A 120,360-nucleotide genomic window follows, 5' to 3' on the forward strand; every position below is an offset into this window, starting at 1 on the left:
ATCGGTATTTACTTGTTCCCTGCAATTAACCAATGGAAATCCCATATATATATAAAAAACTGATTATATATAAGGTAATAATGAACTGATGCCTTACTTCCCATTATTTGTCTGTTATTTTCGAAGGGAGATGTGGTTAAAACTTCCAATCAAAGCAAAATTCCTCTCCTTTTTCTAATAATACATCCTTTGTCAGAAACTGTAGATCAGTCTGATGCACTAAACATATACTAAGTCTTTGGTAAGGGTAAGACTTAAGTAAAATGGTTTTTTTATTAATGACAATTAAAAAGCCTCTAACTCTTACCTATTAAACCTATCTCTGTATTAAGTTTGAAAAGCTTCCTGATATGAAAATCATCCTGATGACATTTGACTTAAAGGTATTCAAAACATCACCCAAGGGCACATTTTAAAGATAGACTTATTTTTTAATATTTCTTGTTAATAAAGGGAGAAATGGTGAAAAAATTCCCCCCAGTTTTCTGCAAATGGCCCTTTGAGTGCTTGAATTAATTTGTCTTTGATTTATTAATTTTGTGCTTTGTTGAATTATTTTCCATTACTCTCCAGGTGCTACAGCTGTTATCTGTACATGCAGAACCCAAAATGTGAAAGTTAACTGTAGCTCTTTTCTTGGGATTTTAAATTAAACATGCTAAATAACCAACAGCACAGTGCGTAAAGCATCTCTTGTAACAATGCAGATCCTGCAGCAATTACATTGATTTACTCTGCGCAATGTTCAGTTCAGTGGACTGAATAAAAGAGAAGTGGGTTTAAAACTTCTTTCACACCGCTCCAATAAATTCTGTTTCATCCTTGTGAATTTCGCCCAAAATGGCTGGTAATTGAAGGACAAAAAAAAAAGTTTTGTTTTCCCCTGAGATGTTAAACAATCGGGGACGCAAATGTTCTTTACAAGGTGATAGGAGGAAAAGTTCAGCTGCATCTATCACCGAAGCTGGACCTGCGGCGATAGGAGGGAGGGACATTAAGGTGTCAGCAGAGGAACTCTGGAAGTATAAATCAGGCACTGTGCAGCTAGCCCGGCACAGGCACAGCAATGTGTTTGCCAGCACTGCAAAGTCTGTTTTCTCACTGTCATGCAAGGATGTTCTTCTTCCATGACCCTTTGTGCTGAGGACACAGACCTCCAAAAGACTCCGAATGCAGGGAGATTCTTTTAAATGAGCTTTCCTCTTCGTCATGTCGAATTCACCAAACAATTTTTATAACGTGTAGCCCAATATTCAGTATTTCCGCCTTTGTTTAATAGTGTATATTTGCATAAACCATTAGACTAAAGAATATAAAGAAAATGAAAAAAAAGAGGACCATGTGAATTAATAGGAGCTTTGCATTTTAATCCCTAATGTAAGGCATTTTTACCATTGATATACAATGTAAGTAGCTGACATACACTATTCCTGTATAAAAATAAACTTCATTATATCACAGGTCCACAACTGTCACTGAATTTTTGTTTTTCCCTAAATTTTTGAAAATAAACTGAGTTTCTGGACGTGAACGTTTAGTCATTAAATTATTTTCTGTTGTTTCCAGGATTTTAACTTAGAATGTGATGTAATAAGCTTGTTTTGCTGGGTAGATTTTCACCAACCTAAGCCACTCTCTTCAAATTGTGCTGCTTAGTTTCATCGGTATTACCTTTCAGGCATTATAATAAAAGCTGTTATTGGCTTCAGTTTGTCTTGAATTTTGCCATGTAAAAAGTCTAATTAGACATGTCTAGAATATATAACATCTTAGTAGCAATATGGTATTTTAGATCTATGCCAATCTGAATATTGTTATGTTGGAAGTACTTTCCATTTCATTGTCAGAAACTATACAGATCTTACCTGGACACAGAGAGTGACGCTAATTAATTTAATCTAAAGGGAAAAGTAATGCTGAGCTAGTACTGAAGAGAAACTTGCAGTTGTCTTAGAATAGGCCTCCTTTTCACATTTCCCGAGATTTTGTTAAGCATATTTCAATGCATGTAAGGCTTTTTAATTAGGCTGTATTTTGTATATTGGCAAGGGTTTCATTTTTTGTTTGCACAAATCATCAATCTTTTGTTGGAAAAAGAAAACTGCCTACAGTTTGGATAGCACAGCACAGATACGGTTCCTTCCAGGTTGGTGTGGGCTCAGAAGGTCATGAGACATTGGTGATGCATGACACAGGTGTGTTACTCTGGAACATCATTCCTTCCAGAGCAGGTGTGATGGCTTTGCATTGGAATATGGAAACATTGGACATGGACATTGATCAAGGGTTCCTTAAAACACAGCACTTCATCATGTTAAACCACATTAAGGTTGTTTTTAAAGGTTATCTTTAGAAACAAGAGCACATTTCATGAGTTCATTGCTTAGTTTCATTACCCCAAGCACAGAAATTGTATAAGATTCCTATTATATTGCTCATATGGGAGCTTTTATGAAACCATGAAATCAGCATGTGCCCATTTTCCATTACTCCAGAACCTACTGCATTCCATTCCATCACCCTGCAGGCCAGCCCCTGCCCACACAGGCCAGTCTTGCAAAAACCACTGTAAGGGTAAGCACCTGTGTGTTTTACAGGAAGATTGACCATATCAGTTTGTAAAACTAAATGCTTTATGATTGGAAAAGAAAGAGGATATTTGCATTAGAATTCATCAGTTGTGTGTCCCCTTTATGGAGGATTGCATTTATAATATTTGTCACTAGGACCATGACAAAATATCTGCAACCACAATATTTTTTTTTTAATTTCTTTAAGAAATAAACACAGAAACATCTGAAATATAGAAATCTGCACTTTTATTTAAAAGTAGTACCACATTTCTGTTTTTCCAATGAGTGACATTTTGCCCAAAAAGTCTCACATATAACCTATAAAGGTTTCCTTTAATATTTCTCAACGTCTGTCCAAAAATAATTATTTAAATAAATCCCATACAGTAACTTATTTAGTTTAAATAAACTGCTATAGAAATGACTAAAATAACGATATGTACATATTTGTTTAACTCACTTTAAATAAAAGTTATCAGCTTTAATGAATCACTAGGATCCACATACATATAGTGCTTGCAAAGTGTTTTTTCTTTACAAAAATATTAAGGGTCTCGTATAAATATCTATTGTATTAAAAAATATACAAGTCAAATATAAAATGTAAAACATTTCTCCTAAAATTAATAATGAAACAGGCTATTTACAAATTAAATGCTATAGGTTCTTTCTCTTCCTTGTGTGTGAATTAGTTGTAGTTGTCAACAAATTTGCTGAACTTTGTGGGTAGATTGTCCACTGGATACACAGTTGGGCCCGTTTTCATGGTAGGGGGGCCATTCAGAAGTGTCCAGTTGCATTTTGTGGTCAGCTCTATTAAAAAGATCTTGAGGAGTATTTTTGCAAACTCCTTGCCCACACACCTCCTAGAGCCTCCGCCGAAAGGTATGTAGTTGTACCCAGGTGTGTCCTCAGGAGCTCTAGACATAAAGCGCTCAGGGTGAAACTCCTCTTTATTAGGGAACACCTCCGCGACATCATGTGTGTCACATATGCTGTAAATGACATTCCACCCCTTCGGGATCTGGTAGCCCTGAAAAATCAAAGAAAATGTCATCAGAAATCTCCAGGTGCGAATGGGTGGTGTTGGTCCAGGTCATGGTTTTGTGACATGGTTTTAGAGCAATGGGTCTCGGGCTTCCTGCTGCAGCAATTTGCTCTTTTCACACAGGAGAAAATATTTTATTTGGTGCGTAAAAGGATTCATGCACTCTGACATGCACAAGTATGAAATGGGAAGCAGTTCTTTGCATAATGAAGTCCATGACTGTAAGAGACCCATGGATCTTACTTTTCTGGCATGTCTGCAATATATCCAGGCAATTAGTCTGGGGATTACAGTATTGGTGAATGTTTAATGGGCCATAATGCTGTTATTTGCGTTGACGACAAACGTCTGTGGTGGAATTCCTCATGAGGAATTCACAAGCAGTAGTTTCCAAAGCTCAGAATACAAGCAATACCGTTTTCCTATAAAAATCATTATAAATCATGTGCAAACCACATTATTGTGATCTCAGTGCTACGCTAAGCAGGGCAGAACTACAGTATGGGCACAATCGCTGGGGTTCTTCTTCCACGTGTTTACATAATATTTACTTTTTCTAAGCGGGTTATGGTGCCATCTAAGATTGAAATAATAAAAGAATGAAGGGAACAAAGTGTAACCTAGCAAATAGCAACTAAATCGTAACGCCTTACATTTGAAGAGAACGACGCGGTTAAAAGTGACTACTTTCTTATTTAAATCTGGAAAGTACTGCTGTAAACACGATATTCCTTCACCTTCGCTAGCTATTAAAGGATTGGCTGTAAACTTGGAATATATTGATGAACAGTTATACACACTAGACTTTGCCTTACGTTCAGCTCAAATGTTTTGAGAGCCACGCGAAAACCACCAGGCACCGAGGGGTTTATCCGCAGTGTTTCTTTGATGACGCATCCGATGTATTTCAGTTGTTCCAGAGTCTCGATGTTCAGCGATTTGTCTTGAGAATTGGCTCCCAGCAATCCCTGAAAACAGGAGAAAGGAGTGTTTTACAATTTACCCGTGAATTAAAGGGAAGTCAGGTTTGACTCTAAGAGGGTAGAGAGAGATGGAAAACGCGACTGTGCTTCACCTTCGCGTAGAGCTCCTGTCTCATGCGCTGCACTACATCCTGATGCAAACCGAGGAACGTCACTAGCGATGTTGCTGTACTGGCGGTGGTCTCATGACCTCCAAATAACAATTCGGTTGCGGATTCTTTAATCTCCTGTTAGAAGAAAGCGCGTTTCACAACATTTAATTCAGCAGAACGCTAGTTGTAATTTTACTTAACTTTTTTTTTCCCATGCTGAGAACGGTAATGAAACAACGAGAAAGAAAATCTACCTGCATATTGAGCGGCTCTCCGTTTTTCCTGCAGTTTTCTATCAACAGCTGCAAGGCGTCTTTGTGGTGCCTCTCGTCGGCAGGCTTTGAGATCTTGTTCTTTATATTTTCTTCAATTTTGGAATGGATAAAATTGCGAGCCTTTAGACCCTGTTAAAGAAAGAAACATTTCAGTATTTTAGAATGGCATCTTGGACGCCGGATGCTGCCTGCGCCCTTATCGTCTGTATTTACAAAGGTACCACTCGAGATCAGCGTGGCAAGAGCATCATCTGGCATTTACCCGGTACAAGCCGCTGAAGGGCACATCGATCGGGAGGGAGAATAGATTCTTTATCATCTCCTCAAATGCTTCCACCAGCTCCTGTTCGTCGGACTTCGTTTGTTCAGGCTCAAAGCCAAGCAGGATCCTCATCGCGATGCGGAACATGAGCCGCTTCATTTCGGGGTAGACCAGCACGCAGGAGTCGCTTTGGAGCCAGGTCGTCACAGCGCACCTCACCTCTTCTTCAATTACTGGGATGTAATGCTCCAGGGCGTCCCTGGAAAAAGCTTTCATGACCGCCTACAAAATGCGAGAAGAAACCCTGAATGAATAAAAAAATCGGCTCGAGGAGCAGACTTGTTGAAATTTGTACAATGCAGGAGGGATTTCAGAATACCAGAGCGTATCCGCATTTACACTTTAACGTTTTGAGAAGGGCAAAAGGCTCCGGACATTACATTACAAAAACGCACAACGTTTTTACATTTACAATCCGCTGGGGGGGCGAGACACTCCATTTTTAACTCACCTTTTTCTTGCTCTTGTGCTGCGCGCCGTGTAGATTGGAGAGGGTGTCTGAACCAAGGATGGTTCTCACTGACGCTGGCCACTGAACGGCGACAAGTTTATGTTCACCCAGCAAAATCTGCCTCACGTTTTCAGCGCCCATTACCCGCACCGTAGGGCTGCCGAAGAGATGGGTCTTGTAGATAAATCCATACTTCTGGCGTTTCATCTGCAGGAATTTCCTTCTCTGCAAAGATAAGGAACTGGGCTTTAGCTGCAGTCAAGAGTTTGACGCAATCCGACATCGGCATTTTCCATAGCAGGAAAAGATGACAATCTCCGGGTGCACCTAAAAAAGTTAAGAGTTCAAAAATGACAGCGAAGAAAAACACAACAACGGGTCATATTGTAGCAAACAAATCGACGTCCTAAAATATATTTCATCTAGATAATGCAACTTAATTGCCGACTTGTAGCTCGTATTTAAAGAGGGTGGCGCTCGCGTACACCCTGCTATATACAGAATTAGGATGCATGCCGTGACTCGATATCAGCCCTTTGCAGTTGTGTTGCGATTCCGGACCCAGATGCTTTACCTGAAGGACCATGTGGAGAGTCTCGCCAAGGAACGGCAAACCCATGGTACCTGGAGGAAGGGGGCTCCGACAACTGGGATCCCGTCCGCTTACAATGTAAATTTCCCAGAGCTTTACGGCCGCTAAAAACAGCAACACGGGGAGCACAAGAGTGCAGAGAACCGTTGCGAATAATGTATACAAAACCATATTGACGTTGCGTCCAGGGACTACAATGTAATGGAGTCCGACAGTTCTCTTTTAGGTCAAAGATTCTCAAAGGCGTTTCTCTCGACTGGTGAGTCTCAATGCTTATACCCCCTTTTATACTCGTTTCCAGGTCTCGGCCTCCTGTTACCTTGGTCAGATAAATTAGTTCACACAAAGTTCATCTTTAATTGTAGTGCCATTCCTCTTTGCTCCGCCCATTGGAGAAACGCTGTCCTAAAATCCTTAACCATTTGTTATAAGCCCATTTTAATACCACCTCCTGGAGCAGCTAGACAATCCTTGGATTTAACTTTGAAAAGGTGTTAATTCCCCAACACAATGGGAAGCACGGAGGGCTCTTTGTGGCAAATATTCTGCAGTTTAAACTCCTTACTTTGCTTGGGCTCTTAGCTGTAATGCCTGGGGCGGGCTTAATTGAGCAAGATTGCAATTATTCTTTACTGACTCTGGTACTTCTGCATTCAGATCGAAAATTTATTTTTCTTACCCAAACTATAATTTCAAAATATACTCCCATTTCCTGTTCTAATTAAGTGTCGATTACCCGATTACCTTTATCCTTAGTAGTTTAACTCAATTTAACAATTAGCCTTTAATTGCTGTCCTTAGAGTTACAATATCACTGACTCATTACATTACAATGATTTTTCTAAATTATTTGGAGTGTGGTTAGCGTCCGTGATGAGGATAATTCGTGCGCAGAATGTATTGTCATTTCCCCGGGTGTAAAAGTAACTTCAATATCAATACAAATTGTTAGTTGCAATAGTTACTTTATAATCTCTGTGTGTATTAGAGATGTTATGATCTAACTATGGATTGTATGTATATATAAGCACCCATTTAAGAAAGGTGAAAAATATACCCATATACAAAAACATAGATGCCTCAAACATGAAATTATGAAACCAAGGAGCAAGGGAACAGATGTAAAACTCACTATCATTGTGTTTATCGTTACGTCGTGGAGACAATATGGAGAGGAGCTCTTGTCCACACTTTTTATAAACAGCGGTCGTGGCAAAGATGCAGGCTAATCTAAAATTAGTCTGGCCTGGCGTTAACCCTGTTTACAGTGTCTTCCAGGGCCTCCACGAAACTACATCAACGTCAGACTGAAGTGGATTCCTAAAAAATATGATATAGTGCTCGCCGTCGGTTCAAACTCGGGTCAGTTTGAAAACTAAGGGAGCAAAGCAAGGTTAAATCAAAAAGTAAACAGCGGCGCTGTTGCCACCCACAGCATTTATAGTTGCTTTTACAACAGCTGCAATGCCAAAATCCCGCACGACCGCCGCCTGACCGCTTGCAGAATGTTTTTTTGCGCATAACGGGAGCGCATTAATGAGGTTTCTCTTTTATTATAAAGTCAGATTGCCTCCCTGTATTGTGCCACGTGACCGTTTGCCCTGTAATTTACCTTGTTCCCTTATTCTCCTATTTGACCGAGCTACCTTAACTGTTGTATACACCCCCCACCCTTCCATTCATAATATTAAAGTATTTTCCATTTTTTTTGCATCTATGATTCGCTTTTTGTTTTTACCATCGCCAACATCGCCATTTGTGTTCGCAATAGAACAATAGGTATAGATTTGTGTTCGTATTTCTTTAAGGGAGATCGATCTGTTGCTCGGTCTTTCTTACTACGTTCTTAGGGGTGCAGTTTTGGAATGGGGAACAAATAGATTTGCTCTTCAATGAGTAAGGAATGTTTTTGACCTGGCAGCAGCAGCCAAGTGTTTAAAATGCTTAAAATGCCATCATATCCTGTTCCACCCTTCTGCACACACATACTACCTGCGCGAAGTTCAAGTATAGTTCACCCGCAGCTCGCAGGGAGTGCTCAGAATCATTAACCACATATTTGCTGTATCTGTCATTTATATGTTATTAACCAGGGTGTCTGCAACCTGCTTCCTTACTGTAAAGATGAATGCAGGTGTGTTTGGCAAGCAACACCGTACATCCTATTTTTAAAACTACTACTTACGTTGTAGCCTTACTATTTTTCCTAAGTGCCAAGTAAATAAAACCGCACGCTTAGGCTGTATTTTGCTCCTTGTTCATTACACGAGCTGTCACCAACTGTCAAAACATGTTTAAATACCCCTTTAATATTGGGACGCGATTCTAGAATATAAAGAAATTACAGGTCGAGAAATATTACTCACTCCAATAAAACAAGCTGTAGGGAATGCAATTAAACAAAAACTGGACGTAAAGAAACAAAATATATAGTCTTGTGTAAACGTACTGGAATTGATGGAAACGGGGCGTCGTTGATTCATTCCTGTTGTTTATTATAAAACTATACCTACTTATCAACGATAGGATGTCCCAAGTTTACTGGACGCGGATTAATCGTAGCAAACAGTACCTGTAGGTGCTGATCCTGCTGGATTAGTTGAGTTTGGACAGAGGGTGGCATTTTATGTCTGGAGCTACAAGGATAAATTGCCAGGAGTCAGTTAGTCACTAGAATGAATCAGCAGTGGCTGGTAAACTTCGCAAATATAACGTTCATTTGATTATGAAGTTTATTTGAACAACGCAATTAAACGATCTAAACAGATTAGTTAATGGCAATGATTCAGCCGAGGGGTGTGAATATGCCTGTAACTGCATATCGTCCACTTCTTTTCGATTTAAGTAATAAAGTTGAATCTGTGTTACAGGTCAAAAGATATTTGCTCCCGCGACCCACTTACCCTAAAGGTTAGGCGTGTAAACGCTTGTCAGTCCATAAGGTTTTAAATCCCCCGTGTGAGCTCTTCCGAGTGTGATGAGCTCTGTGTCCCCCAGCGTCGTCAGGGATTAGCGCTGGAAAACTCCGCGATGCCTCCAGGTCCTTTTCCCATTCCCGAGCGCTGACCTGCTTGTGACCTACAACACGGACCGTGACATCTCTGTGAACTCTGGCGCAAACCTCGCCAAGTTCACTGTCCATCAAATAACGAGATACGGGAGCCTGAGCACCAATAATTACGGCAGGAAAGCTTTATTATCTCCACAGCGATCCATTCTGCTACTGTCAATCACAACAATCAAATAAAGGGGATAATTAAAACCACTTACAGTAATCTTGTAATTGGGTCAAGAGATAAACAGCCTTTTCACTTGTCTGTAAAGAAACTTTTAATTGACCCCATGTGCTATGGTAACGGCCTCTTTCACAATGCCGATCACACTTTAAACTGGCAAACCCAAACTGACGTTACATTTTATTTTTCTAAATATAAACCGATTAATTTTTCTAAAATCCCAGAGAAACTTTCCGATACCTCAGCAAAACCATTCAGATCCCCCAGAGAGATGAGTCTCTCTTATTTTTCCATAACCATTTGGGTACATAACATCGATTTTATTTTACTGCCAGCTCATCTGCTGTTTGTGCAGTCATCTGACTCGTTTTAGGCGCCTTTGGTGTTGTGCTGCTCAAAGTTAGTCTTTGAAATTTGTACCCACCGCCTACTGGTTTACCCAATGTTAACAATGCGCATTCACCTTAAAGACAAGGTCAGGAGGGCATCATTTTGTGGTTCAAAAAAGGGTCACCCTGCCAAGAGAACTCAGCTATCTGTTAAGGTGTAACCTTTTGAAGGGTTTAATTTAAATTATTGTTAAAAAACGTCATATATGGCATTTTTTCACTCACGTATTTGTAAATGTTTACGTTTATTCATAAGAATTTAAATGATCTCGCGTTCACATAGCTCCATTTCTCAGCATTTTTTAAAACATTTTTTTAAATCCAGTGATAAGAATGTCTTTCTCTTCATAAATAAAGATGCTTTGTAAGTGTATGTTCCCCAGCAGCAACGATAAAAAGGAAAACAAAAAAAATTAATTAGCACCAAATAACAGTAATAATTAATTGCATCAATACTGTTGGAATAACATTTGGTGTTTATAGAAAATGACAAAATTAAATGGACATTTAATGTGCTTTTCTAACACAAAAATGTTGTTGTCTTCTGTTTCTATTGTTGATTTTAACATGGTTATACTGATCCATTTGAATGTCAGATTGTGTTGTTGTCAAAACAAGGTTTGAGGGTATTAGGAATATAGTTGAAATGCATTTTACATCTTTAATGGTTATCATCAAATCATTTTATTTAAAACATACACAATCACATATGTCAGCTTTGGTTAAAAAAAATGAAACTTTATTTGAACATATGGGAGTTCATATGATCAGATCACAACTAAATAAGTAAATCAGTGCTCTAGGCAGTGTAAATGAATTGTAGGAAAGAACGTGAATTGTAATTAGATTATTCATACCCCAGAAATAATTTTATTAAGTAACAGATACAGATAATTACAGTGGCATAATTAGTGGTATTTATTAACACTGTTTTTCATATTACAACTACAAGATTTCAACCAAATAAATGTACTTCTATTACTATTACTACAAAGAAGAATAGGTGAATTGAGCAATTTCACAATTTTCAATATTTTCTGTCTTTTTTTTACTGCCCCACTGAGAACAACTGCACAGGTATACTAACTAGTAAGTGTGTACTAATGTCATATGTAGATATAAACACCCAATATATATTTAAAAAAAAACAGTTCATGTTTTTATTTAAAACACAGATACATCACAAAAATACCACCGATAAGATCATATTTTTCACATATAAAGAACACTGGACAAACACATAGAAACACTGAATGACTTCTAATGTGAACATCAATAGGATAAGATTAACAAGCACGCTGACATCATCCCAAGGACTATATATTAGGTTGCATTGACAAGCCAACATCACAATGTGCTCCATAAGGAGAAAGTGTAAAAAGTGCTATAACGCTTGCGTTTCTCCTTCCTTTCACCCTATCCTGCCCGAGTGTACACATCAATTTCATCAGGTAGGTCTATCAACATTATAGTGCTGCCTAACAATTCATAGCTACGCCCCTCACTGATTTAATGAGAAAACAGACCTACTGTAAAAGATTGGAGAATATCACACAGCAACTGTGTGCAGGTGTTTGTTAGTTCACGGTTTTTAATGTATTTTATTGGTACAGTAAAGGGCTACTTACATAAAGAGAAAAATATACTACTTTCCCCACATTAAATTCATATTTAGTTGACACATGTTCTATAAATAAAGCTTATATGGCATTATACTACTTCATTTTAACACATAAACAACAAAGTTATAGTATGCTATATTTATAATCTTTATCATATATACACACATAAATTATTAAAGTCAGTAGGTTATGTCAATTCCTACAAGTTCTATGGTTAAGAAAGTAAAGAGTGATAATCGTGATAAAGTTAGATGCTTTTATTGGATACCTGAATGCTAATGCCCTTGCTTGATAAAAGCATACTAAATTAAACTCTGGATCTAAGGCAATATCACAGGAAAATGATAAACAACTGTGAAGAAACAAATGCCACGATGAGTCATTTTTCAGAGGTTTAGAAGAGATTGAGGTGGGTAGGACCAGGGATCTCTTGCCCTGCAGCCTTGCCTGCGATGACTAAGGCACCACTCGGAAGCTTTGGGGATGGTTAGTGATCACACATGTTGAGGAACAGGCTGCTTAGCAAAATGTTTTTGGGATCCTTTAACAACTACTGGACCCTCTTGTTACCAGCTATCAGCTACTTAAATGAACATTCTAGGCTACATTACTTGTGTTTGTGTCTCCTTACTGGAAGACAGTTCCAGTGATCTACTTCACTGTCTAATGTTAAAGGTTTTCTGCATGTTTAAAAACATGACAAAAGGGCTTATTACAATCAATTGTTTCCTTATACTGAGACGAGGAGTTACGTCTTCTTTTTGACGTGGTGTGTCTCAATGTAAGTGACCTTGTGTAGAAACACAACATAAAATAAGTTAAAAATAGAAGTAACCCATGTAAGACTAGAGGGATACTTAATATCTAACAGGCTATGTACAGTTACAGTTAGAAAAACGGGACTATGATTTTGGAGACTCTTGCTTTGTGTCAGAATTTAAGAAATGGAAATAAACATGGAGTCCATTGACAGGGTGCACGATTGGTACTGTTTGCATCTTTGGGAAGGCAGGTGTGGCCAGTTCCCACTCGGCAGTATTCAACAGCTCAATAGCCAGAGTCTTTAATATGACTTGTGCCAGCTCCCTTCCGATGCAGCTCCTGATCCCTCCACCAAACGGAATGTAATTGAAGCGTCCGGCCTTGCCCTCATCCCTCTCAGATCCGAAGCGATCCGGGTCAAAGATCTCGGGGTTCTGGTACACCGCGGCTGTTTCGTGAGTATCTCGGATGCTGTACATAACACTCCATCCTTTTGGAATCTGATATCCCTTAAAACAAGACAAAAACATACGTAAGTGTTAAGTCTCCCTCTACCTAAACCAAGGCCATTGGGCAGCATTTTTTGCAATTGGACCACCTACAGCTTGCGATTAAACAAAGGTGAGAACTGAATCAATGTAATCATGAGGTAAAATGAATGAATAATGCAAATACTATGGCCTGGTTTAAAGAACAAGAGGGTCAGATGGGTTTAAAGGCAGTCATTGCGTAACGCAGGGGTACCCAGTCCTGGTCCTGGAGGGCCAGTGTGTCTTCAGGTGTTCAAGGTGTTAAAGCAGCTGGGAGAAGCTGTTATATTTGGTTCAGGTAAGCCAGTAACCATTACGAGCTGAACTGGAATAAATACCTGCAGACACACTGGACCTGCCATAGAGGATTGGACCCCCCCGGACATAAAGCTTTCTGCAGGGTTGATCTTTTGGCTGAATCTACTGGATTTACAATTCATTTCCTTTACTTAGTCAATAGGGGGCGACCTCAGACATCTTGTTAAATATGGTACCCCCATCACCACCATCCAACCCACCCCCAGTTCCCAGCTCCACTTTTCTTCAAAACCCACAGCTACAACATGATCTCAATGTTTCAGTTTATAGCTGCATAACAAACGTGACAATGAAGGTAACAGGGGGCATTAGAAACACACTGCAGCAGTAGCCTACCTCTGCACTACACTGAACTGTCAGGGCTCCAAAGAGCATTTGCTTTTTACACTTTGAATGATACGTCTGTCTTCGTGAAAGGATACACATACACATACACATAGGTAAAAAACATGGTTCATTAGTAAATATGGACTTGATTTTGAAAGTATTAGTACTTTTACCTGTGTATCCAATGATCCAACATATAATTAGAAAAAAATAGGTGGATGGTTTTCTATTCATGCACAGTCTGCTACAGTATGTGTAAGTGGCCAGGGTGTCTCACCTAGTTTCTTCGGTTTTCTTTGCATTTGTTTCTGCACATATTCCCACCTGACCTGTGCTTGACCTGTGGTTTATCTAATGTTGCACTAACAAAAAGAGCTGTGTGCGTGTGGCCCCATCTCCTGAATAAGGCACACAGGATGCACGCCACCGCTCTTCAATAATAAGTTCTGGAAAGTCGCCCTGGTTGCTAGTGCAGGACGCTGGAGCAGAGAGTTAAACACTCACTCCGTTTTTCAATTCCGTATGATTTCATTGTCACTAATTCTACTGGTTGTCGAAGATTAAATAGTCAACCAGTCTAAACTGAGACGAGGGAACACCACAGGACCATACAGATGACCATAAAGTTTACAGCGAATTATGGGGGGTTATGTGTCCTATCATAGCATTTCGTTTTCACTGTGTGACCTCATTTAGCATGCAGGAGCAGTTTTCGGCTGAGATTCTACAGGCCCACACCCTTCTCCTGTCACATGAAAAGTGTTACGTGCACATTGCTGATGTGTGTTGCTCGAAAGGACGCAGCAGGGTCTGTTTCTCGAAACTTACGTCTAGTTCAAAGGTTTGCAGAGCTGTCCTGTAACCTCCAGAGACAGGAGGGAGAAATCTGAGGACTTCCTTCACCACGCAGTCCAGGTAGTGAAGTCGGCCCAGTCTCTCCAGGTTCAAATGATGCAGGTGGCAGAAAGAAAATGGCTCTTCTCCTGCACCGCCCGCCAGAAAATCACAGCGACAGACAGGGTCACCCGGAGGCTTCTGCTCAATTGTTGCTGCCCTGGAACGGCAGTCTCTGTCCTGCTCGTTTCCTTCTGACACACCTTCAGACAAAATCGCCTGCACCGACTTCCCCGACTGGCTGGTCGAGAGTTGCATCTGGTTGGAGTTCCAGTTGAGTCCCTGTGTCTCCAGCTCCACTCTGATTCTGTCGGCGACTGCGGGATGTCTCATTAGCTGGAGGATGAGAGAGGTGCTGGAGCTGGCAGTGGTGGAGTGGGCAGCGAATATGAGCTCCACCGCAGATTCCTGGAATTCAAAGGTGTGACAGGTTCAGTGGTTTTTCTCTAACGTCCATAAAAGTGCAAGCCCAAAGATGTTCTAATGATACCATGTCTCAGACTAAACCACCTTCTGTGAAAATTGGTCTAATTATACATAATAATAGAAGTTAAATATAAATAAGGGCGACTTCCAAATGCAATCATTAACTTGAGTGCATTACTGGGTAACTGCCGTCTTGTTGCAGACGGACTTGGAGAACGACCGCGTTCCGGCGGCAGAGACGCAATTACCTTCAGCTCCTGTATGCTCAACTCGTGCCCGTTCTCTTTGGCACTGCTCAGCATGTAATCAAAGATATCGCTGTAACCCTCGGACTGAGGCCTCTGTAGTTTCTCTTTAATAATCTTCTCCATGCACTCGTGGAGTGTGTCTCGGGCTTTCATACCCTGAGGTTTAGAGAAAAAATAATAGTTATTTACATTACATTCTGTTTCTTCATGCTCGTGCCTTCTATGCGTTCGATTCAACTATTAAAATATTAAGTTAACAAAATTCGTAAGCATTTCCGGCGTGTTACTGGGAAATGTTCGGGGAACAATTCAGGAACATTATTTTACGGGAATTTGTTACATAACAGTAAGCACGCTGCGTGTTATAGGTCTTTAGAAATATAAAGCCGTATACTGTTTTCGATTGACCTGAAATTGTATTCACCTTATATTTTTGTTCATAGTAAAAGGCTATACCAAAAATGTCAAATAAAATATTAATAATTAAAAATAAGTTAAATCAAATATGAATCATTTGGGGATTTTGCGAAAAAACAAACTGATGATAGTTATAATTATCTTATTTTTGTTTCACTCTTTTTTTGGAAGGAACACTGGCAGTTTCAAAAATATACAGCCGAGGCGAAACGTGTTAGTTTGTGTCAAGTATGGATAGACGTATTTGCTAGTTATTTTAATGTATTTCCTAAGAAAGAAAGAAACAGATCTAGGAATAAAAAATGTATTTTCAAGTGGCTGTCCTGTGGGGATTTAAAGACTACTTTATTTTCACATAGTCCCACGAAAGAATAAAGAAACTTACACTGAAATACCTACGTGAAAAACCTAGTGAGTTATTTAGTTTAATAGCACAGAGGGACTGAATGCACTATATTCCAGGAAAAAATAAACAGGCAAGGAAACATCCTCTATAGTTCCAGAAAACATGTTTCCCGTAAAGTGCTCAACATAGACACATCTCAATTTCCTGTTAAACGTTTCAATGTTATTGTTTTGCATTATCCAGGTTATATTTTCCCAGGAAACAAACACCAAAATATGTCCATACAATCTCCGTGTTTTAACCAATATCCATCTCTTCCAGAACATCACTTAGCCGTTAATACAAAGACCTTTGTCTTTCGGGCACGAGGTCTAAAGCCCCTCCAGTGGACTTAATCGTTTTGTTGAGGATGAAGACGTACGGGCGGACGGAAAGATCACCACTTTTTTGGTACATAAAAGGGAACAAGTTGTTTAAATCGTATTCTGACCAAAAAAGACATTCTTAAGGCAAAGGTCCTCAACACCAATTAAGATCGGGCCTTTGTCTATAGTACACACCCGGACAAGTTAATAATGATAACAATTTTTATTCAGAAAGTGAAATCAAGATTTGCACTCACTTTACGGAGACCGCTGAACGGCACATCAAACGGGAGTGAGAAGAGGTTGTCCATAAGTTGTTCGAAGATTTTAGAGAGGTAGTTCAGGTGACTTTCTTCTATGTTAAGCCCTAAAAGGACTCGGATAGCGATGCGAAAGGTGAGAGCTTTAGCAGCAGCATAGACATTGACAGAGCCACGCTCTGAGCACCACTTCGCAATCTCACACCTGACAACGTCTTGCAAACGCGGAGTGTAGGTCTCCAGAGCTGCTCGGCTGAACACTTTAGCCAAAATCTTGGGTTGAAGAAGAGAGAAACACAAGAAAAATTGGCATTTGGTGTTTTAGTTAGCAAATATATGTCAACGTTCTGATTGTCCATAAATCTTAAAACAGAACATGCATTTTCTTTCGTTGCATCATACTCTTCGTATTGGAGAGCAACAGTATTTGAGGTTTGCTCAGAATCAATTTGCGTGGACTTGCTTTTCCACTGAACAATCTCTTTCCTTTACTCGGGTCAAAATTAAAAGCATGAACTCGTCGAGTTAAAAATGTTAACTTCTTTCTAGATATATTCTACAGGCTATACAAAAAGTGTTTGATCACATGAAAGCTATACATACTGTAGCAAATACACTAGAAGAGGCGTGCTTTTTTACTTAAAATGTAAGTGCTACACGTGCACGGGAAATAAAATATGTGTTCCCTTACTTTTCTCTTCCGTTTATGGAGGTCCCCAATGGAGTTAACCAGAGTGTTGGCTCCCAGGATAATCCGGGTGCTTTGTGGCCATTGTGTGCTCACTAAATTGTGTTCTCCCAGCAAGATTTTACGGACGTTTTCGGCTCCTGTCACGCGGATAACAGGTTTCCCTAAAAGGTGGGTTTTAAAGACATTTCCGTACTTCTCTCTCCTCGAGATGTGAAAACTGGAGCCCTGTCATAAAAATACAGCGAGGTAAAAGAGGTGTTAAATTCAAGCGCACCCAGCTAATGACGTTCGGCTACTACCCTCTACATCGTGGAAAAGTGATTCTGCCTAGTCTGCTACCAGAATTGTTTCCTAAAAGGGAATATGCACGTCTGTGGTAATAAATCACTAATTACATCTCGCTCAAGTCCACACTTGCCACGACGAAATTCCTTTACAATATATCAACCAAAGAGTGTCAAAGAAATATAATTGTTATCCTTACATCTGGGTCGTAAAAACGTTCTTGGGTTTTTCACAGTGGAGTCTAAATCGCTTTTAAGCGCTCGCATACGGGGACATACTAGAAACTGATTGTCACCTGAGTCTTAAAAGAACAGCGCAACAATAAAAACACCACCCCTTCTAGGCCCGTCCTCAAAAATGAGGGGGAAAAAAACGCATTGAACTGTAAACTCTTTATTCATGTCTAAATGCATCGCTATTATGGGCCGTTCCTGAAGAGTAAACAATTGCGCACACGCGTCACGGTACCTGAAATAGCCAGTGGAAGGTTTCTCCAAAGAGCGGCCAGCCCATTGAACCTTTCGGGAGGGGGAGTTCGCATTTTCTGTCCCTTGTGATGGTCCATCGAAGGGTCCACAGCTGCCGGGATACAGCGAGCAACAGCAGCACAGACAGCACGGAGGTGATGACAGCTGCCAGCACCGTGAAGTGATTGTTTTCTAGCAAAAACATCTCCAAAATCCGATTGTGCTTCCCAAACTCTGACGAACACATTTCTACAACTCGGGGAATATCGGAGCCTGAGACAATATTGATGTGGAAAAAAAAAACTTAGAACCACGCTGATGCTGTTATGGGCAATCTCTCTGACACTTTTCCGGGCCTTAAGAGTCTGAAAATGAAACAACATTATTAGATCGTTCCAAACAAAAAAAAAAAAATCAATTTTTATTTTAAAGAAAAAATAACACCAATGCACAGATTTGGCAGGCACAACTACTGTACACCCGTAACGTGCTTTCATTTCGAAACCGTGAATTTATCACATATGCTAGGTGTGTCACGGCCTAAAAAATGAACAAAACCTATCGTGCAAGTTGTTTTGCGTCGGGACATTCATTAATTCTTCCAGCAGAAAGTCCTCTTAAGAAGGTCGAGATACTGACACTGCAGAGATCTCGGCCACAATGCATGTGCACGCACGCCTGTTAATGCGCTTTAGTGCAACTCAAGAGGCTCAGTATTCCAAGACACATAATAATTTTAATTAGCTGGCATTAATAAATCGCAGAGCTGCTCTTTTAGCTGACATGTTATCTTACATTTTACATAACAATTGATCAAAACACCGGATAAGAAACAGTACAACGAAAACCCGGGTGCCGACTGGCAATGTCGCTCATTGACTCGTGATTAAAACTCCTCCGATCACTTTAAACGTCGTTTTTTTTTACCTTTACACGTTAAGATTGAAACAAACAATTAAAAACAGAATCAGAAATGCCGAAGACAGCTACGAGACTTACTCCGTTTTAAGTGCAGACCATGTCGATGACAGTGAAATCTCTTCAGTGAATGTCTCTTGCCAAATAATCTTTAATGTTTCTGTTCGCACAGAGCTTTATAGATATTGGCACACTATATGATCCACCTTCGCAGATGACGTGGATTTTGCATATTTAAAGAGGCTGATATGTCGAGATGACTGGAGCCAAGTTGGTGATCATGTAGCTACACTCGCAGTTTGAGGGAGCGGGAGAGACTTTCTGAAACAGTTCAGTAGCGCTTGAGGATCGGGTGGCGGTTCATTGAGGAAACAGGTAACCAATCGCAGGAAATCCACGGTTTAAATGCACTGCCATTCACAGAGCTTAATCCGACCTCAGTCATTCATCTCCAGCCCAGCCTGATTCACTGCCCAAATATTTATCCAAAGTCAAGAGTGAAAGTCTTGAGTTCCAGAAAAAATAGCTTTCTTTATATTTCTCGCAATAAGCACGCAAGGAACATGGACATTATTGTATATTCTTTGAATATACTTTGAATGGACTGTATAGCACGCTTAAATAACGTCATTTTAAAACATGCAACGGGGAAACTCAGCAGGTTTTCACACGACACAGTAAATGACATTTTGAAGTGCATATCCATGATCGCGGTTTCTATATTGGAGTAAAGACTAGATACTATCTGAACCCGTTTGTATACACTATATAGATATTTTAAAATACTTCGAAGGTAAAAATAATATGAATATTTGGATATTGTAATTTAAAACATCCTTCACAAAAACATAGCGCACTCCATTTTCGAAATGAATGTAGTTAAGAATCGATTCTTCTATCAAATCAAAACAACCAATCTTTTACATTTTATCATTAATAATAATATAATAAGACAGACGTTCAAACTACAACATTATCATTAACAAAATAACTCTTTCGCACTTTTCACAGTGTGATGAATAACTCTTGAATGGGGAGTTTTAGAAAGGCTTCAGTTCCACATCTCCCTGGCGCGTCCAGGTGTAATGTATCTTTTTCCGTTTCGGGACAGGGGACACCTGCTACAGTTTGTTTTGATGCCCGACTGTGGACGTCTCCCGTCAATGGAACCATCGGACAACCTCAGGAGGATACTGCCACTTAAGAGTTGGCTCCGCTTTCCTTCGGCATTTTGGAAGTTAGGCAATTAAAAGCTAGGTTAATTAGTTAAATATCAAGTTGGAAAGCGCCCCGGGTCCTCCGTCTTGATGCTACAATTTGTAAACGGCTTTTCTGTGTGTGAAGATAAACATTAAATTAATAGGCTCCAATGTGCTTTAATCCAGGACATATCCATAGAAAAACTCACGTTATTAACGTGATAATTATCGATTTGCTTTTCATTCAATGTATCGATTACGGATATGTATAATAGTCTTCTAAATTTATCCGTATAATAGAACTCCAACCATTTACGTACCATTTAATGAACATCTAATCATAGACGTATAATTGACGTATAACAATAGACGTAGATTAGAATTTCATTCTAGACGAATTGCGGACCACATTTAGATGTCTAAGGTATGCGTTTAATAGACGTATATTATACGTCTTTTGCCCACTGGGAACTTTGTTTTCGGACCCAATTTGGGTAATTCCGGAGACCATTAGTTTACATGGGCTAATTTGAGCATTTGTTCTATCGCCGTTCGCTGGTCATTTAGTTTTGTATTTTATATTCACGGGATTTCATAATGCTGATTTATAACATTGTTCACTGTGAACGTTTTAGAATGTTTTTAAATATTGGCAAATAAATGTTCCCTTAAATACCGAGAACATGTTTTTAGCAAAGATCTGCTGTTAACACACCTATGTATGTTTCTATACAAGTTTATTTACTTTTAAGCCAGAAGACTGCATCAAAAGCGTTCTTCCTTGCGCAGTTTTATATTATTCAGGTATATTCTCAGTACAAGGCTGCAATCAGTAAGATCTTTACATATAAAAAAAACGTGTACACGTGTTTGTATCCATGTTTGTCATGAGGTTATCTAAATTTGATTAAAATACTTTTTGTCCTTGCGATTTCAGTCTTTACCCCCTAGCCTGTATACATGCTTAATAATTCAGCATGTTCGTAATACTGAGAACTTCAGTTATTGAATAAAGTATGCTAAAAATATTTGATTATAGCTTTTATTTGACGTGTTCCTAAAATATTGTTTTTCCTGACCTTTTTGTCGATAACGGTTATATTTATGCTGTGTTGGACTTTTCCGCAAAACAAACTTGCCTAAGAGATAATAATAAATTCAAATTAAAGACCTTTATGTGTTCAACGCATACTGAAATTCACATGAAGATGCTAGTAAAGACGTTTAGGATTTAAAGGCCACTTTCGTCTTCCTGAAATTGCCCAATTCAGGCGTTATTAAATGAAAAGCCCTTCACGGTAAAGCCACAGAAAGTCACATAGCTAATGTATAGACTGACCTTACTACTACATGACAGACGATCACAATGCCTTACCAAGCTTTTGTTTGGTAATAAATTATAGATTTTATTTAACTAGCCCGAAAAGAAAACGAACGCATTAAATGATCATGGGACACATCACACAGTCCATCAAATAATCTTTACCTGTTTATAGTTAGGTTTACATATTGCTAACGAAGCCGTTTATTACAGCGGTCCTTGCGCGTTGATCTGCATAGCTATATGCGTATTGTTCCCGCTTTAAGTTGGTGACGGATGACATTAAAAGTCTATGACTCAAATCGTCGATTTGATTATCTGTTTTTCTTAACGAAGCAAATAGGTTGAAATCACATTTTTTTTGTCAGAAAAGAGAAAGAAGTACAAAGACAAATGAACTGGAATACTAAGTGTTAAATATGAACATCCGCTTCGAATTAAAATGTACGAGGTGGAAAACCGTCCTCTCCCTCACAATCGAATATAAATAAGTGTGTATCATACAGATAAGCTCCAGAAAACACAATAAAACAGATTAAAAAAAACCTTACGCCTTTAAACATTGAAAAGGAACATGAAAACCATTGAAATAATAGCGCATTTTCGAACCTTTTCCTCAATTAGCCTGGATTGGATTCTCATCACGCAATGCCAGAAGTTTACAGGAAGAAAAAACTGACACGAATAACGTTTTACCTAAGGAACAGCAAACCTATTCTCGTTAAGTCTGAAAAGCTCACTTTGTATTCCGCCGAATTGGTGTACTCGCTTAAAGTTAAAGACTGGTAGCATCCTCCCTCAGTTTTAATGCACGGTCTTCCTTCAGTTTGGTGTCAGCCGTGTGTTTGTGCTCGGCGAATTACTCGGCGGAGACCCCACTTCGCCAGGTGCAGTAGGCGCTTACTGTCACTGACAGCATCCCTCTCGGGTCCAAACATCCCGCAGCCATGGCTCTTGACGTTTAAATACTTAAGATCCCTTATCAAACGCACTCTTAACTGCTGGGATGTTTCAAAGGTAAAGCGCAGGCAAACTGCGATTCACAGGTATGCCATTTTAAGTCTTAAAGTTCACATTGCTGTAAAATGTACTATGAACACAAGTAGTCAATAAGGCAAATTATTAACATCCAACCATTAAAAATAATTAATCAGTAAAAAAAAAAACCCGCATGTAAATTAGTGATGAATATTACAGTTTATCTGAAGACCAACCGTGATCGTATCTGCTTTAAGACAGGTTTGACTTTTTTTATCCCAAAACTGCTACCGATGGACAGGACACAGTAAACAAACGGGTTTTCAAATTGACGTACCGACTACATTCATCACCAGTGTTTACTACCATGAAAAACGAAACTTGATAAGGCGTACTGTACAATATGCACATTTGATATGAATAGGAAGCTAAAGGCAAATCATACTAGATATACAGATATTTATCAATGGAAGATAAATCTAAATCTATTCAGGATGTAAATTCATTATGAATGCAAATTCAAAACTAGTTTCATGGTGTACGTACTCGCCTTAGCAGTACCAGTAAAAAACGTCCTATATCAGCTTTTAAGATAACGGATTAGGGCGAACTATTCAGTGCGAAACATAGGTTAAATTGCCAGTTTTGCAATGCATTTATTTAAATTATATACATACAATTATTTTACATTTAAGATATTCCACAAAATAATGAATATGTAAAACAATCTACTTAAAAAAAGCAAATACATTGATTTAAAATGTACATATCAATTGCATATTCTAAAAAAGCAATCTATGAAATGTTTCATCCTTTTATGCATCTGTGAGGTATATTAGATACACATGAAAGAATAAATAATTCAGCTGTTATAACAGTGGAAACAACTAAAATCGGTAGCTTAATTTATTTTCTCCAGAGCAAGATGTAACAATTTGTGTTCAAAACATATTCAGTGATAAAGTAATGAAATGTTACAAGGAATCCTTTAGTAAGAAATGGCAGTCATGATACCTGTAAAATGAAATATTAAGTGAAATCCCTTACATTAAAACTGTATTAAAAATGTTTTTCTAACATCACCCTGAAATGTACAGATCAAGCAGTGACAGCCTGTAAAAAGCTATTAGTAAAGAGAAGAGACAGGAGTGCACTGGCTTCACTGCAGCAGATGTCACACTGCTCTTAAGAAATTCAAACAAATAGGATATAAAATACTAAGTCCAATTACAAATTAAAAGGTTAAGGGATCATATTTTAAATCCCCTGCCTATTCCAACTTATTTTCACATAATACTGTACTTTCTATTGCATTTTACTTCAAAATTGAATTAAATGTTCTGCATTTTTACAGATGCAACTTCCAAACACATTCATCACTAAAAAGTTTCAGTGCAAAACACCCATTACAGTAGTGCAGAAACAGTAAAAACTGTGATCTTAAAACAATAATTTAAACATAAGCATTTACACTTGCATGAGGCTGCACATTTACCCATTATTGCTGTTTCATTAAAAATAAAGTCTTAACTTGAAATTCTAAAGCATCTCAACTCAAAAGCTGACATTTTCACCCTGAGAAAACTTAACAGAAAAGCTGAGTAGTGTTTTAGGATGTAAATCGTTTTTTTTGTTAATAATGGTAACTTAGATTTTACTTCTTAAAGGATACATCTTTTTAGCCTCTGTAAAAAATCTGTAAACTGCAGCTATTCTAAATAAAAAGTAGACTTGCTGCTTCCCTCCTCCCTAAAACCATTTGAATACAGGTCATGCATGGCCATTTGTAGGCAATTGTTCATTGATTAAAAGCGGTTTGATATTTCAATAAGAACCACAGGAAGCATGTCAGACTGTAGTGTTTAATATCCCCAGAATATTTACAGTAAAAAACCCTCTCGATATTACGCAGCGTGAAACCTGTATGAAGTCTTTCCAGAATGATTCACTGAACATCAGTCTCACTTAAGGACTTCATTATCCATTCTATGACTTTGCGATTTATACATTCCCAGTCTGTTTTGAAACACCCTCTTTGTGGTGATACAATCATTGCACATTCACAATATACAAAACTTTTTTCATCCATTAAAAATACATTAAAAAACATTGAACTAACATTTCAGGCTCCAGTAAGTGCTCTTATGATCGTATTTACACTATATCCAGTTTGGTATAAACAGGAAAGTATTTCTCTAACTGAAATGCGGGACACTGAGACAATGTGTAAGTATAACAAAGACCAGGACTCCTAAGAGTGTTGGGACATCCCATTCACCAGGCTCCTCAGCTGCTTCACCACAGTCTCTATCAGCTTCTGCTTGTCACGGTCATTTTTTCGGAACTGGGAGAAAATGTTGTTCTTTTTACTTGTGTCCTTCATCCTGTAAGAAACAGACAATCAGAGGACAAGCTGTTTCTATTCTTAGCCTTCCCTGATCAATTCAGACCTGAGACTAATCCAAGAGTGTAAATACATATACATATCTGTATTTGTTTTATAACACGCCGGTTCCTATGTTAAAATATTGTATTTTACAGCATGATATATGTCTATAACATTTAGAAGCCTGACATGTGAATGCATTTCTCAGCATTCTATAGCAACACGTTTTATACAACAGAAAAACTATAAATACTATTGCATTTTATGAATACACTATTACATGAGAATCATTATCTCAGTATCGCTAAACTAATTTTTACTCTAACAATGACATAACAGAGATTTTCCTTTATCTGTCAATGAAATGTCAGGCACATTTAAGCACAAAATTTCATTTGAGCTTATGAGTACATACAGTATATCTGAATGTAGCTTTCCATGCTCTTCTCAAAGCAAGAGAGTTTAATAAAATGAATGTGAAGTGACCACAGAAAAACTTGAATTAAACCATGTTTGTGTACAAATAACACCTTATAGATCTAATGTCAGTTACTAAACAGTAATGGACAGACCCCATTCAGGATACAACAGGATACATACCCCCTGTAGACTCTGTGTATGCATTTAACAGAGAAAAAGTGCGAAAATTAAGTCATAAAAGTTAAACATATTTGAAAAAATCAAGATAATTCTACTGGTTAATTTTCATTCTTTAATTTTAGTTATCACATATAAACAAGACTGCAGTATTCAAAGTATGTTTTCCAGGATGTATTGATGTATTCCTTGAATAACACATGCAATATCTGACTCAAGCTATAAGTGAAAGCCTGACTGAAATCATCACCTTTTCTGTAATTCTCTGTGAACTGCAATATTATTTTTTGCATATAAATATTGGCCTAAAGTACATCTGGATTCAAAAGTCTGAAAGTAGAACAATAGCAGAAACCTGCCGATCACTTCAGCTATAAGAAAAAAAACAAATCAAAATATTTTTCACGTGACCACTGAAATAAAAATGTTCTGATACAGATATCAGAAACTGGGCACCTAACAATTTTACAAGCTTTTCAGGTCTCACAAATTCTGTGGTACTAAGCAAGCTTCTTGTCTTTTCCTTAAATAACAGGGAAACAGGAACTGGAAACTCACTTCTCCAGGAGTGCAAGAGCTGTGGAGGGGTTGACCCTCAGGTACTTGGACGTAGGCTGGCCGTAGTCGGCCAGATAGGTGGACCAGTCCCACACCATGAAGAGATCAAGAAGCTGGAAACAATGAATTGGTTTTAAATTACAAATATATAACCAAAGTAAGGTCACAAGCACTGTTATTTTTTAATGCTTATAGTGTTTGGTTCTATAGCCCTCTATACCCTTAAAGATGCAATCTTTCAAGCCTATTTCTATAAGACCGCTCTCCCATCGAGTCCTTTCCCATGTGTGAACTGTATTCCAATATAAGGGTAATCAGACAGCACTATAACCCCATCACACTGAGAGAAAGCAAACAGCTCAGAAGTGTTTAAAAGAGATCAGCTCATGTACAACAGGAGATGTCTCTTTCACTGCCGTATAAACATGGGTTTTACACAATGGCAACAGATATGTTTTTTTTTTCATGAGCAGTGTCTGATAATTAGAAAAAAAGAACAGAACAAATGATCCAACAGAGTCAGCTGTACTAAAGAGCAATGAACAAAGAAAACAACCTTAGGCTCCCTTGAAAATATGAACTTACACAGCTGTGCAGATGCTATCAGAAACCCTATTTTATTTTTTAACTCAAAGGGTATCAAAATATAAGTGGAACAAAATAACCCACATCAGCTTACCGATATGTGCTACATTTATATTTGCCAAGGTATTTGAAGATATTTGAAAAAGTACATTCAACTTGCTTTATCTGCTGAGACCTCAAAATGGAAAGGAAGAGCCAATAAGGAACTGAATGATGAGGTTTATTACAGAGAAAAATAATAAAACATCTTGAAAACAAACAAAATATCCCTTTTACTATTGTATCTCTTCCAATATGTTACACACAAAAGGCTACATTACTCTAAGGCCACAACAAAGATGCACTAGGCAGCAGGTTCAATAATAGTAATCATACAGATAGTTAATCATTAAAATAACGATGGAAATAAAATTTAGATGACTCCTAGTTATCAACAATATTGATCATTGTGCTTTAATCGTGGCAAATCATTCTAATTCACACAAGACAGTGATGACAAAATGAATACAAAACTATAAAACTGTTTTTGAAACTGAAAAATAACTGTGCATATCATGTTCTGCAAACGGCTTCGCCATAAACGCTTATCTGTGTATTGACCTGTACGTATTCACACACTTGCAGCTTCAAAAAACATATGCTGCAGTTTTGCGTTTCTGCCTCACCTTTTTGAATACAAACCATAGATTCCCAAGTGAACAGAAATGGTCTGTTTCAGCATGTGGAAAGGAACATACAAACTCTTTTGTGTTATGGAGGCTGTTTTATAAATAGCACTACTGTATTAACACAGGATTTCAGATGCCATTAGGTGATAATAGCTTAACAGATCTGCCTTCTCATTTTGTTTTAATGCATGATTTAGTTCAAGCCAACACCTTCCAAAAATGTAAGATTTAGGTGTAGCCAACAAAAAAGGATATCTTTTATAAGCCTGTTCTTAAATCCAAATAATCCTTAAAGTGAGCTGTTTCCCAGGAACATCCTGGGTTTTCTGTGGTTCAAGATCACAAACCCGCAAAGCTTTGAGGACAGAGTGATCTCAGATCAGATCAGCTTTCCTATTTTTGTTCTAGTTGTCATACATCCACCATTTCCTCCTATAGTAAAGCCAAATGAAGAATAAAGAGAGGTGAAATAACATCTGCATTATAGACAGGCAGGAGAAAGTTTTCAAACACTGCATGGATTTGGCATCTACTATAAAAATGAACACTAGACTGTACAGTTGTACAGTGTTTATGTCCTATAACAAAATTGATTTGTGACTGCAATTGCCATAGATTGTATAATAAAAATTGTGTTGTGAATCCTGGAACTAAATGATCGGAAATCATTCCGGGATTTCGAACATGAGGATTGACTCAGGTCTTGGCTGCCAAAATTAAGAGAAAGGTATTGTCCTCAGTTCTGAGTAACACAGCAATGAATGAGGTGTATAATCTTAATCACCGTTTTGAATCCAGAAGTTTGCTGACATTTACCCAGAATTACTACATTAGGTGTGCTGTGAGAGTAAAGTCGAAGGAGTTAAGAAGTTTAGTGTAGGTGCTGCACACTGTGCACATACTAAAACAACTGCTCAAAAATGTGAAAATGTGTAATCAAAACAGTTAAGTCTTAAAGTCTGTGAAGATGTAACACAAAATTACATATAAACATGTCTTTGTTATAAATTGTTCACTATTGTCCACAATCCTATTACACACGAGGCTATTCTGCAAGGGGATGGAAATACTCAGAATCCAGCATCAGGATGCCCTTTTACGCAATGTGAAAAAAACAATTTGACAATAAACGAAAAAACAAAACAACAGCACAAAAAGACAGGGCATGTTTCTCGCCATTCCAGGCAGGCCTGTCTGTCAGCAAACTGGCTGGGCTCACCACCAACAAACTGCAAGATGTCACTGCTTGGAACGTTTACATGAGTCCGATTTTTTAATTAAAAACAGGCAGGGCCAAACATATATATATTTAAAAATACAAAAAATCTATAACCAAATGGAAGTAACATTGGAAAAGAAAGTGTACTATAGCTGACAGGATGATACTGGAGACAAAATGAAGAAAACATCAGTGGTATATACAGTATATTGGAGGAAGACCTACACTATAATTATTTCTATACAACAAATATTTTTAAACAGGGGGGTTTACTCTGCTTCAGTTTGAGGGCAGTCCTCTTGAAAGATTTCCATACATGCCGATTCCCTTCAAAAGACCTGCATCCAAGGCCAAAACCGTGGCCTTTAGAAATACATTTTAAGCAATTAATTAACCCATAGTCTCCCAGTCACTCCTCCAACTAATTGCATATGTAATTACCTTTCTCTGAGGTTCTATGTGGCTGATAAACATGTTGGGACACTTGCTTCTTTAGTCTGTTTCAACAGATAAATGTTGTTTTCTCACTGCCCGTAGGCATAATTAACAGAGGAGAGGAGGCTGTTATTAAAACACATAGTAGCTGATCCACTAAAGAGGAGGAAAGAAAAAAATCCCTGCTGCCTGACCCCTGGATAACCCATGAAGGAGATTAGCCCATTTCCAAGTAAGAAAGCAATCATGCTGCTGAGCCAAGTGTATTCTCTTCTGTTGTGCACAAAGGCCTTCGAAAACAGCCATTTTCACCTCCTTGACACCTTGGGTGATGAGATTTGCTCTTATGCTTTTTATGTGAAAAAAAATAAAACAAGGTCTACAACTTATAACAGTGATTTATCACTCAAACATTAATTGAACATTAAATAATAAACCATTCTTAAAACTTAAATAATAAATAATACATTAAATAAACAATAAAACTTTGCAGGGAGGCACATATTGTGAAAACTGAAAGAAAAAGCAATCTACAATCAAAGCCATTGTCACACTTGCAATAAGGACATATTAGTACACAATGCCCGATTTCTTATCAGGCAATGTGATGCTTACTCCTCCTACAGAGATCTCACCCCTCTTATCTCCTTCCTGGGGAGATGTGGTACAAAAAGGTTCACCAAAAAGGAAACAAGATAATGCAAGAAATATATATATACACTTATACATCGAGCAATGGAAGTAAGAAACCTCATAATTTCTTTATTTTGTAGACAATTTCTGCTCTATTGCATCCTGTCTGTGCTTTGATGTGAGGTATAAAGGACCCCTCTCTGTGCACAGTTTAAGTCTCCTGCTGTGGGGGCCAGGTCAGGGCCTAATTGGGCAAATGCTTATACTTGTCTAATAGAGACAGGATTTCATTCTCTTTCTTTCAATCTTTTCTGTTCCTTTTTTACAGCTTTGCACATACTCTGTATTTGTGGCACCAAATTTGAAAAAAAAGTAGATAGAAAAAATAAGTAACAACTGAGTTTAGTTGAAATTTAGGAAATGGGAAAGTGAGTGTGTGTAAGGCGTTATCCCCAACACAACAGTTTAAAAAAAAAATTCACATGTATGCGTTTGTCAATGATAAGGGTCAACACACACCAAACTGTCTGCAGTACTGTTCAGCCAAATAAAACGCCACAAAGTGAACTCTCTGAAGGAAGGTAATACAAGCATATGGAAAGAAAAAAAAATACTGAAGGATGTGTACAAAATCTAGAATCTGTTAATTGGAAATTCCCATGGTTTAAAGCAAAACAACTGCGCAACCTTTTGTTTTAAAAATCAGATGAGTTAAAGGTATTGAAGTGTCAAACACACAAGACAGTATGTAAAGACCTCAGCTGATGTTAAATCATTGAATACCTATATACTACTGCAAAGGAACAAGTAATAGGTTTATTCCATGCTGAAAAAAAGAAGAAAGAGAACACAACGTGCCTCTTTTCTCCACGGCTGAAATGCTGTGTTTTCTTTCTTCTTTTTTTTCCAGCATGGAATAAACCTATTACTTGTTCCTTTGCAGCCTACGCAAGCTGACGCAGCTCCCCACCTGAACTACTACAATATACTACTGCTACTTGAAGACATCTAGTGCAAGAATAATTTATAATAATAAGACTTTGCCTGAAGACTTACATTGCAACATTTAAACTGTTTAAACAAAATCTGAGTTGATTTTCTAAGATAAAGTTGCCTTTATTTCATAAAAATAATTGCCATTCTTCTGTAATGACAAAAAACAGCTGTAATTTGGAATACACAGTGTACATTCCTGAATGTACATCTGACAGCAGCTCTATCAGCGGCACAGGCTCGTCTGTAGGTGCTGTACAATGGTAATCTGGAAGAGTACGCGAGTGAATTCTCACAAAATACTCACCAGGTAAACATTGATTTGCTTTGCAAGAAACAAGCTAGATGTTATTTGGGTTCAGACTAATCCCTTTTAAACCTTATTTTCCCACAGGGCAGCATACTTTTCCAGAAATCCAGTTCTCAAGTTAAAATAGCAGAAGCTGTTTGTCATGCCCTATAGTCAACTAGAATACATCTCCTTCTAATTCCCTGGCACTCCTGTCACACGTAGACTTTGAAGTGGGAAAAAGCTTGTCTCAGGGACTGTTTACAGGCTTTTACCGTGATGGTAGAAACATTCCCTAGTCTAGATGTTTAGCAAATCCCATTATTAATTTTAACAGCCAAGGACACAAAATACCAAAGGAAACGCTATAAGCAACAGTCCCATGTGGCAAGCACAAGCTTGCAAGAAATTTCCTGAGAACAGGGAACCCTCTCCTCACACAAAATCCACAAGCTACAAACTAGCATTTTGTTTTAAAAACTGAATGTGAATACCGATGTAAAATATATACTTAAATGTATATGTATTGTATTATATAAATTTATATATATATAATTTATAAATAAATATACATCTAATTATACAAAGCAAAAAAGAATACATTAATTTTTGCACATTCTGTTAAACCTACAGCTCATGTCTAAACACAAATTGGAAAAAAAAAGCTTAAAATATGTAAGTAAGTGATTAAAGAGTTGCTTAAGGAGACATAAATCCACAATAAGGTAAATACCTTCGAAAACGTAATTACACAAAAACATACAACTTCTGTTAATGGGCACTGTAAACTGTGTTTAATCACTTATCTTCCTCAAAGATAAGGATAGGTCACTCCTGTCCTGAAAAAATGAGGTATGCACAATGTAAGAATAAAAAAAAAACACTTCTGTTTAGCCTAAAGGTAAGTTATGATGACACATCTTCACTTTGATGTGAAAACACAATCGGTTGCATTTGAAACGCTGGTTAACAATCCTGTGTAGTCTATAATTCGAATCCAGGCTGCACATTTATGGGATACTGCAAATTCATTGTGTAGTTTCATTTTTTCTTAGCTATAAAAAAACCTTGGCTGAAAGACAATAAAATGAAATGGTGTTAATTCAGAGACCTGTATGTTGATTCAATTTTCCTTCTCGACATGTAGAAAATTCTATCAAATACTGGCAATCCACTGTCACCAAAATGAATGAATTTAATGTAATTTAAGTTTCACATCAATGACAATGATGACTTGAAAATAAAGTGTCAATATTACTTTGGCACTGCAAGAACTCACATGCCTTCTCAAAATAAAACTCAAATATGAATTTAAAAATTTTGCACCAAAAAATCAGCCATTCACTTAATTTTTGTTTTAATGTGAAAGGTTCTCACCATTCCATTCTTCTAAATATTGACTACTGAAGCATGATAAGTTATCAAGAAAATTAAGAGCAGTTATCACAAGATCCATTGGCACCTCTCTATCGCTGAGTTCACAGACCGGTTTTACCGGCTTCTGATCATTTCATTTAATTGATGGAACCAGAGTCTTAGCCTCTTCTGCACAAGCGTCTGCCTTATCCAAAACATCCATTACTAAGATGAACATTAATCTGCATTGTAGGCGAAAAAGATTAGAAAAGGGTTTTCTGTATCTGGTCACAAACTTGTCACAAATCTTGCTTTCATGCCATCTTGAAATAAAAACTGACTTAGCTTTAACTACTGATCTGGACATCAAGAAATGGCAATATCTGCATCATCTCTAACTTTTGCAAAATCATGCATTTGTAAAGCAAAAGTTTTTACTGCTGTCTAGACTAAACCAGTTCTATCTTCCCAAAGTCTGCAGACTAACATGCCTGTTAGAATGTCATACACACCTAAAATACACTTCAAACACTTCTTTTTAACATTTTAGTCATGTTGCATAAGATAATTCAGAGGTTGTGTAAAAGGTGATCATTTCCTTCCAAATTTAAAAAAACCTTTTAATATGTCAAAACTGCCCCCGAGGAGTAGTTTTTTTGCTTACTTTTTTTTTAGGTGGCGTGCAAATTAGTTCAAAAGGATAAAAGCCTCCACACCTCTTTAAATGAATTAAAAAAGTGAAAAAATGTTAACTGTTTAATTTTAGGGCCTGACCTGTCATTCAGACAGTCATTCATGTTATAATAATTGCTCTACCTGATCTGTAGGTCTAACGTTGTGGGTGTTTTGTAACAGCAGCAAATGTAATTAAAGGCTCACTCTTTTTTCATTTAGACTGTTGTTAAATAACTATTTTACCATGGTAACTGTTATTCAACAAGGATAGAGTTTACAGACAGGCAGGAAATCATGCTTTGCTGTAAAAATTACTTGGGTTGAATGGTCTCTGATTCCACTTCAGTCCTCCCACGCTACATTAAAAATAATATAGAAAAAGTCAGGAACATTCTGATTAACTGTTAAAACCTTGCCAACAATGGGTACAATAAAATAAAAAGGGTAGATTACATTGACAAGCTAGTGTCTCACAAAAGCGACTTTAAAACATGTTTAATAAATTCTCAAAATATATAAATTACTGTTTTGGTAACAACCTGATAGCCTGTTCTAAACTGAAAAAACTTAACTGTGAAAAAATAATATTAAAAAAAAATGTTTTTACTGAAATATATATGAGCTGGAAATTAAATAGAATCTTCAGCTGCTTCTTTGGAAACAAACACGCTCAATACTACAGCTTACAATGGTGTGGATTTAGAACATCCTTTAAAAACTAACTTTTATTTTTATTTGTTAATTATTAACAGATAAGCAGTGTTCTGTATGCTGGCAAAAAGCAAACCCTCTTGTTGCGAGTATTCAGTATTCATAGAAAGCAATGAATCGTCCGGTCTACTACTCTCAGGTGTTCTGTCTTCCAAATGTAGTGCCTGACCTGCTGTTCAGACTTCTAACCTTAATACCATGCAGCAGAGACAGACGTTTAGGTTTAAACACAAAAAGACCAATTTCAAAAACTGCCTCACACTGTATACTGTCACTGGGCAGTGAACAATTTCTAACTTTTCATTAAATTAATCTTTTGTAGTCATTCTAATACATAAATCCGCTCCGGTTACTTGACGTGTTTCAGAAAGCTTCATTAAGTTCAAGTAAAAAAAACAATTGCTATTGTTGTGGCCACCTTGGTATCCAGACTTCTTTAATGAAACATTATCCTATCCAGTAAACAATGTTTCAACAAGATTTTACGAACTTACGTGCACCAACTGATACTCTTGCTTTGGCAACTGAAACTTGTACAAAACCATCACACACGGCCCCCGGCACATAGACTGCCAGTAACATCAAGGGCAAGGAGAAACTGCACACTCTGAAGCGATGTGGCCGAGGGGGTGACCATAATTCTACTTATGATACGTGTTGGCACTACAAAACTGAAAAAAAAAACAGAAAACTCCAGAGGTGATGTCACTCCCCCCAGAATCAAAACGACTTGCTGGCCTTCCTTGTGGGCCCAGCGTCCACTGCCCCAGGGTGCCCTGGTGTGCTCTGGTTTCCCACAGGACTCCCTCCTTCAGCAAAGGAAAACCACAGTGGATTAGTTTAGTGCATTAAAGGGGCATTGTGAACACTGGGAGACTAGCAGATGATCACCACTGCGCTATGTGAACACGTTTCACACACACAGCTTCAAGACGTTTATCAATTATTATTGCCTGCATGTCAATAATGCATTTTCCTGTTCCCCTACCAAATTGTCTACTAATACAGTAGGTACAGGTATAGCTTTGGGCAAACATCAATAAACGTTGTATCCATAAATACATGCTCTAGTCAAAAGCGTAAGGCAAATATGCAGCAATACTGCAACGCTATCTGCCTGTAATATTACAATAACTAACAATTTCATATTTAAACAGGGGCACATTTACCTAAAATATTGTGTCTTATCTGGAAAACCATAAGTAGTAAGTGGGAAAATGCCCCCAAATTCTATACCTTTATAACAAAATAAATCAAGCAGACCTATTACTAAATGCATTCACATCTTCCTATTCACATACATTATTCACATCTTCAGCTTTCGGGACCTGAACCTGTTATTGACTCGAAACCATTCTGATCACAATGACCACTTTGCTACATCAGGAAAGAGGTTGCCGGGACAGCAGTTAACCTCACCTTCTACCCTTCCTCATCAGGCAACTCAGACTTTTCAATCAACATTGCCATACCCCAGAGTAAGAAAACAGGGCCGAGAGAAGAGAAAGTGTTTTTTTACGCCACCAGCCCACAAGTGCTTGAAAGCGAGAACCAGGATGAATTGCAGAGCCTGAAGGTTTGCGAAAGAAAAGTTAAGCACACTTTAGGAATCCTACATGTTTACAGCAGGCTTTATCAATGTGCTGAAAAGTACCAAATCACTCGAACGCATTTTACTCCAAAATAAATACATTTATACTGGCGCTAAAATTACTAATGTTCTTTAAAAAGATGACAATCAATGCACAACTGCGAGAATCCAGTTTTGCAGTAAATAATGAGGACTACAGAAGCTGTAAAAAATCCCCATTGAGGAATAAAGGGAGTGGGACAAAGAAACAATTTCAAACTAAGGCATGATGACAGTACATGAATGGGAGGAAAAAGAGTGAACCATTGTTGAGATAACTGGCTTCCATTAGTGATCAGGTGATTGGCAGAAAGATCATGATCTTTCAATCTTGGGTCAGCTCCTTTTCAAAAAAGGGCATTCCCACTGATCCATCTTTTAGCTACAGTCTCTCATCGGATCCCAGGTCTCCCGGCTTTTAGCTTTGATACTGCTCAAGCTTTCCCTTGTATCAGCCGCTACCTGTCATCAGCTATTCCAGAGAGCACCACGAGCGGAGAGAGCCTGACCCCAGGGCACCGCCAGGGTGAACAGGAAGAGCCTGACCACTGGGCTTCCTTCCTTATCTTTCATAAGCTCCCATGTACAGAGCCGTATCGAATTCAAACTGCACAACACCTCCATGACCCCCTTAAGAGCGTTTTCTGAGAAGGTACTGTTTCTTTTTAGGTACCTCTGGAAAACAATGACAATCATTCAGTTTTCAAAAATGGAACAAAAGCCCTTCTTAAGACATTTAAACACAGAAAGGGGGACAACTTGTACAACCACTGCTAGTGGTGAGAAAATCCCACATTTGTGCCAAATCGCTTGATTCAAAGAACTATTTCAGAGAAATGTTTTTTGATGTTATGTTCTACTTGCTTTGTCTTACCTTTTCTTATAGCATAAATGTCTTTATATAACAGCCAGCAACTTTTAAAGAATTCCTTTGGAGATTTAAGAACCATTTCAACACATTTCTCAACATGCAGCGCTTTAACCAATCTGTGGCTCTCACAGCAAATCTCTCATTTAAAACACTTAAATGATTCCTTCAGTATCATAACTGGCTTGAGAATAAAGGGATCGAGAGTGGAAATCAGGCACCTTCACATTTTATCCCCTTCAAAAATGCACGTTGATGTGGCTGAGTCGTTTCATCGTTGTGCTGGAAAATTTAACTAGACTCTCCTAGTTCTCTCACTGATGGGAGCATGTGCAGCTTCAAATAATTCAAATATTCCAATAAAATACTTCACTCATGCATCATTATTGACACAAAGAACTATCTTAGAAGTCCCACACACAGACTATCAGACTTCCGTGTTGTCAGTATGTCTCAAATTCTCACGCACGTCTTGTTTACTCTCATGTGCAATACATCCTTATATTAAGTAATGTTTAGAGCAGGCCTACAATACACACAATATACTTTATATTCAAATACCTGGCTGTCATCACATTGATATCATTTTTATGTAATTATTAAATTGCAGATATGCCCAGAGGACAATCTCATTGACTTTATAAAGAACCATTGGTCAGGTTTAGAATGTTACCTGCTGACTGGTTATAAATGAAAGTTTACAGACCACATAATAAGAAAAGAAAGAGTGTGATCAGTATGCACGTGAAAATACAAGACACACCTACCAGCACAAAACTGCAGATGTGAACAACATCCGGGAATAGAGAATTTAATGGTGCTTCCATTTATAAAATGTACATACTAAAGTTAAGCAAACAGTAGTAACTGTGAGGTTTCGCATTGGGTATTATTTTTTTTTAAAAAAGCACATTAATTACTGTCAATGCATCGTGTAAATGAGTGATAAAAATGAGCATCTTGACTATCTTTTAACAACATGACTGCATGTTGTGATGATATCATCATTGATGACTGACTTTCACAAAAAAGTGCAAATGTGTATCTTTAACAGTCTCTATTGATGTTTTGTACGAACACTATCAGAGAATCTTTAAAACTAACTGGCACCATTATTTCTTTTCAACCAACTGCACCGTGTAAAGATAGGTCTTTGACTAAATGCACTGTTGAGAACACGCCACACATTCCTGAAGCACTTCCATCCATCTGTTATCAGAAAACCGGGGTGCTGCAGGACCAAGAAGAGCACAGGGCACAAGGCATGACCACACCCTGGACAGGATGCTTGTCCACTACAGACTATGCTCACACACATACCCACAGGACAATACAGAGTCCCCATCATCCCACACAGCAAGGAGAAAACCCACACGCACTCAGGAGAGAACATGCAACTCCACAGAGTTCCCATCCAGAACTGAACCCAGGATTCAAGAGCTGTGAAGCAGTAGCACCAACCACCAAATAACCCTCCCTGAAACACATATGTTTTGTAAGGTAACATGAAAAAAGGATGGTTCATCAGTTTAGAAATATTAACGGGATAGAACAGTTGGAATATATTAGAGTTACAATGTGTGTCTGGATTAATGACATGACTGCAGGGACCTCTATACAGTTTGTATACACCCAAAAATAACAGAGGTAAGAAATTAAAGTACAACGTTTAACTCAGTTTTTTTTGTCAAATTTTACTATGGGCTGACAACAATACACAAATTGCTGTTTACGTCTTACACAATTATTATAGATAACCTAAACTCACAAATCCTTCCACACAGTGATTATCTAAAAATATTTTTAAGCACTATATGGTTTTTAAGCATCTTATAAAATAATCTAAATTAAATGGCATAGACAAAGATGACCAAGACCTTTCTTCATAAAAAAGTATGCAATTCAAGTTGTAAGGATTTCTTTATAATTTGAGGTTTTAACTGACAAGAAATGGAGGGTGTATGTGGCACAGGTTTTCATAATCTCTCTTCTGTAACCCCAGGTACCTGTGAAGAGCAACGCTCTGGCAGCAACTGAGAGGTCACAAATACTTCAGGACAGAAAGTGGTAGATATAAACAAGGTACACAGCGAGTGGAGGAACGCTGTTCGATAAAGCGCACAGAGCTACAATCCATCAAGGGCTCCCCATCGACGCAGCTCAAAGGCGCTTTAAAGTTCGGCGTTCCTCCCACCACTGCAGCATCGCTTATCGAGAGCAGAAAGTGAAGACTTACTTGTCGGAGGTCGATGAACGCTAACTGCAGGGTGTCCCCCTGGAATCCCGGCACCGGCTCGGAGCTAGCGAACACTGCAAGACAAAAACGCACACAAAACCGCTCTCAGGCTGAGCTCGAAAGCAAAATACAGAGAAACCCTTGGAACATGCCACTGCACATACGGTTTATTATGTGTACAGTGAGCCACACTGACTTGCGCAGTGAAGAAGGAATTTACCCCCATTAAAGTACAATTATTACAGTTAAATTGATCCCACACCCAAGACCACAAAAATTAAAGTCATTTCTGACTTTTTTATCGTGTGTTTAATTAGAGTAATCCTTCAATACAATGGGTTCATCAAGGTTAACCTGTATAAAGTTTACAAGTCGTGATATGTTATATTCATCTGGGCTAAGCATTCTCTACTATTTTTACCCGCAGGGGGAATGATTACAAAAGTATTTTGAGAGGACACCAATTCCATCGCTGTCAACATATTTTTAAACATCTGCTTTTGTTACAGCATCTGCTCAATAAAAATCCTACCTCTAGCCAAACTGCAATTACAGACAGACAGTAGGGTGGGGGGTTAGCTTAACATGCAGACAACAGGTGGAATGCTCTGATCACCACAATCACTATTGGCCTGGAATGTCTGTTCTTGCCTTTTAACAAGTTTCTGATGATGGAATTTTGCTGCTTTTTTTCAGAAAGTTTTGAAGTGGGATCATCTGATCACCAAACACTGAAAATGAGAAAAGCCTGAAGAAAAATAATTAAGAGACAAACTAACCCTCTTTACCTCTATCTGGATAAAGATAAACCGACTGAAAAATACATTTTGGCCACTTTCTCCCCTAATCTGTCAACATGTTTTTTCACTGTACCTACAGTATTGTAAGCCTTCAGTTCCAGATCAATTCTGTTCCATTACAGCTTACTTGATTTTCACCTCACACAGCTCCCTTAATTGTTTTGAAGGATATTTTCCAAATCATACATTTTTTAAATACGTCAATATCCCTGCTGTCTAAAGTGAATCACAATAAAATAACTGAAATTATGGTTAATGATACCCTTAGTTTTTAAGCTAATGCTAAAGGACCAAAATTATAGCCCTGCTCAAGATTAAGGATAAGAAGCAGGGAAATTGTATGGCAGAGGCTTGTATTAGTATTATTGTTCAGTATGATGTTGAAATTCAAAAAGTGAAACTGTTCATAGCCCACTGTGAAGCTATGCAACTTTAGATTTTTTTAAATACAAAAGAAGACAAAACATTATTGGGTAGGGATTCAATTATCATTTGTATTTACAACTAAAAATTAACGTTTAATTCTTTATCACTGTGTTTCTTTAATCTTGCCTTTCACCAACTCTGTTTCCCGGTTAAAACACGAAAAATATGCAAAGTAGGAAATAAGATGCTCAGTTTTCTGCCTCATCAGATTCTACAGTTTACAAGCAACTCTGATCACTAATTCCTATGTCCATTTAATCTGGATCTCAGTCCTGTATTTTACCAATGGTATATGTGTATATAGTTGTAGTTATTTTGGCCAGCTGCTGAATGAGACATTCTCATAATATTCTTTTCAAACAGACTGGTGATGTAGCAATAACCATAACTACAAAAGTCAAATTAATTAATAATGATAAACACCCAACACCCAAAGAATAACAAATACATTTTACTTAAACTGGGATCTAGTGAAGATACAATGACTGCTCCCCGTCTTTTAAAAGAAGATTATGCTGTCATTAAATAAACACTATAAAAGTGAAATGAAGGTTTTTTGGTTGTTCTAATCTTGGGATGAGAGTTCGGCCTCAAAATCCTAAGAAATGTCAGTGATTCAAGAAGCCTCTGTGTTCTTATGGTTGTGATGATCAATGCTTCTCCTATTACATGCCTCGAGGCTAAAGGAACTAACCATAGGTGCTTTCAGTCAACACACAGTCTCAGGTGAGCTGGTTTAAAGACAATAATACTAAAAACAGTCTTGTTTTTTTCTGCTCCTGCAGAATTAATCATGTTAAAAAAAATCAATAGTATTTCAAATAAATTTCAATAGTATTATAGTCATACAGCCATATTACACTCACAAATATCCAATTAAAACAGGTTATGGAAAGAAAAATAAAAAAAGTTTTACCTTTCACTTCAAAACATAAATGTGCTTTAGCTGTTTATTTTCTGAGAGCAATTGTGTTTCTTCCTATTTAGAGTGAAAGAGGAATATAGTAACAACAAAATAATAGTCCAGTGTAACATGAAATAACAGATGGTTCACTTCGTCCCATGTATGTTACACACCAGCTCTGAAATGACACCTAAAATAGTTCAGAAGCAGGTTTTTCCCCTTTTACCAGATTTGCTGAACTCAATGATGAACTCTCTTTCACCCAGTAAAATTAAAACCCTGCCTGAAGGCTTAGCAGGGCAGTCAGGTATGAGACGTTTGGAGAAAGGTAGATGTTCAAAAAGGGCACACTATCAACAGACGCTGTGCAATCAAGTCGAAAAACCCCCTGCAAAAGACAAAAAATAGGGCGGAAAGAATAACCCTTCCCTACCTCTTCTAACACCCCCTCTTAATTATGACACTCATGCAAAATTGTTGTCTCAAACATGGCTCATTAAGTTTGTTTCTGAAGTATACAGAGCCTTTTCACGTCAGGCTCAGGATCGCTGTTTTGTCAGCCAATCAGACCCGGACGGAGGTGACCAAAGGACAGTGACGTGGGACATGAGTGAGGCCACTGCTGGAAAACACGTCAGCCCTTAGACGGCTGAAAACTTCCCTTTTAAAATACAGAGATCAACAGAACTGTGGTCCCTGGCTGACTATGTGAACTAAAGTAAAACAGCAAGAAAGAGCCACGTTTTTGAACTACAAAAAATCTGTATCATAAAAGTACAGTGTATTTACTGTTAGAAATTAATACTCATGGGGGGGAGGGGGGGATTGTGTTCTGATTGTTTAGTTACAACTCTGTCTCAACATATATTTTTAAAGAAATGGCTTCTGTATTTTTTCTTAATTTTGCTCCTTTTTATTGAGAGCTGACAGACTGAACAACAGGATAAACAGATGGTTAGAAATGTGTGTCTTAGACTTCTTTGAAGGTGTAGATATAAAATAATGTTTTAAAAATTGGTATTTTATAATCATGACATATCTATAATTCTACTAAAGAAACATATTTATATTAAAAGTTAATAGTTACAGTTAATATTAATAGTTGTGGCCCAGTGACAGCCCTGATCCATAAGCTCTGGGCAGAGCAATGATTTCTGATTCTGTAAGTCAAAATGTAAAAAGAACGTAAAAAGAAATCATATCTGCAATGAAAGCAAGCACCCTCAAATATTGTTTTAAAATGTTATTACTCAAGCAGGCAGATGGCTCAAAATTAAATAATACTGAGTTAAGGGACAGAAATATTTTCACTTTAGCACCGCAGAACAACAAGCTAAGTCAAAGAACCCTAAGAAACCCGAAGAACATCTGGTCAACTTGATAGTTGTTCTTCTCCAAACACTGTAACCCCACAATTGGAGTTCAAAGCACACTTCTTTAAGTCAAGAAAGACTCATAATTCCTCTGCATGTAGAAATAAGTTTGAGGGTGACACACCCCATTAATAACTAAACTGTCTTAGAAGGCTTTCAATTCTCTGTGAGACAATATAGGGACAATGTGCATAACCCTTGAAATACCCTCATCTTTTGGTTCTGGTTTCTATTTTTTAGTGACAGGAGCACATTAAAACTGGAAATACAGTATACTGCACTGAAAGGGAATCGGTATTGACAAGAGTAGGTCCTACACACTAATACTGAAAAGCATTTATTCGGAAAGTCCAGCAGTTGTGCTACCATCATGTTTGATACAGAGAGGGGTGACACCTCTTCCCTGTGAAAGTCCAACCCTTTTGTATATCAGGCTTCACACATAGGACTGCTAAGCCCTTCCAGCACTGGTAAAACCCCTCACCAATTTATCATTTACAGTAGGAAGCTACCTGCCATTTGTGAGTTATTTGCGCACCCTAAGTGCTAATGGAAATGTCACCGCTGTGACCATTAATCCTGAAACGTCATAGAAAAGGACTGGAGGAGGGCGATGAATCGTGGCATAAATCACGGCCAACAGGGTGATGTCTGGAATGTGTCTCTGACAGTCCTTGTGAATGGAGCCACAAAGCCAGCTCCAGTGGAGTGCTGTTTTAATTTATCATGCAAGTTTCTGGCACCTCTCTGTCAATGAAGAGGGCGCAGGGGTCCCTCCATGGACAGAGGTACAGGGGAAATGTGAAGCCAAAACTGTTGTGAAGCACTAAGAGTTTCCTTCCCTTCTTTTAATAACGGGACTTCTACAGGGGATGCTGCAATTTAAGCCAGGACACACAAGCTAACTGATTGAATAAATATGTAGAAAGAGGTGCTGGCCTTTTGTGTCTCACATTACAGCAATGAAAAAGGGTAACCTTAGGCTACAGACGAGCCCCTCAGGATGTTGTAGGTCGCAAATCCCCTCAGAAATATGTCCTAACGTATTATTCAGGTACACAGAGACTTGAGCTGTTAAAACTTCTGATAACTTTCTATAGCTAGAAGAAAAGTCCTTCAAAACAAAAACACCAAACTCTTGCTACATAAAACAAAGAGTAGCCTTTGGCGAAGTGCGACAGCAACCCAGCAAGTGGTACAAAAGTGCTCTGTTGAAGTGATATTTGTCTTGGCAAAACTGTGGTTTATGTTGTCCTGCGCTCTGGCATGTGGAGAATGGCAGCACAAGCTGCAGGGAGGGGGCAGGGGCTGAGTGAGTGGCTTGAAAGAGCAAAACCGAGGGTCAAAACGTAGCCTTCAAAGCTGGGAGTTCGCAAGATCCAGTTTTACTCCAGCTACTGAAAAAGGTTATGAGAGTTCAAGGCCGTTAGACTTTAATATTGGACTTAACAAGTCACAGCTTCAACTGGAAGAGTGTATCAGATTGTACTTCGCGCTTTAGATGTGCATCAATTTATTTTATATTGTTGAAAGCTATAATTACATCGTCTGGTGGAAACCCACTAATAGCCAACCTGGTATTTGAAATTGTACACTCTGCTGTAATAAATCATAGGATTCCTTAAGAAAAGCAGGTCAGTTTTTTTCATTCTTTGAACTTGTTCTGTGCTGGTAAACCACAATGTGACAAAGTGAAATGAAATTATTTTTTTCTTTTCAAACAATTGAGTGCCATTGGCAGTGTTTATAAATGGAATGCTTTTTGATTGAAGATGCTTTTAATTACACATGGAAACATTACAAGCACAGTGTTAATTGCAGACAATACTTCAATTTAAATAGATTCAGAATTTATTTCTTACAATGTCATAGGTTTGCTGTTTTTATGAAAAAAAAAACTATGTTAAGGACTTTTAAGGCCACCTTGATAACAACAAGCATAATCTGTTACAACTATTTGTGCAAATGACTTTACAGGCATACAATTTGTCTTAATCATTCATAAGCAGAACTCCACGTAGAGAGCTGTCAAGGGTTCTCTGCACATGCAGATCAGTAACAGCAGTCATGGGATGTTTGTGAAAAATTGTATTGCCCTTTGTGTCTTTTTATGCATGTTATTCTATTGTGCTGTTTAGGGTTTGCAAAAAAATTCTGACCATATTAATTAATTTATTCAAGTAAGGCCTTTATAAAAGTGAAATGGGTAAAGGTTAAATGAAAGTATAAAAATAAGTTTAGTATAGAAACACACTGTAGCTACGAAACTACTGTAGGTTTCAGGTTATGGACCTCATTACAATATCTAAAGGCTGTACTTGTACTCTACTGTTCTATTGGGAAAGGGCCTTAAATCACTGATACTGCATCAGGAATGGACATGTCAGGTACACCATGAAAATAAAGTGTGCTCTACACTGGCACAGTTTTCAGTTTTTCAGATCCTAAGCAGTTACAGTTAAAAAAAAAAAAAAGATATACAGAACCCCTGTTATCCAACAGAACTAGACAATTTCTACTTCATTCAAACTTGATGTGAACCATTTTTACACTAGCCTTTGCACTATGCTATTTAGCATCCTTTTGCCATGCTACCTCAAGCTCACTGTTCGAATGATCACAGTCTTTTGTTCACAGCAAAGCATGACCTGTAAATCCTGCTAGTTTAAGCAGCCAAACCCAGATGCCAAACAGAAGCTGACCTGAGTGACTGTGATATTGCAGGCCTGTAGTTCTTCCACTCTCTCGTCACAAACCTACCAAGCATCTGCCACAGACAAGAGCGCTGTGTTGTCCAAGGTAATGAAGGCAAAATCCCCAGTTCAACACTATTAGGCTTAACATGTCCCACTTACATTCACACTGCATGACATCCAGGTTGAACTGCTGGATGGCTCCCATGCTTATTTGTTTCAGCTCACTGTCAAGCAGCATTTGCATTAAGGACGTCGACAGGTGCTTGCAGGCTGACATGCAGGCTGTTTGAGCAACTTTTCCCTGAAGGAAAAAAAGAAAAAAACATAAGACCTCTCTTAACCACTGCATATATGCTGGGTCAACAGAACATGGTAAAAGATTAAGGTTCACTTGCTAGGCAATGCCAGGGGTGCCTGTTTCCCCTGATTGCCTACATAATCTTTTAACACGCATCCAAATCACATACGCAACATGACCACACAAGCAGATCGACACAAAGCTGACAGCTCTGAACATACTCGCTTGAAATGAACAGGGTTGTGCGACTGCAAAAAAAAGACAAGCAAACAATACAGCTGCATGCACTACCTTTTTCTGCACATACGTTTATGCAGTTCATATAACAGAACAATAAACGACATGTAATTTGGTGAACTGTCAGTTAACCCCAAGTCATTAAAATTATTTTTCAAAACCCCAATGTTTTTTTTTAGCTTTTGATATACTGAATTTCAGCTAATTAAGTCATAGAAATTCCTATTACAATGATAATAGGAATTGTAGGTCACTTTCTTCTTTTAAGAACAGAAGGAATGGGATTCCTCAGTCTAACAACCCTGGTAATTTCTTGGTTGCTATCAGCGCATTTTACAACCAACCCTGTAACCGGTCTAAAATAAAACTTCAGCATCATGATAATGGTGAACTGAAATGTTCAGGAAATCATTTAGGTCTGTTGAAGGCAAGTGGGAAAGGAAAATGGAAAAGCAGGGAATCGTGTAGAAGGATGACAAAAGTATACTTCTCATTCCCTGCACAGTGAAACTGGAAACCCAGTGCAACTTCATGTTGCACAAACATCTCTGAACTGATACACACAAATGGTTCCCATATAAACTAATTCTATATATAAATAATGCATTAAGAATAGTTTTTACATACAGCAATATGTTGGAATGTTTAAAAAATCTTGCACTAGTTTAGTTGATGCCTCAAAAAGAAAACAGTTGAGAAACACTGACATGCATATTTATTGTAGCCTAAATAAAAACACATCATGTCAAGCCTCCTTCTCAGATCCCATCCTGGGACACTGTAACTAAATTTGGTGCCTTGAATCTTTTTTGTTTCTTTTGAAGAGACAGTGCCCTGGGAACCACACAGAACCCCAATGTCCAGTGGAGATGCCAATATCTTAGCTGCAGGGCTCAGAAAGAAAAGTGGTAGCAGAACCAAAATTGACAGGAATAGATGAACTGCTGAAAAGGAATGCATGAAACAATGCAAAAACCAGCATGCTTGAAAGTCCCCCAGTCTCAATGGTAATTACATTGGGAGACATGCAGTTCTACTCCCCAAGCAGGACAATATCAATATGAAAGGAAGTATGAAAGAAATGAATGGGCCACAGTTCATTTAATTACAGTGTAATAGGTCGGAGATACTTAATGGAAATGTCATTTTAATTTAATGGAACACGTATTGCACTTTGGTTTAATTCACTGCTCCATTAAATCAGCTCTGTGTCCTATTTATTCTGCAACTGTAATGCAATAACAGGGTAAGCAGATTAATAGGTTGTCAAGGAAAATTCTAACCTTCATTATATTTAAATGCAGATATATCTATTTCTAAACAGCAGCATTTCTGTTTTGCTCTCTTATGTGCAGCAGGACCAGCTCTGACATGCAGGTAAAGTAGAGTAGGCAACACTGATTTGATGATTAAGGCGGAGAACACGATGACGAGTGCAATACAAGGTTGCTTTTGGAAATACAAGGTCTGCTGGCACAATAGTGACTGCTCAAAAATGCACAATGAATTATTAGAATATTTATTTTGACCATGCACTGGGCTACAGGCTTATTGTAATGATAATTCACATATCATGCGTAAAGTAGTTTGAAATAAGAAATGGCACGCCAATGTTTTATAGCAATTTTGTCTCCCTAGGAGGTAATCACTAGTACATGTTAAACACAATAAAAAAGATCTCTTATCAGTTTGGAAAACCTAAAAAAGATGCACATTGTATCAGTGGAATTTTATAAATGGAGCTTATTCACCAGATTATGCATTCACCTGATGCTGAATGGCTATTAACTATTAGTTAAAATGGCATGAATGGATTTCACAGTGAAAATGAAAATTATACAGCAAATTGTTTAATGGAAGAAAAAATAGTAAATAAAATCGCTATCTATTAGTTTTCATAAAGAGTTTAGTATTCTCAGAAGCAAATTTGTGAATGACAAGATGTTTAAAAAGAAATAAATGGCAGAGCACAGTGTAAGCTTTTTCTAGGCCCTAGCTCTGCACAGAACTGAGGGTTCTGCTGACAGTCCTAATGATGAATTTGACAAAAAGAATAAGAAACATCTCAGTTTTAAAGGGAACAACAAATTACAAATGCAGTTATTAACTCTCTAAATCAGGATCGGAAAGTGCTGAGTAGAGAGTTACACATTCTCTTACTAAAGGAGCATTAAATTGGTATTTCCCAGAAACAGCACAATTAATCTTTCATTTACCAGACTGTGAATTTAGGAGTAATATCACCCAGAAAAAAAGATGATTATTGGTCTTTACAATTTAATTAGTCTTAATATTTTGACAGTAATTCTTCTGACAGTGACTATACGTAAAAATCAAAGTCACATTGTGATACAGAATTTGTTTTACATAATTTATTCTGTAATTCTGGTATACAGAATAAGAAGGCAAAACAGTAAAAGATTAAAACAGTATACATTCTCATGTTCCACAAGGAGTAAAGTACTGGCTAGAGAGCCTTCCCGAAAACTGGCAAAAGAGAAAGATACTGTCTTAACCTAAGAATGACATTTCTTTAATGTGTTCAAGCTGAGATCTGTGAGCAAGATCCAAACACTTGATACCTACTTTGCGATTTCGACACACTGTGGACAGAACACAAGCGATTCTCCAGGCACAAAACCAGTCAATAATAGGCATGTGCTCTTTAACCTTCTTAAACCAGAGAATGCTAAAGGAAGAAACCCCTTAGCAAACAACTTATATTTCAAAAGGAGATCTGCTGACACATTAAATCCTTTCTAGAGTAGCCAAAAGCTTTTTAAACTTAAGAACAATTGCAACAAAGATACATTTAGCTCCTAGGAAATTCCCAAAGGGTCAACCATATGCATCCTTTCACGGCACTTTTCCTTTAAAAGAAGAAAAAAAGAAAACTTACACATCTTTCTTAATCGGCACTAGCTGCCTGAAAAGGAGCTTTCATCATTCAGTTGAATGTCAGTCAATATGATTTATGGACTGCATTCAACAAAGTCAAAGCTTATAGAATGAGAAATATGACTACAATCTGCTAATTTGTTTTGCATTGATCCACTTAAAGAGCCAAAGACCTGCTGTCAGGCTGAGTCCAGCAGCACAATTATCCAGCCAGTGACAGTTTCATCCATCCTCCCTGCCAGGGCTGTGCCAATCAAAGGCAGTGTGAGGTGACATTTGGTGGGGTCAGTAAGGAAACCATTCTCTCGCTAGCCTATACGGCCATTTGATTGACATATTTTCAATCTAGCTTGTGGAGACGAGTCGGCCCTTACCCACTAGCGCCTCACTGCCAGCTGTGAGTTCTGACTTTCCCTGCCAATCACCCAAACAATGAACAACAGCCGTGCCCATCCCCCCAGCCCAGTGGATAAAAACCTCCCCAGAACCCCCTCTCCGTCCTGCACAGTTAAATATCAATTCTTCAGATATCAAAGTCTTTACTTGAAATGTAAGGCTTTCTGGAGTGTTCATCTACAAGCACAAGCAAATACTGACATTGTGCAAGCATTGCTTACCTGTTTGAAAAATGGAGGTTGGAGTGGGGAGTTGTGTCAGCGTGGAACAAGCAGAGGTTAATTCCATGCTGAAAGGTAAACACAAGGTTGTGTTTTTTTCCCTTTCCACTTTTCAGCACGGAATTAAGCTCAGCTTGTTTTAAAAGTAGCTTATGGTGTGCCTCAGACACAGTAAGATAACGGGTTAACATTTCTCTTAACTTTAAGAGTTCTCACCTCTAACCCCATCAAGAGGAAGTTACTTTATTATGAGATGAAGTTTATTTGTTACCATTCCAAAATAAGACTGGTAAAATACATATACCAATAATAAGGCAACCATAAATCATAACAATCACTCTTCTTAGTATTTGATTTTTCGCTCCAGTTGTTTTTTTTTGTGAATTACACACATGAACGGAACAGAAATATGTAACGGCTAAAAAAATAGCAATATTTCTGTTAAAAAAATGTTTTCATAAATAATGAGAAATGAGAAGTGCGGTTCCCATTACAAATTTTGATAAATAGTCAGATACGGAGAAAACAAATTAAAAAAGTAAAAGTAATTGGCCAATAAACTTTGTGAAAAGAGTCCAGACAGGGGGTTCAGGCTAGACTAAAGCAGTCACCATTCCATGTGGAAATACAGCATCCGCTTCTAAATTATAAGAGCCATTTAGTCATTTTAATTATTTCTTCTTTAGAATACACAGATACTGGATCCTTGGCTTGTCCTTGCCGTCAACGGGTTCTGGGGCATCAAATACGATAGACAGATACTTGATTGTCCACAGCTGTGGAAATTTGTCTTTGGCTTCTCCCACAGAAGTACAAAACACAAGCAAAAGATAAGAGTCACATAAAATCACAACAGTATGTAATACATAAAGTTGGATAAATAAATAGGTAGAGGGGGGAGTTCATTTGGATACCTTCACTGAGCAGTTTAATTGAGTCATTATTTTTACATTCAGAATTTAGACTGAAACCAACAAATTTTCAAAGCTGTGGCTGAAAGACAAACTGAGACGTTCTTCGCTCGCAGCACAGATCGGTAAAAGGACAGGGTGTGACCTTGACCAAAATATTGCTGTACGCGTGTATGGACATCGATCTGTTTAACTGCACTGGTTACGCAAACTACTTAACAAGCAAGGTTCAGACAAATGTACAGCTTAAAGACACTTGGCTGTATTAAACACTTAAGAAGAGCTCATTCAGCCGACTCCACTGAGGTTAAACGTGGCGAAAGCAATAAGCCTGGAGACAGTCCACAGTCCTGAAAATGTGCATGCTTGTGCTTTTGTCATCACAGCCGTTTACTTACCGACATTGCTGCATGGTCATTGTTGTTATTCTGAGCAGAACCCAGCAAGGAAATCAAAAATCAAATACGGACAGGGAAAGAAAGCACGGCAACAATAAATGGGTAGAAAGGAAAGGCAGAACGAAAGACAGGTTTTAATTCTAAGAGAACTTAAGGTCTTTTAATGTTACAAATAATTTCCCTAGCCAGGGGGGAAAACACTCCTGAGCTGCTTTAAAACCTAAATGTTACATCTTAGGGACAACCTTCCTGTGGAGAAGAATAGGAAGCTGCACCATATAGCAATTGGCCAATTTTAAATAAATATTTAGAAGATTAGTCAAGCAGTCACCTCAGTACCTTAAGACCTCTTTTCCTGTTTATCTAGGAAGTTAAGTCTGCAATAGGATCAGAGGTATAGTGTAAAGGATAAAGGACTAAATAGTATAATTGTCTTTTCCCCCTATTGAGGATTGCTCTAACTGGATTAAAAGCCACCTATGTAGGTAATTGAAAGATTGTGCTGCCTGGAAATCCGAAGATACCTTTCAGTTAAATTAAAAACCCCTCACAGGAAAGCACAATACTATTCTTCAACTCCCTCACTGCAGAACGAGGCTTAACCTCACACACAGGATTTCGTGTTAAAAAACGACCACCTAGCATTAAAAAATAATACAAGGGAGGGCAGCAGTTCTATGACAATTTCAAGTTCTCTGACAAAGTTTTAAACTTAATATACTCACAGGCAAGTGCGTGAAGACTTGGAATGTGCTTCTGAGGAAATTGATGAGGTCCATTAGATATCCACTAGCTCTTCCATCAGATTCTGACATGGTCCACTCATAGTCCGCTAGCTGAATGAACTCATCAATCTTTTGGTTCAATTTAGTATAGATCTCTCCTTCTGCTGCATGTCTGGCATCCTAAATACAACAGGTATTTTATTATTTCACATCACCTTCAATCTTACTCTTATCATATTAAACACTGATGCAATATTTCTTCTTAGGTTGCAGTTCTATTGGATTTTGCTAATGTTGGCCATAGAACTACTAAAGTAGCCTCAATCTGAGATGTGACAATGATAGCAACATTTTATCACTGTCACTGTTAAATAGACCACTTATTTCACGTGTGTTCTATCTGCATAGTTTTGTGTGAGACAGCTTAAAAAAAAAGAACACCAGGTTCATATAAACAGTAAAACCTTAGTATTACAGAAAAAAGCATCTCCAAAAATGTCAACATAAGAGTACCTGATGTACTATCAAGCCTCATTTTATGCAGTGTTCTCAGAATGGAAGATGTAAATTACCTTTTTTACAAAAGCCACATATAAACAGAAATTATATACATGTGCTCACATAAATTCACATGCATGCATACACAACTTCAGGCACAATGTGGCTTGGCCATTTACTGTATGTATACATATTTTGCAGATTTGTAGTTGTTCAGGTTTTACAATCTGCAGTCCGTGACATTCCCGTTAACTTATTTTTCTGTTGCCGAGACACTGCAAGTAATTGTTCTCATGTTTTCCAGGACCTGTGCATTTTGTAGGGTCACACAAACTGTGCAAAAATGACTAAGAAAGTGTGCCAGGTACAATTGAACACATTTCTGCTCTTTTGCATACCTTAAACGTGGAAAGGCCATAGAGCCTCGTAGTGTGAATGGTTTCTGGGGAAACATTTGTGATGTTCGTTATAAAGTCTTCCAGGTATTTACAGGCCTGTTCCAGGTGAGTCGTGTTTATAATGATCTGAACCAGCTACAAAGCACAAAAAACAACATCAAGTTATTTCTCTCCTCCTCCTATCTGTATCATGACCTGGTTTTAAAGTCACAGAGCAGCCACCACCCAGAGAATTACTTCCCGGGATTAACTGCATTGCAGGAAATGGTACTTAACTTTATTTAGGTTCTGTAATGGTAGAAGCAAACTATCACTCTCAAATTAAAAGCACATTGTTCCTCAATTGGAGGAGGAGCGATACGTTTTTAAGTGAGGCTTAATAAAGGGCGCAAGATAACCCAGAGCAGAGTAACTCTAATCAAACTTTAAATCTGCCTCTTATCATTTACATCAAACTTCTTATTATACTAAGTGTTTTAGTTTATAGCTATTGTGTGAACAAATCCACTCTGAAATAACTGAAACGCTGATACTAATGACAAATAAAAGGATGCCTTTGTCACACCATATTTCTTTTCCAGATAGAACAGAATATTCCAATTTCTACCCAAATACTTATGATATTCTGTTCAGACATAATAGTAAAACAATAAAAATCCAGATGCAAACAGCATACCTCTGTCAAACCTATATGTGGCTTTTTGATGAGGTTCTGAAGACAGCTACTTAAGGTTCTGGTCAACAGCAGGTTTGTGGATTTCCGTAGCATGTCATCTATTTCTGTTGAACTAGAATTGAAAATACTTTTAAGTAAAACCAAATACGATCTATTTCATTCAGACGAAGTAAAGATGACAGATTGGGAAAGGTTATATTCCTTTAAAAGACAAAAACATTATTTAAATACCTAACTGTATTATGATAAGGGTGTTTTCAAGAGACTAAAGTACACCACTAAGTTTGAAATCATGTGGACTGATGAAGCCTTATATTAGTGCATTACACAGGAACACCGTGAACTAGTAAACAACTTCATCAAAAGACTTTTCTTAAAAGAAGGAGACCATGGCCATTGGAGTCAAAGGCCACAGTGTTTCTAAATCTAGGAAATTCAATATAACTATTTTACTACAGGGGTTTCATAACTCCTGCTATTGAGAGAAGGGAAGTCTTTCAGCTTTCCTTTCTCTTTTGCTATAAAATGGTTTAACTGCAGTAATTATTTTTTTAAGGAAGCTGTTTTCCACCAGAGAGTTAGGAGACTATTTTAAGATGACTGTAGAAAATACACATACAAACAAAAGCAGGTTCAACTAATTTCTCTGTCGTACAGTTTTAGCTATTCAGATTCAAATCGGTATTTTACAAAACGAACATCTTAAGAGTTATATTACAAGGTTGAAAACTCTTTCAAAGAGAGATTCCCTTCAGGAAGAGTTTAATTTTAAAAGTTCTGTTGAGCACTCAACAATGTTTTATTTAATTTAGAAAATTGTATACAATTTCGGTCATCACATTATAGAAAATAATGCAAATCGGTCATGAAAAGAGCAACTATATACATTCCTGGGCTTGAGGGAATGTTCTGGAAGAACCGAAGCTAGCCTTGAACAGAGAAGACTATAAACAGACCTGATCCAAATATTCAGTCTTGGATCCAAGTGAATTATCGACACTTGAACCAGAGGACACAAGTGGAAACCATGTGGAAATATATTTAAAACTGAGAACAGGAGGCCCTTCTTTTCACATAGTGTTGTGAATATCCACAACAACAACATCCATGTTGTGGAAGCTGATACCCTTCAAGAAGCAGCTGGATGAGATCCGCAGATCAATTAACCACCAACTATCAAACTACAAGTACAGCTGCCCTTCTCTCATTTAAAACCATTCATATGAAATTAAACATTTGTAAGCACACAAGCACTGTGTATGCAGACATTTTATTTATTTCTCATATAGAAAAAGGGATCTTTAAAAAAAGGTAAAAAAAACTGCTTAAAAACTCTTCCAAGAAAGTAATGGTTTTCCATTACGGATTTCTACAATCAACAGTAACTCCCTCAAAAAGTGTACCCTCAAAAAGTGAAGGCTAAGATCTGCAGGTTTTCGCCCCTGGTTTCTAGTTACATTTTTTATGTCACAAATAAATCGGAAAGTATGATCAGGATTTGTATTGCTGTAAAGAGAGCACAAGAGAGCGAAACAAAACCAGGCTGGGCGTTTATGCACAAACAGCAGCTCCCAAGGAGGAGCTGACGGGGGTGATGGCTGTTTGTGCTTGCATGACGCTGCTGTTGTTTGTTGATTTTACTGACTGGAGTTGAGTATGTGACTTGTTTACTGGGAGGGAGTGGGCAGGTCAGTAAACATTTATAAATGAGGCCAAGAAGACTGTCATTACCAAGTGTTAACTTTTCAAACAACCAATTAGCAAAGTGTAAAGCAACAGTCAGCTGCATTAATTATTGGGTGTGACAGAGCCTAGGAGGTGCTAAAAACTTGCAGATTTTAGCTAACAAAGCTGATATCTAAGCAAAGATATCTTTATTTCAACTATGATGTGCACCTTTATTAATGAATGACAAAAGTTCAAACTTTTTACTAATCGATACTATTTGGGGGGGTTCACTTTACTTTTTAATTGGACAATTTAAATACAGAATAAGGATGAATTCAATTAAATAAAAGAAGGAACAATTAACAATGCTACCCAATGTCAAATATTTTAAATAGCAGCTACACTGGATTTGTAAAGTCTGCCAAACCAAAACAAATGTATTGTGGAGCAAAAACGCGTAAAGAAACAGTCAGTATCTAGGCGACAACCTCATAATCTTTCTGAAACCCTGACAGGAGTCAATAAAAGGCCGATCAGTTTAAATAAGCCTCTAAAAACAAAAGTGTATTCCAAATATAAGCAAGACAAAATATAAACTTTTTTAAATCTAATTTTATAAATGTTTATTCTGTAAACTGTAAACATTTTTGCTCTGTACAAAAACATACAGCTGTATCTATAAACGTAATTAAAAGTGTGCGATGATTAATCAATTCACATATACAGTGTTTTCTCACCCAAAGTTTTCTCGCAGGACTTTAAATCTTTACTTTACACCAGGGGTACGCAGGGCAGCCTTCCCATCCCAGCAGACTACGCACAGATCATTAGCAGGGGTGAGACGCTGCCTCAGTGTTAAGGAGGTACATTGGGGTAGGGTATGCTGTACAAGGCGTGAGTGGAATTCAGCCAGGTCACCAGGGTTTACAACCCCACTCTCGAAAGTAAGTGCAATGGGATCCTTAAGGGCCAAGTAGTGAGCAACTCGGGTTTAATGTTTCATCTGAAGGATGCCGCCTCCTTCATCATGGTGTCCCAAGGTTTAGTACTGGGGCACTGGTTTGAAAACTCTGGCCCAGAGGAAAGAGTATAAACCTACTGGTCCACCTACGCTACTTGCAGCAGAAACCCGTTTTTCCTTGGAGGCCACCCTTTACAGTATTGATCCCCACTATACAACAGATCAGGTACTGATTATTGAAAATCCGCGGTGAATTTCACTTTAACAAGAATAACACAACTCGATCCCTATAATGACTGTTACATTTGAAGGGTTTTTCAAAACGGGCACACTCGTATCCCAACAGGATGTTTTCATTGCCATACATAATATCTGGCGTCCCAAACCAATTAGTATGGATAATCTGAAATTCTGCTGCTCTGATAGACTGTAAAGACACAGACCTATTCTGTAAGTGCACAGCTACCTTTTCTGGCCAATAGCAATAACAACACAGACGCGTTAAAAAGGTCTGGGAGGTATGGAGAGTAGAAGAACCAAGTAAACCCAGACAAAGGCCTGGTTGGCTCTTGCTGTCCAGCACCATTCCAGACGTTTTGGCTGCTGCTCCCAGGTGTTTTAGAAGATGGCTACACTGGGTTACAGGGATCACTGGACAGCATGAGGAATGATGGGCCCAAAAACTCATGATCACTTGAAGAGGGCAGCAGGAAAAGAATAGAACACAATATGGACACACTAATCCTGTACTGAACTACAAAAGAATAGGCATTACACTTTTTAAAAGGCAGCTCAATGTCACCTACAAAAAAAAACCCTACGTGCAAATGATAAATCAGATGTGTTCAGTCTTGTGCCTGAATTGCTTATTGGTAGTTTTACTTACTGTAACAAAACAGCCTGTTCCTTTGAAATCTACAGCTGGAGAAAATATGTTTTAGACCTACTCTAAATTGGTAGCTATTAGCATTTGCTTTTCAAAAAATTATATTGTCCAAAAGTTGGTAATGTTTTACTGAAGTTTCTATCGGTCTATAAGAGATTTCACATATTTTCCCACAGCATTCACAACAGCATGTAGCGTCATTCCTTCCAAGACTTTGGTTTCGACAGCTTCAAACAACGCAGTTTGAAACATACAGACTTCCAATGACTTTTTAATAATCCATTGTCTGGGACATGAATAGGATTCTACTGCTCCTAAATGTGACAAGACAAGACATGCTTAAGAAAGAAAACCCAAGCCCTTGCTATCACCTGCTTCTTCTGTGAAAACAAAATCAGCTCAGAGTAATTGGGAAGCTTTGCACTGCCAACAACCTTTCTATAAAATGCCAGGAGTTTCTCAGAATATATTACGAAATCGCATGTACAGCACTGCACCCTGAAGAGCTCAAACAACAGATTTCGCAGCACTGTCTAAAAGTTGTCTTCACCGTTCACATCTCATTTTACGATCATAGACTCTGCTTATCTTGGAGTCAGCCGAATAATACTGTGCTCTGGGATTGAAGGACTTTCTATATTTCACCAAAGAACATATACAAATTAGATGGAAATATAGATTTTATATCATTTGATTTAGTGGCTTCTTTCCCAATTTTCATTTACACATTAATATTAATATGGTAATTATCTTATTATTAATATTCTAACATAAGTTTCCATTAGTAGAATTGAATATCCATCAGTCACCTGGTTTTTGTAAATAAATGACAACTACAAATCTCTTGATTATTTCATGATTTTTTTTTGTTTATGGAGCGATACACTGGAAAACAATATATTATATGGCAGTATGTCTGCCACTTTACACCAGACAATTTTATTATGGATTATAAGTTAAAATGTTATGTTTTTTTAACACAAATATTTGTATCACCTAATATTAATATAAAAATGTAATCACTTTGTTTTTACCTGCGATGCAGGGACTCTGAAAACTTCAGGCTCGCGTAAATGAATTCTTTCACCTGAATGTAGATTTGAGGCACTGACTGAGACATGGGAAGCTTCTTTGGAAACTGTTGCTGTTAGAAAAAAAGATAGAAACCATGAAAATGTGATTTAGTAAAGTACAGTAAATCTAACACCAATACTGTTAACTACAGTGCAGCTAAAATCAATTTGAAAGTATTTAATAAAAACAGCAAATAAAAATACAGCATTTTCTAGGCTTAATAATAATAACAAATAATACGTTTCAAATAACCATACTTATGCATAGCTTTCGCTTCAGTGTTTGTGAAAATTCTTTTAAGTTTCTGGACTCCGTATTGTTTTCTTTACACTTTGAATCTTGCTGCAGTGTTTTAACGTTTAAAATATAACCAGTAAGTATGAACTGTAATCTAGCAGGGCAATCTTAAAGGCAAAGAGCATTTTACATACCTTTTCAATTTCTGCATCATGGAATGGAAACTTGCTAGTCACGGTTCTGTATTCTTCTTCATTTTCTACAGGGATGGGGCTATAGTTGTCCTGTTCAAATATTTCCCTGTAAATAGATGCAGCCTTATCTTTCCATTACATGAGTTCATTTATTTTTTGAAAATGAGTTTAGAGTTTTGAAAGTGAAGCAATTTGATGATTCTTATAAATATTAAGTTTGAAAACCATAAAGCCACAGAGCCATCCTAGGCAGACATAGAAGCATTAACGGTTAGAATTTAGCCATCAGAAAAATGCGACTTATTTTGTGTCGCATGTGAGTGCAATATAAGTTCGACGTGAGTGCTCTAAATCCCTTTTAATACCGTTTTTATTTGGCTTTGTTCAGTATGTGTTAAATGGAAAAAATCTCTGGCGGGTATGCGCCTTAAGCGCCCGAGATGCGTGCACAGCTGGGGTGAAGCACATAATAGGTCATACGACACACAGAGCCTTGTAATAAGAAAGCCTGCAAGAAGTCTCAGCTGGACATGTGCACAAAAAAAAAAACGTCGCCTGTCAATTAGAATCTTTGTGGACCGTTCCGCACCGCCGATTTCAGCATTAATACTTAAACTGGCCAGGTCTGGGGTCACGTAGCCCTAGTAACACGGTCTGCTTAACACTAAAACTCTGCTGGTGTCCTGTGCAGGGCTCTTCATATGGTACCCCGGAATTCCGTGTTGTACTGAAGTCTAACACCACGCCTGGCGGGGGTTCCCCACGAATGGCGAAAGGTGGGACGAAATTGATGGGGGACGGGTGGTGGTGATTGGGGGGGGGGGGGGGTTGGGGTAAAGGAAGAATGGAAAAAAAGAACAGAACAGGCCCCTTTGTCCTCAAATGGACCCTGTGATGAATCTGAAAGCAAATCTCACATCAAAACACGCTTTGAAAATCACCTAAGGGAACGCCCAACGCTCTGCTTTATTTCAACTGCTCATCATGCACAATCACACTAACTTTATTTGAAATTTATATTGCAAATACAGACCCAAAATGTATCACTTGCAGTTTCTTAGATCTTAACAGATTTACGCATCGTTTTAGCGCACTATGTGCTGACTAACCTGAACACAGCTGCCCATTTCTTCAGTAAGGTCTCATTATATTGATCCCGTATTTCAAACAGAAGGTCGAACAGCCTGCTCACAGGAAACCCGTAGCCCTGCAAACAGGATAGGAATTAAAAATGTTTTTCACAAAATAATATTCGACATAGTGCATTACACACAAACGTGGTTATAAAACAAGGTGACATGGAATGAGAAAGATTATACTGCAAGTGACTTGCAAAGCAAATCACTGCATGCAGGCGAATACCTTATAAAAGCCCATTTGTTTTCTGTAATTCAAAGTCTTATTAACACTGGGAACAGGACAAGACCTGTGAAAATACAGGTGCATGTGTTGATGGCAGCCTTGCTGCTTGCTGTGTGATCTCACATTCACAACAGCCAAGGCCAGAAAAATAAGTTTGTGCACCTGATTTTTCTCAGTGTAATAGCCGTCAAAAATCATAAAACACATGCATTTCATTGCACATGACATTGTTCAGCAATGTCAAGATTGATTGAGAAACCACAACCCAAAGACTTGCAAAAGCCTTTAAATCAAAATCACTTCTCAACATAATTTTCAAGTTTGTATACAGATTTGAGTACAATTTAAAAAACTCTGTTTTTCAAACAATTTGGACATTTCTTGTTCCGATTTTACATGAACCTTTTCAAAAAGAGATTTGTACTAACCTGCAAAGTATCTGCAAATATGACAATTAAATTCTTCAGCTCTAAGACAAGGTCGGGATCATTGCAATAGGACTGCAGGGAACATAACAGGCAATCAAAATCGACCACAGAAATTTGATTAAATCAAACCACATACTGTTAAAGATTACACTTTTGACTAAGTTTCATTCACATTGACAATGTGGGGGCCTGCCAAAGCAGTTATTTGAAAAAAAAAATCAAAATGAAACTTAAAATGTATTCAGTGCATTTTAAAAATATAATCAATGCACTGTTTCACTATTAAATCATTTTCCCAATAAGCTCAAATTAATAACGGTACCACCAGAAACAAATACCTTGTATGTCTTTTTAACCTATACAAGCATGCGAAGCCAAGCTGGATGAAAGAATCTGGGTGATGGAACATCACTTCTGAAGTTAAGGAACCAAGTGAAATAATGACCCAGCTTTCAGGTGCCGACAGATGGGCCTGATGAAGAGCTCCACATGGTTTGTGCTCTACCTTACTCCTGTCTAGCGGGCTGTGTGAAAGACTATTGCTTCGGGGGACACAGTCCTCACACACAAACACTGGGGCTATCATCACCTCCGCCTCCCCTGACATTTGCAGAGGTCTGGTCATGACTACTGTTTACTGCACAAAACAATGGCTAGTGCAGAGTGGTGGACATGTGTTTTACTTGTACCACTGTCACCCACAATAAACTGCAATCATGCATTTGGAGATAACTCTTCGAAACCCAGTGTCCTCACCACACAATGGGATAAATTAAAATTTAAGAACTATACATGTCTTGGTTGAATTCCATAACCCTTTTTTCTAAAAAAAAAGTTGGCCTTCTAATTCAGAAAAATCTTTTTTTTTTTTGCTCAGCCTTTCAGACTTGATTTACAGCTCTAAAACCTGAAAAGCTCTCAAGCCAAACATTTACACAAGACCCCAGAGTTGCCTCTTTGCCCCCTACCTGTCAGACAGGCAACCTCGGAGAGTCCGTAAATCATCACCATGAATGACCAAGACCTAGGTTGAGACACGCAGCATCATCCCACGTCTCAGACCACACTGCTTAGAGCAATAACTCCCACTGTTTATGGATTCATCACACAAACCATTTCACACTCCCTCGGAAATGGCTGTGGTCCTGAATCCTTATGCCTTGTGTCCTCTGCTCTAAACTGTCCAAATACAGCTTTTACAGTGCAACAAGATGCTGAAAACCTTTAAAATTATCCACCTCTACAGAAACCTGCACATCTCCTTCACAAGGAAAATGCAAAAGACAAATCTCCTGTGTCTGCCAACAAGCGTTTTGACAAACATTCGTCTACTTGCCGAACATGCCCAATGAGCAAAAGCTGCACAGCAGTCATTAAGTACAAAAAATACAACTTGACTTTTTAATAGACTGATTATTTTAATACATTCCCAGTACTGCACAATTTTCATACAAAACTAGACATTACAGGCATACTTGCCGAAGGCAAAGTGACCCCTACCTGTATTATAATTAAATACATACATTTAAAACCTATCTCATTTATACATAACAGGTACAATTATCCTGAGCCTGCTTCTAGGAAACTAAATTCTTTAAACAGATTTCAATCAATGTGAAAGAATAAGTTTAACATCTTATATACCAAACCAAAAAATATCAAGTTCACTTGGTACCTTACCTCTTGTCACAATACCATTATGAATCTGCTCTGTGTTTTTACAGGGAACTCAACAAGACTTTTGGTTGAAGTGATGCTACTGTGTTGCAAATACATTCTTTTGGTCTTGAAGGGAGGAGAGAAAAGGAGGCTTTTTTTTGGTGGAGTTTATTTTGGAAACAAGGCATTTGGAATGATAATTAGGAACTATTTCCTGGTGGTGCTTTCAATGCTGAACTATTCAATCTGATCTAATGAAGAGGTCAGTTGAGACTAATGAGGACAGATTGCAACAATAACAGCAGATTAACTCTGAATATTCTAAACTGCTGGACTAAGAGCATGTTTGGAGGGCCCAGTCAGTTGTAAATCACTGGAGGATTATGCAAATACTTCATGGCTGTGGCTCACAGCCTGAAACCACTGGGAAAAACAAAGGCCTGGCAGGCCATGCTCCAGGTCTAACTAACTTTTAATTACAAAAAGCCACAGTGGTGGAGGTGTAATTGTTCATTTTGACACAAACCCACTCTAGAAAACACACTGATCTTTTCCTCCCCCTTGCAGATCCTTTGAGCAGAAATGGAAAGATACACAAGCTTCCGTCACTTACCGAGTGGGTTCTCAGCACAGCAATGATTTTGGAGAGCGCCATGTTCCAAAGTTCATCGGTATAGGCTCTGGTGACCAGCCCCTGTGTTGCGTGCAAAATGTGATCCTCCACCACAAAAAATCTAAAATAAACATTTACAAGAAGTCAATACTTCCCTCATCTCGTCAGAGAAAAACATCAGTGCACTGTAGTTATGGCGGCTTATTAAGCCAAATCCTATGCTTAATATTAAAAGAAAAGCTCTTTACCCCACAATCTGATTAAAATATTTCCTGTATCCTTCTACGGTTTCATGCTGAAAAATACAAAACACCAAGGTGTTAGATTCCTGATACAAAAACATATCTCAATTTCAATTTGCTGTGAAATTCTGGCTTACCATGTTGGACTGTGGCTGTAAGACCAGCCTTGCTTGTTTTCTCCTCTGTTTTCTGTAGTAATTCTCAAAGGTCTCTCTGTCACCCTATAATGCAAAAACACAAAAAACAGCATTTAACTTAAAAACAATTCTCAACTGAAAATGCATTCTTGAAAGTATAAAAGATGAGTGGCAAGATGAAAATATAACAATGTCAATATTTGTTTTTTTACTGTTGGTGGTATGCCATCATAATTTCTTATCTAAACATTTTAAGAAAAACAGTGACTCAAACTGCTAGTTTATTGCCTGTGGCAACTGATTGATTAAGTCAATTCCAACTCAGAAGTTTAAAGGAAATTGTTTGTGCAGGGTGCTAGTAATGATTTGAGTTTCCAGTACTGTCAGAAATATAATAAAAATACTCCAATGCCAGTTGCGTGATCACTCCCAAACCATTACTTCTGAAAAGTTATACTTTAGTGATTCTGAAAAGATCCAGAAATCAAACTCATATGAACCCCAAAACTATCACCAAACAAATAGGCACAGCTACAAAATAGAATGTGACATATCTAGCACTTGATATTTTCTTGCTATTGCTGGGAAATGTAACCATGTAATGAATGGTATAAACTCTTCACAGATTCAGAAAAGAAAATAAGAATGTACGCACAAAGTTAATGAGGGGCTGTTCAGAAGAAGTTGATCAGAAACAATTAAAAAGAGGGGCACATGCTTAGCTCCATCAGAATGTATTAAACTCCGTCAGCATTTTGGCACAAAATGTCCTCAGGAAGGCTTTTTGTGCTGAAATTGTGTCAGAACTTAATAAATTCTAATGGAGTTCAGAGGCTGCATCCTGCATTTTAAATTGCTCCCCTAAACACTCACCGTATCATATAGCTTTGTCTGCACATATATGTTTCAAGTCATCAAACAATCAGAACCAGATCCAAGAATAACAATGCCCCAAGGCAACAGGAATGTATTATTTTAAGTTTATTACTGTAACACCAGTAATAAACTTGGGTCAAGTTTTATTTATTGTTTTAATTTAAAAAGAACACAGGATAAAAAATATCCCATTAATTTGGAAGATGCTTAAAGGAATAAAAGAAGTGCAGGATTTATAAACCAGGCTCTATACTGGGGTCCATTGTAATGATATCTTCTTGTTCCCTTCACCCACTCCCTCAACAATGAGATGATATTCCGCAGTGAGTGATCCCCATGTGGAAAAGAGGGGCACGTCAAGTCACGGCCCTCCCAGCCCACATGTGGTCCTGCCGTTTTCCCATCAACCCCGTGGGGCTGAAAAGCCACACCACTGGCTCAGCCTCTGCGGACTGCTGGGGTCAAACCACTGCGTTAAATTAACCGCCAGACTGACCTAATGGGTTCAACCTCAAAAGAGTCTGAATGGCTGCTGTCAACCCTGCTGCGGTGTATGCTGGCGCAGAAAGTAAATTGAACGCATAAATAACGAAGAAGTGTAAAAAATGGCAAAACTGGTAAATATCCAATAAATCAATAAGCATATTTTTATATGTTTGACACCATCAGTGAGAGTTGATTAAAGAAACAGGAGACTAAAAAGCTCATTAGTCCCCACATTGATGGTTTTTAGTTAATGAAGTGCTGAAAGATGCCATGGCCTCTTATTAAAGTCACTGGGACTGTGCTGATAAGGACTAGCACCCTGCCTGCTTTTTATATTGTGAGCAGCTCTGGTGACATCCCTGTGTTCTCATTAACAGAGCCATTCAGGGGAAACCATCTGCTCGCCTCAACTTTCCAGCGCACCACCGACTCGTCCTCCGCCTGGTGAATGCAACACAATTTGTGTGCAAGATGAATACAGCAGCTTAGCATTTTTATGTTTTGTTTTTATTGAGAGAGGTTATTGCTGGGTCAAACCTATTAGACAACCCAGTATTCAGAATCTTTAAGAACATGGGATTAGTGCACATGAGATAACAGGCTTAGCAGTCGAAAACTCACTCGGGTCTCCAGTTATTTAATTCAATATTTCACAAAAATAATAGCAAAGTAAAGTCTAGGGTAAACAATGGAAAGCCGACTCTTATATAATCTAATGACCTTAAATGAAATCATGTAGCGGTTTCCAAATAGTGGTGATCGCACCATCAGTTGTACGCAGACGATTTGTCAGTGGTACTAGCGAACTCATTAATTTTAATCACAGGATGTGTTTGGACTGTTCTTGTCTGTGCATTTATATTGTAAACACATTTGTCTGCCTGTATATATACAGTACTTCATTCTTACCTACCGCCTAAGGTGTTTTTGGCACCATCTAGTGGTTGTCTTAAATCACCCACTTTGCGTGACTGGAACAAATTAACGTAATTAAAAAGTTGGTGTGGGCTAAAGACAGTAGTGCCACCACAGAATAGGTTTGTTTTAAACCTAAAACACTGGGCAGGTTCACCTTCTTAAGACTGTATTTTCGTCTCAAGAGAGTGAAACATGGTTTCCAAACTAATATTGAAAAGTCGGTTCACAAAACATTTAAACTCAAAATGGAGAAGTTGCTAGATAACTGGTATTTCTGTATGGCTCAACAACCTGAATGCTATGAGGCTTAGGTTTTAAGTTACCAACAAAAAGAGAGCATTTGTGAGAAATCCTCAGTTAGCAGACGTAAATCGACACAATTTCCAAGCATTCTCATTGCTGGACGATTTTCTGATGGAAAACAAACAACGGCTTCAGTCAAACCCGATCGTTAACATTAAAGAGCATGTGCCTGGTGTGATCTCAGATTTCACTGACTATTTTGCAGATCAGATAATTTATGAAGAGTGGATCAGAACTCGTCACTGGTTGTCAATACCCTGCCTGTCTGTCTGGAGAAATTCAAGTAGTATTCAATAAAATCTATCTCAGTGACTTCTGTCTTCGGAGAAGGTAGGAGAACCCTTCCATTTCGACAGGGCAGAACATTGTTGATTACGTTTTTCTCTATCTGTGCGAGTCAGATTTCTCAGCAATGGCATCTATTAAAAGCTAAATGATCTAAATGATGTCATGGAACAAGATTTGCAGGACTTTTCTTCCCCATCTCATATTGAAGTGATTCCAACCAATCGTCCAAAGAGAACATTGAAAATTTAATATGTATAGATCTTATTATAAATAGTAAATGTTTCGAAACATGTTAAATACATATGAATATGTAGTGCTGAATTGCTACGAAATCTTTGAGTGTGTTACACGTCTTCTTTACTTAATAAGTAAAATAAGGAGCATGGTAATTAAGATATTAGCACTCCCTGGGTTGTGCAACCCTTGGATTATGCAAATTCATCCTTGCAAAACAAATTTTCATATTTATGCAATATTGTGGTATTTTTGTGGATACATAATACATAAATCAGAAGCATATACAGCTACATAGTGCCGTTTCCATGTGTTTCTGTTTTTTCTACAATCTAATTTGTGGATGATTTTTCTCACTTCATTGCAGAATAGAGTGTATTTATTATTTAACACTGCAAACAACAGCACAGAAACACACTACTTCAACATTATGGTTTAAGAGTTAAATTAAACTCAAGTCAAATCTGACTTTGAAACAAGTTTCCAAACTAAACACTTCTGTATGTTGAACACTGTCTGTATACAGTTCTGTAGAGTTTGGGAACCACTAAAGATTCCCACTAAAGAAAACAGTCAATGAACAATATATCCAAAACCAAGGCAATACAGAAGTTTCACACATCTTCCAAAAGACCACATTAAATTACACTGGAATCACATAAATGACATTCTTGTATGTATTTTTTCTCGTGTCTCTCATAATTGGGTCAAAATACTATCCTTTTATTGTGATCCTATTAATTAATAGAGCCAATTGTACAAACAAAACACTCACCAAAACTGTGTAAATATGAAGGCATCTATACACAGGTGAGAAATCTACAAGATCCTGTGCAGTCAAAACCTGTAAAATAAACAAAAAAGCACAGAGATATTAAAGTACAAGGGACAGTGGTCTCAGTTAAAAAGTAGAACGTACCTTTAAATACCAAAAATCAACATGACAAAACACAAGTCGAATAATAAATTAACAAAATATACAAAAATATACACGACAGGACTAAAACAAAACGCACATATTTTGAATGAAAAGTGTTGTAGGATAAAATAAATACTGCACAATAATCTCCATAATTCCATAAATGAATTTGAAACCATGGATGATCAGTAGGGATATAGATGGATGGTTTGGGAAAAGTTACTGAAACGACTATGACACCAGAACACTCCATGAATCTCCTCAGTAATGGAAAATCATAAAAGGGATGGAGGAATGAGGAGGGTTTCTGGGTTTGAAGAGACAAAAAGTAAAAGACAACTACCTCTTCATCAGTGTCCTCCTCCTCCTCCTCTGCCCCTTCTTCTGAGGGGATCCCATTCTTCTGGCTGGATCCTTTGCCATTCAGCATGTAAAGGGGCTTTCCGTACCCTGCGCTGGCCTGCTTCTGGACAGCACTGTTGAAGGTTCTGTGCTGCTGCGCCTAACATTGCGGTTACAGAACACAAAGTCAGTACCGGATCTAGAAAATGACACTCTCTGCCTTGAATGGCTCTCCTGGCTAGCAAGGCACACCATGTAGTATCTAAGGTGAGTCACGCCACTGAGCTGTTCCTGTGTGAGTCCCGGTCACACCTTGCTTCCGTTCTTGGTTGGCAGACAACTCTTGTGAACTGTTTTAACTCCTGCTGGCTGGAAATGATTCATGTCACCAGGACACAGAGAGCATGGGTGAACCACCAAAATGTTATGTTAGGCTGAGATAGGGGCAGATTGAGACCTAATATATTAACTTTCGCATTTCACAGTACTATACATTCCGATTAGGATCATGGGATGAAAAAGCAGGAGATGACATTTAAGTGTTACTAATTAAAAATATTATTATTTTACTGTTCATAAAACTTACCATAGTACAAAAAAATCAGTCCATGCACATTGACTTTTCAAAAAATGATTATAGAGTGGGCTTCAAATAATAAAGCAATAGGAACTGACAATACTAAATAGAAAGTAAACAAAAAATCAGGCATAGTCATTTAGTATTCAGCCTAGAATGCTAAATAATTTAGAATTCTTTGGAAAGGCAATACATGGGACTCAATGCTCTAATCTCATGTAAAACCTCACCTGTTTCATTGCTGTTTCCCCGATTTTATCGGAATGCTTCCGGATACTTTCCAGGAAATCTTTCAAGTCAGACATAGAAATTTCTTTAATTTCTTCACGCAATTTGGGAAGTGTTTCAGCCATTATCTGGCAGAAACGATACTGACTGACCCGAGGAATGTAAATATTCTCAAGCTGTTCCATTGTTTTCAATGCAGCATAGTATCTGAAACATAAATACAACCCTTTTTAGAATTAATAGAAAATAATCTAGGAAATTAAATTATCACTCTTCAATAAGATATGGAAAACCATATTCTTAATCTTCAGGAAAAAAATCAATTGAAACAAGACAGATAACCAAAGGAGACTTTGATATGAAGGCACTTATTTTAAGCATTACTACATAAAAGTTACCATCAGTTCATGCATTTAAAATTGCCCTGGCTAGCATACACTAAAGCCTGTAGGTAGCGGGAGTATTTCCCTTCACACAATTCCAAAACTGCTCACTGTACACATGAATAACCACTATTGTGCATTCTCACATTTCATCCACATACAAACACTAACGTTGGGGTTAATTTAAGAAGCAGACCTTTTCAGCTTTTAAAATATTTATTTCTTGTTTACATATTACTACAAAGGGCAGGTGGAACTGTATATGTATATAGCTGTGCCTTTTCAGCTCTCCATTTGAAAAACATGAGTTTTCAGCAATCACTACATGAGATGTGAAACACAAGAGCTGACATCTTCTGAGGAAAAAGAATTGGAGGACAGTTCCTTTTTTTAAAAAAGGCCACAAGGGAACCCAAATAATACATATTTTCAGGCACAAGCAGGGAACTCGGAGCAGACTGTGCAAACTCTAGAGTTTCTAGTTGTTTTTTTTTTATAATACCAGTGCAGCACGGTTCTTCAGACAGGTTATGCCCTTATCACTCTGCACAAAAGAGCAAAGCCCACAGTGTACCCCTTGATTGAGCTTCATAGAGGATAAATCCATAACAGCATCAACGTCATATCATAAGCTTTTATTCAAATTATACAGATAGTTCATCTGGAGGGTTTCGACTGTTTCTGAGACCAGCATTAATATAATCCATTTCAATTCCAATTTTAGAGTCCCGTACTAATTACAGACATCTTCAGCTCAAGACCTTGCCCTTTTAACATCTGTTCTGATAAAACATCGAGGCCTTTTAAATTTGAAGGTCAGTGGCGGGTCAGGATTTAAACTGCATAATGTTTGCATACCATTTTATGCCATATTCAATATGCTTTCTTGTGCTTTTGAATTCCATGTAATCGGATTAATCCAATAAAAGGGCTGCTTGTAACAAATATTGTTAACAAATACAAATTTATAAACTCAATGAATGGTATAAAGTGTTTGAAGTCAAAACACAATTATAAATCAGTGGTAGAGCTCACAGATACTCCCTCAAATGTTGCAAATACATGTGTGAATGTCAATATGCCACGATACAAAAAGCATTAATTTCCTGACCTGTTCAATCCACCGGATATGAGCAGTTCATGAAGAGAAAAACAGAGGTTTTTGAAAGAGGGTCAATAATTTGCTTTACTTCTGAGATCTCTAGCTGTAGCTTCCACATATCCACAAAACATTTTTTTCGGTGAATTGGCAGAAGAAATGAAAATTCATATTATTGGGAGCAAAGGTCTGTACAAACCAGCATAAATTCATCCAGATGAGTGTTTTAATTGTGAATAACAATAATGTTTTTCTATTGCTAACTAAGAAAAAAAAAGAAGCTCTTGACCTCCAGAGAGCTCTTATATGCGTTTATGTGATTCTGATCTAAAGCAACCAACCTTGCAACACAAATAAAAAGGAATCATTTCCCTTCCTCCCCTACTCTTCTCACATGTGCATATTTCACCAATCTGCCTAACCAGTAGAATAACCTTTTTTATAACTTAAATCTCAAACTGGAACGAAATTAAAAAAAAAGCATTTTTCATAAATTAGGAACTTCCTCAGGAAACCACTCTTTTACTATGGATATCAGTAAATCCAAACTTCAAACAAAACGCACAAGATCTCCAAATTTAAAACCTGCAATGATCCTGCCAGACAGGTGAAGAGGGCCCCTCGCCTTGCTAGTCACAGACAGCTAAATCCTAAGATTATATTCACAAAGCTAAAGGCGTTTCCAGAGTTCAAAAGTACAGTACAGCTCTGAATAGTAGAAGTGAAAACAATTCCGGATTTCTACATCAAGCTTTTTTTTGGCTAATGAAAACCAAAGATTCCTGCTATTTGGACAGTCAAGGCTAAGAACAGTACAGACTCCTCCTTATTGTTTCATAAGGGCTGGGTCCACCTATGCTGTCACTTTCTTAGAGTCAGTCAAATTTTAAAGAAAACTGATCATTTGCGACAGCTTTCATAAACTGCAAAACACTACAGTCTGTACTCATTCTAGTGGCTGGATAAAGATCACTAATGCAGCTTTCTGAAGGGGAGTGAGAAATACGAGTTGGACTTGATCAACTTGTTCATACACTTTTTTTATTTAAAATCATTTATTTTATTTAACCCATTTAGGACCAGTGAGAAAACTAAGTATTCCAGTTTGGTTACAACACTGATCCTGAGCAACATACTAGGAAGACCTCAGCTTTACTGTTGTCCTAATGTCAAAATCAATATAAATGCCACACAAGCATCAAAATGTTTTTTGCAAATATCCTTTCTTAATCTTTTGCAAAGGAAATATTATAAGTTGCAATTATTTCTTTTAAGTAACCCTATTCTTTTGTATTGATTGTAAGAAAAATAAGTAGGCCACAAATGGTCTTGAATCTCTAACAGCAAAGAAACAAAAAGATTTAACTTTCCAGAATTACACAGAACAGCATTATTCTCAATAGTTCTACCAAAGTGCCACATCAATCTTCTATATACTTTTTCTCAGTTCTGTACTTTCTCTTAAGTGTGATTTTCCATACACTCTCTCAAACACAACACTGACAAAGATAACATTTTATCTATAACAACATCTTTTACTTCCTAAATTATACATATCAGTATATATTTGACCATCAATTTTAAAGATACAGAACTTGAATAAGACCATGTCCAGGCAGAGTCATTAGTGCACATCAGTGACGCACAGATTAATAGAGAAATGTGTTCATTTAATTGCCTCAATTTGGATAAAGCTTGTGACAGCTCTCTGGTGTACCAAAGTCCTGTGAAGAAGGGCATACACAAGGTCAATTGTCTTGCTGTTCGAACAGTAAATTTATTTATAATGTGTTATGATTGATTAAGAAGACATTAATGAAGGAAGAAGGGTTGTTAGATTCTCATTCTGATTGTACTCAATAAGGGACACGTTTTTCTCAGTAACTGTGCATTACAAAAGCCATTATTTTTAAGGCTTTTAGGTGTATTTTTTGTCACTTGTTTTAACTTATATATTATTGTAAACCAATTTTTTATTTAATAATTTAACCTAGTAAATGGACAAAAAACAAATTCTCCTTTACTGTGCTATCTTGAAGAGTACTGATTTATAAAAGGGTGTGTACCAGAGGAAACCACATGAACTACTTTGCTCTGCTGTACAACAGCAATGTCCTTTCCTTTCAGAAAATAATTTCAGGAAACTGTCCAGTATTTTCAGAAGTTGCAAGAGACAGGCTAATGTGTACAAGCTTCAGCTCACAAAACAGGGTGTTAAAGAGAAATTTTAATCACCTTTTAGAATCCAATTGTTCTTTCAACTTGCTGTACATCTCCAGAACTACAAAGAGATAAAATAAAATAATTAACCAAATGTTGTCCACATGTCACAACCTTCTCCTGAAGAGGATTGAAAAATAAGCAATAGTTGGGCTGATTCTGTTTCAGGGACCCCAACAGAACATAGAAATGATCAAATTTAAGCTCACTTAAAAAGTCCAAGTTAAAAAAAACATACTATTTTATTTATAAACTGAGCCATATTCAGTTTGATAAGAAAGTGAAATGTGATTCTGTCAGGACACCATGCTTAAAAGAGCTAAACAGCAGTAAGAGGCAGACTGGAGAATCTGGGATATTTATGTACATTTTGTTTTAAATATTTAACAACCTCTGGTATTTTTTTAGTGTATTTTTAAAATGGACAAAAGTATATGAAGAATATACTGAGTGTGCTCAATGGAAGTTTTGCATCATCTTTCACTTTCTTTTGTTAAATGTACACAATTTATTCTTTCTTTTTTGTACTATTAAAAAAAAAGTTTTTTTTTGTTCTCACCAGGAATGCACAACTGGAGCTTCTCAACAGTGGTGGCAATATTCCTCTGCTGTACTCTGCATCGAATCACTTCCTCTGTCTGCACTGTCACCTTACATTAGAGAGGTCAAAGAGTTTAAACCACCAGATTTAACGAACAAGCTGTGTTGTAACTTTTCTCAAATGAAATAAAACAATCCCAGAAAACAAGTGGGTGCTGTATTCACCTCTTTTCCTGCATCCTGAAGTCTTCGATTGGTATCGGTAACTTGGCCCTTAAAAATAATATCACTTTTGTTAGACAAATAAGCACATAATTCCCTGTTGTAACTGCTCACCCTTGTAATCAGATCATGCTTCATGAGGGGTCAGGAACAAAGAAATGCAAATTCAAATTAAATCTGCAGCGGGAACTTGAACTTTTGATCGCAGAGGTCTTTTATACACTTTAATCACTTATGACAGTTCTTTCTAACAGATTCTGTGACAAACTTCTCAATTTTACTTGGGATTTTTGAACTTTACTTGTTCCTCTAGGTCTGTCAAACAATTCAAATCATTGACCCAATTGACCACTGGTCCCTTCTTGATAACCTCAATGAGCTCTATATGCCATTCTTTGTCTAGAACAAAATGCCGATTGCATTTTCTGGTAATTAAACATTCGTTTTTGCTGAATCCAAACACTGGGTGGTTGATTAACATCAAATGTGGAAACCTCAAAAACACAGCAGCATTTTAATGCTGCAGGTGCAGGGCAGCGCGACCTCAGACTTTCCCACATATTAAGTGACTCATTAGGTCATCATAATAAGGCAGCACATTTTGGTTTATTAAAAATCTCATTAATTTTTAAACAAAGATGCTCAGTGACCTCATTGATGCCGTATTTGGTCCCTTGTTATCTGAATATCCTTTATATAATGCTTGTCTAATTACAACCTTGGGTGAACTACTCCTGCAGCATTTGATGCACATATTTTACTTTCAGAAGTGTAAAGGGAGCTAAAGAGAATTGGCCTCCGACTCCATATTAAACTCCATGACTTCAGTAAAACATCCACCTCAACTTTAACGGCACTTCCATAGTTTGCACTAATAATAAGTCATATCTGGGTCTTCTCACGTACTCCTCAGGTATTGAAACAGATTTCCTTAGTGGTTATTGGGTTTGGTGGATGAATATAATCAGTGCCTTAATATCGCTCTGAAGTTAGGCCAACAGCTCCCACACAGCCTTTGAAATGGTGACTGCAATCAGACCTGGTGATTGCAGAGACCCAGCACACTCTCACTTACAGCGAACATTATGAAAGACTGCCTGGACATGCTTGTGCTGGAGAGCCATTTTTATTCATGTAGGTGACTAAGCCTGTGCTTGCAGCATTTGTGAGCACCTCACTCTGCAATATAAATGCTAATACGGAGGGTTTCTCAATCGGCTCATCTTCTCTTTAAACCAGGGTCACACAGAGCTCAAGGGATGGCTGGACACACACTCGAGAAGAGTATAATGTGATACTGCTTCTGCTAAGGGGATTCTTTGCTTAGGGTATTAAGCAATGGGATTAAGAGGCGAGCCTGAAGAAAGACAGGGGCACAATGTGCCCCCACCCCAGCATGAAAGGTATGCTGAGCTCTGAAGTCTGCATATTTGTAATTCTGGGGGGAAAGCCTCAAGCAGAACTGTAGTGACCTCTGTATACTACAACCCTTCATCGGCTTTCTGCTCTAAACCCTTTCCATCAATGGCCAGAACGAGCAAACCAAGCCACTGCTCGGGAGCAAATGCAAAAACATCAATGCACAAAACCCCATTGAACAGGATGGCTGTGCATCAGCTGGTCTGCAGCTTTTCCACTCCTTCACGTCTCCAGCTACTGTGTGAAGAGCAAGTAAGTTAGCGCAAAAGGACTGAGAAAACATCTATAGACAAACAACGGTTCACAATTTTATGCTGGTCTACATTATATTTGATAACTTTACTATTAGAGTGCACTGACAACTGCCGGCTACTGTGTTCACTATATTACATCAAGTTATTTTATTTTGCAGGTTGAAATCCACGATGACACAAATAGGTTCATTAAAAAATTCAGTTAATTCAGTTGCATTCAAATTTCAAATGAATAATTACGGCAGTAACATACAAAGAATGTAATGGAGAAATATATTTCTTACCATTAGTTTTTCTGCATCGGCTCTGACTTTCAGCAGCTCTGTGATAGCATCCACAAACCCCTGATGGTGAAAATTGCACATTTTTTCAATCTCCCGGTCATGGTTGCGTATTCGAGCATCGAGTTTCTCCATAAACCTCTTGTGTGCATTTGGCTGGTCATCATAGACAGACCTGAAACACATTGGAAAGGCAAAAAAAGTTAAATGCTGAAAACACCACTGGTGCTAAAATTTTGTTTGACACAGAACGAATTAAACCAGTTATCTAGCTAATATGAGTCCAGTGGAGGACTGAGAAAAGTATTCTGCCACCCTAGTGCCATCAGATAAAAAGGAATCCCAAAACCTTAGGCGCCAACTTCTCAGAATTATCCGTACTGCCTGCCTTAAAATGTATTTACATTAACAGAGAATATTTCTGCTGTGATCTCCTCCACATTACCTTCATTAATGGTAAGAAAGCACTTCTTATCATTAATGAGGGCCTTGATTAAGGAGAGCACAGTCTTTTGTGTTGCACTCCTGCTGAAGTTATTCACGGCATCATCAACCCGCAGTGATACAGACTTGCTCCAATCTACGTAGTTCTTCTTGACAGAGCTTATCATTAGCAAACATCTTACATGGTCCTTATTTTGCTCCAAGCTATGGGCTGACACATGTCTCCCGTGCTTTCGAATCCAATCTAACGCATGACCCATCTGGCAAATCCTCTCTCAATAAATACAGATCCCGCCCTTCAGTCCCATCCTTTCGTATCTTCGTTTTTTTGAAAACAGCTGTACCCTTCTCCTCGTTAAGGATGAGCCACGTGAATGTTCAAGTCTGCTGTGGCTGAAAGGCCTGGGTAGGGAAGCTGTTGCAGAGCAAACTTGGGTGACTTCTTGAAATGATTTTATGATCACAGGTCGTTAAACGACACCTCACCTGAATGACACCTAACCAGCTGTCAGATAAGTTTTGAATGTGGAGTCCAAGACAAGATAGAACTTTATTTAGCATCGTGGGCACAATCCTTGCCAATCCTGATCTCGCAGATGCATAAAAATGTATTCACCGCTGTTTCTACAAGAATATAATTACAAATATTGGAGGTGCCTGAGCACACACTGCAGCCACACAGCTGACGCCTCTGCTCCAAATTCTGAAATCAGCAGCTGACATAATTTAGTGGTAATATTTGAAAATTAAGATTAAGGACAAACTGACTGAATACTACATAAAGATAAACACATACAAAAGGATATTACATTTTTCACCCATTGTGTTAAGAAGTGTATAAAACACCCTCGAAAGTGTGCATCTTTCATACCAAGACAAAATATGCAAATAGTCTGTTTGTGAGGCTTTGTAACATTTTCCCCATTTTGATCAAAAATGAGGTTGGTAAGGTTGCAAATCCAACTGAATAAGGTGAAAGATCTCATAAGTGTATACAACTGACCTCAGCACCTTTCTACCTCAGAGGATCAATGGCTTTTCTAGTCCATCCACACTAGAGTAGGCTTTGTTAAGCTGCACATGTCTGAGGAATAAATGTGCATCATTAAGACTCCAGTGCTTTTAAAGCAGCGGGCACTGGAAACACTCCATAAAGACCACAATAGAAATGCCACAGCTGGATCCCACACAGGGACCAGGGGCAGAGCAGGAGCCATGAGCAGTCTGATTGTGTGAGCAGCTACTAGACGAACTAGTCACCATCCTTCATTGGCAGAGGCTACTTCCAAGGTTTTCAAGATCTGTAAGATACACAGTTAGCAGCCAGGAAGGTCCTGGGAGTGTGCAGGCAGAGAGTGGACTCACAACATCCCTTTCTTCAGAGGCAGCCTTGCTAGCCTAATCATCAACATTCCACTTCCTCTCTCCAGAGAGAACCCAGCTACTGCTGCAAGGGATCAGTCATCGTGCGTGGCAGGAAAGCAACAGCCTCTGCTAATTTGTCTTGGGATCTTCATGCAGCTCGTACTTCATAACACTGCCATTGAACAATACTGAGAGCTACCAGAAAACAATTAGAATCTCAGTGCGCCAAACTCAGATTCCACTGCCATAAAGCTACAATACTATTCAGAAAAAGACTGCATTTTAAATGACTGCATTTATCTTAACAGTACTTCTTCATGCAGTATCTAGCTGATGCATTGAGGTGTGTATACAGAATTTCAGGTAAGTACTATTTGATATAGGAAACCAAATGACAACATGACACAAGCTATTACCTTTTCATTTTTAAGGGAACACAGCAAGAATGGCTTATCTAACTAAAAGGACATCTGACAAGTAAACAGGGACTGGTTTATCATCAGTCTGCCCCTGCACTTTCAACTCTTAGCTTGGAAAGCTTGCTATCCTCATGGGTAATTATTTGGTTCAAAGACTTATCTAAATTGAGCAGGTGTTCCTCGTCTTATTAATACAATGTGTCACTGGGATTACTTGGAGGCAAACATATCCAAATTCGCCAGCAGCACTGGGCCAGTTCAAATCACCTAAGAAGATAGTGTAGACTACTGTTGTCTCTCATGCATGGAAGAAGGAAATTCAGGAACTTCACATCGCTCTTTAAATTCCATTCATCTCCATGGGATACACTTTGATCCTGCATAAACAGGGATTTGCAACTACTGTAAACATGCTTTTAAAACAGCACAAACAAAATTATACACGAGACCTTAAAAAAAGAAGAAGACACCTATTTAGCATGTTCCAACAGACTCAAAAGATGAAAAAGATGAAAAAATCAAAGTGTGCCCCTAGACTATATTTCATGATAGTATGATGTTTATTTTTTCAGGCTAACAAGAAATGCATCTTTTTGTTCATCAGAGGAGACAAAAAGAAAGAACTGTTTTGTCTGTTTGAAAGAACATAATTACAAGGCTCTTTCAATCCTGAGTAGCACGTTTTGGTTGATTAAACAAAAAAATTTGGAGACAAAGTTAGTTAAATGCTTGTCTGCAACTGTGCGATTTGCAGCGTACACTAAAATCACTGTAGACATTCTGGCTGTGGTTAAAAAAAACTAGATGTCTACCTTTTTATCCCTGAACTTTTCACAAAGAAAAAACATGCCTTTTTATATCATTTTTGTTCTTTTTTTACGAGTTGAATTCCATGTAACAATTTTAGGCTTGATTCCACCTGGTGGACAGACATTGTAACTGCCCCAACGGAAACTTCAGTGAATGAAGGACATAAACCTTCCATCCTTTTATTTAAAAATACAACACATTTATGTAATTAATTAAAAAGCAATACAATTAATAACAATATAATCGCAGTAGAAAGAAGCAAATTAAAAACTGCAGAAGCACGGGTTACACACAAGTCAATTCACTAGAAAGCAACGAATACACCAGCAGTGAATCCAGGCCACAATCATTATTTAGGGAGAGTTTGATGGTATAGCCTAACTCTCCTTTAACCATTGCAGTGTGAAATTTTTTTTTATAACTATGTGATTTAATTACTAAGATAATTTATCACTGGTTGCACATTAAGAAAATAAATACAAAATACATTTCATACCTTAAAACACAGAGTCCACTTTACATTAAGAGCTGGACTTTCCTAAGGTTTCATGTCGCCACCTAGTGTCAAGCTAGTAGTACACAGATTTAAACACCAAAGCCAGTTCTCGGCTAGTTTGACTCATGCTTGGCAACTGTGATACATTTTTAAGTATTCGCATGAACTTAGTAACACACTATTGAACATGAAATGTGTTTTGCTATGCTACATTATTAAAGAAAACACTTCACGAATGAACAAATATTATTAACTGCATTTAGTGGATGCAAATTAATCGCATTCATTACAATTCTAATTAACAAAATAACAACCATGGTGTCTTATTACACATTCATTCCTTTTATAGCTATGAGCTTATTTCAGACACATGGCAAAATTTAAAACCCGTTGTCCTTTTCCGTTCTATTCTTTCATTTTATTCTGGCAAAAATTTAAAGCAATATTTTTAAAATAACGTCGCATCTCTGTTGTTAAATAAACCCTTTTACAGATTAGTTAAGAAGGAAAACGGCCGCAAGGGGTCAGTATGCACCATGTGATGTAGCATGAATAGGCGGCACGTTCATTACCTGGTGTAGCACGCCTCCTAGTGGTCAATTCACACGTAATCAGGCTTTTTTCCCTTACACCTTCCTTGTTTTGTGGCTTACGTTACTTCTTATCTAAGCACCGTCCCGTCTAAACTCCCAGCTCTCTTTATTTCACTAGCACGGAGCTGCGGAACGTACCTGGCAAGCTAGGCAGACAGCTTTTTTAAACGTCCCAGACATTACAGTATGTGACAGAGGCAGTAACTATTTTTATAGAATGTCTACAATGATTAACATGACAAATGACTAGCAATTTCCTGTCTATTTTACAATGGTGGGTGTGTTTTGGGAAATAAAAACATTAATTACAGCCAGAATTCCACAAAGTTCTCCTGGAGCTTAACGAAGTCTGTATACTGCTTTCAATTGAGATAAAAGAACAGACATGTGTCATGATGCAAGCTGAGTCTTCCAACATCCTTTCCCTATCTGTGCTGGTACAGACCCAAACAATAGGTTTTAACTATTATTATTGTGGCAATTCACTTTAACTAGCCCTTGCCACCACAGATAGGAACATGTCTGTAACCACTGAATTTATCTCACGATAAAAAATATATCCATAATCATACCATCTGCAAATACAAATCACACAACTGCTGTTCTGTACTTAGTGTTCTTAGCATAATTAACCTTGGTATAACTTTTCACAGTTTCAAATCAAGGAATATGCAATTAATAATAATGTAATAATGTTATAATGTTGCATTATTAGCCCTATACAATTTCTGGCATTAGGAATTCGTCTTTTCGCATACCCCAGCTTGCTCTCCATGAGACACAGACACAAAGACAGGGAGAGAAGCTTGGGGTCAGAGCGCAGGGTCAGCCATTGTACAGCAGCCCTGGAGCAGTTGGGGTTAAGGGCCTTGCTCAGGGGCCCAACGGAGTAGGATTCCTCTGCCGGCTGCTGGATTTGAACCGGCTACCTTCCAGTCACAGGCACAGATCCTTAGCCACAGAGTCACTGCTCCGCCCGTGTATTATAATACAATTATATTATGTATTAATTAACAGCACATAAATACAACAATACATGCCTTGAGATATATAATTTGTAAGAGGCTCAATGTAAGACAGTAGACCTCAATGACATTATAAATATTCTAAAATTATATTGTATCGTAAAAAGCCAAGCTCTCGGCTTAACACAACTTTCAGGTCCTCTTGGCCACACTGAATCAAGGGGACAAGGAGCACAAAGCTAAGCTGACATTTCCATTTCTTCTAGACGTTATACTTGCTAATTTTTAAGGGTCAAGATAATAACCATCAGGGACCAATGCCTACCACATGGTTTTCCAGCAAAATGTCACTGAAACATTTGTGAAAAACATATTTTAAATGGTTTATGTTAAATGTGGACATGCAATCTCAGTCCCTAATTACATTTATTTAAACATTGCAGGTTTGGGTATATTGTACGTGTGGAAATTCCCAAAAAATCCCTGAATGTTTTGGCAAAAACATAAAAGCGGTAATTTAATAAAGACAAAAAAAAAAGCTTAATGCAGTAACACTGTATAGCACAAAGCAGCCAGATTTTTACACTTTTTCCTAAAGTTTTCTAAGACAGGCCAGAATGGCACCAAGATAAGCACAAGGATATGAGTTAAAACCTAAAACTTTCAACCCTTAAGCAGTGCTGAGAGGCCACAACATGAGCTTTTCTCTACTTTCGCCATGTGTTTCTTTAGAACTATTTTAATGCTAGTCTTGAAACACAAATTCAGGTTTCATTGTATTCCTCAATCAAGATTACCCGAGCAAAGCAGAAACCCAGCACCAACCCATGTTAACGAGAGCACTGGACATTGAGGCCTCATCTTTATCTGCTCAGAAGATGCTGGATCTAAAGTCCAACAGCTATAGCCTTGTACTAGCTGAACCTCTACAGAAATGGTGAGGGCAATAAAGACTCCTTCAAAACATACATCACCATTAAATACACACAGTAAAATGAAGAGAAGAAGGTGGTTTCTAAGCTCTTACAAAACAAGTTCACAAAGCTACTGTTGATACCATTCTCCTGATAAAACTTTGAGTAAGCCAATTTAAGTCAGAAGATTAGATAGGTAAACAGATCTAAAAGCAATTAACATTTAAACCACCATACAACTTCAGTTAGCTATAGAGATTGCTGCTTGGTTCCTACAAAAGACACATAAAATGATGTAAGACATGTAAATTGGCTTTAAATTATTAACCTTCGACACCAAAAAAGGGATAATGCTTTAATTGTGCGCTGATCTCCTGCAAAGCTTTATTTCCATTTAGCTTTCAACAAGCTGGAGGTCTATTGCCTCAGATATCACTTTTGTATATTACACAGATTATCAGAATTGATAAAGCACACAATAACCCAACTGTGACAAGGAACAGCTATTTAGTTTACTGCACAAGTACAGACTACAGCCCAATACTTCTGCAGTGCAATAAAAAAATAATCAAAGCTGTAATAAAATGTTTGGTCTGAAGATGAGTTACTGAGTGACTTCATGGCTGAGACACTGTTTTTTTTTCTGGGGCAGGGTGGATTTTACTAAAAGAATGGCAATACTTAACCAACATGATGACTAATTCTTTGTGTTTAATTTCAGGGAGCACAGTGGCTTACAGTATTCTAGTGAAATGGTGGAAGTGGAAGAGGTGTTAGTGGGGCCAGCAGGGGGCGCTCACCCTGTGGTCCATGTGGGTCCTAATGCCCCAGTATAGTGATGGGGACACTATACTGTAAACAGGCGCCGTCCTTCGGATGAGACGTAAAACCGAGGTCCTGACTCTCTGTGGTCATTAAAAATCCCAGGGCGCTTCTCGAAAAGAGTAGGGGTGTAACCCCGGTGTCCTGGCCAAATTTCCAATTGGCCCTTACCAATCATGGCCTCCTAATACTCCCTCTCTATGAATTGGCTACATTACTCTGCTCTCCTCCCCACTGATAGCTGATGTGTGGTGAGCGTTCTGGCGCACTATGGCTGCCGTCGCATCATCCAGGTGGATGCTACACATTGGTGGTGGTGGAGGGGAGTCCCCATTACATGTAAAGCGCTTTGAGTGGAGTGTCCAGAAAAGCGCTATATAAGTGTAAGCAATTAATTAAATTAAATGCATTGCCATGGTGATCACTTGCACCAAATGCTGAACTAACACTGTCATTTGCCTTACAAATTCACACCTCTCAAAACTGCATCACTTATACTACACATCTGCTCCCTTTCCACTCAGCTCACAGTGCAACACACTGACAACCAGTGATTCTGCATTATCTTCGTCACCATCAATATTTTACATGCTGTATACTACTGTGCTAACCTAATTGAGGGTGACGAGGCATTGAGAAAAATTGGATTAAATATTACGCGGCTTTTGTTAGAAATTAACATTTTGGTAAATGTATAGGGTGGATCCAAGTCCCAGATGAGATATTACTAGTGTGCCCAGATTGTTACAGCAAACCCAGCTACATAAACTGGTACCAAATATTTTATATATATATATAAACAGGTATTTCTAACATATACAAATCACTTAGGATAAAAGTATTTGGCAAATAAAAACACTTTTTAAATTAATAAATTGTGAAAGGGCTATACATTTTTTTAAATGTTTCAAATTAAAAATACAACAAAACGTTTCTGTCTTTTGAACAATGTTTAATCTATATGAATAAGAAATATTTCCTCACAGTAAATATCTAAAAAGGAACAATGCAGTACAGTGGGAACTGACATCACTGTGTGAGCTGCGTAGGAACAAGTAGGGTTAATTCAAATGAGTACAACAGAACGTTTCGGCCTGGGAGCCTGTGAACATGTGAATGTTACTGTGCAGTGCATTGTCAGGGTCCCTCCTATTGTGTCTATTTATTTTTAATTCAAATACTTACACACCTGCAGCGTCTGGGGCCTGATCTGTACTTATGCAAACTCATTACTGTCTGAGCAGCTCTGATGCATCTAAATTCCTGGAGCACACTACATGCTGACATTTGATATTCAGCAATGTAGAATCGTAAATAATCGGGGTTATTGCACCATCATGAAAGGCAGACACAGTGTTACTGGCACATTGCAGAGAGAACCAGAAACCAGTGTGCTCACTGACTATGCCCTGGGTGAAAGGCATAAATACCCCACAGAGCTAGTGTAAGGTATTTAGAAATGGCATGATACAAACGTATCACTTCATCTGAACATATTTACAAAACTAAGAAAAATGGGTAGAAACAATGTCGAAGTCAGACAAAACTCACAGCTCGGAATCTCTAAATATACTGTTATTTTGAGCTTCAACAAAGAAATATGTTTTCAACAGTGCATCTTTTTCAACATTTTTTTGTTATATTCTAGAAATCTTAGTTTTAACTCAAACAAACTAGGGACAGTAAACAGACACAAGAGCTGATTAAAAGACCTGTCACTGGCTCGAGCAGCAGGAGATATTTTCTCACATACAGCACTGCTGCAGAGCTTCTCAAATACAGTAGAGTACACTGAACCCAGACTGGAAAAATGTTCAAGCTTTCAAACAGTTCAGCCTCACAGTGGCCAATGAAAGAAATCCTGCTGCAGGTGCTTCCTGTGAATGTGCTGTCCCACATGAGAAAGGCCCTGTATTGTTGCCCCAAGCAATTCCACTGCCACCCCGCTGCACCCTGGCCTGCCACGGCCTCGGGCAAACACCACAACTGCACAGGATTCCTGCGGGCAAATTGTGGTTCCCAACCGCTCTCCTGGTGGGCCGAAGTACTGCCAAATCTGCAGCACCTTAAGAGCTGGAAAAAGCTGTTCAACTGCTCCAATAAGTCCAAAATGCAGCTCAATTGGCTTGGAAACTGGTTTGCAAACCAGCAGACACAGTAAACCTCAAGCACTAGGGTCGGGCACCCACAATGTTGACAATTTTTAAAGCACCAATACTCTTAGAGCACTCAAAATTGATGTTGCTCCTCAAGTCTAAGAGCAACATGATGAGCTTCAGGACAAATGAAACATTAGCTAAAAAGCACTATTTATAAAAACATGAACAAAAAAAGCATGTTGTTTTAAATCTAATCTCTGATCTAATTTCCCTTTTCTATACAGCTCCACTCCAAAAGGATCCTGCTGCTGCCGAACTGTATAACCTTAAAACTTTGTCTGCCGAAAAGCCAGAGAAGAACCATTTTTAGGACAATATAATCTTTAAGCTTGATTTCTTATTTTTTTATCTTCAAAAATAAATATGGCAAAAATACAATATTGCCTGCACATCTGATGGTCTGACTTACAGATCTGACATTATACAGAGGTCACCATGGAGTCCAGTTGTCAGCAATTTAAATAGTCTAATACTCACAGTACAGTATGATACAGAGTTCTCAAATGAGAAAAACAACAAGGAACAGAGGCTGCAGCTATGAAATGACTACAGGGGGAATTTTACAAATGTTAGAATCAATTACTAAAAAAAAACATGAAGCAAACAAACTAAACAATGTAAGCAATGACTGCAGATATTTATCAGTAATGACTTTGCTCTTTTTTCATAATACTGTCATCAAAAGGCTTTCAACTGGACCAATGCCCTACAGACTATGGAAATTAGTCAAATGTAATGAATACTCCCAAAAGACCAAAATAACATGAAGATTTAAAGTCTTTCTCTCACTCCATGAACAATTCAGCAACTTCAAGTCAGGCAAGCCATCAGGATATGAGGCTTCATTTGCTTTGTAACTTGGGTCTTCCAAACCATATAATCTTCCCAGCAAAGCTCCACGTTAAGTTCTTTTAAGAAGCAAAGACAAAGCAGTGCTTTAAAAATGAAACTGACTCATTACACATATTTTTCTATTATTGCGTTATCTTGTTCTTTATCCTCCAGAAAAATAGCACTTGCATTGTTTTCCTGCATGTGCAAATCCCCTAAATTGTTCTCACTAATAATATCCTGTTTCTATAAAGAGGAAAGGGCTGAGCGCAATTTTTCAGTTAACATTGCTTCCTATAGCCAGGGTCAATACACCCTTGTAATGACACTACCGTTATCATTGTGCATGAGGATAAGCGCTGTACATCGCAAACAGTGGTTAATGGACATCCTCTACACAGAAACACTAGCTGTTAATCAGCAGCCCCATATTTGCAATAAGTTTCCTCCTTCCTGTTTTTAGTTTGCAGACCAAAAGGATGTCTCTTCTTGCCAAGCCCTCGTTGCTGCAGAGTGAGATAAAACAGGGAACTACTACAGCAAGAGGTCTGAAACAATAACCACGTCTCTTCACTCAACCTGGGCAACTCAGGGTTAGTTTCAGTAAAAGCGATTCAGGGTCTGGGATACAAATGCAAAAGAAGGCGTAAATCAAGGGTGGCCAATGTGAGCTGCATGGCTATACCTGGAGAAAAGCAAGGCCACAGAGCTGGAGGAGCAGCAGCAAAGAAACCTACAAGAATTTGAGCCATCAGTGTTTCATCACCAGGATTTCATAATCGCCAGACTACTGCTTTGCTATCCCTAAGGTCACCCTGATGAAGCCCGTGAAATAAAACACTTGAAAGTGTCAATATTCAAGTTATCAATTAATGCACTGCAAATGATGACTGTCAAGTCTTCAAACCAAGATCCAATAGATTCTGTATCATGACAAATTCAACAAATGATTATATTCAATTTAATCTTATAAAGGATCTATCCACTTATGTCAAGGAAAACAAAAATATTTGTAAGGCATTAGAGAAGAAAAAGCAAATAAAAGCACTTAGTTAAGAGATCACACAGAAACCTGTTAACACATAGAATTTGTAAATGTGATAAAAAATAGGTCTTCAATTCCCTCAATAATGTTAAGAAACTGCATTGTGTCTGTTCGACTAAACGGTATATGTAGATAAGGTTAAAGCTTCTATTATTCCAATTATTTTCTCATTCCTCAGGGACTTCGTTTCCAAGGAAATGATTCACAATTTTGTCTACAGTGCTCAAGTCAGATCTCTGAAATGCACCGTTATACTGTACACGTTTTTAATATTCTTCTCAGCTTTGAAAAACAAGTTAATTTATTGTGCATTTGAGGAATAGGAAAAAACTTACCTGTGAAGCCAACTGAGTAATACAGAGTTCAACTTTAAATTCAGTAACTACAAGGTTATATACATTTGGGTAGTGGGGAGGAACAGTGCACAAGGCTTCAAATTTGTATTGGAAATGAAAGTATTTTTCAATGAAAATTTTCATTGAAAGTAAACCAGACAAATTAAACAGGTACGAATTTCTTTAGCTTTTAAAGACTTTGCTTTTATTGGCCAGTAAGCTGTGAGCCGATACAATGATAATGTATTACAGTTGGGTTTTGAAATCCAGAATATGCTCATCAGAACAGAAAAGAGCTTTCAATCGATTAAAAATACATCTAATATGAATGCCTGCAGAGGCTAATCTATTATAAAGATCACAGTTCCATTAAACCAGTCTACTTATAGACCATATTGTAAAAAAGATGGTGGAGAGCAGTTTGAAAGTCAGTGGCAACCAGGTTAAAGAGAGCTAAAGTCAGAATTCAGATATTACTGAAAAGGAATGACAAAAAACTGCAACTAGCAAGATTTACTTTTCAGAACTCTCCTTTGACCTTATCACCTGACTCAAATGTTCCTTTTTTCTTTTACAATACATCTAGTGTTCTGTGTTTTCAGGGTTTATTTTAAAACAACTTGCTTCCCTTTAAAAGGCAATTAACTGCCACTGAGACTTCACTAGATTCCAATTCAGCAAAACTTACTCACCAGCCTCTGGGTATTGAATGGCGTTATCATTATTACCCATAATTATTGAAAACACTGTCTGTAGTGTACATAGTCACAACTATTTTCTCCACTGTGTTGAAAGGAACACTGCTGGAAAGTCCGGCTCCACTTCAATTAAAAAAAGAGCAACAACATCACCCTGTATCAGCTGAGAAAGTGCAGAACGGAAAGATCAACGAAACAGGCTCTGGGATTAGCGAGCAGGGTCACCTGTAAACTGTGCCTGAGGGACTCATGAGACTCTGCGCTGCATCCGAGATGATAAGAGGAAAGCAGCTTGTCTTGTTTCCTAATTAGGCAATTTTAGCACCTTTAACTATGGAAAGGAATCTATAAAGAATGTGTTTAAAGGCATATCAACCAACAATGTAACATGTATGATGTTAATATCAACTGGCAAATTTAAAATGTCAGTAATTTTAAAATGCCAGTAAAACCAGTCTTATAAAACACAGTATTTGCTATAAAGCTGCTGGTAAAATTCACTTATGCATGGTTTCTTTAAATTGACCCATTCTAATTCATAAATAAAAATGTATTTAAAACAACAGCAGTTACTAATAAATTCTCACAAAAATATTGTTAATACCAACAGTTATTTTTACTTACACTATAGCTGGAAAGTTAATATTTTGGACAAGGATCGTAAATGTCATTTATGAATATTTTACAAGTGCAATGTATTAATAGTGTGACATCAATGAGATTAAAGACCACCTTAACTGTAAATTAACTGCATATAAATAATCCTGACCATAATCTGACCCTCAACACTAACCCATATGTAATAATTGGTAGATTTGTATATAAAATGTTAATAACATGTTAATAAATCCTTTATAGATAGAAATCTGATGTGAACATTGCATATTATAGTAAGATGGAGTGATTGATCAATCGATTAATTACAATTGCAATGAATGGGTAATTAATTGAGTCAAAGAAAATGCAAAAACTAAAACACTGAAAAAGCTTGCTAATACATTCTTGTGTATCCTGTTGGTGATACAGGATGTTTGTAGATAAAATGGCAGAATTATGTGCTATATCATTTGCCAGCAGCCATATCACCCTGCAACTTACAACTGGCAACCCACTGAAGCTAAGCAGGTGTGAGCCTGGTCAGTACCTGGATGGGAGACCTCCTGGGAGAAAACGTTGGCTGCTGCTGGTGAGCCCCAGCTCACCCTGTGGTCCATGTGGGTCCTAATGCCCCAGTACAGCTATGGGGACACTATACTGTAAACAGGCACCGTCCTTCGGATGAGACGTAAAACCAAGGTCCTGACTCTCTGGTGTCATTAAAAATCCCAGGGCGTTTCTCGAAAAGAGTAGGGGTGTAACCCCGGCGTCGTGGCCAAATTTCCCATTGCCCCCTACCAATCATGGCCTCCTAATAATCCCCATCTATGAATTGGCTTCATCACTCTGCTCTCCTCCACACTGATAGCTTATGTATGGTGAGCGTTCTGGCGCACTATGGCTGCCGTCGCATCATCCAGGTGGATGCTGCACATTGGTGGTTGTGGAGGGGACTCCCCATTACCTGTAAAGCGCTTTGAGTGGAGTGTCCAGAAAAGCGCTATATAAGTGTAAGCAATTATTATTATTATTATTATTATTATTATTATTATTATTATTTTCCTCAGGTTCTTTTTATATCCCTGGGCCTTACTGTAAACCAGTTTTTTTTAAACAATGCAATTAGGATACAGTTTAGTCCCCCAGTCCACAATGAAACCACAGCAGTTATGAACTGATGCAATCCTTGTGAGCAATGCTCTGTCCGGGACCTCCACTCCCAGTACAGCAGGTGCTCACCATGAGCATTTCTACACGGCAGTTATGCTCTGTGGATTAGCGAGTGTTACATATTTCCATGTCAAAAGGCCTGCCCTAGTCAATACGCAAAGCCAATTAGATTCCCACCTGTGATTAAAGCAACCTTTTAAGATTAAGGACTTTAAAAGGTGAATTTAACAGTGAGCTAAACAGTATCTGACAGAGGAGTGATTAGCAAGTCTCACTTGGATGAACTGGGGTTAACACAATCTTAAATCTATTCGAATTGAATTTGCACATGAGTATTGGAAAATCTGGTTATGGCATGGAGGTGCACTGATTAGCATTGCTGCTTAATTCCAGACCTAGGGTGCTATCTGATACACAAAACTGGTCCTGGTGTGTGTATCTGTGTTTGTGTCTATGTGTGCCCTGTGACTGATAGGCATCCCATCCAGGGTGTATCCTGCCTCGTGCCTGTTGCTTGCTGGGATAGGCTCCGGATACCCTGTGATCCTGAACTGGTTGGAGCAGTTCGAAATCAGATGGATGGTTCTGTTGTAATGTACCACAGAACAACTGCATTTCAGCCAATGCACGAACGATGACACTAAGGTTTTCAGAGTCAAGCTGTTCAAACTAGCTTTTTGTTCTTCCATCCAATATGCTTTCAATATGCTGTGAAAGCCATACTGAGGCTTGAAGCCACTCCAGTACAGTTCAGTGCACCTGAGAAAACCATCTCCTTCACTAGACCACTGAGTTAACTCATCTGAACAATCAGAAAGAACTGGCTGTGCCAATGCCAATGGCTAGACTGTAAAGCCTGATACATAGGTACAGTTATATCATTTTTACTGTGCATTTAAACACAATCTCGAAAATGCATAATACATTTGGCGCACTAAACTCCCATTACAGAATTTTTCCACAAAAAAGAAACTCCTACCAGTAAGGAAGAGAAACAGAAAAACTCCACTAAAATCTAACGCACCAACACTGAAAATCAGATCTACAGTGTGCTTAAGAGGAAACCCACAGAGCGCCTCCACAAATCAGGGCGATTCGGTAATTGTGACCTACTTCACAGATAAACGAATGGGAGAAACGATCCCTTCAGTGAGGGACACACAAAAATACATTTTCCGCCTTCAAATTGTAAAATGAACTAGGTGCTCGATGAGCATTTTCCTTAGCTACCAAAAGATGGTGTATCCGTTGTGCTTTTAAAGACGTGTATTTCATGAAATCAATAACTCTTGCAGCAGGTGACGCAAAACAGCTTTGACGTTATAAGGCACTACATGCCCATACATGCCAAAAGAGATTTTTTGAATTTTGTAAACACCCCCTTCCTTTCTTATTCATTTTAATTAGACGTAAATATTTCTTTGTTCTTCAGAAGACACGTTCAAAGGTATAATTAACCCTCCTGAAATTTAACATTTTTTAAATAAAAAAAATGTCTGCCGTCATTAGTTGACCCGTGGTTTGTTCTGCAATTGTTTCGAGCGAAGGTCTCAAGCAGGCTACAGTCAAGATTTCTTGGTTGAATGGATGTCCCACCTAGATTTTTTCTATATATATATTACGCCGTAGGTAATACTATCTGTGCTTTGCTTCAGAAACCGGCCTTCAGAATCGCTTTTAATCAACATTCTCCAAACGCGAAATCACGCGCTAGCAGCATCGTGCTGAACGGATACTGAGAAGCGGATCACAAGCAAGCGCTACCCCTTATCGAAACAGCATCAGTTTATTTTCTGTGTAGTGTAACAACCTTCAGATATCCCACCACACCCACTTATAATAACTGTTTCTGAGACCAAATCATTATAATCTCTACAGAATTTCACAAGATAAATGTACACAGTCGTACTGAAGCTGTTCTCATCGTATATTTCAGACAATAACAAGCATACATAAATTCATATAGAACCGCTATATGCAGAAACAACGGTCCTATGGCCTGTATGCATTTACTCCCTTTCATTTAAACACTACCTACTCTTGCAATTTGCAGTTTTGTAAATCCCTAACACTTATTTCTTAAAATAACTATCGGGTTATCGTTTTGTTGGCACTATTTAAGTATACAGACATAAATCGATAACATAGTATACAAATGTAACGAGACATTGTGCTGTTTAATTGCGTTAGTATTTATTTCAAACTAGGAAGTAAGAAGCAGACGACTGCTTGTGCCGCAGTTCAGGAAGCTCAGCTGGTTAGCAGCAATAGCTAACAAAGGCCCGGCCGCTAAATTAATACACTTGCAAGGTCTTAGGTAGAAATCACAACCATGATTCAACGAAGGTGAGCACGGCAAAACGTTTCTCTCCCTACCGAAGCGTGGGGCCGACGCAGGCAGTGTCTGTGCTCTCGATTTCCTGCAGGATACGTTCATGCTCGGTGATACTCTCCAAGGTTGCAGTCTCCGCCATGTTTGTTGTGCTCTCGGTGACAAAGTGACACTGCGGGGAACGAGAGTGTTGCCTCTAGTCGGCGCTAGGGGGCGAGTCGGCGGTGAAGTTGGCAGCAGGTGTTCGAAGGGGGAAGAATTGATTTTGCTGGATTAAGGATGTTCAGAGTATGTAGCCTATGTGTTCTTACCTGCTTCAAACATAAAATCATGGACGGCCATACACATGGTGGTTCACATTTGCAGAAAATAAACATTCCCATTTAAACAAAGACTTATGCTTCGTTTGTTTGTTGAATTTTTTCATTACAGGGCTACCTTACAGTATTTATTAATGTTTGTCTCATGTAAATTGGCATCATATTAAATTATCTTTTTTCAGTGTGACGTGCACTCACACATATGCACCCTTTTTCTCTCAAATTGGAAATACTCTAACGTTTCATAAAATGTTATTTACTCAAGTAACAGCGCTCTGGAGAAAAAGAACATCCTGGGAACGTTAAAGAACAGAAATAAATTCTGCGACGTAAAAGGAAAAGAAAACACAATGTGCTAGATGTTGAGTACTTCAAGTGTGTGTATATGGCATCACACACGAAACTTGTGGTTTTGTCTTCTTTCTTTTCACGTCAGTGTGGAGTTATCCTCGCCTTGCTCCACTGCGGTGAAAATAATATGTAGCACAGAACAAAAAAAAATGGATCACAAGAGGATTCTTTATTTCTGTATTCAGTGTATAGTACGGTTAGATTAAATGATGCTATCTTAATGTTTAAAGTTCCATTCCAATCCCTTGGGAAGAAATACATTTTTTACCTACTAAGAAAAGAGAAATAAACAGTACATTGTTCTTGTAAGAGTATGGTCTGGTCAGTTAGAAACAACAAAAATACTTGTCCCTTGGTATAATTAAACATGATAGGGAAAATAGTGGCGAAATAGATCTCCTTAGACACATTTCAATGAAGCGTGTTTAACCCGAATCGAGTACAACAGCCTACAACCCGTAACATGTTCGTTTTCTTAATTTAAAAATGCGCAATAGCGGATATTATATAAGGAAAAATCTCAGTTTAAGAGTGATAGTAATTGAAGGACAGCGTACTTTTGTTCGAACGTCCTACCAGGAAACACCACAGTTTATTCGGTTTAATTATTACTTCACAGAAGTTCACAGTCCATTCCGTGACTCTTACTCCATTTTTCTATTTTCCTAAATGCGACTATTGTTGAAAAGAGTTGCCATTTAAGTTCCAGGAATAACAGACACGAGCACACACTTAGCATTTTACTTTTCTTTCCTGCTTTAACTTTAAAAATGGGTTTAAGATCCCTACCTTAGAGTTGTTCCCAAAGGTAAGCCAAGTGTTTCTAGTTCTGCAAAAAAATTTTCATACACCTTATCTTCTCGATTCTCTTCCCCCAGGACACTGGGTGATAAGGACTTAATGGTTTTGTTGGCCATTGCGAGTAAGAGAGGGAGTTTTGGTGAGGGCTGGATAGCTTTCCTGCTGCGGTCAGCAAAATAACACAGCAGAAGAAAAATGTCCTTGTCATCCACAACACTCCGAATCCAAGAATCAAAATCTTCGTTGCTTATTTGTTTAATAACTATCTTAAATCTCAGTTAACTCTTAAATGTACTTATCCAAAAATTAGGAGAAACATAGTCATTGTAATTGTAGGGATTGTGCTGAAATAGGAGAATAAGTAATCGTTTCTGTTTCTCTAAAAGTAATCTTATTCTCAAAAAACATTTTCTTTGCATGTCTTATCTTATTTCTACTTAATTTCAAAATGGACGTTGTATGGTTATTAAACATGAACCTCGGGAGGCAGCTACCGTATAATCCCCAAACTTTATAAAAGCGTATATTCGTTTTTCCTCATAAAATTTGGTATTTAATCCCTAACATGTCTGATGCTTTACACACATATACATGAATTGATTTTGTTTACTGTAAAACATATACTACACAATAGGCACAGAACCGAGTAGGTGATGTAAGCAAATTTACATTTATCTTTAATCTACATTTTACTGATTTTCAAAAGAAGCCCTAACAATGGAGGTTTCCTTATTGTACCGAGAAAAACAAGACATGCGTGTAAAGGAAACGTTTCTGGAGCACAGGAACACCGCGCGGCTAGATCGTATTGTAAGTTGGAACTCGTGTGCTGACATTCTCGCAAAGGTCATTTATCAGGCGGATACAGTGTCAGCGTTAATGATAAATCAAAGAAAAAATATCCCAGTAAAGCCAGGATCCTCGAATCCTGAACATTGCAGGTCAGGGCTTCCACGTACGCCTGTGGATAACATTTCTTTCTTCTTCTGCTTCAACTCTCCTCACCCCCCCATTCCTCCTCCACCACCACCCCACACCTTTCTGAAACGCAGATTATGGTATCACAGGAAACTGAAACCCCCTCTCTTTTCTGATCAGATTAATGATGCAGATATTTTTGTTAACTCTTGCCATCCTCAGTTTGGACTTTCACTGTCCCAGAGCTTTGAAACTTTGAGGTATAAAAGTTTCAAAGGTTTCAAAGTTTACGAAACGCTGATCTTGGCGTTTTGTGGAACTATGTTAGCCACTCTTTTGTCACATGACTCACAATTTAAAAATGTGATGTTATCCTTAACTCATTCCCTCTAATGGCTGCGTCTTCCCGGTTCCTATCCCGGTACCATCTGGTGCAAAGCCGAACTATACCCATGCAGGACGACAGTCCATCGCAGGCCACAAACACAATTTCGATATGCCAGATCGCAATCCTTTGGAAAGAAACCGGAACATGTGGAGGATATCCAGGAGGACAAAGGAATAACAGCAACTTTTGCATCTGGACCCCAGTAGGAATCGAACCAAAATCCTAACCGATCGTGACGGTCTTGCCTCCTGAACAGCAGCATTAAACCTCACGTATTAGCAGTAGGTGTCTAAGGTGTCTTCATTCTAAGGTATGAAGTTTTAACAGCCTTGACACTGACGAGTTGGCACTTTGAAATAGGAGGAAAGACCCTTACCTGCATTAGCAGATTACGGAAGTTTCAATTTAAAATAATTAGCCTTTCACTCAGAAATATTATTTGAGCATTTATAATAATTGCGAAAATATGTCTGCATATGACAATATTTTGGAAAATTAAAACGCCCAGTACATTGCATGATTCAAATATTTTGTTGATAGATTTATATTTTCAAAATAATCTTGCATTTATAGGGAATAAAATTACCATGTTTTATGATTAGTAATTTTCTAATTAATGGGAAAAACCCGATCTATTCTTTTCACATGTACATATGTAAACATCACATTAATGCATATATATTTTACTCTTTTTGTTTGATGGCTCTTGTCTAAAACTGAAAATGAAAGATCAAAAGAATAATATCTCAAACTAATCTGATGTGATGTCTTTCCTAAATCTGATTTACATTCTGCACATTCTGAATTTATCCTTCATCTGTCTCAAACAGGCAAAACAATCCTTTTCTTAAACAATGAACCCGTCTCAAGAGTCTATCCTGTCGGCTTCATTAATATTAAGGGACAACTATTAGACAAAGTGTTACCCTCTGTCTGACTAATCTTAACAGAGATTCTAAGATTGTGCAGACCTTGTTCTGTGACCAGAGCCAAAACCCTAGACAGTTTTGATAGCTTAAGTTGCTCTTTAATGAGACAGGCCTGCATCTTCAGTGTTTGCAGTAAGTTAAGTTCAGAGTTTATTGTGTTCCCTGTCAATCTAGAGATTAGATAGTTTAGTTAGGCTCCTACTGGCCATTTAAGGTGTACTGCGTTTATTGACTGTCTGGAATCAATATCAAAGCTTTGAAATCTACCTGACATGTAAATACAAGAACGTATTATTTCTTGCTTCGTGATATCTTCGCTTACCAGGTGCTGATGTCTGTTTGTGTTTGCTTGACCGCCTGGTGTAGGAGAGCCGTAGTACAGCGGCCGTCCAGAAGAGGGAGTCTGAAGAAGAGTATTCTTAGCTACCACAGCGTTTCTCATATGAAGTGCTAAATAAATTGAAACAGTGTCATTGAGAAAAAACAGAGATCATCATACGAAAATGTCTGTTATTGGTAGTGTGAGGTAGTACGAACACAGGAACAAGGTACAAGATGAATAAAGAAGAGCTGAAGAATTAGAGAGCAAAGAATTGTGGCTAAAAAGATAACATGTGGGCTATGCATTGAAGTGATAACCTCATGGCACAGATGCACTGTGGCTTTTTAAATTAAAATATGGTGTTCACAAGCTTCTCAGTATTCCCTGATTGGCTTGATCCCATCTACTTTGATTCTCCTAGAGCTCACTCTTGAGAAAAGCTTTGACATTGCTCTACTGGTATCACAGGTCTTTACTTGAGAAAACTGCTCTCATATGGAGGGATCGGAAATAGAACCATTCGAATTGCAAAGACTGGTGCAGCAGTGTGGCATGTATTGGGGAAGATTGCCCATTATTAGACAGGACAGATGCAGTAAATCTACAGCTGGTATCAATAAACTAAAATGTCTCTCACTGTCTGCTTTGAATCTCGGTGCTGGGTCATTCCACCAGTGCCTTCTTTGCCCTTCTTTGAGAAAAGAAAATGAACAAACACTGACACTGTACGTTTCCTGTTTTGAAACTCTTTCCACTCGCAGAAGTCTCAAGAGAGTCAAAGCCCCCTGAAAGGGTTTTGTATGCAAAGCTATTGTCGTTTTTGTCAAATGGCAGTGTAATAAAAAGGCACTTGAGGAACATTTAGGTCTCCTCTCTGATGAATTGCAACATGGTAAAAAGCTCTCACAGAGCACAGAGAGTCATATCTATTTTAAAGCTTCGTTTTCCAGAGAAGGGCTGGAGCACTTCAGAAGCAGTCTTACATAAAAAGTGGTTTCAATGTTTTCATTGCCATGATAATCAAGGGGCGATCTAATCCAAATATTTAACTGTGAAACAGTCTAGTGTTTAATAAAATTTATGAGAGTATTCTAGGTGGACATTTTATCTGAGGGATTGCTTTGTCTACTGTCATACATTTTCTTTATTGCCAATAAAGCTGCATTTTGGCATAAGTATGTTTCATTCACTTAGAACCCTAAATGAAGTGAATAGCTTAATTGTACTTAACGACTGCCCAGCTAGACAATGAAGAGTACCTTGAGTTCACTCTGGCAAGAGGAATGGAGTAAAGAGTTATTAAGAAAGAACCCATGTTTTGCCTTAAATGAAAGAAGCATTGTGAAGGCTTGTGAATGAGTGGGTTAATTTAAATAAATGTCATTAAGTTAAGGTAATAGTAGTAATTATAATGTTTGACACAGAAATTGATAGACAGCAGGAAATGGGTGTGAGGTGTAAACTATGAGATCTTCATTTTATATGGTGATTTTAGTAGCTTGAAAAAGAATATAAGAGTCAATATATTAACCTATAACAATGCCTGAGATCTGCTGTTCACTAGTTTTGTCAACATGAAAGGAATGTGTAAAATTGTTCAAACAATGTTAAAAGGGGAATGGCTTTTTTATTCACCCATTTCAAGAGCTGTAAACTTTTTTTTTCTTAACCACTCAACATTGTCTGACTTCACTTTAATAGTCCAACAGTGTTGTGAAATGGTCTTGCCACGCTTCTGTGTTACTGTGTTAATTTGGAAAGGAGAAGTGAAACTCCACTTTTCTGAAATTATACCGAGCGTTTTAAAGCAATGCTCCTATAATACCAACAAAAACTTCTGTCTTCTTCAGATAGACCTTGTTTTCATACAAGAGAACATATGCAATAAAGAGATAGCAAATCCTATGGGTCTGGTCTTTTGATGAGCTGGGAGCACAAAGAGTTCTCTTTTAATGCAATCTGATCATATGATGAAGCCCTAAACAAACTACAACTGTGAGGAAGTGATAAACAGAACTTCCTGTAGCAAGCTGCCTAAGATAACACTTTCCATGGACTGCAAAATGAGTCAAGGCTCTTACAGAAAAGAAAGGGAGCTTGTGCTGGTAACAACTCAGTTGTAAGAATTCAAGGTATCCCAAGTTTCAGACTAAAGCAACATTATTCATTTTAAGTTCCATGCAATGCCAACATGATTGACTGTAAAAAAGGTTTTCTCTGCTTGTGCAAAATGGAAAAATAAGGTCTTTTTACAATGAGTGGTGTCACTGAGCACAAGCATAAATAACAGAAGAGAGAGCGGTTAATTGAACTGTAAAGCTGAACCTACACAGAAGATGAGCACGTGTACAGCAATTAATTGCCTAGGGTTGCAAAATATTGTTCAAGTAAATTGCAGTTGTAGAAGTCAAACCGACCTCCAAGTTTTCACAAGCCAAAAAAGGATCTTTTTAACTTCTTTAAAAAATGTCTTGCTAACCAAGAGGAATGTTCCAAAAGCTGACTCCGAGATGCATCTAAGATGGATCTTAAGACGCATCAATAAGGACATTACTGGATAATTGAACTTGGATGACAGAAAATATCATGCACCAAAACAGTTTGAACCAGGATGTAAAATTAGCAAAAAGAATGAACCTGACTATTAGAAACCTTTCAGGCATATCTATATGAGCTTTAGAAATCAATTAACTTCTAGCAAACAAATAAAAAAGGTAGACTACAGCACTCATTTATACCTTTCTTATATTCTTACAGCCATGAACAACTGGGCTTCTGGATGGACAGGTTGCAAAACATATCCTGAGAAGAAAGAGGAAAGTATTAAATTTACAAAAAAAAAACACTGTTCTGCTCTATAGCACTGCTGTGTATAGCCGTGTCTGTTTTTTTTCCTGTTTTGTTGTAAAGCGCTGAAATGAGGATTCATGAAAGGTGCTATATAAATCCAAGATTATTATTATCTTTACTCTATGGAAAACATTGCACATTTACACACATGATTACCCCCCAGACAAACAATTGTTGTCAAATTAACCAACCTAGACTCATCAGCAACACAGAAAAATCTTGAGGGAAATGGGTGACTAAGTAGGAAGTCAAATTCTTGAAGTGCTAGTATTTTAGATAACACTAAAACAAAACAAACGTATAGGAAAAATCTACATGGAAATTATTGGGGACATTTTATCATATTAGCTAGAAGACAAAGACCTGGGAAGCACACTGGTGTAGAGGTTCATGTACATCTCAGCTTCTGGGTTGGATACAAGATGGAACACCTTCAGTGTGGAGTTTTCAGGTTCCTCTGTGCCTGAATGCTTGCTGCAGTTTCTCCCCACCTACCAAAAACATGCTGGCTTTCTTAATTGGTGTCTCTTAAATTGTGTGTCCTCTGCAATTGATTGGGATTCCATCCAGTTGCAGTCTTGCCTTACACCTGATGCTTATGGGTGATAAAGGTGATGGGCTTTCAGTTTCTACAGTCCCTAATTTCTTAATCATATTAAGAGGCTGTCTGATCATGAATAGCTGAAAAATTAAGAAGTGTGCAGCAGTCCAGGTACAGCTGGAATGCTACACCTCAAGTAAAGAGATCATTGTAAGATTGTAAGAGGCAGTGATACTGCACATAATTCATGTTATCAGTCCTAGAACTCAGGTCCTGAGGGCGACAGTGACACTGACTGAATAAAACACCTTTTAAATACTTAATTGTGATAATTAATCAGTAAAACTAGATAGAGATGTTATTAAAAAGGCAAGAAGGACTCGAATAAAGGACTAATGTTGATGTTTAATTTGTCTCTTATATAATTTGTAATATAACAAGAAAGATTTCCACTATCACAGTATATACTGGTAAGATTTGTGTTCAACTGGTAATTCACTAAATAAGATAATGTTGTTTGGGTGTTTTTCACATGTGTCTCTTTTTGCAGTTTTTACAAAGACTGCTTTATTAATGATTTATTTTTGGGTTATGGATTTCTCCTTGTGAATTTAACTTATGAATACTGTATTTCTATTTCTCTCTTAACAATGAACTATGAATTAATAAAGCCATCAAGCAACAAACATCCAAAAAACATCATAGAACAAACTGACCATTTTCAGGACAATTACCATCATTGTGTTAATACTCCAGTATATATTATAGGTAGTGACTTATGAATGAAATATTTAACTATGTTCTGAAGTGTTGCTGTTTATTTCAAGCACCTGGGAAAATTAAAATTAATTCTCAATGGAATGGAACAGTGATATTGATCTTAAGAATTCTGAAAGTCACTTATTTTAGATGTTTTAAAAATACAAAATATTTTAAGGCACTTTTAAGGAATAGCATTAAATACACAGCCCTTGAACCCTCAGCTGATGTTTCTGGGGCTCATGTCTCATGTCTGTGTTATTTTAAAGAAACACAAAATTGGATTTTTACCCTTAAAAACACAACACTCATTACAATTTCAAAATTTAATTTTGTAAATACCCCAGTTCCCCTGCAACCTTGGATTGGATAAAGTGGTTAGAAAATTGGATGGATGAGATTTTATCATTAAACTGTAAAGTTAAAATCTAACTTTTACAAATAGGCAATAATTTAGCTGCTGGAAATGAATTAAAAGATTTCTGCTATTTTCCTGAGTATATGTTTTTACAGTTACATTAATTTAATTAGCACATTGTGCTGTGCTGGAAAATTACTAATTAATCTTAATTTGTGTTTTTTTATATCTGTATGGCCTGATCAACATTTTTACCACTACAAAAAATTTACAACTCTGATCGAACTTTGGCTTTAAGTCTGAAAATATTTAGGAAATTTAGTTATAAGACAGAAAACAAATATAGAAATAAAAGTGTCCACTATAAACAAGGGTAGATATGCAGACAGGTGAAGGTCAGACAGACTCATAGCCCGTGACATCATTTAACTTGTCTCATGTAACTAGAGTTCAGTCCTAGAGCTCAGAGCTAAAAAAAACAGTTTCCAGAAAACCATTCTTCTACTAAATGTTTTAAAGGCCAGCTAGCATGCTTCTCTATTTCTCATCAGAAATTTCACTGGTGTCTTTGTTAACCAGCGTGCATTTGTTTTCACTTGTAGGAGAGGAGTTAGCACACAGTATGATAGGCCAGTGATGATAGGCCTGCTTTCCACTCCCTGTCTCTGCGTTGGTATCCTCCTGCCTAGTCTGAAGGACAGCAGGTGTAAAGCTGAATATTGTGTCTGTTACACAACCCTCCCCTTTAATCAGACAGGAATCAATGTTATTGCATTTCCATAAGACTGGGTACTACAGGGGCTGCTGTGTGGGTTTAAATAACCAGTGTTGCAAGATAAACTGCTCTCTTATTTGTCTTTAAATTATTTAAAATATTCAATTTTTTGATCATTATAGTGGTACATCTCTCTAAATTCACTGTAGGTTTGCAGATGGACCAATTCTAAAAATCAACTCAACCCTAATTTATTTAGATGCTGTCTCCTAATAAAAGACTGATTCCAAAGCTCCAATGATATTCCAATAATCAGTGGCTAGGACCAAGAAAAAAACAAACAAATAACATGTTTTCTGGAATTGATTTTTAATCCATTCACCTAACAGGGATATTTTAAGTTGGATTCCACACTGGCATCTCAAAAACAACCATTATACACTTACAAAAAAAACTACAGTTCTTCTAACAACCCTTGAGAAGTAGTATCAAACTATGAGGCGTAGCTTGCCTGTTTATATGCTAAGATTAGCATCTCTCATGAGGTGTTAATGTCACTGAGTTTCTCACAGAAGGCACAGCGATAAAGCAGAATGAAGGAACAAGTGCAAAATAATTTTGAGCCTTTGAAGTAGCAGTTTTGTTTTTCAGGGTGATCAAGGGATAGAGTCTGTGACATCTCAAATAGTTGTCCGTGGGGAATTTAGCAGTTTCCTAGAAAATACAGCACTGTTTAACTCTCTAGTGGACTCTACTTACTTTTGCAACAGAACAAATTTGTACTTGTATTTGAGAGTGTTGAAGGGAGGTTTGAACTATTGAATATCAGAGCAGAATGCAGTTTATCAGTTACATTTCATCCAAATTTCTGATAAACTTGAAGCAGCTGTGGCTGGCACATGAATTGTCACAGAGACAGTTTTATTTATATATCTGTATTTAAGAGTGACACAAGATGTGGGATGGGATTTCAAATCCCTCAAGTCCCAATAATGACATCTATGAGGTGAAAGTGATGAAACCACTCAAAAGATGTACAGCTCTTCTTCCCCCAAAGGGCAACTGTCAGCACAGAAATAAGTGAACTGAAGAGTTTGAAACTGTTTTGTCAAAGCAGCAAGTTCAAAGAGGGAGGAAATGTTGCTTCAGAGCTCCTTCCTTGATTTCCATTTAGAAAATGCCCACACTGTGCAGGCTCCCTGAATTACACAGCATGGGCTGCTTCAGTCTCAATTAAGGGAGTTTCCTCACATTTTCATCTTTGTTTTTTCAGTCCTTACTGTGGCAAAAAGGAAGCAAAACAAATTAGCAGGCATTGTTCAGAGCCTCGAGCTCTCCCAATAACATTATTTGTGGAAACATACATGTAAGAATAACTTCCTGAGTGAAAAAGATTAAGTGTCTTTTGTAAGCACATATTCCTGTTGGCTATGGGAGCATACTTCAGCAGATGATTCAGGACACATATTTTCAACATCCTCAATGTCAGAATGCACAGTGGGCACATTGCTGGTAAAACCCTCACTCTTGAGAGAAACAGGAAAAAATAAAATGACTCATGTGGAATTTTCTTATGTCTGCTTCAACTTGTAACACAAGTTATAGAAAATAACAGGATATGTTCTGTATGCAGAACTATTTCTCACTTGAACTCCTGTACTGTATTGAAGGAAGCTTTTTTGAATAAGATTATACACAAAGTCTCCAACTGCTAAGCACTGCAGCTGTTTCTACAAAATACCCCCCACAGCATTCTTTCATTTCCAGTCTCTAAAAACCCTCGCATGTCACAGCTGTCCTGTTTATTTCTACAGAACCCTATTGCGTTTAACCTGTACCCTCCTTCTGTATTCCAAGATTGAGGCACATCATTCCTCTTGGAATCTCAGCTATGCTTTTGTATAATGGTGCAATTGCTTCCATGTATTTTACCTTAAAGATGAGCTCCCCACTGCAGATTGAAACAGCTACACAAAGAGCTTCCAACTCAGAATCATGTCAACTCTGCGCGTGTGGTCAGACCTCAGAACTGCGCCTTCCTCTGAGGTAATCTTGCAAGTGGCCATCCTGCACAGCCCATATGAACATCACTATACTCACAAAGCAGGGGTCATGTACTACAGAGACTCGGTTTTGTTTTTTGAACCCCAGAAGAAATGAGACGGCATTTTTTTTTTCTCTGCCCTGTTTGCTTCACGGTTTATTGCAGTTTCTCCCTTCCCCCCTTGCACCCTGTCTCATTTACTGCACCTGTAGCTTTATCCTTAATCAGATCCTACTGACTAACCAGTACAGGGCCTCTCTTAATAAAGCAGATTCCAATCTCCACCTACTGGTCCAGCTGCCAGACCAGTGGTGGATACTTCTCAGCTTCTCCCAAATATTCTTACTACGGAAAATAGACTTAAAATGTGCTGAAGGAATGAAAAAAGCCTTCTACCGTTGACCTTTATGTAGTTATGCAAGTTGTTTTTACACATTTCAGAGAAGTTTTAAATGAAAACTGCAAACTTTTTTACAGCCAATAGAGCAATTTTGCTTAGATGTACAGGGGAAAAACTTAAAAGCCATTATCATCCACTTACCTGACAAGTGTTGTGTTAAGTTTATTTGTCTAACCTTAAGGTCACTGCTTTAGCCAACTGGGCCTCTGATTTCATGTCCTACAGTCTTCCCCTACCACATCAGTCATCCTTTGATGTAATTTGTACTTGTGCAATGTATATTTCTTCCTAAGGCATATTCTTGCATGCTTTGAATGTGCATAATAGCAAATTCCTGCTTGTAAAAAGTGTGTCATGGTATTTAAAATGCACAGATGTAAAGGGCTTTGTAGGATCTACTGTATATTTGCTAAATTCTGCAACTCTTCTTTGTAATTGAAAGTTAAATAACCTAGCTGCTTGAATTACCACAAAGGGATGTTTACCACCTGTTGCATTATTAAGTACATTTTACGAGGAGAACATTTACATTAAACAGCAGAAATTGATAGTTTGCCAGAACAACAAAGTCATCCATCATAAAACAACCTAGCTGATAGTTACTAATCAATATGCTCTTAACTAGCAAATTGGCCATCCAGTCTCAGTAACCTGATAAGCCTGTCTATGTATTAACTGGCATATGAATTATTACAGTTTATGAATAATGGTAGCATATGAAGTCTGGTCTAATATGATAAGGCTTAATTCGTGAGTTTTTATCAGACTTTTAGAATTCCATTGCTTATCTTCCTGCACTATTACTTTGCAAATTAGGATGCAATGGCTGTTTTAAGCAACATCAGTTTAAAAAGGGAAGTTTATGATTTGTGTTGTCTTTTAAACACAGAATAGTATATTAAATAGAAATTGGGCCTGTTAAAAATCCTAATCCATCATACTTCCCAAAATGCACTTGAAGCCACAGTTATGAATCTGCTAAGAAGTAGGTATCTCTCTTGGCAATATTCTAGGAGGCATTCTTGTGTTATAACTATTGGTTATTTTCTGTGCTTTATGCAATTTCCAATTGATGGAAGTGTTATTATTAGAATAAATTGTGACAGCTGGTGCTGTCTGAGATACAGATAGCATAGCTCCTAATGTAACTCAGCCATTATGAAAGAGACCTACCCTTTATTAACACATGCTGTTGTCTCATGTTCCCTTTTCAACACTATCTACAAGTTCTGTCTGATATCTCAAACCTTTAAAGTTATATTCAAACTGCTCATGTTACTCAGGTGGTCCACTGACACATGACATTAAAATAAATAGAACAAGTGCATCACCAAATCATTTTAAACTACTTTATTAAAATAGAATGGTAACCAGGGTTAAGCAAAAAATTGAAACATTCATGAGAGACACAGAAAAGTGATGGGGAATATCCATGATTAAATGGATATATCATTTTTTAACTTTGTCGAAAAACAATCCCAGACATGGAGTTCTTATTTGTGCATCATCTGTTTTACCTTCAGATTTGAAGGTGACTATAGATTTCTATAGTTAAGGTAAATTTGGCAAAGAAACAAATTTTTAAAGTTTTAATTCATTGTGTACTTGTCTACTATTGTCTCTCTATGTCTCGTATAGTCTTCAAAATCTATATTTACCTACATAGCATGACAGTCATTTTCAAAATGTGTAGGGCAATCTCTGTTTTTTTTTAATTCCCAGTGCTATCTGGATCTGAAGAATTAGTTCCATACTTAATGAAGACAAATTCTTGACTTCTTTATTGCTTTGAAATTGGCTGGCACTTCGAGGCCACTCAAAATACAACACCTCTTTTTGTTTTTAAAGGTATTGGATTTCCAAACTATTAAATTATAAACTTCTCAGCCATAGGTGCATGCTCTCTCAAAGAACAAATTACATAAGCATATCAATTTTGAAGCAATTAATCAGAACAGCTTTGATGGGCATTAGTTAATGTGTTGTTATAATTGAACAACTGTGGAATGTGGCTGCAGTAGTTGTTGACCTTGGGCAAACTGGCACCTTTATCTTTAAGGCGGTTGACAAATTAATGAAAGGACAGTGTTTGCATTGATACTGTATCTCTTGCCTGTTTTGAAACTCCTGTCATTGACTCCAATGACACAGATGAACCAAACACCTAAATAAATGACTCCCAGCACATGGCCAGCTCCATTATACAGCACAGTGAGGTGCTATAAATCTGCAGCTCAAGATAATGCATTGTCTATAGTGAGCTTTTTCTTTCAGGAGTTCAATAGAACAAAATGTTAAATTGTCCGTGGAGCAATTACTTTTAAAAGACAACAAACACTGGCTAACCTGGTTGGTGGAAACAAATATAATCAGCTATTTAGTTTTGCATTAAACCTATATCCAGCATTAGAGAGTGAATTTCCTGTCATTAAATGTATAAAAACAGGCAACTTATCTTGGGATCTGTTACTTAATTCATGTTCAGAGCACAGATTTTTCATTGACATCACAAATGCATCAACAAACACTCCAGAATGAAATTAACCAAAGCAAACTTTGTGTGCTTTTTGTTTTGCTGCATTAGTAATGGGTGATAATGCTGAGGGAAGGATGACAAAACGATGTCAGATGTGCAGATGCTTTATTTAAGTTAAAACAAAATGCATTGCATGTAGTGTCTATATTAGCATTGCATCTGTTTCATAATATGTACACACATTACATTGGTGCACCACGGTAAACTGGATTAAAGCAGTTCTGTAGTTTTGTAATCTTTCACAGTTATGAGGATAAAATACATCGCCAGGTGTGAAAGTGTTTCAAACCAAGCATGACAGGTTTCTTAAATTACCTTTAAACAACAAATTTGTTGATTTGCTACAACACTAAAACTCGTTAGACTTTAGACACAAGACATCTAAAGCTGTCTTGAATTACTAAACACAGGCATGCTCTGAAGACAGCCAAAGGTCAAGAGCTCAGGATCTCATGTCCCAGCATAGATCATCCTACTTCTGCAAATGTAAAAAAAAACTGTACAATACATCACAAGCCTTTATTACCAAATTACAGGAAACCCAGTACATCAATTCACAAACCTAAAAGAAGTGTACTGTTTTACCTACATAAAAACTACTTGTACATATCAGACAATAATTAAAATAAAACCAATATCAATTCATATCAACTTTCCACATTCTATTATATATTCATTGACTATTTTTCTTGTCACTATGTACAGTGAAGCCATGCAATGTATTGATAATTATAAGTTTTCTAAGCCTCTATTTCTGTACAGTTTATGAGTAATGTTTTAATACATGTAGGTTTGAAAGGTATGAAAAGTACAAGGGAAAATATTATATATTGTGTTGTTGCTGTGTGTGGCATGATGGTGCAGTGGTGTGCTTTTCTGCCTCGCAGTGCCGGGGCCCTGGGTTGAATTCCTGGGGTGCTATCTGCGTGGCGTTTGCATGTTCTCCCTATGTATACAGTACAGTAGGTCTCCTCCAGGTGTTCTGGTTTCCTCCCGTAGTCCAAGGACATAATGTTGGGTTAATTGGCTTCTGAGAAAATTGCCCCCAGTGTGAGTGAGTGTGTTTGCTCGTATCTGTATGTACCTGAAGATGGACTGGTGTCCCGTCCACTGCCTTGTGCCCATTGCTTCCCAGGATAAGCTCCAGCTCTCCCATGACCCTGTATTGGGTTAAGAGGTTAGAAAATGGAGGATTAGATGTTGTTGCTGGTATTAATACTTGCCAATGAATAAGACTGAATCCTCCTCACTATGTGTGTTCTTTTAGGTGGAACTCCACTGATGTATGCTTCTCATTAAATGTCAGAAAACTAAGACTCATTGTCTTTATTTGATTCTAGTCAATTACTCAAAACACAGCTGTTAAATTAACAACAAATGTGATAAGTGTCGGGCCAAATAGGGTCTTAATTATTGTTTCATCACAGCATGGATGAAGACTATCAATCTCTAAAGTACATAAAGACACAAAGCATAAAATGTAAGTGGAATCAAGGGAACATGACTAAATGCGGCCTCAGTGGTTTGAAAAAACTTAAACAAGTCAGGGTAATTGACTACTGGAGCAAAACCTCCACTTTCAATTAAACAATCAACAGCCTCCAAGCATTAGAAGACTGATCTCACTCTGTACTGTTCCTTGCATTCACGTCAATATTTAGTTTGGAGTTGTCACAGAAACCACATCCGCCAAGCTCAAAGGATAGCATTTAGAGCCTAATTTCTAAATCATTAATTCAATTAGTCCCGTGTCATTTTAAGCAGTGGAAATTCTACAGTAATGCAGATTCCATTGGCAACTAAGGAAATATAAGATCTCATTTTATTGTGCATTCAGGTGCATTATTTGCTTTGCAATTAGGCACAATCCAGAATGAGATATGGTATTTTAAAAGTATTCACCTACCACTTTAAATGATTACAGGATTTTCTGCTTGAGCTTCCAATTAAGATAAGTCTATAAAAACTATTATCTGTTCAAATACAGAAAAAAATTAACTAAATAGGTCTGTGCAAATGAAGACCTTTCCATAGCACAGTATAAATTATTCGGTAATGTGTTTGTTTATGCTTTGAATAACAAAAAATATATGTATAATATTTTAGAGAGTTATACTCTTTAGTTTATAGAGTTGAATAGTGATCAAATTAAGTGAAATCGATTTTACTTCATTTCCTCTTGATAATTGGCCATTGTGAAAATTTCTGAAATGTCACATTTTGAGCCCTGTAATTTTTATATTAAAAAATAACCAATAAACAATATTGAAAAAACACTCTCACCGGATGCACTGAAACTTGATTTAGATACATGCGAACAGTTCTGATGAGAGGAACTTTGCTTTGTTTATCAGACATCATGACGTGTTGTACAGGTTGTCACCTTTGCACTGCTTGTTACAATTGCACCAGAGCATTGATGTGGCTTGAGCTGTGGTTTGTCTGGTGAAAACCTTCCAGCACAACCTCTCAGGTGGGCGCTATCATTCAGAGCTGCCATTCTATGACACCATTGCGATTGCTATCAAAAGCACTGGAGCTGCAAATTCCTGAAGCAGAACTTAAGACTTTCAAGCTCTTTGTTTGACGGGTGCCTCACTGCCCTGCCCCTGTTGGGACTGGATCAAGGCCTCTTGCGGGATCAGAATGTACACAGCGCTGCTGAAATTCCAATTCAGATTTAAAGAACTTTATCGACATGGCCAATGAATTAGTGTCGCCAAAGCAGGAACAATGAACAGAATGTTTGCAGACATTTACAGTAAAAACATATTACTGGACATTTATGGACATCACATAAAAGATGATTATGTGACAGGCTCGCTCTCTGTTCCTCAAGCTGTGACAGAAGATCCCATACAGAGCTGCAGCTCCACTGAGTTTCCTCCTTCCTCCCCCAGTAGGATTGGATGCTATTCTGATTCTGGCAGATGTGGGAATAAATGTGTTATTTTAGGGAAGAATGTTATTCTAATCTTGGAATATTTCTCATAGTGCCACACTCCCCAAACAGTGGTAAACTCTGCTAAGCTTAAAGGCTAGGTCTTCAACTGCAGGAGAATTCAACACCATCCAGTTTTCAAGATAGGTCACATCATTCCAATAACAGACTTAGTCCCCCTGGGCCCCGTTACCTGAACACTCTTTTAACCTTAAACTCCACTCTTTTCACTTGACTATTAGCTGTACTTGAATCTCTTTTGGATGATTTACAGTACAAGCAAATGAACATCATTACCATTTCTACTTGGTAGCATTATGGTATGGTTAAGTGTTATAAAGGTTAAATATAATTAAACTCACTTTATTGGTTCATCATTGCCAGAAACACTCTGCGATCTATGGCTATTTCCTAATTACCAGCTACTACTTTATCAACATCTTTCAGCTTCCTCTTAAAATGAGACGTGTAGAAGAGGTGAAAAGATATTTTTGTGTATGTGTGGTATTCACAGTGACTAGAGTTGATGTTTCAAGCCTTTGCAGTCCAGATATCATTTGTCCTCTGTATTATAGGCTAGAAAGGCCAATGAAGTTGTGCCAAGTATCACTTCAATGGACTTTCTGAATCTTGAACTGGCAAAAGGCGTTGAATAAATGAATGTTTCACTTAATCTTTACTGAACAAGTTGTGTATGTTCTTTTTTAATGTTAGTTTTACTTTTTCATGATTTGTGAACCATTACACAATATAAAAAAATCAATACACCCACTATTAGCTTTGGAAAGGTTTTACATATTTAAGGCCATTGAACTGAATGACTAAAATTACAGGTGCATACACTGAAAGATTAATCACACACTGTCATGCTCAAATCATTACAGGTCTTCCAATGATTAACATTATGCTTACCAAAAACTCTTCTATGTTTGCCTTTCTGCTAAATGATAACCTTTTTGAAGTTGAATCTGCTGATAAAAGAGTCAAAGACAAGAGCAAACCTGTGTTGTAAAGGTCGTATATGTGCTGATTCATGAGGAAATAGCCTACCTGCAAACAATCGAGGATTCAAAGCATCCAATATTGGAAACTACAGTGTCTAGAGATTAAATTAATTCTGCTATATGGACAGTTAAGAAAGTAATTCTTGGATCATACTGAATAATACTGTCCGGAATGAATGACGATGATCAAGAAGATAAAAGTCACGATAACAATCGAAGACTTTAATGGAGTTAACCCAACCAGCAAGCCTGCTTTACAAATGTGGGAGTGTGTCACTTTTACGTAGGCCCTTCAAGGATTTCCATAGCACCTCAACAACTGCAGTGATGAGTAAAACAGCTGTTATGCATAGGTATAAATTGTACAGCAGGTCTACCAAAGAAAAACTCTTCAGTTAACACATTCTGTTAAGGTTTGCCCGCCGTAGTCCTTGAAAAAGCAATTTGTTTGTGTGGTAGTTTTTGTTTATAAACCCTTTTTTGTTCTTCAAAGGAATTTAATTTAAAAAAATTAAAGTTGATTGCACAAGGATGACAAACGGTTTGGTTTCACACAGAAGTCTTTGTTGGTTTGACAAGGGAAGGCACAGTGTAGGAAATTGCGAACACTCACACTAATTAATTAGCAATCTTTATAAACTTCTCATAGGCAACGACCCTAATCAAACGTTCTCTAAAGACTCCACACGGAAAGCTTAATTTCAGAGTTCTCTACGGAAGAGGGAGAATTTTAATACTTAACATGCTGGTAAATCAATTTTTCGAAAAACAAGGTAAAACATACGCATTTGAAAACCACAACGAGACTGAATATTTTTTGGGGGGTTTTATCTCTAAGACAGAGCAAGGACGTGTCCGGCAATGAACTAAAAAACAAATAAAAAGTGAAGTCTCTTATTTATTTACATGGTCTATGCTCTGATGTAGAGTATTTAGTTAGTAAGATAATTATTGTTTTTCTAAGAAATCCAAGAACTTAGAATAGAATATTCTGAGTATATAGACATTTGGGAGTGCGCTGTTAGATTATTGAAATGACAGTATAAACAGCAAACAGAAATTACTTTGATGTTATTATTTTTTTGACAGAGATATGCATTCTCTACCAACTTGTTTTTAAAAGGATTTGGATTCATCTAAGGTCTGTTTAACGTAAATGGTGTCAAGCTTATTGCATGTGAAATAGTAATACAGTGTAAAAAATAAAGAAGCAACAATACACTTCTCTATAAATAAGAATATTTTGCAATACTGGTAATTCAACTTACTATTACAACTCTAATGTCTAATACTATATTATCTGATAATTGTCACCTTTACTTTCAGAAAAAAAGAGAAGACAGTGGAAATAAAGACATAATATTTTCCAAATCATTTTGCTGTAGATTGTTTAGTGATACTTATATGTTCTGGGAACATAAACATCTACATTGTGGCATTTCATGAAAATGAAATTTATTTTTAAGGCAGGAAAAAGATGTTATTTAATTAAAATCAGTTTTGAGGTACACAGAATTGCTTGCGTTTTGACTACATAAGAATGGTTTATAAGCGAGAAAAAGTCTCTCGGCCAATCTATCCCTTTCAGCAGTTAGACTCTAACCATCTCTAAGCGTTATCATCCCAGATTTGCATTGGGAAAATGAGAATTATTTAAGGGTTAGAAACGCTTTAAAATCAAACCACGTTTCATGCGAACAAGAGACGTCCCGCGCGGGACTGAGAAATTATAGATCTTTCAATTTTACTTAATAAAATTTGAATAAAGACGTTGTTCTTGAGTCGCTCAGCTTGAAATTAATGTGATAATATGACTCAAAATGTAACAGTCACATAATAAACACTATCACGCTGGTTTTCAGTAAGGGCACAGGAGACGAACATGCCCCAAACTACCTTTGCAATACCAGATAGGTGAAATATATTTCCAAAGGTCGTAAGGGCAAAACAATAAAATGCCCAATTAGAACAAAAAAGCACGGGTACTAATTCAGACATAGCCTAACCCCTCCCATATTGCTGGATCTAAAATTCCTCATTAAGTAAAAGAACACGGTAAAACTCCAAATACACTTACCCGTTATTTAAAATGTTTTTAAAATCTGATTGTTTCATGCAGGACCTTTGCAGTTGAGTCTTTTATAATCTGTGGGCAATTCAGACAAGTGAGACAATTCAGACAAACCTGTGTGTATTTATAACAGGTTTACGTTCACTCCATGCATTTAAATATGAAAATTAGTTTAAATGTAAGACTGTCCAGTTTGGGACAGTATTTCTCAAAAACTATTAAAATATTGGAATGCAATTTTATAATACCCAGTTGGTGATCTGCATTGCCTAGTTCTTAGAAATACTATACAGAAAGTAACATTCAAATAGTCATTGCGCATGTTCTGGGAACAATATGATATGAATCTTGCGTACTTAAAACACACGAGGTTTGTAGTTATTGCTTTGTCGGATTCACATTGATACGGTCCATCATGTAGCTTAGCCCAGTCAGTAGATTCATCACAAGATTAATTTCCCTGTACGTGTTGTAATCCGTGAATTTAACATTCTTACATGAATTTATTTTTTACTAAATTCTTGTGGGTGACTAAGATTTTGGTTTGTAATATAGCCCCATACATTCATCCCATAGGTTCATAAAGACTGCTAAAAACACGCTGGAAAGGGGAGAGTGCTGGGGTGTATACTTCAGAGTGAAAATGTCCCAGGGATGGTAAATATACAGTACTAGGCTATACGGTATATGCCTTTTTCTTCACTTTTGCAGCTACATTGCACGATAAATATTTGGATGCCCTAAGAAATGCATTGCCTACATTTCGCCGGCGATGGGCTGGAGAATTATATTCCTTTTGAAAACTACAAGTGTAAAATTACCTAGGACAAAATTACCCGTAAAAATGCATTGCTGCCTCTGTTCTTGTGGAATGTGCCCCTTTTGAAAATCAAACAGATTATACCTGTTGTTCAGTATAGTCTTTGGTTTAAGATGCAGGCTACATACAATACATACTCAAGAGCTTGTCAAGAAATACAACTCCAAAACTGAGCAAAGGCTGTATGCTGTTGTGATTTATTTTCCGTTAAACAAAAAAACATCATTAAACAGTCTGGACAAAACCGACCTTTTCTTAGAGACTTCACTATGCAAAGAATACTGGGACGCTAAAAATGCTTAATTAAAATATATATTTTGAAGAAACGTACAGTATGAAACTTTAATGCATATCGTACAAATTAGTTTAAATTGAACAAAACTATATTTTGCTAGAAGAGATGTACAAAAACATACACGCGTATTTATTAATTTATATTGAAAGGATGTCATTCCTTTCAGCGAAATTTACATATTTACAAATACTGTAATTACATGCACATCAAGTCCTAACGTTGGTGCTTCGGTAAAGGAAAGTGCAAGTCTTAAGCATACTTCCTCCGTTTCCAGCAGTCTATCATTATTATGCATTTAAAGAGAAGTTGATATCTTCCCCAATGTCCAGCTCTTGATCCGAATCGTCCGAGATATCTGATTCGATTTCTCCCTGAGATATCGGCGAGGAAGAAGAGTGAGATCTGCTGAGCGCTATCTCTTTACTTCCCGGATCTGTAGACAAACCCATCTCCTGTCTCTGATCGCAGTGGCTCTCCGAATTTTCGCCGTCCAGATCGCGTTTACTTCCTTGTGGGTTTTCCTGTAAATAACGAAAATATTGACAGTTGATGTTTAAGATATTAAATGCAGACGCTCGAATATTTAATTAAAATGTCTTCTGCTAGCTAAACCCCTGTACAGTTTCATGTGGTTCAACGTTTTGACCAAAATATAGTGTTGCACAAATATGTTGTGTTCCATTTTCTCTTTGAAGAACTGTGACTCACCTACATATAGGTGATTAAAAAATATAATCTTGTAAAATTATCTCTAAAATGAATTGGATAAATGAAGGAATATTGAAGGTCGCCCTTGCATTGACATTTAAACACATTATAAGTAGAAAAGAAGTGATGTAGCTGCTTTAGACTGGGCGCAGAACCAATCTGAGAAATAGTGATTTGAGAACATCGTTAGATCTAATAGCAATACTAATACTAAAGAAAAAAATATTACATTATCTTATCAGAAACGTCACAATATCGGAATAAGTCGAACATAAGTGGGTTTGTCCATCTGTTATCTGACACACATTAATTTTATTAAACTCATCTTGGTTTGCAATTCAATTAGCGTACAGGTTTCACTGGTGAACCTGCCGGCCCAGAAACGATGTAGATACGGTAGTTGCATTAGGCCCTTTTAACATTAGTGCCGCATCAATAGGTTGTTCCAGATTTCTTAGACGACTAGTTTGTCTTCTCACTCAAGATGAAGAGGATAAACATACTTTGGAACATAGTTCTTCGGGGGATATGGCGGTAGAAAGACTTTAATAAGCAAACCTAAGACGTGGAGAGATAGAAATCAGACTGAGATGATACCTGCTTGAGACGTCGCCACTTCGCTCTGCGATTCTGAAACCAAGTCTTCACCTGAAAACAGCGAACATCGCAGTTAGACATACCGATCACGACTGGAATATCAGGACGCTGCATTACGATTTAAAATGTATCCAACTTTGTAACACAGCGAAACACATGGGATGTCTTCTTTTTTTTCTAATATTCCCATTAATTTTAAACGTTTAAGTTTAGTTTAAAAGTGTAATTTAAAGTTAATTTGTTAACATGTCAGATTTTCATACTTCAGATCACTGTGAACTTCAAGGAAACTTAAAGACGTAAGCTACTGCATTGTTCTGAAAGAAAAATCTTCCAAGTATTAATTTTCATTTTTATTTCTTTAATACGAGTTAAGTGAAAAAAGGCAGAGAAAGATGACCGGGAGAACCTAAGTGGACTGGTGCTGCCACTGATGGCAAAGCTACTGTTCATTTATCTGTGCTGTCTGTAGCTTTCAAATAATACTGGTATTTTCTAAGAGTTTCATATTTAAGTAATTTACTCCAGAAAAATAACGTTTTAATCATTAACAATGGATTAGTTCGCTAACCCTGTATGTATATAATGTTTCCAAATGTCTTTTTGAATAAAAAAAGTAAAACATAAAAACTGATGAAAGGTCATTAGGCACAGAATGTTATAATTAATCATATAATGGAAGGTTTTTTTTAGGTTTCAAGTGCTTTTGCTAGAATCCATCGATTAACCTCTCTTTATTTCTAATTTCCACAAAATTAGCTTTTCAGGCCGGAACTGTCAGGCCTCTCAGGGAAAGTGATAACGTCATTGTTTCTTTGGGGACTTACTAAGTGTGTATTTACCTGTCTTTCACTGAGCTGCAACATCTTCGCGAGTCTTTTTCGCTCTGGCGGCGACAGATACTTCTGCGTCTCAAACTTTTTTTCCAGTTCAATGGTCTGGTCGTTGGAGAATCGCACTTGACCTCCCTTTCTTTTGTGCAGCGGCCTTTGTATGAACGGAGTCCATAAAACCGGTTTACCTTTAAAAAGAACAATCGAAATTACGATGTTTAATTACAGCCACTAAGCTTTGTGGAAAAAAATCAAATATTATTTTTTAAACATTACACAAACAAAATAACAAAGACTTTAACAACCTTTATTTTGCATAGGACGTAAACAGTAATGTATTTTTTTTTAATAGAGAAGTGAATTTATAATAAAAGTGTATTGGTTTCAATGATTAGGTACACCAATTACATACACACGAAAAAAGAAGTGAAAGCTATAGTGGAAACTACACCTCATATTTTTAGTATTTAAACCATCCGCTGTTTATGCTTCGATATGTAAATATGGATAGAGAATAAAAGTGTATCCTCTCTCACTCAGACAAAAAAAACCGCTCCACTTGAGGTTTATGAAGACCGCCGAGAGTCACAAAAGCTATGGCAAAATTTCCGTCAATATGTTTCCTGTTGGTCTATCTTGTAAGTGTCTACAGCATCCGTCTTCTCCTTTACAGAAATCTCTTTAGGAAGCTGCGATTTCGTTTTTTTTTTCGGAGGCAATTTAGAAATCACGAAAAAAAACGACGGTTTAAGTGGGGAACCCTAAATCCCACGTCTTTGCACTGGGGTCAGAGATCACCTCATGTAAACAAGAAAAAGGGACAAAAGACTGTACACTGTAGATGAGACTATCTGTAGGAACAAACGCCTGCTCTGTGTTCATGGTCTTTTAATGTTCTGCGCACTTTTATCAAAACAGTGTGTCGCACATACTCTTCCCATTGAGCAACAAGTGCCGGTTTATTTTTTACACATTTCATCTCACGGTTGTGCGATAAAATGGGCCCATCCAAAGCGTTATAAAAAGTGTTTTTATGTGTCAATAATTATCATAAAAAGAAGGTGGCGAATTAGGCAGTCACATCAAATCAGGCGTACCTAACTGAAATACAGACCAAAAAAGATGCAACGTTTTTTTTTTACTTGCGTCAGTTTATGCTTCATTTGCTTATACTTTATGCTTCATTAGGGGGAGTAGAAAAATAGGAAGCAACTAGTTATTTTAGCTGCCATAAAGTCACATCCCACACAGAGGAAATGAACAATATCAGAAAAACGGATCCCGGCTATCAGAAGTCGAGTGTTTCCTGAATATGTCTGTATTGAGGATGTCGATAAAATAATCTGTATTGTGCACGACTCCCGGGGAAGAGCCTGCTTGAGGTAGCCAGGAAAACATTTAACAGTTTCTGAAACCAGATTTACTCCTATCGAGAGCTCAAGATTTCCTGTATGAACGGAAAAGGGTCAGGCTTGCTGAACATGGGCTGTTAACCCTAGACCCACACGCAATTGTTAACATAACAAGTGTCTGGATATCACAGTCATAGAACTCGAATTGTTTGTGCTATAACAGAGTTTCCGAATCCCTCATAATGAAAAGGTAAAAATGGAAACAAACATACAGAGGGCGAAAATACGTGGTGATATGTTGGAGGAACCACTTTCTGTAAATTTCTTTCATTGGAGCACAAGTAAAAATTTCAAAGTTGTTTAAAGTGGCACATGATTAGTACAGTACCATTCTGTTTAACTTTAGGCACTGAAATTGAATAATACATATTTTGCTACAAAAAGTCCACAAAGGCTATTTATTGCTATTATAGTATACAGTGTAAGTTGCAAAACAGACAGGACATTTTAGTTTTTTTTATTTAATCTAAATGAAGTCGGATTTATGTACACATAAGTAAATTACCATATATTTAAAACACTTCGGTCATTCAAAGACAACTATATATACACCTGGAAAGCACTTAATATGATGGACTGAGATTTTTTATTTAACATTTTTCATACGACTTAAAATTGTATTTTTTCCCAGTTCTTTTCGATATGTGGTTTACCTAAGAATTTACCTGCTGGAAAAGGGTGAGGTAATGTTTATACACATAGATAAGTATATTACAAAGGAACAAGTAATAGGTTTATTCCATGCTGAAAAAAAGAAGAAAGAGAACACAACGTTTCGGCCGTGGAGCCTTCTTCAGGTGTCCTTCTTCAGATAAGTATATTATACATTCGCAAAATACGGGAAAAAAACCCACAACGCCAATATTATGATTGCAGTTAGATGGTAATAAAAACAACCTGATTTGTACAAGAAGTGTGCAGTTATATAATAACAATAAAGGTTTCATTATTTACTTCAGGAGCGAAGTAGAGACTGGCAAACTATAAAATATTAAATCACATTTGCAATTCATTTTTAATATTAGGCCTTAAGCTATATTTTTTTAACTAAATGTAGTAACACACCAGGTCTTAAAATCATCATGAATCATCAACAAAATACTAAAAGCCTCGCTCTAAAATCCCACACATTCTTAAAAGTATAATTTTACTTTTAATCCGGAAATCTGAGGTTTCAAACGCCTAACCTCACCAATGCGTCAATTGAAGTGATTACAGAAACCCTTACCACTGTGTTACTTTACCAAAATGGCTTGTGAATTCAGTCTGTGTGTGACTGCAGTACTTGAGACCACTAATTCCCGTTATCTTATCAATCACGTATCATGAAGCTGTCCAACAGCACGGCATCAGTTATTACATGAAGAAAGTAAGGACATGCCAAGGATACAACGCAAATATGTTACAGACTACTGAACTATTAGAGGCATGCTTAAAACACGGTACGGCAGCGATATCAAGGATGCACCCTGCTCAAAACAGCGACCTTGTGTCCGGGCGTAGGAAGTGCGCCGTGGGCTTTACTTACCGAGAGGGTCGTGCCTGATTAGCGCGTGAGTGTAATCCCCTACTGTGCGGTGGAAAGGGTAGAGAGAGTTGGCGAAGGCTCCGGTGCCGTAAGTGGTTGTCAGGGCTGCATGGTGCGAAAAAGCCGGATGGATCGGAGTCGGCTCGTATATAGGAGTCCTGTAAGGGGCTACCAAACTTGTAAAGGACGAATTTGGAGACGGCAGGGTGGGTGTCGGAACCACTGTAGTAGACGTCGGAGTCACATTCCTGCCCAGGATATCTTCGATGTAGAAGGGAGTAGGGTGAACGGGCTGAACTGGAGTAGGAGCGTAAAGAGGAACACTTACACTCATTGCTGAGGACGTGGGGTGTTGGTATTGCATTTTTCTTCCCGATGTCCACTAGGTTTGAAAACAAAAACGAATTCCTCTTCGCACTGCAGCTTGTTGTGTCCCGTTAGCTCACGAAAAGATAAAAGTGTGGCTGGTGAAAAAGCTCTTCTTTGTCCATCGGGCACCGCTCGTTTATTGGCAGCTTTATCGCCTGTCTAGTCGATATCTAAGTATTGGGAGTGGGAGGAGATAAAGTCTGTCAACTTCCTGCAGGTACATTTGGTCTCTGATTGGCTCACGCACTGTGCACTTGGCAAGCGGAATAAAACATTGAACAACCCCCTGGCGCTCAAACCAGCCTTATCACAATTAACAAGCCAGGGAAATGCATTACAACTATTTCACTACGGGTATTAAATTAATAGGTATATAGTGTAGCTGTGCTAATCGTGTCGCAGTTCTTCCAAATGTTACAAAAAACAAACACTGTTAGCAATTTTAATGCTTAACGTTTTGCTCTGCTTTAAAAAAGCGAAGTAAAATAAAAACTGTACTGCTATATCTGGTTAGGGTAATTTACCTGTGTAACCTTTTAATATGATTTTTGTATACTGTGCTTCCTTTTATAAAGGAAACAAAAAAGAAATGCATCCGTAAAATTCAGTTCAGTATTGTTCTGTCAGCGTTCTCGAGTCGGTCACTAAGGGTATTTCTCACCTTGTGATTAAATTGGAGAATGGTGTTTAAATATGTATTACGCTCATCTCAATACAATGGACCACACTATCTACAAGGTGAAAGTACAAAGCAACACTTTTCAAAGACAAGGGTAAACTCGAGTGTAAACTACACTTTCAGGCGATTGTCTTTCTTTGTCGATATTACTCGCACAAGCATCCTAACTGTCTTTCAGAAAAAAAAGAGGTGGTCAAAATCCGTAAGTAATGGTACTATTATTTGAAAACTGAAACAATTTGCATTCAGCGGCGGCTGAAATGTTTACACAAATGATTTCCATCGTAGCATCTGGTCGTATTTAAAAATCAATAGCACTTGGCCTATCCATTTATTTTTACTGAGAAGATAAGGTCGCTAGTTATATAAAATGGAAAAGTAATTATGTGTCACTTGTGCTTAAACGTTTAAGAAAGTGTATGAATGCCTAAAGAACCAATATCCTTCGATTTGTCTTTGGTATAAGTTATACGATAGCTATTAAAATAGGATGCTGGGCAAATTGAAAGGGATATAAATACGAAGTTCATTTTGCCACGCTGGTTTTAAACCCAAAGAGAAGTGAAAAGGGTTTCGTTTGTGTGATTAATACATGTGTAGAATTGTGAGATGCTCATGACATAAATGTCTGTTTCGGTACAATAGTATCCAAGCCTTTAACCTATTTTTAAAGACTGTACTCATTCAAAGAAGACTTGTTTTCCCCCTTAAATACGTTATAAATCACTTTAAATGTGCTCCATCCAAGTTCATACTGTTTATTTTAGGATTTGCATGTTATCAGCAGTTAAAAGATTGAAAATTCAATATAGAGGGAACAGGACAATGTCAGTGAAAACGACATATAAAAGACTCAATTAAAATGGTCATCAAGTTAATTGATGTATATTGTCTTTACAAATGTGTTCTTCTTTGTTGGTTCTAGATAGTAGGCTGATTAATCCAATTTTCTTTTTTTTATCTGTTTCCTCTTATTGATGAATTAAATACTGACAAAATACACATTCACACGGAAGTAATAAGTTTACAGCGTCATTTTCGTTAAAGACATTGTGATTACGACAGCAAGACAAATACAGAAAGATTATCAGTGGTATAGGTTTTAAACCGTACATATAAATAGAGCATTTCTTTAATTTGTGTGCTCACAGTTTATTAATATGGTTCGTTGAAGTCAAACTGTACGTACTTCCAAATACCTTCAATTATTATATTTATCATAATATTGAATAGCATTATTCAAACTATTTGAATCTTTGAATAACTCACGGGTATAGAAAAGAGGTTTTCTAAAGTATTCCCATGGTATTCTCTTCTTCCATCGCAAGGATGTGCTTCACGTAAATTGTTATGTTACTGAGAATAGTTTTACAGTCCTCAAAAATATGCAATCGTGAACAATCTCACGAAGAATTACGGGGATGTAAATAGACGTTTTTGTGCAAAAATAATTTATATATATATAGCCACGTACAAGAGAATGTTAATACCTAGAAGCCAAAGCAGAGGGTGAATTAAAAGAACCAAAAGACGACCAACATGAGAAGCAGCTTTATCGAGTGGATGGTGTACTTTCGCGTTTTGTTTGATTTTCTGTTGTCACTAATGATAAAGTCCACTTTCTACCTCTTCTCATAGAGATACGGGGACCTGTTGGAAACTACGCTTTGATACGCACAAGATAATACACCGCTCTAGTCGAAAAGCAGTCGGTATATGGCTAATATTTGGAGTTTGCAAATCATTATAGTTAATTGATTGGAACGCTCTCCTGGCGTCTGTACTTCTGAGAAAAAGTTCTTGATAAATATGCAGAGCACCTTGGTTATCTCAACGAGTGACGGATATCGACCTCTGTTCATATGCCTCTCATAAACCCTAAACATTCTCGAAAGGTTTTCAGATAAAAATTGCGATGCTCATACAGTGTGTAAAGTAAATCTGAAGTAAAAAGCGCATCAATCATAAACGCTTTTCAATCTGAAAAATAAGACAACAGATTAATCTTTCACAACGATTCATACAGATTTTTACATTGACATTAAATTAAGCATTCACAGGAGATTATATCCTAAATATCCGAAAAAAGTAACAAATGAGAAATCTTTTACGTCGAAATCGAGTTAAAATAAAAATAATTTAAACGCCAGACAACGATTATTACAACGGATTCAAAACTGTAATTTGGACTGTTAGAAACTGCCATGTCTTGATTTTCGGTGTACCAGATTGCTGGTCTGAATAAGTACAAAAAAACCAAGCAAACTATTTTGCAAATATCTTCAAAAAGCAAACTTTCGCACACACAAAATACCCCTAAAGCGTCATGCAATGTTTTTTTCACCAATAAGGCAACAGTGTGCGTACTTGTGTCTTACCAAACTGATTCCCTTTTGTAATGCTTTATGAGATTATACCCGTGGATTTCAAATAGTAAAGTAAAACCCATATTTAGATAGCGCTTTTCATGCCAGTGTAGTTGGCTATTTTAAGTTTTACGTAGTATGTAATGTTACTTTTCAAAACTTAAATGACAGAAAACAAGCAATACAAAAAAGTCAACACTTATTGAAACCACGGTCAAATAGAAAAAAGACGTCTTCAAGTTAGACTTAAAATAATTCATGGTTTCAGTCTGCGTTATCTGTCCTAAGGGAATTACATAAACCGGGAAGGAGCATTTTTGCTCCTGCTCTTTTCTAGCTTTTTTGATACAAGACAGAGTTCTTACACGTCAAAGACCATAGTCTGGCAAAACATACCGACGCACGTAAAACAAGTAGCATCAGCAGAAACAAAAGACCTTGATCATGAAGAGTTCTGACACCAGCGTTTTCACCTGATCACATCACATCTCAGGATCTACGCAAGGCTGGGTCCAATCAGTACTGGAATGGGAGATCTCTTTCTGGCCCAAAATCTAAGAGGCACTATGTTAACTGGAAACACTGTTCCGTAGGAGGAACGGTCTGTGGTACAGATTCTTTGGTCATTTGTGATCCCATGGCTTTGAAAGTAAGGAATAGGAAGTTAACTCCGTCGTGCTGACTGAATTCCACTATGGGCTTGTCTATGAGAGTCTCCATAAATTTCCCCTTGTCAGCTAAGGGTGCTGCGTCTCCGTGCTGGATAAAGCGGGTCTCCTATTGGAATCAATCGGGATGCAAGCAGTATTGTTGTAGTTAGTTATTCTTTAGAGTCAATTCCAAGATTGACTGGTAACCAGTGCAATGATTCTAGAAATCGTGTAATCTGTTAAGAAAGTGTCGAGTGAAAAAGTAGCCTTACAGCTGTGTTTTGAACAAGATGAAGCTTTACTCAAGCAGAGAGAAGACATAAAAATAATATGCAAAACTAAAGTTTTGAAGTTATAAATGCATGAATCAACATCTCTCCATAAGCCAAGCATTGTGTTTCATCTATTTCTGATCTGGTGAAATGCACTTTTAACAGATTAAGAAAGTTAAGGGAGCTAAGCTCCCAGTACAAAATAAATTTACTCAACGATATTGCCAGTAACTGCTGCTCCCGTTTAAAAATGAATCACTCCTGTTTCAGAGCCAATAATATAATACATTATATTAATTCAGTTAAAATAATTCTGATGCAGTGCAAGAACGAATTAAATTCTCAATAAGAGTGGAAAATGCTTTGGAACACTTAAAGGTAAGTCTTTGCGTCACAGTGCGTTTCGTATACAGAACAGTTGGCTATTTTTAGCTATAGGCAATACGTTATTTTTTTAAAAGTTAGAATGATACTTAGCTTAAAACTAATGTAACAAATAAACCGGAAAG

At 37.6% G+C, this 120,360-nt stretch overlaps 4 protein-coding genes and 2 long non-coding RNA genes across 9 annotated transcripts; 1 reads left to right on the top strand and 5 right to left on the bottom strand.

Moving 5' to 3' along the window:
* Nucleotides 1-2,799: 2,799 nt before the first annotated feature.
* On the bottom strand, nt 2,800-6,625 carry cyp26a1 (cytochrome P450, family 26, subfamily A, polypeptide 1). Its single transcript, XM_088634946.1, has 7 exons — nt 6,319-6,625; nt 5,745-5,969; nt 5,234-5,515; nt 4,951-5,100; nt 4,697-4,831; nt 4,437-4,589; nt 2,800-3,606 (listed from the first exon to the last, which is right to left on the bottom strand). Exons 1-7 carry the CDS (start codon nt 6,505-6,507, stop codon nt 3,262-3,264), a joined length of 1,479 nt encoding a protein of 492 aa, XP_088491072.1. The 5' UTR covers nt 6,508-6,625; the 3' UTR covers nt 2,800-3,261.
* LOC148661348 (uncharacterized) lies at nt 6,461-8,044 on the top strand. Its single transcript, XR_015939507.1, has 2 exons — nt 6,461-6,595; nt 7,605-8,044. It is a non-coding gene; the product is annotated as an uncharacterized LOC148661348 (long non-coding RNA).
* Nucleotides 8,045-10,808: 2,764 nt separating this feature from the next.
* On the bottom strand, nt 10,809-19,129 carry cyp26c1 (cytochrome P450, family 26, subfamily C, polypeptide 1). Its single transcript, XM_088634947.1, has 7 exons — nt 18,919-19,129; nt 17,921-18,284; nt 17,168-17,392; nt 16,474-16,749; nt 15,089-15,244; nt 14,349-14,822; nt 10,809-12,854 (listed from the first exon to the last, which is right to left on the bottom strand). The coding sequence occupies exons 2-7, from the start codon at nt 18,164-18,166 to the stop codon at nt 12,486-12,488; spliced, it is 1,746 nt and encodes a 581-aa protein (XP_088491073.1). The 5' UTR covers nt 18,167-18,284; nt 18,919-19,129; the 3' UTR covers nt 10,809-12,485.
* Nucleotides 19,130-24,183: 5,054 nt separating this feature from the next.
* Nucleotides 24,184-90,684, bottom strand: exoc6 (exocyst complex component 6). Of its 4 annotated transcripts, none has more exons than XM_088634948.1 (23): nt 90,535-90,684; nt 73,083-73,254; nt 71,129-71,176; nt 70,923-71,013; nt 70,379-70,424; nt 66,664-66,868; nt 65,858-66,016; nt 65,371-65,439; nt 61,491-61,574; nt 61,360-61,406; nt 61,112-61,232; nt 58,840-58,911; nt 58,159-58,256; nt 57,050-57,155; nt 56,579-56,688; nt 52,030-52,141; nt 51,354-51,488; nt 50,458-50,637; nt 49,733-49,762; nt 44,533-44,674; nt 38,175-38,248; nt 25,877-25,989; nt 24,184-24,719 (listed from the first exon to the last, which is right to left on the bottom strand). In XM_088634948.1, exons 1-23 carry the CDS (start codon nt 90,660-90,662, stop codon nt 24,587-24,589), a joined length of 2,475 nt encoding a protein of 824 aa, XP_088491074.1. In that variant the 5' UTR covers nt 90,663-90,684; the 3' UTR covers nt 24,184-24,586. The 4 variants fall into 4 exon arrangements, with proteins under 4 accessions (XP_088491074.1, XP_088491075.1, XP_088491076.1 ...); XM_088634949.1 differs by lacking the exon at nt 90,535-90,684 and adding an exon at nt 89,119-89,277; XM_088634950.1 differs by lacking the exon at nt 49,733-49,762 and having other exon boundaries at nt 90,535-90,683.
* On the bottom strand, nt 33,322-38,168 carry LOC148661351 (uncharacterized). Its single transcript, XR_015939508.1, has 2 exons — nt 33,775-38,168; nt 33,322-33,621 (listed from the first exon to the last, which is right to left on the bottom strand). It is a non-coding gene; the product is annotated as an uncharacterized LOC148661351 (long non-coding RNA).
* Nucleotides 90,685-110,317: 19,633 nt separating the features above from the next.
* Nucleotides 110,318-116,069, bottom strand: hhex (hematopoietically expressed homeobox). Its single transcript, XM_088634953.1, has 4 exons — nt 115,516-116,069; nt 112,585-112,763; nt 111,743-111,793; nt 110,318-110,958 (listed from the first exon to the last, which is right to left on the bottom strand). The coding sequence occupies exons 1-4, from the start codon at nt 115,877-115,879 to the stop codon at nt 110,725-110,727; spliced, it is 828 nt and encodes a 275-aa protein (XP_088491079.1). The 5' UTR covers nt 115,880-116,069; the 3' UTR covers nt 110,318-110,724.
* Between the last annotated feature and the right edge of the window lie 4,291 nt (nt 116,070-120,360).

This window comes from Lepisosteus platostomus, chromosome 6, assembly GCF_059453375.1.
Source record: "Lepisosteus platostomus isolate fLepPlt1 chromosome 6, fLepPlt1.hap1, whole genome shotgun sequence".
NCBI lineage: Eukaryota > Metazoa > Chordata > Actinopteri > Semionotiformes > Lepisosteidae > Lepisosteus > Lepisosteus platostomus.

Bases quoted from the DNA above. Each gene is read 5' to 3' on its own strand.
- cyp26c1 (XM_088634947.1), bottom strand. From the start codon at position 18,166: ATGTGTTCGTCAGAGTTTGGGAAGCACAATCGGATTTTGGAGATGTTT. The intron at 17,393-17,920 runs GTACCGTGACGC...TTTTTATGACAG, and splicing joins CCTTCCACTGGCTATTTCAG to GGCTCCAGTTTTCACATCTC. The intron at 15,245-16,473 runs GTGAGTGCAAAT...TCTAAACCTCAG, and splicing joins CGTTCAGCGGTCTCCGTAAA to GGTATGAAAGCCCGAGACAC.
- exoc6 (XM_088634948.1), bottom strand. From the start codon at position 90,662: ATGGCCAACAAAACCATTAAGTCCTTATCACCCAGTGTCCTGGGGGAA. The intron at 66,869-70,378 runs GTGATTAAAATT...TTTATGTTTCAG, and splicing joins GAACAATTGGATTCTAAAAG to ATACTATGCTGCATTGAAAA. The intron at 52,142-56,578 runs GTAAAAACAAAG...TTTCAATTCTAG, and splicing joins TCAGAGTCCCTGCATCGCAG to TTCAACAGAAATAGATGACA.
- hhex (XM_088634953.1), bottom strand. From the start codon at position 115,879: ATGCAATACCAACACCCCACGTCCTCAGCAATGAGTGTAAGTGTTCCT. The intron at 111,794-112,584 runs GTAAATACACAC...CGCTGTTTTCAG, and splicing joins TGCAGCTCAGTGAAAGACAG to GTGAAGACTTGGTTTCAGAA. The intron at 110,959-111,742 runs GTATCATCTCAG...CGTTATTTACAG, and splicing joins AGTGGCGACGTCTCAAGCAG to GAAAACCCACAAGGAAGTAA.
- cyp26a1 (XM_088634946.1), bottom strand. From the start codon at position 6,507: ATGGTTTTGTATACATTATTCGCAACGGTTCTCTGCACTCTTGTGCTC. The intron at 5,101-5,233 runs GTAAATGCCAGA...TTTCTTTAACAG, and splicing joins CCTTCAGCGGCTTGTACCGG to GGTCTAAAGGCTCGCAATTT. The intron at 3,607-4,436 runs GTAAGGCAAAGT...TTGATTTTTCAG, and splicing joins TCAAAACATTTGAGCTGAAC to GGCTACCAGATCCCGAAGGG.